At 46.8% G+C, this 144,179-nt stretch overlaps 4 protein-coding genes, 2 long non-coding RNA genes and 1 pseudogene across 10 annotated transcripts; 4 read left to right on the forward strand and 3 right to left on the reverse strand.

Annotated features, from left to right (window-relative positions):
• Positions 1-8,539: 8,539 nt before the first annotated feature.
• LOC120689097 (pentatricopeptide repeat-containing protein At2g21090-like) lies at positions 8,540-9,875 on the reverse strand. The gene is made up of 3 exons (XM_039971433.1): positions 8,918-9,875; positions 8,793-8,866; positions 8,540-8,560 (listed from the first exon to the last, which is right to left on the reverse strand). Exons 1-3 carry the CDS (start codon positions 9,873-9,875, stop codon positions 8,540-8,542), a joined length of 1,053 nt encoding a protein of 350 aa, XP_039827367.1.
• Positions 9,876-10,808: 933 nt separating this feature from the next.
• Positions 10,809-13,924, reverse strand: LOC120688128 (uncharacterized protein At5g43822-like). Of its 4 annotated transcripts, none has more exons than XM_039970306.1 (8): positions 13,793-13,924; positions 13,615-13,676; positions 12,932-13,032; positions 12,386-12,504; positions 12,102-12,278; positions 11,651-11,698; positions 11,395-11,459; positions 10,809-11,287 (listed from the first exon to the last, which is right to left on the reverse strand). In XM_039970306.1, exons 3-8 carry the CDS (start codon positions 12,971-12,973, stop codon positions 11,244-11,246), a joined length of 495 nt encoding a protein of 164 aa, XP_039826240.1. In that variant the 5' UTR covers positions 12,974-13,032; positions 13,615-13,676; positions 13,793-13,924; the 3' UTR covers positions 10,809-11,243. The 4 variants fall into 4 exon arrangements, with proteins under 4 accessions (XP_039826240.1, XP_039826238.1, XP_039826239.1 ...); XM_039970304.1 differs by having other exon boundaries at positions 12,842-13,032; XM_039970305.1 differs by lacking the exon at positions 13,615-13,676.
• A 28,014-nt stretch (positions 13,925-41,938) lies between these two features.
• LOC120689098 lies at positions 41,939-49,472 on the reverse strand (annotated as a pseudogene).
• A 6,015-nt stretch (positions 49,473-55,487) lies between these two features.
• On the forward strand, positions 55,488-58,249 carry LOC120688129 (peroxidase 57-like). Its single transcript, XM_039970307.1, has 4 exons — positions 55,488-56,074; positions 56,187-56,366; positions 56,726-56,888; positions 57,520-58,249. Exons 1-4 carry the CDS (start codon positions 55,853-55,855, stop codon positions 57,927-57,929), a joined length of 975 nt encoding a protein of 324 aa, XP_039826241.1. The 5' UTR covers positions 55,488-55,852; the 3' UTR covers positions 57,930-58,249.
• Positions 58,250-71,018: 12,769 nt separating this feature from the next.
• LOC120688130 lies at positions 71,019-73,098 on the forward strand. 2 transcript variants are annotated; one of them, XR_005680983.1, is made up of 4 exons: positions 71,019-71,095; positions 71,380-71,616; positions 71,705-72,226; positions 72,850-73,098. It is a non-coding gene; the product is annotated as an uncharacterized LOC120688130 (long non-coding RNA). The 2 variants fall into 2 exon arrangements; XR_005680982.1 differs by having other exon boundaries at positions 71,019-71,616.
• Positions 73,099-83,680: 10,582 nt separating this feature from the next.
• On the forward strand, positions 83,681-90,645 carry LOC120688131. Its single transcript, XR_005680984.1, has 3 exons — positions 83,681-83,824; positions 86,655-86,656; positions 90,594-90,645. It is a non-coding gene; the product is annotated as an uncharacterized LOC120688131 (long non-coding RNA).
• Positions 90,646-98,199: 7,554 nt separating this feature from the next.
• Positions 98,200-98,616, forward strand: LOC120689099 (cytochrome P450 76M5-like). Its single transcript, XM_039971434.1, has one exon. The coding sequence runs from the start codon at positions 98,200-98,202 to the stop codon at positions 98,614-98,616; it is 417 nt and encodes a 138-aa protein (XP_039827368.1).
• The last annotated feature ends 45,563 nt before the right edge of the window (positions 98,617-144,179 follow it).

Here is a 144,179-nt window from a genome sequence, read left to right on the forward strand (position 1 = left end):
TAATGGTTTTGTGAAAATATCCGCCAATTGCTCCTCGGATCTCACACCTTGAAGAGATATGTCTCCTTTAGCTTCGTGATCACGCAAGAAGTGATGGCGAATATCAATGTGCTTTGTGCGAGAGTGTTGAACCAGATTTTTGGCAATTTTTATGGCACTTTCATTATCACAAAAGAGTGATATCCTATCTAGTTTCACACCAAAGTCCAAAAGGGTATGCTTCATATATAGGATTTGGGCACAACATGCACCGGCTGCTATATATTCCGCTTCCACGGTAGACAAAGCCACGGAATTTTGCTTCTTACTCGACCAAGAAACTAGAGAACGTCCAAGCAAGTGGCAACCTCCGGAGGTACTCTTGCGATCCACACGGCTTCCGGCAAAATCCGAATCCGAGTATCCCAAGAGATCTAAGTTAGCGCCTTTGGGGTACCACAAGCCTATGCTTGGGGTGTGCTTGAGATACCGAAAGATCTTATTCACAGCCGAGAGGTGTGATTCCTTTGGGTTTGCTTGAAAGCGGGCACACAAGCACACACTAAACATTATATCGGGCCTAGATGCGGTAAGGTAAAGCAAAGACCCTATCATGGAACGATAGAGGGATTGATCAACCGGTTTACCGTCCACATCCAAGTCGAGATGCCCATTGGTTGCCATGGGTGTCTTGATCGGCTTGCATTCATCCATCTTGAACTTCTTCAAGATATCTTTAGTATACTTTTCTTGATGAATGAATGTCCCTTCCTTCAATTGTTTGACTTGAAAACCAAGGTAGAAGGTCAATTCGCCGATCATGGACATCTCGAATTCCCTAGACATCATGGTAGCAAACTCATGGCTTAGTAAGTCATTAGTTGAGCCAAAGATAATATCGTCAACATAAATTTGACAAATGAAAAGATCCCCGTTGATGTCTTTTGTGAACAATGTGGTGTCCACCCTCTCGATCTTGAAGCCTTGCATGATTAGGAAGTCACGAAGCCTCTCATACCAAGCCTTTGGAGCTTGTTTGAGCCCATAGAGTGCCTTGTGCAACCTATAAACATGGTTAGGATTCCTCGGATCTTTAAACCCGGGAGGTTGCTCAACATAAACAAGTTCGTTAATAACGCCATTTAGGAATGCACTTTTCAAGTCTTGCGACCGGAGCAAAAGTTTCACCAAAATCCAAACCTTTGACTTGAGAGAACCCTTTTGCCACAAGTCTTGCTTTGTTGCGTATCACCACCCCATGTTCATCTTGCTTGTTTCGGAAGACCCACTTAGTGCCGATGATGTTCTTGTTTTTCGGAGGAGCTTCGAGGACCCAAACTTCATTGCGGGTGAAGTTGTTCAATTCTTCTTGCATGGCCATCACCCAATTCGAGTCCTCAAGCGCTTCCTCTATGCTAGTGGGTTCAATACAAGAAACAAATGAGTAATGTTCGCAAAATGAAGCATGCTTAGAACGAGTTCTTACTCCCTTGAAAGGACTACCAATGATTTGATCAATTGGATGATCCTTGGTGATACGACCATGCTTCACTAGCGGTACATGCGTGGATGTTTGTTGGGGTGGATCATGAGTGACTTGTACTTGTGGTGGAACATTTTATTCTTCTTGTTCTTGGACTTGGGGTGTTGGTGTTGGAACACTTTTTTGAGATTGTGATCATCTTTTTCTTTATCTTCATCCACTTGGGGTGCCATGGAGGTGCTTGGTGTAGATGAGGAAGATCCTCCCCCTTGATCATTGCCTTCTTGCACCTCTTCCGGCTTGATATCCCCAATGGACATCTTCTTCAAGGCTTCATCAATCTCCTCATCACCTACATTGTCATAGCCAACAACCTCCTCTTGGGAGCCATTAGATTCATCAAACTCCACATCGCATATTTCTTCAACTAACCCGGAGGTTTGATTGAATACTCTATATGCTTTGGAGTTTGATGCATAACCAAGAAAGAAACCTTCATCACATCTACTTTCAAACTTACCGAGCCTTTTCTTCTTATAAATGAAGCATTTGCAACAAAAGACTCGAAAGTAGGATATATTTGGTTTCTTCCCGGTGATGAGCTCATATGGAGTTTTCTTGAGGAGTCGGTGGGGATACACTCGGTTGGATGCATGGCAAACCGTATTGATTGCTTCTGCCCAAAACTTCTCGGACGTGCCATAATCATCCAATATTGCTCTTGCTAGAGTGATTAGTGTCTTGTTCTTTCTTTCCACCACTCTATTTTGTTGAGGCGTGTAGGTGGCAGAGAACTCATGCTTGATGCCCTCTTCATCGCACCATTCTTCAATCTTCATATTCTTGAACTCGGTGCCGTTGTCACTCCGGATCTTCACAATTGGGGAGTTGTACTCCCTTTGAGCTCTTCTTGCAAATGTCTGGATGACTTCCGGAGTTTCACTCTTATCGCCTAGAAACATGACCCAAGTATAACGTGAAAAATCATCTACGATTACTAGGCAATAGAGGTTACCACCAATGCTCTTGTATGTAGTTGGACCAAAGAGATCCATGTGTAGTAGCTCGAGCGGCTTGGAGGTAGACAACATCGTCTTGATGGGATGATGTGTTGCAACTTGCTTTCCGGCTTGACATACTTTACATAATTTGTTCTTGTCAAATGTGACGTCCTTCAAGCCGGTGATCATCCCTCTCTTGTGGGCTTTCTTGAGGTTGCTCATGACAATATGAGCAATTCTTCTATGCCAAAGCCACCTAAGCGATGACTTGGTGAAGAGGCATGTCATGGAGCTTGTTTGCTTAGAAGAGAAATCCACCAAGTAAATGTTGCCATGCCTAAACCCCGTGAATACCAATGACTTGTCTTCTTTAAGAGTTACTACAACACCATTCTTGTCAAAAGTACACGTTAGTCCAAGATCACATAATTGAGCAATTGAAATAAGATTAAAACTAAGTGCTTCTACAAACAAGACATTAGAAATAGATAAATCTTTAGAAATTGTTATTCTACCCAAGCCTAAGACTTTCCCCCTTGAGTTATCACCATAGGTGACATGTTCATGATCGCCGGGGTCTTCAAGAGAGGTGAACATGATATCATTGCCGGTCATGTGTTGAGAGCAACCGCTATCAAGTACCCAATGTTTTCCACCGGCTTTGTAGTTCACCTACACACATGAGAATTCACTTTTGAGTTTTTGGAACCCAAACAAGCTTTGGGCCTTGCACATGTGTGACAAGAGTTTTTGTGACCCAAAGTTGCTTGGGGAGCTTCTTCTTTGACACCTTAGTGATTTTGCCAATGAATTTGGCATTCACCTTGCCCTTCACTTTACTCAAAAGAAAATTGTTATTTTGAAACATTGATGAGTAATTCTTTGGTAAAGTGGGAAGAGGGCGTGATGGTAAGGTGCACTCCCTAGTGTGGTGCCCGGTGACTTGGCAATGTTGGCAATATGAACCAACTTCCTTGATGAAGCTAGTTTTGATCTTCGGAGAAGGAGTTGTGCCTTGATTTGGCTCCGGAAATGAACCAAGACCTCTCTTGCCATAGTCACGAGCATTGTTGAAGAGAATTATCTTGTGGATGTATTCTCCTCATGAGAGTTTCTCCACACTACTCTTGAGGCTTGCCACTTGATCTATCAATTCATTTTCCCTAGAAGGAGCAAGCTCGGGCACAACATTAGTTGCACTTGCATCAATGAGTAGGTCATCACATGAAGTAGAAGTATTGACCTTTTCAATATTTTCATTGAAAGAGTTCTCAAGACTTGGGTCAATAGCTTCATAGGCAAATTCAAGTTTTTGATATTTGTGAGCCAACTCCCTATGCTCTTATTTAAGCTTTTTGTGGCTCTCTTCAATTTGCTTAGCAAGTACAAGTGACTCATTGTGCTTTTTGAGCAAGTCATTGTACTTGCCAAGCAAATCGGAGTGGGCAAGCTCTAACTTAGCATGTGTGCTCTTAAGAATCTTGACTTTGCCCTTTTCCCTCTTGATAACGGATGTATACTCATTGATGAGGTTAGTAAATTCATAAGGGTCAAGCTCATCATTACTATCACTATCACTATCCTCCTCACATACCTTTGTGTTACCTTTTTCCATGAGGCACATGGGAGGTGGAGGTAGCGGTGGTTCTTCATTGGTGAGGGCGATGGTGACGATGTCTTCTTCATCACTTGAATCTTCACTTGATGAGACATCGGTCACCCATTCTTGTTTTTTCCACCAAGAAGCTTCTCTTGGTGTGGCCTTTCTTCTTGGGGAAGAGCTTGGTTTTCTTGTCATGGCTCTTCTTCTTCCCAAGCTTCTTGTTCTTCTTTTCATCTTCATCATCATCGCTTGAGTCATGGCGATGTTTGCTCTTGTTGTCCTTCTTTCTCTTGTCCGGCTTGGGGCAATCGGGAGAGATGTGGCATTTTTCTCCACAATTGTAGCATGTTTTGTGCTTGACATTTTCCTTGGCCGAAACATTCTTCTTTTAGGGTCAAAGTTGTGACCCTTCTTGTTTATCTTGTTGCTCAAGCGTGTGAACTTTCTCATCATGAGAGCAAGTTCTCCATCTTCTTCATCATCGGATGAGCTTTCATGATGATCTTCTTATTCATTGCTTGAGCTTGATTCTTGCTTGATCATCTTGAGCTTGCGGTGCTTGATGGCCTTGGTTTTGAGAGCGATTGTTTTGCTTGTAGTTGGCTCTTCGGACATACCAAGGATCCCCATTTCATGAGCGCGAATTTCGCCCACAAGCTCTCCCACCTCCATCGTATCAAGATTCTCCTTTTGAAACATAGTTTTGATGATGTTGTACTTGGGCTTCGGAAGGAGCATGAGAATCTTGCGGTTGATGGAGCCACTGTCAATTTTAGATACTTCAAGAGCATTAATGTCCTTGACAATGACATTCAAGCGAGAGTACATATCATTGTAATTTTCATGAGCTAGCATCTTAAAGGAATCATACTTAGCTCTAAACAAGTGATATTTTTGCTCATGAACTTTTGTGGAGCCTTCATGAATTTCAATTAGCTCTTTCCAAATATCACTTGCCAAGTCCATGACATTTACTCTAGCAAAGACTTCCTCACTAATGGCTTCGAAAATTGCATTTCTAGCCTTTGCATTCCACTTTAATTGTTCCGAGGTGGGAGTTCCGATGAACCCGGTTTTTGTTGCTAACCACACTTCGGGGGCAATGGCATCAAGGTATGCGGCCATGCGAACTTTCCAATAGGCAAAGTTCTTGCCCTCGAAGTGAGGCGGCGAACCACCCATCTTGGCCATAGCTCTAGGCGGTGAAGCCTAATGATCCAAATGAGCAACGAGGCTCTGATACCAATTGTAAGGATCGATGGACCAAGAGGGGGGGTGAATTGGGCCTTTTTCAAATTTCTAAAACAAATTAAAGCAACCTTAACCTATGCAATACTAGTAAGGCTCAATTCACCAACCGGCTAACTAAGCAAACTACACAAGCTATCAAAGATACAACAAGATGTGGAACTAAGCAAGGTAGAGCTAAGTTATGATCTCTAAGGTCAAGCATATGAATAATTGTATGAAAGTAAATGCTTGAAAGTAAAGAGATGGCAAGAGACAACCGAATTTTTTTCCGTGGTGTCGATGTGTTGGCACACACCCCTAATCCACGTTGTGACACTCACTAAGAGTCTTGTCACTTCCCATGTCACCGAGACGTGGGCGCTCACTAAGAGTCTCCGTTCACCATCCCGGCGTGGTGGAGCTCAAGCCACGTACAAACTTCTTCGGGCTCCCACAATCCTTGGCAAGCTCCGGAAGAAACACCTTCAATCACCAAGATCGCCTAGGTGCTGCCAATCACCAAGAGTAACAAGCTAGGGCTATTACTTGAGCAAGAACCGATCACCAAGAACAGATGCACACAAGTTTCTCTCTACTCAAGTCCTTAGTCTTGATTCTTGAATGATTGAATGAACAAATGTGTGGAAGATGAAGCTCAAGGTTGCTCTCAACAATAGTATAAGTGTATGAATGTTGTCTGGTGTCAAGAGAGCTCAAAATGACCCATTGGAGGGGTATATATAGGCAGCTCACACGAATAGAGCCGTTGGAGAAAAGCTGCCAGAAAAGTACTTAACGTCGGTTAATCCGATGATCCTCCAATAGCCAGCGTCGGTTTAACCGATGAATGTAAACTACCCATTTGGAAAACTAGCCGTTACAACTTGGACAGATTAACCGACGTATCATCGGTTTAACCGGTGAGTGTAGTTGTCCACTGATCAACTGAAAAACCAATTCTCTGGACAACTACACCGATGTTAACTCAAATCCATCGTCGGTTTAACCGGTGAGTATAACTTCTGAAATTCCTGAGAAAACCAACTCTCTAGACTAATGCACCGACGTTAATTTCAAACATCGTCGGTTTAACTGGTGTATAGACCTTGCCTCAGCTTCTGAGTCTATTACACCGACGTATTCAATTTCAATGACGTCGGTTCAACCGGTGAATGTACTTGTCCAGACTCTGATAACTGCGTTTAACCGACGTATAGAAAATTGGAGGCGTCGGTTAAACCGGTGTATAGACTTTTTCTGATTTTGCCTTTTCTGATTTGAGTCTTGAATGAAATCCAAATATTCTTGAGATATAAGTTGAAAACCACTTATTTGAACTTCTAGGAACCTGAGTGACCATAGTGTGCATCCATTTTTGATTGACCATGTCCATGCTCAAGTTACTTGGCCTTATAACCCCTCTTAATAGTGCGACCTCTACAAAACTATAAAACCTATACTAATCTAAGTGTCCTTCTCAACCTTGCGACACTTAGGACTAGAAAGATTCTTAGTCTTGTTATATATTAGAGTTGAATACCGAGATCGCCTTTTTGAATAATGAAATTGAGGGGCCTCTTTAACATATGACCAAATGAGCGATAATGATTCATTAAGCTGCACAAACTCATTAGTCACAATAAAGATTGTCATTAATCACCGAAACATACCTAGGGCCTAGATGCTTACAGCATTACATCTGGACATGTCTTTTTCTAGGTAAAAACCAATTAGCCTAATTAATTTTTGAGCAGAAAATATTTATTTTTATGGTGCCAAGTATTCTTGTGCAAGAAATGTTATATACTGAATGAAAATATATGTTGTTTATGTGATGTTGAGGGATGTCCAGCATTCTTACATGCCACTTGGGCATAAAGATAGGTAGGATTTGTTTGCAGCTCCAAGAATTTATGAGCTGCTCATCCCTAGCTTCAGAAAATCCTGGAGCTGGATCTGTGGACATATTCAAGGTATTTGGTTAAGCAATTTAGTTATTATTTTGTATTGAATATATACTTAAACCACATTATTTTATCTTGCAAACTCCAATCCTGTATGGATACTGTACAAAAGATTCCAAAATGCACATGTAGTTATCTCAGAAGGGTAAAAAATAATTGTTTTGGCACTTAATTTGAGCTTCCTTTTACTGTGATACGTCACATGCTGCTGGAAAAATATTTGGTGATCAACAATCTGAATGCTGTCCGGACTACTGAGCCAACTGACACGCCAAATTGCAGGACACTATTACAATATATCATCTGTAATCTGTCTAAGAACAACAGAGGGTACCTTTGTCACAATTTTTTAGGGCCACTAGCTTTCTCACATCTTCACTTATTCAAACAAGATTTATGCAATTGGCCCAGACCTACCATATGATAATTTGCAATCAAAGTGATAATTTGTTTCATGTGCCACAACAAAAGAACTATATTTCTTGCTGTAATGCGAGAAATTGAGAATCTGTACATACAGCTGTAACATGTAATGAAATCATTGAATAAAATATTGAGATGCACGCATCATTCTTAAGAATATTAGTTGAAAGATGGCACAAATTTCCTGTTTCCTGTATCCGTTGGCATGTGATGTGAGAGCAGCTCGAGAAAACTTGCAAATCTTCTTTCAAAAAAGAAAAGTTGCTCCACCCCTGGCCCCAGCCCTCAACTGGCAGAAAAACAGCAGAACATTGTTCACTCGGCAATATTCCTTGAAAAATGTTTACAGTGATCTATTCCTTTGTGCGGTTGTGCCAAGCACATCATAATTCCCATGTCCACTTGACCCCTTGACATTCCATTCAGTTTCGGATGCAACTACAGTCATGGACTCCTGCAGGGATGCAGCTGTCTTATCTCTGCTTTATTGAAATGAGTGATTCCTGTGCAACGAAAAAGCAGCTTTACCATGCCAAAAGTCCTTGTAAGCATGATCATCTTTCAACCTTATAAACCAAACTAAGACAACCATCTGTTTACTCTGGATGATCCAATTTGCCCAGTTGCTTCTCTACCTTATTCAACAATTCTCTGTTTCCATGTATGGTGCAACCCCTAACCAGAATCTCCCAAACTCTTTCGTTAAAACTAAACGGTGAACTTTTGATCCATTCAACTACTTTATCATCGGGTGATGCGTGGCTAACCAAATCCACCATGCACAAACAATGGTCTTGTCCTGGCACAATCCCGTATCTCTCATTCATCAAATCAAAGAATTTCATCCCCTCTTCAACTAGGCTGCAATGGCAGCAAGCTGTCAAAACCAGGAAGAATGTATTAGCATCAGGCTTCTGTCTCTCACGAATCATCTGAACAAATAATCCAATCGCATCCTGTGCATGCCCATGGTGGCACAGAGCAGACAACATGCTATTCCACAGCATAGCACTCTTCTTTTCCCTACCTGTCAGTCCAAACACCTGTACGGCACCATCCAAATAGCCACATTTTGAATACATGTCAATAAGTGAGCTAATGATCATTACACTTCGATCAAAGCCACTTCTTAGCAACATTCCATGGATCTGCTGCCCAAGTTTCAGTGAATGCATAGGCATAGCTGCACAAGCACTCAGACAACTACCAAAGGTTAATTGATCTGGCTGCAAACCTTCCCTCATCAAGTGTTGGAACATATTCAGTGCTTCCACAGGCTTCCCGTGACAAACATATCCCTTGACGATGGCATTCCATGAAAATACGTTCTTCTCTGGCATCTGATCAAAAAGCTCACGAGCAGTAGCCAATTGGCCATCTTCAGCACAGGCACAAACTATTGTTGCCCACATACGCAAATCTTTGGTAGGCCTTTCGTCAAACAGATTCCTAGCATCATCAGTGCAACCGCATTTGCTGTACACATCAAGAAGAGAGCTGGCAATGTTGACATCAGATAAGAACCCGAGAACCACCAAATGGCCATGGAATTGCGTGGCAAGCTCGCTGTCCATGAGCTCGGCACAGGCCCCAAGGAGCGCGATGAAGGTGTGATGGCTGTACCCAAGGGAAGGGTACGTGTTCCGGAGATCGGAGTACATCTCCACGGCTCCACGCGCTTCGCCACCGCGCCCGAGCGCAAGCATAACAGCATTATAGGAGATGAGCTTCCGGTGCGGCATGGCGGCAAAGACCTCGGCAGCGTGTGCCGCGAGCCCCAGGCGCGCGTACCCCACGAGCATGGCGTTGTAGGAGTGGACGCTGGGGCGGGGCATTTTGGCGAACAGCCGGCGGGCGTCGGCCGGGCGGCCGAGGAGGAAGTGCAGCGACAGGAGGCGGTCGGCCAGCTGAGTGGAGCAGGGAACGAGGCGCTTGAGGCCCGCGAGGCGGACGTAGAGGAGGAGGCGTCCAGCCAGGGAGGGGAAGGACGGCGCGGCTGGGCGGAGCAGGAGGAGGCCCGCGAGGGAGGAGAGGAGCGGGAACGGCGCGCGCAGGCCGGCGCGGGCGAGGGTGGGCAGGAGGGAGACGGCGGCGGGGGCGTTGCCGCCCGATATGCAGTGGTGGAGCGCGCCGAGGAGGCCGGAGTACTGCCGTGGCGAGGCCGGAGGCGGCGCCCAGCCTGGGGCGGGCATCAGGAGGGGTCGTGGCCCACTGGCCTCGCGGGGATGGGGAAGCCGAAGCCAGCTGAGCTCGGGACGGGCGGGCGCACAACGGCGGCCAGGGCGCTCGTGCAGGAGCAGTACCGCGATCCAATTCAAAAAGGGAACGGCTGTGGTCGTCTTGTTAGGCTGACCACAGCGGAGGGAGCAAGAGCAAATTTGCTCCCTCCTCGTTTCCCACGCTCTCTCTGTCTACAGTGCCAAACAGTATATCTACAGTGTCAAACAGTGTATTTGTTCCTTCATTTGCTCCCTCCACTGTGGACGGTCTTAGGTTTGCTAGGAGGAGTGGGTTTTTTCCTAGCTGCTTTGGGTTCGTTGCCACTAGCTATGAATGTTCTTGTGTAGTTACGCCGTAGTAATTCATTTTGTTTTAAAGAAATACTACATGCAATCGTGTCGCAATTTTGCAATGTATCTGAATCCTGAATCCATACCGTTTCCGTCGTGTCGGCAAAATTGCCAATCAACCTTGCCCCAAGATTGACCCTGGCTTGTGCGGCCGTGCCGCAAATCGTCGCCTAGCCATACCACTTTTCAAATGACAGCAAGTCATCGACATGCATAAAGTCTGAGGCAGCAGTGTCACTCCGTTCGGCAGGTTGGAGCTGGAGGCTGGAGCTGGAGTTGTGTGAGAGAAAAACACTGTTGCCTGGCTGGTGGCTGGAGGCTGGAGCTGGAGTTATGTGAGAGGAAAATACTGTAGAGGCTGGAGGCTGTCCACCAGCCGAATAGGTTCAAAGCTAATGACTGTCTGCTTGAGTAGTTGAGTTAAATTCTCCTTTTCAGGTATGAAACTTCATGGAAAAACTGAAAGTGCCTTCGCTATAATTTACGGAGGTGCGCAATGCGAACATAACTTGCGCAACAAGAAATCAATGTATGATAAATGAGGGAATGAGAAAGTTTAGTTGCCAAACAATGCTGTCCTTGGTCAGTGCCGGTATGCAAATTTCAGGCAACTATTTCACTTGTGTTTGTACGTGCAGGTCTACCTGACAATCACTGTATTTTTGCTGAGATCCTTATATGTGACACAATACCAAGAGACATAATATGCCATGAGCAATATGCTAAACTACCATTGTAGATTGGTTTTCCTATGCTTCAGAACTAAACCGATGGCAGCTCCAGTTCTCCAACCACTGTTGCTGGTGGAAACAAAGACAGATTCCAGATGTTCAGTCACTGTTGCTGATGGAAATAAAAACATGGCTTGGTCGCACTGCTCAACAATCAGGATCATGGAACATGAAAATTTCAAATTAAATCAAGCATTATCTGAGAGGGCAGCTAGATTTACATGGGGCCCAAGGTTCCAACAGTTCAAATACGAGCTGGTTAACAAATTTCGTCTGCAAATATAATGTCGAATATGGATTGAACTGCAAATGAGGAAAACAGAATGTAACAGTCAGCTGTGTATTTGGACACATATAATTGCCATAACTGAAACTAACCGGATAATCTATTCTATTTATTCATAACTCACCTTCATCTTTTGGTATGTTTGGCTGGTCTACTAAGAGTTGGCGGAGTGCAGCAATGTCACTGGAACTGCACATGAATAAACACCACCGTTGCTCTTAGTTAATAGAGTACCAATGAATTTTTTTGAATTGCAACCCTTCTAGATGCTAAATTAAGAAAGAAAGTATCACTATTATTTACAAGAAACTCAAGAGAGAATGAACTCCAGAGAGAACAAATCTGAGTTGAATAGGGTAAGCTGAATCCATTGAACTTGCCTGCTCTTCCATGTCAACAAGGAGATAACTGATGATTTTAGTGCAAACCTGCTCAAATGGCAATCAGGATAAGTTCATAGGAACACAGGCAGGAAAGAAGAGGACTAAGGTTACATGCAATGCGAGAGTAGCGACAGGACATATATCTATGACATCTTAAACATAAGATTGCAGCGAAAGAATATAAAAATCATGACTCAATTTGTGGATTGCCAAACCAAAATTAAATTGGAAATAGCCGGTACTGAATGTACAAATCAGCATGAGCTGAACTTCTTAGTCATAGTTACTGCTAAGCTTGGATTGGGTCATAACGAATCAGGTCCAGAAAAATGATCTTAACAAAACAATACTCCAATGAACCAGCATAGTTATCGTAAGAGCAAATGCAAGCTACACATGGTTAATTTGGGCACTTGCAGAAGGGGCCTATAAAGAATTCCTTTCTTACTCAGCCTGGTGCATCTCGCATAATGTCCGAAGCCCATCCAAGCATTCCGCAATAGTTGGCAAAATTCCCACTTGTAACTGCATCTGTTTCGCCGTGAGTGCTGACCCGCCTCTCACCATCTGGTTAGTATCACGCAGAGCCTTATTTAGAGCTCTCACAATGCCATTTAACCTCTCCCTGAGCACTTGGCAGTATTATCATCAGGCATAACTGAATTAAAAAAATCTCCTTTGCTTGTTCATGTCAAAATTGAAGGGAATGGCAACAAAAGTGAAGCAGCTTACAGTGTCTCCCTCATAGAAACAAACATGAGCTCCAGATTCTCAATCTGCTTCCCCATGAGGTCCTCTGGGATGTTAGGCACACTACGCAAGGCACCATAGTTCTTGTCCTCTCCAAGCACCTTACATCAAATGGTGCAAGTATTAGTTACTCCAGATAGTTGGGATGCTAATATGACAACATAACCACATGTCACGGCAAGTTATTCATTTTCCACGGAATTTCCAGCTACACTAGTAATCAGCTGTCTTGCTCGCAAAGTCGCAATTGCAAAATTGCATATTGTCATTAGTAAATGGAAGGGTTTCTGTGAAGCCAGAAAATGTGCTGTTGCAATCTAAAAAGTGCTGAAGAACAATTACGAGAGTAAATACTCTCCAATTGTATTGTGAAACCTTGTGCTGCCAAACTGGCTATCACAAGCTGGGATTGCCCAACAGGATGATCCAAGAAGGTACCGGAAGGCGATCGATGACTACGGTGGCCCTGTCGAACTTAGTAAGGAGGCGGGAGTTGAAGTTATCCCACAAGTCCATATCCTCCCGCACCTTCCTCACCCGCTGCTGCACCTTCCGCACCACTGCCTCCATCTAATTGTTTGCTGGCTTGGCTTGTCTGGCTCCCCTAGTTCCCAGCAACTTCTTGAAGCCTGTGCAATGACGGACCAAGGATCTTAAGTCACGTTATGCCTAGCCAAAACTCCAATACGCAATTCGGTAATACAACTACAAAAAATCTCCAGGCAATCTGGTATATAAGTGTACAATAACCAAAAGTAGGATAACACATTTAAAAAGTACCAATAATACCTCTTTCGCAAAAAAAAAGTACCAATAATACCTAAAATTCAACAAATAAGTTCGAAACTTGCATAAGTTACAATATAAATATAAGATAAATATGTTACACGGGCATGGATATGCGTACAAGTTTCACATTTTAAAAAATAAATAAAATAAATAACAGAAGTTCATACCAATATATAAGAAAACAGAAATTCAGCAAAAGCAAAGCTAGGGATGAAGCTATAGGTACTCCAATTCAGTTGACAGGAAGAAGATGAAGCTGGTTGGCTAATAAATTTGATGGCAAACTCATTAATACAGGAACAGACTATGCAATGCTGCCATCAATACTGGATCAGAACGGGGAGGAAGAAATCAAAGAGGAAAACAAATGGGAAGGAAGAAATCAATCCATAGGAATGCCAGATTGAGAACAGGAAACTCACCGGACAGGCGGAGATTGCCGGCGAGTGTTGTGTTGGACAGGGGTAGTTTTTTTTTTGACAGCCTAAGTTATACAGTAGATTGATAAATTTGATTCTAACTAGCATCACTGTCCCCACAGATACACAAGCATTCGCAAATTGAAATCACAAATTTAGAAAACATTGACAAATTGCTCACCTTAGTAACTAAGTTGCTGACTTGCCGTGTGCCTATGCTAAGCCCGGAGCAGAGAAGGGAGAACGGGGCAAGGCGCAGAGGCGAGAGAGATGGAGTCGATGCCGTAAGCTGCAATGCCCGCCGGCCACGGACCCGGAATTAATACTAGGGTAGTCCTGGCAAAAAAAAATCAAAGCGCAGTTTAGTATAATCTAATAGCATTTGGGCAATAATATGGTATATAATGATCAAATTTACAATAACAACATAAGTAAAAGATCCTATAATACATTCCATTCAATAATTTAGTTCACAACTAGAATAAATTACAATATAAAAGGTTGCAACATCAATAAGATCTTACATAAATAGAAGATGACAATACTAGTCTAGTCTAATGCTTTTGCTTTAGACTTCCTCATGGCCATGAAAGTGTGAATTATGTCATCCTCACTTATATTATAGAAAATTTCACGCTCAATAAAAGTGAGCAGCAATCATTCAATATAACTTATCATCCATGCGATTTCTCATTTAATTCTTTACTAGATTCAACCTAGAGTAAAGATTTAACCTAGAAAATACTCTTTCCACAGTTGTAGTTGCCACCGGTAGAATCAACGCCAATTTAACGATCAGGAATACACAACAACAATACAAATGAATGCACAATTATTCAATTAACCACTCAATGCCTGAACAAAATGGGACTCCAAACATTGGTCTTTGCAGTTTTGCCATTGGACCCACAATTTATAGTCACAGATAGTCCCACAGTATCATCATCCACAGGGAGTGGCAAATTCACTAGTGGTCAATGTTTGCAGTCCTAATATTGTAATTATTTCTGAACAAAGAAACAATACAAATGGAAACGGTACTGAATTGGATTACGGAATATAGTGAGAGAGAAAGAAGTACGGACCAGCAGTACCAACTACCAAACACGAGCGCCGACACGTTGGGGGTGGCCCGCGGCCAGGCGGGAGGCGGCTGCAGGCTAGCGAGCAGCAGTGGAGGGGCGCGACCGCGTGATGCCGCGGGGCCTCGACGGGCGGCGGGACCCGACGAGCGGTGCGCCCAGCCAGCGCCCAAGCAGGGGCCGACGCCCGGCGAGACGAAGGAGTCGAGGGTCGAGGGAGGGAGACCACGCGGCGTGAGGTGGAGGCACAGCCTCGCAGGCGGCGGTGGCTACTGGCTGGCGCCGACGGTCGGCGGCCAACGGTGCGGCGGGTCGCCAGGCCTGGAGACGGAAGAGCGGAGTATGGCGGCGCGCGCGTGGGCTGAGGGATGAGTGAGAGACTTACTTGGGCTAGGGTTGATTGTTGGGCTGTTTATCAATCTGGACCAAAGTATCTAAGCATTGAAAAGATGTTGGGCCAAAATCTAAGATAGTTATGGGATTACCCTTTGGGCCCGCCAATGGCCGCGGAGCCCCTTGGGCGCTCACGCTCGGCCGCCGCAGAGCCCCAGCGGCCCCGCCCTGCGCAGCTGCGGGCGCACGCCCGGGTGCGGTGTTCTACAAGGAGCTCCCATGCATCTTGTGGAAAACGGATAAGTTATTTATCTTTAAAGCTCATTTAGCCCAATTAATTATTCTAAACTGTTCAATATTTTTTTAAATACGTTCAATATTTTTTTAAAATACTTTCAACATTTGACGTTCGAAATGTTGAAACTCTATAGATAAAATGTTGAAATTCTAGATCTCAAATGTTCAAATGATAAATTTAAAATGTTGAACCCTTCTTCTCCGGCGACCAAACGGTGGCGCTAGGCACGGCGGCGCGCGCGGCCTAGTCAGGGTGCGGCGGTGGCCCGACGACGGCGCGGAGCGGCGCCTATGGCGGGGAGGCGGCCGGGGGCAGCATCGCGCGGGGGGCATGGCGCGGCTGCGGCAGCAGCGACCGGGGGCGGCAGCGGAGGCGGCCGGGTGCGGCGGCGGGGGGGGGGGGGGGGGGCGGCCATGGCGCGGTGTATCACCCGGTTTATAAAAGAATATAAACCGAGCAATCATATACGTGCCAGGATCAAGTCACACGTATATACAACAGAATGAACAGTATATCACAGCACATATCACGAAAAAGACATAATAAAGCGAATACGAATGTTATTTATTATATTAATGATATAAATGTCTGATACAGCGGAAGCGAAGTACAAATACGATAAAAACTCTCCGAAGCTGAGCAGGGCGCCACAGGGACGTCGACTGGGAGACGAAACGCCTAGAAGTCCTCGTAGTCCTGGTAGCGCTGAGCGAACTCCCTCGCGTCGGCAGGAACTGAGCAGCAGTAGAATATCCCCAAGAGGGAAAAAAGTGGAGTAGGCAAGAGTGAGTACACAACTTGTACTCAACAAGTATAACACAAACTATGAGGCTCTAGGTTGGCTGACTGACTGCATTAGCTTTTAAGTATTGGCAGAATTTTATTAAAACTATTTACTACAAGTTGGTGAATTACCATTAACCCAGTTACATAGTAATTAATCAAAATTAATCATGTTACTACTGAGAACCAAACCAAAACCACCAAGGTAACCCCGAGAGGCACCCCCCTCGTCGGAAGGAGATAACCCCACTAATCAAAAGGAGGATCTGGGCCGCTCATGACCGTGAGCACAGCTAGTATACCAGTTTTACACTCTGCAGAGGTTGCACATCTTTACCCACAAGTCGTGAGCTACGCTAGTTGTTCATCACACTTCCTTAGGTGAGATGACTAGCAAACTCACTACGAGGCCTTTACAAAGAATCTCGTTGGTAGGGAGTAACCGCGAGGGTGGATCGGCGACTATGGAGCAGGTCTAGTGGGCGTCAAGAATACCACAGACGAGGCCACTCAGTACGAGGGACATAGAAGCTTAGCACCATTGCCCCCGCAGGTAAGTTACTCTAAACCAAAAAGACCTAATTATTACGCCAAGACCGTCCCATTCCAGTCTTGTGGTAGCGCTGTTGTCCCAGGTTGTCGCTCTATGAACCGGTCCTTATGGAGAGTGGCCAACCCAGCAGTAAGCACCGTGCTGGCCCCCTAAACCATGTTTCTAACAAAACCAATTTTAACGAGATGTGAGCCACTCAAGCCACACAGAGGGCCACTCTCAGAATTAAGTTGCATATACCATTAATCAAATTAATTAAAAGGACCAAGTGTGTTATAGCGCGGCACCTAGCACAACTAACCAAAATGCAACCCAAAGGATATATAAAGGATATAAAGTGGCTAGGAAATTCTTATAGACATACAATATTAAAATACAGTATGAAAGTATATTTAAAAGTGATAGGTTGTTCATGTTATACTTGCCTTCCTCGTACTGCTCCTGCTGCTGCTCAAACTGGTCAGAAGACGGCTGCTCCGGGTACTGGTACCGGGGCTCCTCCGGTAGCTCAACGTCTACTCACGAACACATGGCCAAAAATAATACACAACATAAATATACATGCAAACAATAGCAAAAACTAAGAAACATTACATCAATACATAAAAACAGCACACTAAACTAGTCTAAAACTATTCTACGCGTTACAACGATAGCGTGGATATAAAGAACTCCTAAAACGGAGCTAAAACGCAAAATCTAGGCCAAAAACAAGTTCCAGAGACCTATTTGTAAGAAAATTGGAGTTCCAGGGGGTTTCTGGGCAAAACCGAGGACTAAAATGTAATTAAACATTAGTTTCAGGGGCTATCCTGCAAAACCGACGGCTCTGGATGGCGGGTTATATTTCTAAAGAGCTCAGGGGGCTAAATGAATAAAACAGGGCCGGTTTGGAAATATTTTTGAACTACCAGGGACCGCGGGTTGATTACCAAGAAACGGAGGGGCTCTTATGCAAAAGTGATCGGCGCTGACCGGTATCTTCCCTGTTTGACTCCGGGCCGAACGGATCTGGGCCGTAGGATTAGGATCTGGCGGTCCAGAGAGCGGGGGCGAGAGACCGCGGCGGCGCGGGTCGCCGGGGCGGGGTTCCGCGGCGGCGGGCTCGCCGGAGATGGCCAACCCGGCGCTCCGGGGGTCAAACTGAGCGGGTCTTTGGCCTGGGATGGTCAGCGCGATACGCGTAAACCACCTGAGCCTCGTGCGCGGGGCGGGGATGCTCGGGGCGACGTGCGCCAAGGCGGTGGCGGGTCTGCACGGCGGCGGAACAACGGCGAGCGTCGTTCCGGCCTCGGAAAGGGTCCACGAGCCTATAACTCTAGCGCATAACGACCGGGAAGGTGCAGGGGTCCTCACCGAGGGTTCGAAACTGGCGGGGCGTGTTTAAAAAGGTGGAGGGGGAGAACTAGGCTGCAGCGTTGGGCCTCGGCGTGGGAGCTAGGCCGACCGGGGAAGGAAAAGAGTGGACCGGGCTGGGCTGCTGGCGCGGGGAAAAGGGAGACTGGGCCGCTGCGCTGGGCCGAGTTGAGAGGTGGGGCGAGCTGGGCTGAGTTGGGTTCTGGTGGACTGCCGGGTGGGTTTCTTCTTTACTATTTCTCTCTTCTTTTCTATTTGTAAACAAACAAACACATTTGAATTCAAACCTCACTCACCCAAATAGAACTATGCACCAGCATGAATGCAACACCAACAATTAAACCTATGATAAAATTTTAATTACTTGAGGAACAAAATTAGATTAAATTCAAGACTAAGCAAATTAAATCCTAGAAAATTAAATAAAGCCAATTAAATTTATTATTAATTAGGAAATTTAAATTAGGGCGTTACACGCGGCGACGCGGCCCAGTAGGGGCGCCCGGGGCGGCATCGCGCGGCCACGGCCGGGTGGCGGCGGCCAGCGGCCGCAGCAGCAGCGCGCGGTAGCGGCCGGAGGCGGCCAGGGGCACCGTGGGCAGCGGCCGGGAGGCGGTCATGGCGCGGCGGCGCGGCCCAGTAGGGGCGCCGGCGGCGGGCACGGTGAAGGATGGAGAAGGAAGGGTTAGGTTTGAGTGTGTAGATCCAATGGTTGGTAATAGTTGCACGAATCTCAAACACTGGAAGTTATGTTGGGAAAAAACTTCCGGAAGATGCATAGGTTTTCCGGTTCTACAACCCATCACATGCATGCATTGGCCGTGTGGAGATAATATTTTGGGCCGGCCCACTAAATAGAAAAATCTTTGCATGTATGCTAAAATAGACAAAATTGATGATTTCATCCACATGCATACAAGTCCAAAATTTAAAAAGCTGTAACTCTTAAACTGAGCTTCCAAATTAAATTTGGATTGCACCGTTATCTTTTTAAGGACAAGATCTTCAAAACAAGACCACACTTGTCTATATTTGCACGATATTTTTTAAAAGCATTTTTAAAATACTAAATATTAATTTAAAAACTGGGAACAAATATTTTAAGAACACAAACAAATGATTATTTTCTACAAACAAAAAAAATTAAATATAACGAACAAATAATAATGTACAACGAATAAAATATTACACAACACGAACATTTAACTGTATGGGATAGATAATGAAAAATGAATACCGTGAACAAATGGATCAACGTCACAGAACAATTTAATCTACAAAACAAATAAATAATTTGGCATAGAGAACAAATTAGTTACGCGCAAACAAATATTTTATAAAAAGATAAATACATCTATATTCAATATGAATCATTTCACACATAAAATAATATTTTTATAAGCATATATACACATGCTAAAACAAGTTATCGTATAAAAAATGGAACAAATTATTTCACACACCGATTTATAAATCTGCAATACAAAGAAATGAATGTGCATATGAAAAAAAATACTAAAGTAATAGCAATTTAGAATGAATAAAGGAGAAAGTGTAATGGAAGGGAAAAATAGATGGACCGAAATGAAACTAGTAACGGAAGAAAAAAGTGTAGAAAAGAAAACAAAATTAGAAATAGAAGGCGGGACGTGCTGTTAGTGTGGAGCCGTGGATTGCGGCAGCAGCCTGCAACACATCGAGTGGCAGACTGGCAGTAGCCTTGAAGCGTGTGCACAACAAGGTCGGGTACCCTGCACATGGAGTGGCAGCAACACATTGAGATGGTCAAACTCATCTAGAGCTGCAATAAATAAAACAAAAATAACGTGCAGCAACAGAAACAGAACACAATGTTTTAATGGGCCGAATTTATGCTACCGCTGCTTCATGCGATGGATCGATGATATGTAGCACAAGCGATAGAACTTTTTTCATTTTTATATTTTTTAAAAATTAAAATTTCAAAAATATATGTCCGTTTTCAAATATTTCAAAAATATACCCTGGTCGCCCCCCCATAGGGCGACAGGCCTTAAGTGAATTTTTTTTTTCAAATTCGCAATAAGGTCCCTGGAAATAAAAAAAAACCTGTCGCCCGTTGGGGGGGCGACAGGGGCCTGTCGCCCAGCCCACGGGCGACCGCCGCTGGGCCCAGCGCACGGGCGCGGCAGGGGGCCTGTCGCCCCCCCGGGCGACAGGGGGGCCTGTCGCCCCCCCTCCCCCGCGGGCGACCGGGGGTACCCCCCTATATAAGCTCAAGCCCTCCCCTTCCCTACTCATTTGAGCCCGAAAATTCCACCAAAAATCCAGAAAAAAGAGAGGAGTGAGGAGAAGGAAAGCGGCGAAGCCCTGTCGGATTCAGCACTTGTGATCTGCAGGTTAGTACATTTAGTTTAAATATTGTTATATTTAAGTACTACGTATTTTAATATGAGTAATTTGATTTAATTAGTGCTATAGTAGAACCATTTAAGTAGGAGTTCAATGATACTTTAGTTTGTAGTTACGTAGTAGTAAATTAGTTTAGAAAATTAGTAGAACCATTTATGCAGTATAGAATTTGAGTGTCATCACGTAGTTATGAATACTTATACGTTGTAATTGAATTTCATACTTAGTTTTTACGGATTATTGAATAAGGTAGTGAAGTAAAGAGTATAACTCGATAAGTATTATGTGATATACAGATATGTCGAGCAAAATGCAGTTTCAAGTAATTTATGGTGAATACAATGTTATGTATGGGCCAAATGGAGTAGATCTTTCTGCCTTTAAGCGCACATCTAGCGGCATAGATAAACCTCTGAAAAGGAGTTTTGGTTCCATATGTAAGTGGCTGCAGCGTGGGTTCCATGTTGATCTGTTGACACATGTGATCACTGTCCAGTCTCTTGTTAATTGGGAGGTAGAAAGTGAATTATGGGAATTAATGATGATACACAGCACTGATGACTGGCAGAAGTACATGCAAGCAGCTCTAGAGCGTGGGTGGCCTCTGGCCATTCTTGTTCAAATCCGGGAGAAGACACAAAATGAAATCCAACATTGTGCAGATCAAGGAACTCCGAGTATTCGAAGAGAGACCAATTATGTTGAGCAAGATGAGTCAGAAGAGACAGAGAACCAAAACATGGGACCACAGGACCTTGCTGATGAGGGAGAGAGGATACATAGCATTGTGGACGAGATGGAGGCAGAAGACCAAACCGCAATAGAGATGGAAGAATATGAGGACTCATCTGATGACGAGCAGTACTCATTGCCAAAAGAGTGGAAAGAGCATGGTTTTGGCAGTCATGTCGCAGAAGATGTACGAAATCAGGAGTGGGAGTACAGAGGGAATGAGGTAGTGCAAGGTGCAACATATCCAAACATTGAAGCCGTAAAAGATGCTGTGAGACTATGGGCAATCTCATTGAAACGAGAATTCAGAGTCGTAAAGTCTGGCAGTAAAGAATATGAGGTGAAGTGTGTGAATGCTGGATGTCCATGGCGAGTCCATGCATTCAATGGAAAATGGAAGTCAAACTGGAAATGTTCCATTGTCACAGAGCACACTTGTTTGCTGTCAGAAGTTCTTCCCTCGCATCGCAATATATCATGCGACTTTGTTGCAAAGCAAATGTATGGGTTTATTATGGACAACCTAAATTATGAGCCAAAAATGATTGTTCGACACATTGAGCAGACTTACCAGTACACCATCAGTTATTTGAAGGCATGGCGGGCTAAACAAAGGGTGTTCGAGATGCGGTTCGGCATATACGAGGCATCATATGATAACCTACCTCGTATGTTATCCCAGGTTGCTGTAGAAATCCTGGAAGCTTTTATGACACATACCTTTTACCAGCCGTGACTAGGGGACAAAGAATTATGCAACGAGCCTTCTTTTGCATAGGTGCTTCTGTTAGAGCATTTCAGTTTTATCTTCCGGTGATCTGCATTGATGGCACATTTTTGACTGGAAGGTATAAAGGTCAGATACTCACCGCAATCGGTGTAGATTGCAACAACCAAATTGTTCCACTCGCATTTGCATTTGTAGAGAATGAGAACATAGACAGTTGGTATTGGTTCCTTGAACGAGTGAAGAATCATGTTGTTGCTGCACGTCCAGATGTGTGCCTTATTAGTGATAGGCATGCAGGTATCCTGCAATCAATACTGAAATTGCAAGGTGGAACTGCGACAACGCCTCCATTATGGCCTGATGTCCAAAACAGGTGGTGCATTAGGCATATGGGTGCAAATTTCTATGAACACTTCAAGAACAAGGATCTTAAGAACCTGTTTAAGAGATTGTGCACCCAAAATCAACAGAGAAAATTCAATGCATTATGGCAGATGCTTGATCAATTGACTGCAGAGCTAGTGAAGGTAAGGGCATCAGGAGCAGGCACGAGTCAGGCTGCAGAGGCTAGGGATTCAATTGAGAAGCCATTTTCACACTGGATTCGAGGTGCACCTAAGGAGAAATGGTCATTCCTTTATGATACCAACGGAATACGGTATTGTATTCAGACAACGAACCATGCAGAGTGTTTCAATATGGTTATGCGTTCTTGTCGTGCCTTTCCACTTGTGGGAATTGTTGAGTTCATCATGTATGGGTGCATGAAGTATTTCAGAGAGCGTTACATGGCTGCAAGCATAAACATCAGCAACCCCCAAATTCAGTTTTGCAAAAGAGTGACACAATATATGCAAGAGAAGATTGAAAAGGCCAAACTGTACCGCGTCATATCCACAGGTACAATGGAGCATAGATTTGAGGTTCTATGTAAGGATAGAAGTGGTCATGGTATCCGTAGAGATAGAGTGGTACAGGAGAGTTTGATTACAGTTGATGGCAAAGCATTCTGCTCCTGCATGAAGCCTAAGTTATTGCATATGCCATGCTCCCATCTCATTGCGGCATGTGCAGAGTCTGCGTTACAGCCAGGACTATTTGTTTCACCATACTTCAGCAAGGAAGCAGCTGTATCCACATGGGGATATGAGGTATACGGGATTGGAATTGTGGGGCCTTTCACTCAGGATAATGAGAATAAGATGTTTATTCCTGATCCAGCCACTAAGAAAGGCAAAGGCCGCCGTCAGACACGTCGTATTCGGAATGGTATGGACGAGTCGGAAGCAAGCAAGGCACAAAAGCGTTGCAGCCAATATGGATCATTGAGTCACAACTACAAGAAGTGTCCTCAGAATGCACTTCACGATGCTGCTGACGTCGGTCCTTCCGGAAATCCCAGAGATGGAGCACCTCCTACGTTCAGACGAGCATCGGCGAGAATTGCTCGTGGAAGACATTCGGTGTCATGATCCACAATTGTATTTCATTATTTGTAATATGTAATAATGAAATATGGCAGGTATGTAATGAAGTATTATTGTATTTATGTGTCCAGTTTGTATGAAATATATATTTACCTATGTGTTCTCATATATTTTTGAATGCAGGTATGGAGATGGACTCCTTGCTAGACCCAGTGATCGACTCGAGCCACAGGTCTTACTTTGCAGCTGTTGAGCACCGAGCCCTAGAGGTGCTACGTCCTCGTCCACCCGGCGAAGCGATCTCTATACACCACGATTGGTGTGACCGGTATGTGATGAAATATTATTGTTTATCACTTTTGTATTCGTCGGTATTCCTTTGTTTTGACATTTTTTGTTTTTTTGCAGGTTACGTGAGGCCGGCCTACTGACTCTGAGCCGTCTTGTCGAGGTTGGGCCTATTCAGCTCGACCGATCCCTCCTGACGGCGCTCGTTGACAGATGGAGGCCGGAGACACACACGTTCCACCTCCCGTGTGGGGAGATGACTCCTACGCTGCAGGACGTGGCCTACCTCCTCGGCCTCCCTATCGTCGGGGAGGCTGTAGGTCCGCGTGTGGTGGCGGCCTCGTGGAAGGATGAGCTGGAGGCCCGTTTTGCCCTGGTTGACCGCGTGGACGAAGCAGGTCCGATCAACCCCACCCGCGAGCAGCAGGTCCTTCGAAGACCTGGTTCCTACAGTTTATAGTACGTATTCATTGCATATATAAATTTAATTGTTACAATTCACATGTTCCATTGCCAGTTGAAACCATTAATCTTAATTGTTTATGCAGCCTGCCTTGTTGGCTGCGGATGCCGACGAGTACAGTGTAACTAGATCGCTGGAGGCATACCTACTTTGGTTGTTTGGTTACATCATGTTCAACAACACTCATGGCAACTCGGTCGATAGGATTCTCCTTCCGTATGCACGGGAGATTGCGGATGGGGACGAGGACGTGCCGCCCTACAGCTAGGGTGAGGCGGTACTTGCGGCCACTTACCGTGGACTCTGCGATGGGTGCATGAAGACACATGGGAACACTATCCTGTCAGGGTGCCCACTACTGCTACAGCTTTGGTCGTACGAGAGGCTAGCCGTTGGTCGCCCCTTGGTCAGCCACGAGCCTTACCACGGGGGCATGTACGGCGACGAGGAGGACGAGAGGCCCACTATGGGAACTATCTGGATCTGGCGTCAGGTATGTTCGCAACAAACCTAATTTTGTTATTCATTGTTACATGATGTATTAGCGCACTTTTAATTTTACTTATTCGGAATGCAGAGGTCCTGGGCACATGCGCGGGTTAAACGCGCATATCCTGAGTTTGTTTCGGAGCTCGACATGCTGACGCCCGAGGACGTTGTCTGGGAGCCTTACAGCCCAGAGGCTGTGGCTACCCGTGCACCAGCAGGCCTGTCTTCGTACTGCTCCGCGAATGCGAGCCTGTGGCTTACTTCCGCCGTCCTGGTTTATGACATTGCGGTTGAGGCATATTGCCTCTGGAGAGTCAGGAGACAGTTTGGGCAGCGCCAGGAGTTTCCGGTGCCCACCGCGTTGGAGCGTGTCAGTCGCCAGGACCACAGGTAATTATGAATGAACTTGGCTCATACATTCGTGTCGAATCTAACGATTCTTCGTGGTCCACTTTGTAGGTTGTCAAGGAGTGGCTTGCCGTGCTCTGATGATTGGCTCACCAAGATCCAGCCGTGGGTGGACCAATGGGAACAGGCAGACGAACACTTGGTCCATCCAACAGGACCACACACAGATAGCTCCTTTAGGGCTTACCTCACCTGGTACTTACCCCGGACTCGGGCTCGTCTGGTTTTTGTTGACACTCACCCGCAGCCACACCAGGCGAGGCCTCAGGATGGCTATGCCCGGCACCACGTGGAGGCACTAGCTGGCGCGGTGAGTCTCTTGATCATATTTGCATATATATATATATATATATATATATATATATATATATATATATATATATATATATAATCATATTCATAAGATAATTCATGTGTTTGTAACTTTACTAAATTGATGCAGCTTCGCCTTTGCAACATGATGGAGACGGACTGCTCGACTTACCTGACGAGGGTACATGCCGGATCCCCAATGACCCAGTTTGAGCAGACAGAGGCATGGTCGAGGCAGCGTGATCAGTTGCGTCAGGTAGCGCACAACTTCGGAAGCCGTGTGCAGTACGAAGACAGCCACGGGTCGTCTCAGGCCTCGTCGTCGTTCCCGTGTCCGTCGACCATGCACGGGCCGACGTCGCAGTTCTTCCCAAGTGCAGGTAACGTACATATCTCTTTAAAATTACATCAAGTGTTCCTACATATCTACTAATATCACATACAGGATACGATCCAGCTACTGCGTTCGGCCATACTGGAACGTTTAGAGGGACAGCACCAGTTGGCGGACCGTATCCAGGGATGGTACCGGGGCCACAGATACCGGCCTACACAGGTTAATTTATGTTTCGTATTTCGGTTTCTACATGTCATTACGAAATATACGAGCGTACGCTAACATCCATATTTTTTGCGTAGGATTCTACCCCGATGCGGGCGCCGGACCTTCTTCTTCATCCTTTCAACCAGATAACGAGACATTCACCTTAGACGACTTCGACAGCTTGAGTCCAGAAGAGCCTGCCGCGCAAGGTGACCCCGATGTCTTGGGGTATTCACAGCTAGGAGGAGCACCACTTGGGATCTCTCAGCAGCAGACACCGCAGCCCCTTGCGCGTCCTGAGCGACAGGTGAGGTCTCCGGATGTTCTCACCTACTCCGAGGGATATGTCCGTGCCCAGCAGAGGGCTAAGAGGGTCCGACGCCCTAGGGGTGGTTAGATGTATATGATGTTTATTTGTAATGAGATAGCTGTGGACCGCTTATTTGTATCCGATGTTTATGATTGTGGTAGGTTACTTGTCATTTGTTTCTATAGATATTATTGATGTGAACTTATTATGTTTGTGGGTTCCATAATGCTCGTGAAATAAGGGAAGTTCTTGCGATTTTTTCCCGTGATTTAATGAAGGACAAGTTACGTGCGGTAGGAGTTAGCGGCCGAGATCTTGCCGACGGTGATGACGAATAAACGCTCGAATAGCTCAAAATAGGTCACTGGAAAAATAAAAGTCCCTGGAAGGGCTCTGTCGGAAAAAGGGGGGGACCTGTCGCCCCCCCAACGGGCGACAGGCCCCTGTCGCCCGTTGGGGGGGGGGGGCGACAGGTCCCCCCCCTTTTTTTTTCTCCAGGGACTTCGTTGCAAATTGGAAGAAAAAAAAAATTACACTTTGGGCCTGTCGCCCTATGGGAGGGCGACCGGGGTATATTTTTGAAATATTTGAAAACGGACATATATTTTTGAAATTTTAATTTTTAAAAATATAAAAATGAAAAAAGTTCCAAGCGATATATAGCCTCCGCGTGCACGCCCTGGCTCCGTGGCGCGGCGCTGTGCTTGCCGTTGGCAGCTGCCGCGGTTTTTTTATTTTTTATTTTCGTTTTTTATAAAAAATATATTTTCGATTTGAAAATTTACAGGAATATACCCCGGCCGCCCCGCTGCCAGGCGGCCAGGACCTGGCCGCCCGGCAGCGGGGCGGCAGGGGCGTTTGTGAAAAAAATTTCGCGGAGAAAATTGCGCGCAGGTCCCTGGGGGCCGGCCGCCCGGCAGCGGGGCGGCCGGCCCTGGCCGCCCGGCTGCAGGGCGACCGGCTCTCCCACCCTTATATAAGGGTTGGCTGGTCCCCCCACCCCTCATTTGCATCACTAAAATTCCAGAAACAAAAAAAGAGGGAGGGAGAGAGGCGAAGTCCTGCCGGATTTTCGAGCCGGCGACTGCAGGTAACCAAAATTCTTCTACGCTTTACAAATAGATTATGTTGTAATTATTTTTGTTGAAACAGTAGATTAGCAATCAGTTTAATTATTATTAGGAGTGATTAGTGGTACATTTAGGTGTAGTTACTGATAATGATTAGCGTTGATATAGTATATTAGCAATCTGATTGCTCACTTGTGATTGCCAGGGCTCAACACCATGACATCCTCAGGATCCACCTACATTCCATGGAGTAAGGTGACGGAAACAGTCCCCCAAGGAGTCCAGGTGCCTATGTGTTTTTGCGGATCCTTGTGCAAACTAATGAAATCAAGGGTTTTGGGGGACGACTTTGGCAAGAGGTTCTTCATGTGCGAGAATTACGAGTACGTCCCGCACAAGCATTACGGCAAGGACCGAGCAAAGGTACTACAAAACACTATCAGAGTTTGTCACTTTAAGATCTAGTAATGACTTCTAACATGATTTGGGGAAAGACTCCACCGCCTCTATGTGATTTCGTGCAGTGGTTAGACACCGAGCAATCTCAGCAGGATAAGGACCACGTGGAGCGTCAAACAAGGTGGGCTGCACAAAGGTGGCAACGAATGCTGCATGAAGAACGGATGGAGGAGAAGCGCAAGAAAAACCAGGAAGAGATTCAGAAGAGGATTGCAGAAGTGGAACGTCAGAAGGCAGAGGAACATGAAGCTGATAGGGAGAGGAAGTGAAGCGCCCCCTCATAAGAGAAGACTTAAATGTGATACAAACATCAGTCCCAGGAGGCTAATGACACATTTATTACATCAGATGGTTCATTACCGTACAACTGTACGCGGTAGTGAGCAGAGAAGCGCCACTATCGCGAGGATTACAACCCACACCCACACAACGATATTAATTATAAAAAGAAGGTCATTAGAGTCTTGCGTCATGCGGTATCTCCTGCGGGTGACCCTAATCCACAGGCAAGGCTGGGTGCAGGACGGTACCCTACTCAACGTCCTCTGGAACGAAGTTGGGGTCTTCCTCTGAAAAAAAATTAAGAATGGGGTGAGTACAAACGTACTCAGCAAGTCCTACCACACCCACGGAGGGGGTATAAACAGAATATAATGCATAGGGTAAATCAAGGATAAGGCTAGGGTTTGTTTTGCGGAAAGTAATATTTTATGAGGGGTTCCTTTGAAAGAAAGCATCTTCCAAAATCAGTTTTCTTGTACCGAGTAACACGAGGGGTTGATCCACACAGGATCCAAGTTTTAAGCTGCTACCGGACTCCTCATCCGCCGTAGCACACGGCACAACTGCCGGACACATTTACGAAACAACTCACGCCAACCCATCCCAAAATAAACACTAGTTATGTGACCACACTATAACTCGCCCATTACCGTGGCACGGCTATTCGAATAGATTCTTAACTCTGCAGAGGTGTGCAACTTTACCCACAAGCGGGGTACCGCAACTCGATCACCTTAGTGTCGGCGCAGATCCCAACAAAGCCATTACCCACCTTAGCTAGACCGGACTAGCCATCACGAGATGCACCAAGGGGTCATTGACCTATCAGAGAGGTTCTAACCGGGGCATAAGTCACACAGAGCTAATCCCTTCTCCTTGGTCACCCGTTGCTCTCAGCTCTCCTGATGGCTATCAGACTAATTAGTGGGGTTTGTGCTAAGCCGTTGCCCATTCAACGGTTGAGTGGTTTGCACGATAGTGGAGTTAGGTGAGATGACACACCAACTTGGTCCTTAGTGGTGACAAGATGGATATCTCCCTTCCTTGCCCTGCCACACAGGCATGAGCACACCAATCGGCAAATCACACAGAAATGCCATCCATCCCGTCTAGACTTATCTTTCGAAAATTCCAACTTTATCCCTTCCCACACACGCACACCATTTCTTTATAAAAACAAGTTGTATTGTGTATAAGGTCCTAAGCGTTTCTAGCAGTGATTAACGTCCAAACAACACATTCAGACATTAACCTAGGCGGTCAAGGAATGGTTATAACAAATCAAGGGGTGGCTATCCAACCGTGTTTTCAGCAGGCAAAACATATGCAATTTTGTAAAACAGGACAATAGGTTGTGTTTATAAAAACTAGGACAAAAGCATGCATCAAAAGATGGGATTGAACTTGCCGTCTTCAAAGCCTTCCAGGAGGTCCTGATCGAAGCCCTGTCCTTCGGGTTCGGGATCGCGAAACTGATCCTCGTTCGCCTGCTCACAATACTGCTCGTCGATGGGTTCTCTCTCATTCACACCGTGATCTATGACGCATACAAACATGCACACAATCAAGAAACAGAAATAAAAGTTTTATCGTTGAGCTCGAATCGGAAACAATAGAAGTAATATGTTTGGACGATTTCTTAATGGCATGGCAAAAATTATGTTATGAGAGGCATGATGAAGTTTTAGGTCGATCCGAGGTCGTTTGGCGCATGAAATGATAGGTTACAGGAAGGTTTAGGGTTTAAATAAGGGTCCAGGGACTTGTTTGTAATTATATTTGAGAAGGCAGGGGCTTGGTTTGTATTTTAGAAACTATTTGGGTCATTCTAAAAAGGGCCAGGGGTTTATTTATAAATATGTTGCATAGTGGAAGGGTTTGTTTGTGAATATCATAAAGGGCAGGGATGCTTTTGCATAAAGCCAAAGGGTGGAGGGGTTCTTAATGAAATAGAGTAGAGGGGAGGGGTTTTGGGCATAAATGCCCTTCTCTTCTTCCTCCCGACTGGGAAATAGAGGAGGGGTGTGTGAGGGGCGGCGGCGGCCCGATTCGGGCACTCTGGCCGATGGCGTCGGCCGGAAGGGGAGGGGAAAGAGAAAGGAGGAGGAGGCGGTTTGATCCCTGGCCTCACCTCGGGCCCGGGTGGAGTGAGGCGGCGGGACGACGCGAGCGGGCGGCGACCGGCCTTGGCGGCGGTGGTGGCGGCGCTGCAGCTGGGGAGAGGAGGAGCGCGGGGTTTGGCGAGGTCGGGGTGGTGGTTGTGGAGCTCGGGGGTCTCTTTATAGCTGAGGGAAGGCGGTGGAGCGGAGGGGTGCCGGTGGTGGCCGGCCGGTGGCCATTAATGGCGCCTGGTGCCGCGGCAGCACGATTCGCGGTGGCACAGGGTTGATGAGACGCTACGGTCAGCGGCGAGCAGCGCGCAGGGCACTGTAGGCATATGGAGGGGCCCCGGGGCGCTGTGCCTCGCTGCGCGCGGCCTGCGTGGCTCGGCCAGCGACGGGCGGCGCGGTGAGCGCACGTGGGCGCATGTGGGCAGAGCAGGGCCGGGCAGGGTACCAGCGGCGGGGGGCGGGCGGCGCGGCGTGTGGCGTGGCCACGCGGGGGCACGCGGCATCGCGGCCCGGGGTGTGCGCGCGGCGAGCGGGTGCGGGTGTGCGCGCGTCGCGGCACGGGCCTGAATAGAGGGAGGCCGCGGCGTTGCGGCATGCGCGTGCGCGCGAGAGGAGGGGTAGCGGCGGTCCGCGCGCGCGTGCGTGCGTGCAGACCGCGCGTGCGTGCAGGGGCGGGGAGGTGGCACCGAGCAGAGCGGGTGGCACCGAGCGCGGCGAGCGCAGGCTCGGCTCTCGCGGCGTGGGCAGAGGGGGGCCGAGGGGTGCCTGGTGCGGTGGAGTGCGTGGGCCAGGGGGGCGTGCAGAGCAGGGGCAGGCCGGGGAGCGTGGCGAGCGCGCGCGGTGGCGAGCTGCCCAGCAGCGCACGCGGGGAGGAGAGAGGGGAGAGAAAAAGAAAAGAAAAAGAGGGAAGAGAGAGAAAGGGAGTACACGCCGGCCATAATCACGGCGGCTGCTGTGGCTCGGTTGGCCACGCGTGTCGTGACGTCCGGTCGGATGGCGCACGCGGAGCGAAGAAAAAAAAGAGACGGGACAACGGTCGGATTCGGATGTCGGGTCAGGAAAAGGATTCGGGGAAAAAGGGCTCAAGGGTTTAGGAGGGTTTGAGCTCAACGAAGAAAAACTTTTGAAACAATTTTATCACGTGATTTACTTCAGTGGATTTTGGGATGTTACAGGAAGCGAGAGAGGGCCCGCCGTGCTAAGGAATCAGGGTCTGAAGCTATTAGGAAGGGAAAATATCCCCGGTGCACTCAGTAAAGCACCACCATGTAATCCTGGCATTTTACCTTTCCTAAGGCATGTTAGGTTTACTCACAACACGAGGTTATCATGTTGCACATGCCATGCTTTTCATTGTTCAAGTACCTAGTAGTACGAACACCTTAGGTCTCTGCTTTGTAGTCGTAGCATTGTTTACAAAATTGTATTGCAAACCGAAAATTTATGACTCGTAACTACCCTTCTATTTTCAGTACACTACATTCAGTGAGCAATCTAATTGAACCAACCTACACATTTAGAACTGCAACCAAGAAATCTTAATACACAAATACCATCGTAATATTACATGCTACAATCTGGAGCAAATACATATCCATACATAACGAAATATAATTATCACATACAGGTCGGAATACATATCCATACATCTGGTTCAAATACGTATACACACATAATGAAATCTAGACGCGATGGGCTCCAAAATCCGGAGGCAATCCATCGGTGGGATTTCCAGAAGGTCCAACCTCAGCACCAGCATTATCTTCTTGCATTTTAGGGCACTTCTTGTAAATGTGACCATTTGCTCCACACAGGTTGCATCATTTTTTCTTCTTTCCTGCCTCAGACTCATCCATTCCGTTACGGATACGAAGTGTCTGCCGTCGATCTACCCCTCTCCTAGCATCTGGATTGGGAATGTACATTGGAGAGATATTTGATGTAGTGAATGATCCCAGACTGCCTATGCCATATATGTCATGGCCCCAAGTGTGCACAGCGGTTTCTTTTCTGTAATATTCTGAAACAAAAACCCCAGGATCCAACCCAGATTCTGAACATGCCGCAATGACATGGGAGCATGGTAAGTGAAGAAGCTGTGGCTTCTTGCATCTGCAAAAAACCTTGCCTCCCGGCGTTATCAAGCAATCCTGAACGACACTTTGTCTGCGGACACCCTGCCCTGTCCTGTCCTTGCATGAAACCTCAAACCTTTGATCCTTTGTGCCCATGGAGACCACTCTGTGATATTGAGCATTTTCAATCTTTTCTTTCATGTAGTTAGTGACCCTATTATAAAAAATCACTCCTGGATCATTAAGTAAGACAGCAGCTGCCTGGTACTGCTCTCTGAAGTACCTTGTGCATCCGTACATGATGAACTCAACTATGCCAACAAGAGGAAATCCACGAACATGACACATTACCATATTGTAACACTGCGTGGTTGGTTGTCTCGATCCCATATCGACGACCACCAGTGTCGTATATAATGGACCACTTCTCCTTAGGTGCATCCTTAATCCACTGTGTGAAAGGTCCGCCGCCGGAACGTCTCCGATTGGAGGTTGAGGCCTGTTCCTTTAGCAGCTCTGCGCACATGTTATCTAGCACCTGCCACAATGCATCAAACTTCCGCTGCTGATTCTGAGTGCACAACCTCTTGAACAAATTCATAAGTTTCTTATTCTTGAAGCGCTCATATAAGTTTGCACCCATATGCCTTATGCACCACCTACTCACAACATCTTGCCATAGAGGAGGTTGTCCTCGACTTCCTTCATGTAGTTGCCTTATTGCTGCTAGAAGACCTGTATGTCTGTCACTGATGAGGCAAACATTAGGCCTTCCAGCAACAACGTGAATCTTCACACGTTCAAGGAACCAGTACCAGGTCTTTGTGTTCTCATTCTCAACAAAACCAAAGGCGATGGGAACCACCTGCTTGTTGCAATCAACTCCAATCGCTGTCAGTATTGTCCCCTTATATCTTTCTGTCTAGAATGTACCGTCAATATATAGAACTGGAAGACAATACATAAATGCACTCACACATGCACCAAGGCAGAAGAAAGCACGAAGCAGAAACCCAGGTCTCCCATCTAAACTCGGTACAATGTAGGTATCAGCCGCGCTTCCAGGATTTCTCTGCACAATTGCTGATAGCATGTGAGGCAGGTTATCATATGATGCCTCATATGTGCCGAATCTCATCTCAAACACCTTTTGTTTTGCCCGCCAAGCCTTTGAATAGCTGATTTTGTATTGAAAACGGCCGTCGATGCCCCTAATTATCGATTTTGGCTCATAATCAATTTTGTCCAGAATCACCCCATACATCTTCTTGGCCACGAAAGTGGATGTGATGTTACGGTGAGTTTGCGCAATAGCAGTTAATCTATATGTATGTGGTGTAACAATTGAACACTCCCAGTGTGTCTTATACTTGCCCTTGTAGGCATGTACTCATCATGTACAATCGCCATTGACACACTTCACCTCATATTCTTTGCTGCTAGACTTCACAACTCTGAATTCCTTCCTCAACGATATAGCCCAAAGCTTCACAACATCTTTCATAGCTTCAAAGCTAGGATACTTTGCCTCATGCACAACCTCATTCTCTCTGTATTCGTACTCATTACTCCTAATATCCTGTATCACTGGATTTCCAAAACCCTTGTCTCGCCATTCACCTAGCAACGGGTAGTCTTCATCATCTGATGTGTCCCCACATTCTTCCATTATTCGAGCCTCTTGGCCTTCATTCTGTACAGCTTCCACTATTCCAGGTATCCGCTCCCCCTCATCAGCTAAACCTTGCGGCTCAGGTTGAATGACATGCACGTTCTGATCTTCTTTTTCTCCTACCTGATCAGCTATACCTTACAGCTCAGGTTCTGTGACATGCATGTTCTGATCTTCATTTTCTTGTTCCACTGCTTGGTTTATATGAGATGGTGTACTTGTTGACCCTTCACCGAAATGGGTTGCCTTCTGGTGAATCTGAATTAGCATTGAAAGAGGCCACCCGCGGTCAAGAGCTGCTTGCATGTAAGTCCGCCATTCTTCGGTGTTTGCTATAAGCATAAACTCCTAGAAATCCCCTTCAGTTCCCCAATTCGTCACAGTCTGAACGGTTACGAAATGAGTCTTTGGATTCACATTGAATATCTCGTGAAGCCATTTGCGTATGGAACCAAAACTCCTCTTTAAGGGTTTATCCATTCCGCACTCATGAGAAATATAGTAGTCACCATAATGAACTTGAAAACGAAGCTTGCTCGACATATCTGGACACACAATCATGATATTAAATTAATTGCTAATATAATGTTTCAACAAAAATAATTACAACATAATCTATTTGTAAAGCGTAGAAGAATTTTAGTTACCTGCAGTCGCCGGCTCAAAAATCCGGCAGGGCTTCGCCTCTCTCTCTCCGTCCCTCTTTTTTTTGATTCTGGAATTTTAGTGATACAAATGAGGGGTGGGGGGACCAGCCAACCCTTATATAAGGGTGGGAGAGCCGGTTGCCCTGAGCCGGGCGGTCAGGGCCGGCCGCCCCGCTGCCGGGGGACCGGCCCCCAGGTCCCGGCCGCCCGGCAGCGGAGCGGCCGGGGTATATTCCTATAAATTTCCAAAGCGAAAATATATTTTTATAAAAAATGAAAATTAAAAATAAAAAAATTAAAAAAACCGCGGCAGCTGCCGGCTAGGGTTCGGACTTCGGAACGAGGGAGTCGAGCGTTGGGGCCTTGGGCCGTCGTGTAAGGAGGGGAAGGTGGGCTGGTATGTTTTTCTTTACGCTGGAGGAGAAATTGGCAGGCCTGTTAAAGTCAGGTCGGGCTGGAGGAGGTCGTGAGGCACATTTAAATTCGCTAATTTAGGAGTCACGCGGGCAGGCGCGATGCGTTTAGTTGCAGGAGATCCGCGCAGGGAAGGTGAGGTGCGGAGGCGAGTGCCGCCGGAATTCGGAGGGGGGAGAGTGCTGCTGGATTTCCTGTGGCTTCCGGGCTTAGAAAGGGGAGGGGCGAGGTGGTAGGGAAGATCGGCGTTGGCAGCGGATGGGGGCAGTGCGGCATGGTGAGGGTGCAGCCGGTCAGGGTAGTGGCGAGACAACCTGTGGGCTAGGATCCGGATGGGGGTGTGGTAAATGGTGGTGGTGGCGACGACGGGTTGAAAGAGGCCGGATTCGGCGGCTCGATCAAGGCAGGCGGTGCGGAGGCGAGCTCCTCTTGGACTGGAGTGGACCTTCTGTGATTACCCCCCCCCCCCCCCCTTTAAATTTGCAGGGGATGTCGACGTCTCTATTGGGCTTGGGTAAAGAGCTGTCAAATGCTAAGCTGGTTTTTTTGTTAATGGGCTGACAGTGCTTATTAATTGAGCCCGGATGAATGCGTGTGTCGTGGGTTTCTATTTTGATAATGTACGTGGACCAACGACGCTGTCTCGAGGGCGGAACCCAATTCAGCGATGGAGTAGCTGCCGGCGAGCGATGCGCATACGCCTGCGCCCGACGCGCTCCGTGGGGCCCACTTTTAGGATGCTCCACACCTGGCCTGCTGGCCACCTTAGCGTGCGTGTGTAGACTTAAGTTATTTTCCTTTTTGTTCTCTTGGTTTTCTATTTTGATTTTACTTTATCAACATGTGTAGTCATATGGCTTATCAAATTCATATGTTTGAAAAGTTTTTCTAGAAAGAGTTACACACAAAGTTGTGCGGAATAAGTTGGGTGTATAAATTTATGATGATGTTGATTACTTGTATAAATTATGTTATAAAAATTATGGGAAGAAATTTTTATTATAATTTTACTATTAACTTTTTGTTGGCACTATTCTCACCTGAACTTGTGATCACCAAGAGTTATTCTAAAAGTTATAGGAATAATTTATACCTAAAAACTTTATACGAAACTTCTGTAATAGAAATTTCATTGAAAAGATATTCAGAAAAATTTGGACAACAAAATTATACACAAAAGTTATATATATAATTTTATAAATATTTAAAAATGGGAAATTGTGGAAAATAAAACTTTCCAAAAAGGGAAAGTTCGCTGGTCTAGGAGATCGATGGCCGGGAAGGCTCCCAGCATGCGCTCACTAACTAGAAAAAAGCCCGTCTCGAGGCGACTTTGATGTTTGAACGCAGAGACAGATCATGGTTCCACTACTACAAAACAGGCTTTTGTTCCTGGCCATTTGTCCCGGCAGCCTTTGGGTCTGGGACAATAGGTGGCTTTTGTCCCGGGTCCAACTTAATTGACGTAAATTGCTGACTTCGATTTACTAGAAAGAAAACTCTTGGCAAGTAAGTAACATGGATCCATAAATTTTCTATAACATTTACTAATAAAAAAACTTTTAGTTTCGTGCTACTTAGACCTAAGTCCATAAAATCAACCACAACAAAAGAACCTGATGAAATCGGCACAATTCAAAGAAAGTAGCAAATTATATGGTTAATTTAGCATTGTACAGGATCAATGAAGGTCTAGAAAATTACGAGAATTGTGTACTAAGAAGCATGGTAAACTAGTATAAGAGCGATCAATCATTCAACAATACATTTGTTACCTAAAAGGTAAAAGTAATGCAGCCTGGTACATAAACTACTAAAGCTGCCTGTACCTAAAAATAGATGGAATCATACACCGAGGTTTCATCTCCTAAAAGATCGTCCTACTACGAGAGTCCCCTCAACACCTTCTCCATTCCATTGAACCCCAGAACCTCTCGCTACGTTGGGAAGCTCCTGCCTCTGTATAGTTCCCCAATGTTCTTTAATTTTTAGTTTTCAGAGTGTGTCGAGTGTTTGCAGCACTGAGATCGACATCGTCGACCAATTATGGCTCATTTTCAGTAGCTAGGAAGCTACACTCATGTAACTTTGGGACATGCTCATAATTTGAAATCATAATTTAGAGTTCATGTTATTTAGAGTGAAATCATAATTTGTTGTTAAGAGTGAAATCATAATTTGTTGTGTAAATAAAGGTATATTTACAAATTTTTAAATGTATGAATGTATGTATGTATGTATGTGTAAAGTGAGTTTAAATTTCTTTTAAATATTTCATGTATATTTCTTGAATTACTTAGTGAAATATTTCTCGACCTCATCCATCGATCGGTACTTAGTGAAATTATCGATAGAATATTTCAAGTTCATTTCTTGAATTACTTAGAGAATATTACTCGACCTCGTCCATCGATCGGTACTTAGTCAAATGCTCGCAAATATGTGGATTATTTAGATATTTTTTAAGGGTTTTATTTGTATTCATATTTTAGTTACGATGGACCCGCGACACACAGACGCGGAAGACGAACAGTTCTTGTTGAATATGATTGGCGAAGGTCAAGGAGATGTCGCTGAACAAGCTGATGATGGCAACAATACCGACATATATTTGAATATGTCCGGTGATGGAATTGAGGCACCATCTATTCAGGATGACGCTGCTGCTGAACAAAGTGCTAATGTACATATCACAACTATAATTATTTGTAGTGACAATCATATTTTCATCTGAATCTATATGAATACTATGAATGTTTTTTATAGCCGTCTGGATCATCGTCGCAGCAGAAAAAGACGAAGCGAGGCCCAACAAAAAAAACTGGAAGGGCGGTTCATTATAACGGAAGTTGGTCCAGATGGCGAACCGATCGCTCCAGAAGCTGGCGCCAAAAAATTCATAAGACAATCCGGATGTATTGTCAGGGACAACATCCCGATCAGCTTCAGGCTCTGGAAAGCTTCCAATCCAAGCGAGGAACGGGATGCGGTACCCGAAAGAGAAAAAGAATGGTGCTGGCGGGAGCTTAAGAAAAACTTCACGGTTCCAGCTGAATCCGAAGAGATATGCAAGCGCTGGACCCTGAGTAAGATGGCCGAACAGCTGCGATCATTCAAGAAAATTTTGACGAAGAAATATATCAAGACCGGGACCACACCCGTATTTACCGGCGAGCTCGAAAAGCTCAGGGGTCACTGGGATGCATTTGTGGAATACAAGTCTTCAGAGCTTGGGCTTCAGAAGGTGCAGAAGGCCAAAGACAACGCCTCGAAGAAAGTGTACCATCACACTCTAGGCCAAGGAGGCTACAAGCTTGCAGTACCCAAATGGGAGAAGATGGAGCAGGATCTGCTTGACAGAGGCATCCAACCTGCGACCATGAACTGGCCTGAAAGGTCAAGGACCTGGTTTTATGGTCACGGGGGAAGCTTGGACCCATTGACTGGTGACTGCATCTATGGGTCAAACATCCAGCGAGCAGCCCAGAGACTACAGGAGGCCATACAAGCAGCGGCCGAGGGAACATTCCAGCCGGATAGAGAGAGGGACGAGCTGACTTACGCCCTTAGAAATCCAGAGCATCCGGGCCGCACAAGAGGCAAAGGCGTGGTTCCGTGGAAGTATGGGTTCAGGGATTACATTGATTCATATAGAAGCCGGCAAAGAAGAAAGAATGATGAGCGGGAGCACTTGCGAAGGCTAGAGGAACGGCTCATGTCACACGATCAAAGACTGGAGGAAGAGGTTCAACGCCAAGTGGCCGTAGCAATGAGCCAGCAACAGCAAGCGCAAACGTTGCCTCCAGAGCCTAGTGTCGCAGCCGATCACCTGTCTCAGCGGAAAAGCAGCTGCGCTTCCACAGACGTCGCCGCCGCCGAGCCCACGGGGATCCAGGCCGCAGTTGAAGCGTCAGCCCCGCAGCGATTTCCAGTGGATGACATCACCCACCAGACACCTTGTGACCTGCAGACTGCCGTTAAGAACTTAATGTTCACTGTTGCGTACGGTACCGCCATGCCAACCGAACCAGGCGACGTGTACCACGGGCAGCAAATTCCGCCTAGATACACAAGAGTTGGCGTGGAGCAGGTGTGCCAGGGTTGGGAGACGCTCGAGCTTGATATTCCTGGAGGCGATGGGGAGAGGACACTTGCAGAAGCCATTCATGGCTACATCCTATGGGATAAGCGCTATATTGTCCTAAAGTCGGATGATCAAACACCAAGACCGGCATCTCAGCATGCCTCTCCAAGACCAGCATCTCCGCAAAACTCCCCAAGGGCAGCACTGTCTCGGCAAGGTTCACCGGCACATTCTCCATCACCATCATCTCATGCGCCGATGAACACTCAAGCGTCACCGTCGCCTCCATGGTCACCCCGTCCACCGCCGGCAAAGAAGCAGAAACGGCCGCCGGCAAAGAAGGTAGCTGCACCGGCTAGGGAGCCTCCAAAGAAGAAGGAAAAGAAGAAGAAAACCAAGGAGGCTCCTATTAAACCCTGGGACATGAGCCTTGAAGAATGCGATCGGATAACTCAAGAAAGAGTTAAAGAGCACTTCAAGCCGAAGCCGAAGCCGGAGCCCGAGAAAGTCATAAATTCGATAGATTTGAAATTTTTTAAGGGAATGTGCGAAGCAAATAAGAGAAAATTCATTCCGAGAGACCCCCCTTCAGACTACGAACGCACAATTATCAAAACTACTGAGAAAAAGAAGAGACAATCAAAGTCGTCGTCGTCCGACGTTCCATAGCTCGGGGCCTAAAAGAAACAATCAATAGAGCCTCTCGTAGTGGGACAGACGACGCAAGAACAAGACTTTGTTACATTTCTGAAAGAATCAAACCTGACGGCCGCTCAGATTGCAGGGGGAGAAGATATTCCAAAGGCCGATGTGGTCGTCAAATGGACGTTTGAGATCGGCAAAACTCTTGTACCCCCCGAAGTAGTGTCTGTGCTTCCAACGCAAATGTATAAGCTGCACCAGCACTACATGCGTGCGATGGCCGATTGCATCTTCATGCAGGGCGCAAAGATTAAAGATGACGATTTCTTACGGGGGGAGGCCATTATATGGATAAACTGGGAAGAAATTTACCAACTATTCCATCAGGAGGCCCTCGACATCTCTATGGTCGGCTTGTGGGTTCTGTAAGTATTTTACTCTCCTTACGTATTGTTTTGCATGATCTCAACATACTGATCTCTTGATTTATTCGGTATCATGTAGAATGGAGATACATACTTGCAGAAGAAAGGGATACTCTCACCTCGGCTTCATCGACCCAATTACTTGTAATTGGAGGCTTCTACGTGACAATCCCGATGACATATTCCAAAACTTGTTCAAGTACATAAGCGTTCATCACAACAAGCAAATGATATTGTTTCCTTACAACTTTGCGTGAGTGATTCTTTCCGTCTAACTCTTTCTATTCTATAATCGAATTGTTTAAACCTTAACTACCAAGAACTGCCTCCGTATAATCCTGCAGTGAACACTTTGTCCTAATTGTCATAATTCCCGAGAAGAGACTACTCGTGGTTATGGACTCATTGAGGAGACCTCCAGAACAATACGAAAATCTTCTTAACATGATGAAAAAGTAATTCTACCACTACTCCGTCCATGACCGATAATTTGAATCACTTTGTTACTTGACTATAATTGTTCTAATCATGCACAGGGTTTGGAAAGAATTCGCTAAAAATCATCCAGGCAAATTTGACAAGGAATTGAAGATCAAGACAGATTTTCCGGTACGCGCTTGGATGATTCGTTGCACGATTCATTAGTTTTATTATATATTCATGTAAATACCTGATAATTTCTTCTCTCTTAAAGTGTATGAGACAGAAACCAGGCACTGTATTGTGCGCATACTATGTATGCGAGAACATCCATGGTCTGGTAGGTCCTCCAAAGGGCTGGACAGATTGGGAGGAGGAAGTAAGTAAAAAAACTTGTTAATATTTGAACTCGTATTTTAATTAGTCGAAATTAATTATCCCCTTTTTCCATAGGTCGGGGAGATGCGCGATAAACTCATACCGGAGGAAAAGATTATGGCGATTCAAGAACAATTCTCCGGATTTATTGTTGAGCAAGTCCTCGATCCAAAAGGCGAATTCTACTATGATGGAATATCTAATATTGACAATCACAGCAAATATGACAATATACGCGTATATATGTAATTAAGAACGAATATAACTATGTAAATATATATGTGTGTCTATGTATTAAATTTCTATTTATGAGTATGTATGTATGTATTAAATTTCCAAAAGGCGAATTCTACTATGTAATTAAGAACGAATATACCTATGCAAATATGATGGAGTATGTATGTATTATATATATAAGCACTCCAATAATATATATGTGTATATATATATTTATATAATATTGGCCCTAGACATTTTCATATGTAAAGAAATTCACATGTATAGATATGTGTATACATATATATATATAAGTGAATTAATTTATATATGAAAACTATCTAGGATAAATATTATATAAGTAACTATATATATATGTATATATTAGTGGAGATCATACACACTGAATTCCAATACATAAGTTTAATTGAAATGCAAAAGTATAATTGAAATAGAAAAAGAATTAAGAAAAGAAAAACATGAAAAAAAGAGACCTTTTGTCCCGGTTGGTAACACCAACCGGGACAAAAGGGTGCGCCAGCCACGTGGGTTTCCCAACCGGGACAAATCAACGTTTTTGTAGTAGTGTTCTCACGTCACTGAAGAGTGAAGAGTGCCTGGCACTGGGGAAATACAGACAGGGTGCTCACATTCACGGTGCGCTACCGATATCGAGCATACACGGATCGGAGCACCTCAAATTAATCCGCCGTGTATGTACGTTAGTATGTCACGTTATTACAATTACAAATGGACATGTGTTACGAAAAGAATGAATCAAACGAACTTCACGTACAAATGATGAAGCAAAATGGGAAGGATAATAATGGCGCAGGTTGAGGCGATCAGCTAAACCAGGTAGCTTGGAAGAAGAGGAAACCAAACAAGAAAGATGAAGAGGAACGCGCTGAAGAATGGCCGGCGGATCGATCATCAGTTGAACCTGTTGCGGACCTCCCCCTGCGTGCCGGTGAGCACGTTGACCTCGCTGAGCTTGACGAGCGCCTGCGGGAAGAGCGAGGTGAAGAGGCCGGCGTTGTTGGCGAGCAGGTCCACGATCCAGCGCGTGGAGCCGTCGTTGTACAGGTTCTGGTCGCAGGGGAGCACGCCGCGGCGGACCTTCAGGGCGCTCCACTGGTCGTCCACAGGAACACGACGTTGTCACTACCAGAAAATGGCTCATTCGTCCCCGGCCGTTAGTACCGGTCATGCTTTGGTCCGGTACTAAAGTTGTCTTGACGCCACTTTAGTACCGGGTCCAAATTTGGAAGCTTCCAGAACTATTTTAGTACCGGCCGGTAACACTGACCGGCACTAAAATGCGACATTTAGTACCGGCCGGTGGTTTGGCCTGGTACTAAATGGTCCTCTAGGGGTTACTTTAAAAGAAATGCATCTCTCATCCAGTCACAAGTGATGCATAGGTGGGATGGTAAGGAAGGCTCGCGCTGAGGTTGGAGGTCGTGAATTCGATTCCCACGGACCACGCCCACGCATATTACGCACGAAATTCGCGTGACTGTGGACAGCTTGGTCACTTTGTACGGAACTGCCCAATGCCAACCAAGCAAAGTCAGCAGTGAAGCCAGTAGGGTCAGAAGCAGCAAGTGGCTCACTTCAAGCCAGGACAGGTGCACTACACCACCATCGAGGGTATTCCTGAGGGAGCTCCAGTAATGGCGGGTACGTTCTCAGTAAATGAACAACCCGTTACAGTATTATTTGATTCAGGGGCGTCTCACACCTTTATTAGCGAGGGTTGTGTTGTTAGACTGGGATTAAAAATAGAAAGCATGCCCAAGCCGTACCATATTCACTCACCTGGGGGAAAGTTAATCACCAATCAGTTTGTTAAGTAAGTACCCCTACAGTTGCAAGGAAAAAATTTTCATATGGCCCTGATAATGTTACCAACCCAAAGGATAGATATTATATTGGGTATGAACTGGATGGAGGGTCAGGGAGTTAGTCTGGACACGACCTCACAATCTGTGCACATCAAATCGTCCATTCATGGGTGTATGACTTTACATTTGAAAGACCATATGTCTTTGACACCTACGGTGAATCAGGTTGAGGGTAAGAAGCTAACAGATATACCAGTGGTGTGTGAATATCAGGACGTATTTCCGGATGATTTGCCTGGAATGCCTCTTGATCGTGACGTGGAGTTTACCATTGAATTGCAACCGGGCACGTCACCCATCTCTAGAAGACCCTATCGTATGCCACCCAATGAGCTAGCAGAACTGAAGAAACAATTGCAGGAATTGCTGGATAAGGGCTATATCCGTCCTAGCACGTCACCTTGGGGCTGTCCTGCACTCTTTGTGAAAAAGAAAGATGAAAGACTTAGGTTGTGTGTGGACTATAGACTTCTGAATGCCGTCACAATCAAAAATAAATATCCTCTTCCCCGGATTGACATTCTGTTTGATAAGCTATTCGGGGTCAAGGTATTTTCAAAAATTGATCTCCGCTCTGGCTATTATCAGATAAAGATTAGAGCTGAGGATATTCCCAAGACGGCTTTTTCCACCAGATACGGACTTTTTGAATATCTGGTCATGTCTTTCGAGCTAACCAATGCCCCTGCTCATTTCATGTATCTCACGAACTCGGTGTTCATGCCCGAGCTAGATAAGTTCATCGTGATTTTCATTGACGACATCCTGATATTTTCCAAGAATGAAGAAGAACATGCATAGCATCTCGGCATTGTGCTTCAGCGCCTGCGGGAGCACAAGCTGTACGCCAAATTCAGTAAATGTGATTTCTGGCTCAAGGAAGTCCAGTTCTTGGGCCACATTATCTCAGACAAGGGGATTTCTGTTGATCATAGCAAGATTTAGGATGTCCTAAATTGGAAGACTCCAGAGTCTGTTTCAGAGATCCGGAGTTTCCTTGGGCTAGCAGGCTATTATCGCCGGTTTGTAACGGAGTTCTCTAAAATTGCTAGGCCCATGACTGAGTTTCTCAAGAAAGGGGTGAGATTTAGTTGGGACGACAAATGTGATCAGACCTTTCAGACTTTGAGAAGGCTTCTGACGTCTACCCCTGTCCTCGCTCAGCCAGACATCATCCGGCCTTTTGATGTGTATTGTGATGCATCAGGTATGGGTCTCGGCTGTGTTTTCATCCCTGTTTGTCTTCGCTGGACATCATTCGGCCATTAATGTTGCTGTAATGCATCAGGTACGGGCCTAGGCTGCGTCCTTATGCAGGATCAGCGGGTGATTGCTTATGCCTCCAGAGCCCTCAGACGGCACGAAGAGAATTATGCTACACATGATCTGGAGCTAGCAGCAGTCGTGCATGCATTAAAGATTTGGCGCCATTATCTTCTGGGCAATCCCATTCACATATACTCAGACCACAAGGGTCTTAAGTATATTTTCACCCAGAGCGAGCTGAATTTGCGCCAGAGACGGTGGTTGGAACTGATCAAAGACTATGATTTGGAGATTCATTATCACCCGGGCAAGGCTAATGTTGTAGCCGATGTCCTAAGCCGCAAGGCAAGTTGTAGCTGTGTGTCCGCTACAGTCCTGCATGAAACCTTGTGCCAAGAGACGGAGAAGATGAACTTGGCTATTGTGTCTGAGGGAACACTGGCTAATATTACCATCACCCCTACACTTCGTGATCAAATTGTTGCTGCTTAGAAAAATGATGTGGGCATGGATAAGATTAGACAACGGCTCGTTGGGAATGATCCACAGGTTCAATGCTTTCATCAAGATAGTGAAGGGGTTCTATGGTTCAAGAATCGGTTAGTGGTACCTAAAGATTTGGGGCTTCGGAAGCAGATTCTAGATGGGGCTCATCTCTCTAGGTATTCCATCCATCATGGCAGCAACAAAATGTATCAGGACCTCAGACAGCGGTTGTGGTGGACAAGAATGAAGCGGGAAGTTGCCCAATATGTGTCTGAGTGTGACATTTGTAAAAGGGTGAAAGCGAGCCACTTGAGGCCAGCTGGTCTTCTACAGCCCCTGACTATTCCATCAGGAAAATGGGAAGATATTAGTATGGATTTTATTGTCGGACTTCCCAAGACTGCAAAGGGTTATGACTCCATTTTTGTTGTAGTGGATCGCTTCACGAAATCCGCTTATTTTATTCCAGTCAAACCAGGGTAAAATCCCACCAGTATGCCGAGTTGTACATTGCCCGGATTGTGAGTCTTCATGGTATTCCTAAAACCATTATATCTGACAGGGGCTCACAGTTTGGTGCACGCTTATGGGAACAGTTGCATGCAGCTCTTGGTACTCAACTCATCCGCAGCTCGGCTTATCAGCCCCAAACCGACGGACAGACGGAGAGATTAAATCAGATTCTTGAAGATATGCTTCGAGCTTGTGCGCTCACCTATAGCCAGAAATGGAATGATTGTTTACCTTTGGCCGAGTTTGCCTATAACAACAGTTATCAGGAGAGTATCAAAATGGCTCCCTTTGAGGCCTTATATGGGTGAAGATGTAGGACTCCATTGAACTGGTCGAAAGCTGGGGAGAGGAATTTCTTTGGGCCAGATATAGTTAAAGAAGTTGAAGAGCAAGTTCAGCTCATACAGAAAAATTTGAAAGCGGCTCAATCTCGCCAAAAGAGTTATGCGGACAAAAAGCGGCAAGCTATCTCGTTCCAAGTGGGGGATCATGTCTATTTGCGGGTATCTCCAATGAAGGGAGTCCAACGGTTCGGGGTCAAAGGGAAGCTCGCACCTCGCTATGTTGGGCCTTTTCCCATTCTTGAGCGGTGTGGGCCAGTGGCATACCGTCTGGAACTCCCTGCACAGTTATCCGCGGTGCATGACATATTCCGTGTCTCGCAGCTCAGAAAATGCCTTCGTGTTCCCACCAAGATTGTGGGTATAGATGAGTTACAATTAGAGCCCGATCTTGTGTATCCCGAGCACCCGGTGAGAATTGTCGATTATAAGACTCGAGTCACTCGAAATCACACTAGCAACTTTTATAAAGTGCAATGGAGTAATCACTCCGAGAGGGAAGCAACTTGGGAGACTGAGGACTTTGTTCAGACTAAATGTCTGGAACTGTTACAAACCTATCAAGGTAACCATCAGGTCCTAACTTTCCATTTAGCGCATTTATTAAATCTCGGGACGAGATTTCTTTTAGGGGGTAGGATTGTAACACTCAGGTGTTAATCTACTAGTTAGTTAAATTAATCTCTGGTCATTAGTTTCAAACCACGCGATGAAGCATCAAACTTGTTCTGTCAGCCCTGGGCCAGTTCAGCCCGGACCGGTCCGACCGGTATGGGAGACCGGTCTGACCGGTCTAGCCTGAGTTGGTCGGGTTGGGCCCCTCAGCATTTAAATCTCTCTCTCACTCCCACCCCAGAACCCCTGCCCTCAGCGCCCAGCTCGGCTCATGCCCGAGCTCTCCCCCCTCTCCTTCCTCCCCCAAACCCTAGAATCCCCAAACCCTCCCTTTCCATTTAATTCCAAGGTCAAGGAAGGGTCAAACCGGCGTGGGGAGTCATCTTCTCCGCGGTCCCATCGCTGGGAAGCCTGGGATTCAAGTCCTTCGCGCGGATAGGAGCTCATTCAAGGTATTTTGATTGTGATGGTCGATCTCTAGTTCTAGGTGGTTTCAGGTGATTCCCTCCGGTTAGAAACATCCAAAGGTATTCCTGAGTTAGTTCCTAGAAGGGTCTTAGGATTGGTGGCCGGATTTCACCACGACAAGTGTCTTAGGTTCTGGTCTGGTTAGGACCGGTGTGACCGGTCGGAGGGACCGGTCTGACTGGTGTCACGGTAGGTTGAGTAGGACCGGTCTGACCGGTCGGTTGGACCGGTCTAACCGGTATAGCTGGGCTGAGAAGGGTTCGATTAGGGTTAGTTGATGCAAAAAGTTAGAATTGTATTTGGCTATGGGTTACTTGTAATTTTTATAAAATCATGCATGTATTCTCATGTCATACGCATATGCATACGTGTAGCAGCCGCGGCGGAGGAGGTCGTATACGAGGTGGTTACGGAGCCACAGGAACCGAGGGGCAAGCCCCGCAGCAGGAGGATCGTGGGGAGTCGGCCCAAGGCCCGGCTAACCCCAGTGTGGTACAGCAGACGCAAGGCAAGCCCCGGTGCAACTCCTATTATTTCAAATTATAACACCTATATATGTCTCTACTACTTGTGCATTAGGTGTAGTAATTTTTTGGAACCCTAGCTGCATGATCCCTAGGTTTCCTCGAGTTTATACTAGTATGTATAGGACGATAGAAGTGCTATGCTGAATAGTTCCCGGTAGAAGACGAGTGACCTCTTATCACTCGCGAGACATAGGACACTTAGAAGTCGAGTAATTCCCGGTTCCAGTACATGAGATGTTGAATTTGATATGGAATAAATGGAGAGTTGAGACCGGACGGGGAATGATAATGTATAGGTATGGCAGCAGGACAGGGTTCCTGGGTGTCTTAGTCCCATCTGTGTCGGTTAAGGACCGAGCCGTTGTTGGCCCGGCTGATCATGTTTGAACTGTACTAACCGCATACCGGGAGTAGGAGGTAGTCGAAACCGGTAAGCCGAGTACTGCCTTGCTTCGAAAGTACAGGAACCCGCACCCAACTCCTGGGGCGAGTCGAGTAGTCGCGGAGAATTGGGATGCATATGTTTACTTTTGGTGGTCTCACGTTGAGCTCGGCTGACCATATGTCGTTGGGCTGGTTCCTGTAGTTCGAGGTGGGGAGGGGAATGGTTGGCATGTATAGTCCGACGGGGCAAATACGTGCCGTGTTGGTTAGGTCCACCTTGCAAGGTTAAATCGGATCGATTCGCCGTCAGTAGCTCTCGGATATGAGCACCTTGATCACCGTGTCGCAGCGTAGTACGAGTAGGGATGATAAGTGATTAATATAAGGTTTCTCTATATCGAATTTTATACCTGTTGCTACACCATGTTTGCTATAGTTAGTTTATGCTAATGATAGATCATGGCTAGATTTTATATATATATATATATATATATATATATATATATATATATATATATATATATATATATATATATATATATATATATATATATACAATCTGAGCTAAAATCACGAAAGTAAGGACTTACTTTAGCCGCGGTTTCTGCAAAATAGCCACCAGTCAAAATCATTGCATGTCTACTTATGTGAGCTAAGTTATACCCACTGGTCGGGTAAGCCTTGCTGAGTATTAGAATACTCAGAGTTTGTTGCCACATTTATTATTACAGGACACCAGAACGTCGACTTCTGCCCCTGTTGTGTCAAGTTCATCCGCCGGGATGCAGATGGGTGGCAGGTCGAGGAGCGGGACCCTTAGGTTAGGGCGTTGTCGAGTTGTGCACTTGAGGGCTGAGTGGGCAGCCGTTCTGTGTAGTGACACGGACCGGTCTGACCGGTGGTGTCGGCAGGTGGTGCGACCGGTCCGACCGGATGGATGAACCGGTCTGACCGGTCACGAAAGTTCTAAACTGGTGAAGGCTAGCGTAGCATTAGATTTCTTTCCTTTGTCGGACTTCGATTATCTATATTGTAAGTTTTGTAAATTATACTACCATGTGTAAATTTGAACTCAGTTTGTAAAACTCTTGTTATCGGTTCTTTCATCCTTATATATTTTCAAGTATTTTGTCGTGCTTGTACCATCTGCGCCCACCATCGTGTGGGACTACCGGTGTTGTTTCGATCGGGCCGTGGGTTGAGAAAGGATCGCCAAATTAAGCCGTTAAGCTAATGTGCCCGATGTGCTCAAATGACGGCCATTACGATTAATTAGAGTTTTAATTTGGCGGTTCTGCCACAGTGCGCGCCCAGCAGCAGCACCATGTCGAACGCGCTCAGGCCCAGCCGCCCGTAGTACGCCGTCGTCTGCGCCGCCGTGTAGTCGGGCGCCGGGAGCTTGACGTCGGACGCCAGCGACCGGCGGCGGTCCCTCCGCCCCGTGCGCACGGGTACGCCACCCCGGCGCCCAGCGCGACGGCGTCCCGGGTGGCGAGGATCTGGATGTCGGAGCAGGACACCACGCCGGGGCACCGCCGCTCCAGCTCAGCCTTGATGGCCGCGATCACCTCGTAGCCCTTGACGCTCAGGTTCGGCGCCGCCGTCTTCTCCGTGCCAGGGCCGTCGATCAGCAGGCCGCCGTCGCACCCCTGCGGCATACGTAACCCTAACCGTGCCCGTGCGACATTGACTAGCGCGCGAGCTCTCGCTGGTCGCTGGCACGTACGTTGATGACGCACTCGTGGAACTGCATGCGGAGGAGGTAGGCGACGATGGGGGGCACGCGGGCGAACCAGGACTTGACGATGCCCTGCACCACCGCCTCCACGTCGGTGCCGTTGCATTTGCCCTTGTAGAACCCTTGCTGCAGCTGGGCACTGCCGCAGGCGGCTAGGGCCAGCACGGCGACGGCCACCATTACCGCCGCCGCCGCACCACTGCGCGCAGCTGATGAGGCCATACCGATCCTTTATTTGACTAGTTAGCTTACTTAGTTAATTTGCTCAATGGAGTCCTGCTCAGATCGGTATATGGTGAGAAGGAAATGGCGGAGCATGCCTGCCTATTTATAGGTGATCGTTGGGAAGATGATCGATTGACTCAGGACAGAGGTAGTCATGTGGGCTTAGTTGTTTACTGTTTTCATGGTCATGGAGGTCACGTATGCTCGCAGCGCAGCCTCGGTCCTTCTTCCTTTTTTTGAGGAAAGAAAAGGGCAGTGCTAGATGTGCCAGAATGATGCAGTATATGTATATGTTCGTCTGTTTTTTTTTGTCGTTGAATTGACCGGGTGGAATTCAGGGTTCTAAATTTGCCCACTGTTTGATAAGATAGATCCTGCATTAGTGGGTTTGCACTAACCCACTCACACGAACATGATGCTGAACATCATTGTGTAGCAGTACGTACGTACTCTTCAGAGCCGGATGTTTTCAAACATTATTTATTCACGGTTTTTTGAAATAAACAATCTGCATTCAAAATTCCTGAAGACAATACAGAAGAAAAAAGTAGCTGATATAGCATGCACTTTACATTTTTTTTGTCGTTCTTTTAAGTTATCCTAGGAAAATTAATCTTTCTATTCCTTGTAGAGTTGTAGGGAAACATGTATTGTAATATGAGAAGTGAAGTCAAAACCGTGTATGAGGAAAATAACGCCACAGGTTTATATTCACGTTCAACCGAACAACAATCTGAACCATTAAATCTGGATAACTAAGCATAAGTTGCATCGTTTGTTTGCACTACTGTTGGACAGTGTATGAGTATTCTTTTGTTAGACAATTTTTGTTGGAGAGTGTATGAGTATTCTTTTGTTAGACAATTTTTGTTGGACAGTGTATGAGTATTCTTTTGTTAGACAATGTTTGATCAATATGACAGAGTTAGCAGCCCAACAGGTTGCGCTATAGCCTGTGACCAGCTCGCTGGTACTTAGGCTGTCTACACTCGTGGTACTCTAAATTCATACTCTAAAAGGAATATTCAGTCTTGGTCATTCAGATTATTTCCTATATCCTCATTTCTCCCGCGCTCGTCATACTCTATATCCCATCCTCTATATCCAACTCATCTACATTTTCTACTCAAATTTATTTTACCCCACCCTTCTACCACCAATGACCAGTGGGACCCATCTTCCCAATCCCTATCTTCTCCCACCATCCTCTCCACCTCCCTACCTCTCTCTCTCTCTCTTCACCCGCCTCCCCAATCCCCGCCTTGCGGCAGGCCGCCGTTTCCCCTCCACCGGCCGATCCCTGCGCCGCCGCCCCCCGCACATCGGCGGTGCTCGCGGCCAGGCCGGCAGGTCATTGCACTGCGCCGCCTTCGCGTGCTCCCTCAGCCGCCGCCGCGCGCGACGCCGAGCTCCGCCTCCGCGCGCCACCGAGCTCCGCCTCCGCACCCGCCGCCTCCCTCGAGCTCGCCTCGCCGCGGCGGCGGCGCCCCTGCTCTGGCTACTCGAGCTTGCCGCGGCGGCCCTCCTTGGATCGAGGCCCTCCTTCGGTCCCTTCTTGGCCGGCGGTAGCGGGGCGGACCGGCGGCCGCGGCGGAGCAGAGCGGCCAGAGCTCGGTGGGCTGCACGCGGCAGCAGTGGCGAGCGCGCGGCCCGACAGCATCGGCCGCGTGGCGTGCGGCTGCCGGGTTTGGCGCGGCGGCGGCCCCTTCCTTCCTCCCTCTCCGCGCGGCGCTCTCGGCGGTGGCCGGACCCGAGGGCGTTGCCGTGGGCGCGAAGCGCCACGTCGGCTGGTAGCGGGCCTCCGTACTTGCGCGGTATCTAGCGGAACGGGAGGACGTTCGCTATTGTAGCGGATGTTTCCCCGTACCCGCTGCAGCCGTTCGTCCGGTAAAAACCAACGCTAAGTTAGCGCAGCTGTAAGGATCACCGGGGTGTCCGACCCTAGAGAGGGAGGGGGTGAATAGGGTCGCTAATCGCTTTTTAACCTAGGGCTCAAATTAATTGCATAAGATAAACCTAACACGTTCTACACATGCTAGTTATGACTAAGGTTTATCTATGCTACCCTCTACTTACCCCAAAAGACTTGCAACCTATAGCCAATCCTAATCAAACTAACTAGGAAAGTAAAGGTAAGCAAGAAAGAGTAAATGCGGAAACGTAATGCGGTAAGTAAAGCGGTAAGGGAGAGGATATGCAAACTCCCGTGAAGACACCAAGACACACGATTTAACGTGGTTCGGTTAGGACACCAAAGTCCCTCCGTACGTCCACGGCCACTTGTCCAACACGAACAAGTGTGATGCCGAGTCTCTTCGCTTGATCACCGTCTTGCGTTGGCCACCAAGGCACCCGGCAAGCAAAGGCTAAGTGCCACCAAGTCACCAAGACGAGGTCACCGCCACCGTCTATCTCGAAGCGTCACCACGGCACCGTCTTCACTATCGGAGCTTCTCACCAAGAGGGGTCTCCTTCCCCGCACAAAGTGTCGTTGCCTCTCCACACCAAGTAGGAGGGTCACACGACGAGTACAAGTGTTTGCTTGCCGCAGCAAGACTTCTCTCAAGGGAGCTCTCGCAAGAACTAATCCCTAATCAAGCACTAAGCACTCTAACAAGTGTGCTTAAGCCTATATGATGTACAATGAAGCTCTATGGTGGTTGGAGATGATCTTTAGCTCTTGTATACTTCCTTGAACTCCAGCACTCTCAAATGACCCGGCCTTGGGGGTATATATAGGCAGCATAAGTAAATATAGCCGTTGGAGAAAAGCTGCCAGAAAACTGCGTAACGCAGGTTAATCCGACGTACCCCAAAAGCCATCATCGGTTCAACCGGTGTATCGCCGGTTTAACCGATGTAATCAACTGGTGTATGTAATATTAGCGTCGGTTTAACCGGTGAGTGTAACTTCTTCACGTTCCTCCAAAAACCACCTCTCTGAACAACTGAACCGATGCAATTGACCGATGCATTGTCGGTTCAACCGGTGTAGGTATTTTCCTCGGTTTTCATCTGCCAATGCACCGACGTATATAACTTTCGTAGCATCGGTTCATCCGGTGTAAAACCCTAGCCCGCGGAACTCCCGTAGGGGCGGCCCTTCGGGCCTTGCTACGCCTCTTTTCTCTTTGTCATCACTTGAACCTAAAAGCCTGAGAATAGTCATCTTAACAATCACATTAGTCCAAGTGTTGTGTGTGTCATCAATCGCCAAAACATTATATTGAAATATGGCATGTGAGGCCATTTTCGCTACAGCAGCGTATTAGATAGAGGGTTCAGCGCAGACAGCCTTAGACTCCACCGTACCATCAAACCCTGACGTTCCCTCTCTAACTTTAGAGTCGCTGACGTGTGGAACCGGACCCACACGTCGGTGACCAGGGCTATGTTGTGACTCCTCTCAAAGATAAAAGAGGGTGACTCTGTTTCTCATGGGCTCTGTTCAGGTGGGCTGACTCCGGCCTATATATATCCCGCCAAACGGGCTTTTAGAGCCTATATATTTCAAGTAACAAAACGGACTTTTTATCTTTCAAGTAATGTCATCACCAAGCCCAAGTTTGTCCGGTCCAGCCCATTTCAATCAAATTTTCTCACTCTTGCGAGTCCGCGTCGATCGATGAGAAGAGATTCCTTGTTGGGTGTCCGTTTGACTTGGGGACTCCGTGGCACATGACAGTGTCGCTTAACCTGCAATGCTCTTTGACTTGCCCAGCAGCTTGCAGGTAGCTAGGGGCTAGATCAGAGGCTTGAACAGATCCAGCGCATGAGAATATATGTGCGCAGCTGATCGCTCCGGTTTGTATGGCCATCATCGATCAACTGAATGTCTGGTTGCTTCAACTGCAGAAAGCTTTTCTCACAGCATGCTTCAGGTCAAATCAGATCAAGGTAGAAGTAGGTAGGTAGGTAGGTAGGTAGAGCCATAGGATATATAGGAGAATAACTTGCAGACTAGATAACATATGAATTGAAGCAAGCTGCAAATGGGAACGGTAGCTAGTAGAGGAGGTGTCACTTCAGTTCACAACAATGAGAGTTGGGAACATGCCTGCCGTCTTCTACCCATCTATTGTAACATGCCTGCGGTCGATTTGTCTAAGTTTGGCTCAAATCCTGAATGCTCGTTTGTTCTTAGTGGGGAAGATTTATCAGATAATCGAATCAATCATGGTCGTCACTAGAGCCATATTTTTTAATAGAAAATATACTAAAAACACAATCACTTGCTACCTGAAAGTTCTCACTAACTGGGATACTTTTCTTTTAAAACAACCCGTAAAACCCCCTTTTATCCCGACTGGTGTTACCAACCATGACTAAAGGGTCCTTGTTATTCCGGTTGGAGCCTCCAACAGGGATTAAAGATGGATTAAAGGTCTCTTACGGCCCCTAGCCATTGAACTGAGGACTGATGTCTTTATTAGTCCCGGACCCAATAGCGGCCGGGATCAATGTGCAGGACCAAACACCTTTTCTGTACTAATATCTCCAAGCAGACTTTGGATGATCTTCCTTCTGCGTACGGTGGCATCAACTGGCCGGGCGGAAAGGTGCTGTCGGCTCGTCATGAAAAGGAAATGCTGGAGGTCCGGCTGAAGCAAAATTTTAACTGCAACTTTCTGTTTAAAGAATCCTAAGGCTTTCTGAAAGATTGAGAAGTCAGAAAAGGACACGCTTTACAGTGCTACAGCTAGCATGCGATGATTCTATCCTTGCATTGGAGAGGACCTCGCGGTAATCTAGGTGGTAAACGTGACCAGACCTTGAACTACTTCACAATACGATGAGGTCTAGTAGCCATGGACTCACAAGTCACCCACAAATCAATCGCAGACACAAAACAGGCCACCCCTCTCTCTTTGGGAGCTGCATAATGTATTTCGCCAGCGCATCGGAAGGGCCGGTCCATGTCCTGAATCTGAGCACATGCCCAGCCAACGGAGCCATTATTTGATCATCACATGTTTTGTGGTTACTGCTGAGCTACGAGCAAGACCGCTCTTTGATCGATGAATGCGGAATCCATATGTAACCATTTGACTACACGGATTTTTTAAAGCATCCTTAGATAATTAAAAAGTTCCAAGCGAATGCGTATATAGTTGCATTAGCAGTAAGGGCTTTGTTTGCTCAAGTGCTTACACTAATCAGATGCATTAGCTAGCTACTTGCATAGTTGCATCATGTGGTTTTATTTTTATTTTGCTGACCTGGCTAGAGTGATGGGAATATATAGTGCATATGCTATGCACCAGGGATTAGCTAGATAGCGCGTACATGATCGATCGATCGACTATCATTTGTTCCTTCATTCGCGGATCTTGTGCGTTCAGTACATGGGTCAAATGATTAGGCGATTTGTGCATCAGATGTGTATTCATGTTGAGGTTGGTGTCCAATGAGGTGCCTGGAAAGTGCATATTCGGAAAGGGCACCGGTGAAATGGAGATAAGAAAATGGTCAATGCAAGAGCATCAACCTACCAGTAGGGAAAAAACCAGGTGGACATTGTTATTATTATTCCCCATGCGATTGATCTTATTCAGCTGTATCAAGGCGGGTATTACAAGTGCTATATTTGCACCAAGATCTAAGTTGTTAAGCTATATATGGACCATTTTAAACAAATAGGGCAACACACATGTGTATGTATAGCATCCAGAGTAGTAGTATTACATCGGGTTATAAATTGCAAGTTGTTTTGGCAAATCTAGATACATAGTTTTTAATATATGTCTAGATATAACGTTTATCTAGAATTCTAGATGCATAACAAAAACTATATATCTAGATTTGGTAATACCATATATGATTTGGAGAACGGATGGAGTAGCTAGGACTCCTACCAAGCCGGCACCGGCGGACTGCAGGCACGTGTGGCGGCACGGCTACTCAAGCGCAAAGCGCAGTGAGCCCTACGTGTACTGCCAGCCAGTCGCGCACAGGATCCGAACGACGCCGCACGACTCACCACGCAATCTCACTGACTCCTCTCTGCTCTCCCCTGGTCCCCGCGCGATCTCTATGCCATGCCTTGCCAGCTTCTTCTCTGCCAGCAGGTCCGATCCTGCTCTGAGCTAGTCCTCGACCTATATAGCTCACCACCATTCTGCGTGCGGCTTCTTGAGCCCTCGCTCATCACCTCAAAGAGAAAGAGACGCAGAGGAGAGAGAGAAGAGAGAGAAAGAGAGGAGAAAGAGTCGCCCACATATAATCTCCCTGCCGATCGAAGGCCTGAAGTGTTATAGGCTGCACATGACTCTGCTGTTCTGGCCAAAGATACAGTTCATCTATTCTCTCTCCAGTACGGTCAAGATCGAGTACTCCAGCTGTAGAATAGTAGTGTAGCCACCGACGGCCGACCGGAGATGCAGCCGGCCCGCTCTGCCGCGCTGCTCGCCGCCTTCGTCGTCGTGCTGGCTTCCGCCGTGAGCTGCCGCGCCCAGCTGGCCAACAACTACTACGCCGGCAAGTGCGGCAACGCCAGCGTGGAGACCATCATCCACGACGCCGTCAAGGCCCGCCTCGCCTGGGACAAGAGGATGGTCGCCGGCCTCCTCCACTTGCTCTTCCACGACTGCTTCGTCACCGTACGCACTCACTGCCTGCTAGCTAGCTAGCTAGTTATTAGTAGCTTCTTCAATCGTGTCATCAGTTTGATTTGATTTGTTACTGATGATTTGGCTAATTAACGAATTGAAGGGGTGCGACGCGTCGATCCTGCTGGACGGGCCCAACACGGAGAAGACGGCGCTGCAGAACAACGGCCTCTTCGGCTACGATTTGATCGACGACATCAAGACGACGCTCGAGAATGCGTGCCCCGGCGTTGTCTCCTGCGCCGACATCATCATCGCCGCAACAAGGGACGCCGTGGGCATGGTGAGGCGCCCATGCATTTAACTTATTAATTTGTATGCTATGTGAGTAAAGCAATGCCGAATTGCGGACTGGTTTTCTTTTGAGGAATAGAAATGTCAAATAATCCTTCATGTAATGTTACTTGGCATTTGCCTTTCTTATTCCAATTTGCCCTCTTGTCAATCTCATTGTTGCAGATGTTGCTTTTGCTAAGAGGAAGACAATAATGACTGTAGTCTCTAAACCATTATTAGGCTATATATATCACATTGCCATTTTGTATTATTGTTGCTGTTTTACTACTATTTCAAGGAGTGATATCTGAACAAATTCTGAATAATGTTTTAATTAACTAATCTATATTTGTGCAACAAGTACAGTGCGGAGGGCCGACTTACCAAGTGCAACTGGGAAGAAGGGACGGCATGTTGTCACAAGCGTCCATGGCGAGCATTCTGCCAGGCCCCAACGTCGACATCCCTACCGCCATTGATCTATTCTCCAAGAAGGGCCTCAACAGCTTCGACATGGCCATCCTCATCGGTACGCCGCCGCCTACGCTACGCTGCCATTTCTTAAATCCGATGCCTTAGAAAATTAGCAAAAAACCACTACTTGTTTTAATTACTAGCCATTTATAGTGCTGCTGAAGTTTTACCATGACCCATGTGCTTGTCGCCCTCTTTCTCGGCTAAATCATCAAGACCGTGGTTTTACAAAGTTAGCCTCTTGACCTAGAACACAGCTAGGCTTATTGATTCAATGTGCATAGATCAAGAGACTCAACACATGGAATGTCACGTACACCGGAGTTGGCATACATAAAATAACAGTTTAGTATATTTAGATATGCGTTAGTTTATTGAGCTACTTGCAGGTCCTAACGTTATAATAGTACTACGGATAGTATATCATATTTATTACGTTTTTCCCCTTCCAATGTACCATTATGATGATCAGCCAGATTCGTATTCAAATATGCGCTAAATCGATCAGGTCGATATAGATGGAGATCTCAACACATTGGTAAGTAGGAAGAGTAAGAACTAGCACCACACGCTAATAATTAAGAATCAGGACCAACACAAGCTACTTGGCAGTAGGCACAAATGCAACTATATATAGTAACAAAAAAATTCGGTGATCCATATATTCTTGTTGTTCCCCCTTACAGGCGCGCACACGGTTGGGGTGACACACTGCTCGCTGATCCACAACCGGCTGTACAACTTCAACGGGACGGGGTTGCCGGACCCGGCCATGGACCCGCTGTACGTTTGGATCCTCTCGACGTACGCCTGCCCCCAGGGTCAGACCTTCGACAACATCGTCTACCTGGACGACCCCTCCAGCATCCTCGTCGTCGACAAGAGCTACTACGAGCAGATCATGAAGCGCCACGGCGTGCTCTCCGTGGACCAGGCGCTGGGCGACCACAGCTCCACCGCGTGGATGGTCAACTTCCTGGCCACCACCGACTTCTTCCCCTCCATGTTCAGCTACGCACTGAACAAGCTGTCCGCGCTCGACGTCTTGACCGGCAACGCCGGCGAGATCAGGAGAAACTGCCGGAGGACCAACTGATCGATGATCATCTGGCAGATAATTAATATACACAAAACTAGGTTAATTACCAGCAGTGACTAGCTAGATAGACCGGCAGCTGCTGCAAGAAACAGAGAGAAAGAGGAGAAGAGCATACATGGCTACCTAAAAAACGATCGAGAGCATTCTCAGTGATAGCATATATATGGTCTTATACCATAGTTAATTGAGTAAAGATTCAATTTACTGGAGTAGTACTACAAGGATCAATAATTTCTTTTTTTTTCTTTCGTGCGTGTACTTTGATTCTTTTGTACGTGGCTCGTATAAAAATAAACGTTCCATGCCTTGATGTAACATTACACTAGCTTGTCTTTTTCCCCAGAAGAGGGCATATATATACAGCACTAGTTTATATATATTAGTATATTCAAACGAGAAAATTTTGGTGTTCCAATAAATGGAGAAATTGATATTTCTAGTGCTCCAATAATAAAAACAAAAAGAATGTAAACTTTAAAGGTTTCAGGCTTTCTCCCATCAGTTCTTATATAAAGAGTTATTCAGATGCGAGCTTAATTAAGGCGCAACAGTTAGGTCAAATGAGCACCTTGGAGAGAGCGTCAGCCAGCCTATGAGGGGTCATGTTTGGTTACCCATCAAATCAAGATTGCATAAAAAGACGAACGTCCGCATGAAGTACTAAATGAAGTCTATTTGCAAAACTTTTTTAGGAATGGGTGTAAATTTTAGAGACGAATCTAATGAGCCAAGTTTCATCATGATTGGCTACAGTGATGCTACAGTAACCGTGCTCAATCATCTTCTAATCATGCGGTCAAAGACCTCATTAACTAGAGCAACTGCTACAGTACCATAGTTGTGGAGGTAATTTTGTAATTAGACTTTATTTAATACCTCTAATTAGTAGTCAAAGCATCGTTTCTCTCTCATCAAAACATTTTCATCCCTCATCCAAACATGGCCAGGCTATGACAAAGCAGGTAGAGTGCATCCCGAGAGGGCTTTGCCCCCCTCTCCGGGATGCCGACGGGCTCCTGTTTCGTGCAGCTTTGTGTGCAAGCTCTGGAATCTTCGGCCTAACGGAAGATCAGGGCAGTTTCTTATTATTCCAAGTCGCCTTGAACCAGCCGCCGCCCGCGTCATGGCATCCTGCTACAGTGCCAGCATCACTATTCCCTCCGCTTCTCTGTACGTACGCGTGTATGTACACGACAGTGGGATACGCTAACACTAATAACCTGCGGTATTGATCTTGCCCATTTTATTCTGTGTTGACCGCTTATTGGATTGTCAGTTCATAATTAATGTTGCGCCTCTCGCCAGTGACTTCTATAACTCATAAATGTGCCAAAAGCAGTAAGCGTGCCTACTACTCAATGTCATGATCCCGGCTGTCAGTGGCTGATAGAATAAGTAGGCTGTGGGGTGTGATTGTTTGGGCTTGTGTTGAGTCCGGTTACCGGCCCATGTGGCCTTGTATGAACAGTATAAAACTGTCTGCCGTCGGCAATAGTTGTAACGAATAACAGAGTTCTGAACGAACATTCTCAATCTCCTTCCTTCTGTTCTGTTCTTCGCCTTCCTTCCCCTGCTATCTCCGTTCTTGGCGGATTTGGTCCGATTTCTACTTGTTCTTGGCATTATCGGTTCAGGAACATAAAAATTGGTATCCAGAGCCTCGTTCCGCTCATATCCACCACGAATTCCGCCACAAGTTTTTTTCTCGGTCCTCTCTGCGCCGCTGCTGCTGTAGTAGCCGCGCCGCCGTGATTTTGCTCTGACCTAGCACGCCTCGTCGGCGTTCTGGGTCTACTCCGCCGTGTTCGGCCCGAATACGGCGTCCACGCCCCGCCCACCGACTCCCAGTCGGCGGCAGCCACCGCAGACCGGCGGTTAGCCAGGCCAGCGCCGTTGTCCACCCCTCGATTGCGCCGCTTAGGTTTCGAATTTGGGCTGTCTGATTTGGCACTTGGACCAACTCCGAGAGGGCACTTTAGACCTGGCGCCACGAAAACCTACAAAATTCGAGGCTCAGATGACGACCGCCATGAAGGACTTGGTGAAGAAGTTCGAAGGATTCGAGCTGATGATGCAGCAGACGCTCGACAAGGTCAGTGGCATTGATGCGTGGCGTGCATCCGTGTAGGATTCGTTGGGCACCCTACTTAGCAAGTCGCAGAGACGGCTTCACGATTGCAGCGCCTCGAGATCGCGGCGCCGCAACTACCTCCCCGCCCCCGCCACCTCCGCCACCGCCATCAAGTTGGGTCGACCCCTTTGATCTCAACCTTGCTCCGCCTCAGCCGTCGCGCCCATCTGCGTCGAGCTCGGAGTGGCCCAGCGGGCACCGCATCGACTACGACCACCGGGATGCTGGCGGTGGGATCCTTGGATCTCATCCGCCACACCCGGTCATGGGTATGATTCCTGACCCCAATGCTATTTCTGATGGTCCACGGGATTCCACTTGCGACCCCGCCACCAGAGCATCACATCTGCCTAAACTGCATTTTCCATCATTTGATGGTGATAATCCTCATTCATGGTGCGACCGGTGCGACATGTATTTCGAGGTTTTCTCGGTGAATCCAAGCTTGAAGATGAGGTTGCTGCAACCTAGCTTCAGACTCTGGAACGGCGTGGCCGTGTTCTTGATTGGGACTTGTTCTGCATAGCGGTGTTTGAAAGGTTTGACAGGGATCAGTACCAAATTAAGCTACGATAACTTGATTCCCTAAAGCAAGCAGGCTCCGTCAGCGAGTATTTGGGGCAGTTTGAGCATCTCTCTCATGGTATTCTTTTGTATGATGATACATACTTCATGACACGATTTCTAGGTGGCCTCAGTGAGGAGGTGCGAGCAGTCATCGCTCTCCATCGGCCAAAAGATGTTCAGGAAGCCAGCTCGTTGGCACTATTGTAGGAGACTGAACTGGAGAATCGTAGGAAAGGGTTGAAAGATTTCAGTTGGCCCAATTTTAGATCATCAGGTGCTTCTGATCGGGTGAGGCCAACAACCCTTGATAAGCCACCTGCACCATTGGCCAAGAACAAGGTGGAGAAGTCTGAATCCGAAGACAAGATCAAGACGTTGATGGCTTTTTGACGCAAGAATGGGCTGTGTTTTAAGTGTGGTGAGAAGTGGGGTCACGGACACAAGTGTCCTTAGTAGTCTCCCTGCATGTTCTTGAGGAGCTGTTTGATGCACTTGAGTCACAGGAAGACTCTGATTCTGATACAAGTGCTGAGGAACTAGAACTTGACACTATGATGGCAGTAGGGTATTTCTCCAATCCTGAGGCTCCCAAGAGAAGAACCATGAAATTGCAAGGCATGATAGCCAACAAAGAGGTGCTCATTCTGGTTGACAGTGGCATTGTTGCTACTTTTGTCAGTGATCAACTGGTTGCTGCCTTAAACCTGAAAACTGATCAGTGTGCTTCAACCCAATACCTCACTGCTGATAGGAGTCATATGATCTGTCACTCAATGATTCTAGGATTACTTTTGTATTCTCAGGGTCACACCTTTTCAGTGGATGTTGGTGTTCTACCTCTCAAATGCTATGACATGATTGTGGGTCAAGATTGGTTGGAAAATTTTAGCCCCATGTGGGTGCATTGGAGAAAGAAAATCATGAAGTTTACATATCACTAGAAGAGGATCACATTGAAAGGTGTCAGAACTGATGCGACTAAGTGTTCTGCTATTGGTGCCCACAAGCTTAAGGGCTTGATGAGAAGACGAGCTATCTCACACTGTGTGCAATTGTTATATGAAGTCAAACAACATCAGTTAGTTGACTCTGACTTGGTGTTACATTCTGTGGGCCAGGAGACTTCTCTGAATGTTCCACCGGTTGAGTTGCTTCAGACCTATTCTCATTTATTCAGTGAGACATCTTCACTTCCTTCTGAAAGGTATTTTGACCATCACATTGAGCTTATTCTTGGGGCCCAGCCTGTCAACACTAGAGTTTATAGGTATGCACCCGATCAGAAGACTGAAATTGAGAGACAATTGGCTGTAATGCTGAGAAACGGTACAATCAGACCTAGCACCAGTCCATATGCTTCTCCGGTCTTATTAGTTAGGAAGAAGGATGGATGATGGAGATTTTGTGGACTATAGGCATCTCAACAATATCACAGTGATAAATAAACATCATATGCCCATTGTTGATGAATTGATTCTCTCAGGGGCATAGTGGTTCTATAAATTGGATTTCAGGGCTGGCTATAATCAAATCCGAATTGCCAAGGGAGATGAGACCAAAACTGCATTCAGGACCCACAGTGGCCTTAATGAATTTCTGGTGATGCCATTTGGACTAACAAATGCTCCACCCACATTCAGGGTGTCATGAACCAAATCTTTGAACCTTGTTGAGAAAAGGAGTATTGATATTTATGGATGACATCCTTGTCTATTCTGCTACTTTGGATGCTCACTTATCCCTCCTGAAACAGGTGTTTGAGGTTATTCAGCAACATGGCCTTTTCATCTAAATCCTCATTTGGAAAGCAACAAATAGAATATCTTGGTCACTGCATTTCTGCCAATGGGGTGTTTGCTGAACCTTCCAAAATTAAGGCTGTGCAACATTGGCCAGTACCATCTAATCTCAAAGAGCCGAGGGATTTCCTAGGCTTTACTAGATATTATAGAAAATTTATTAGGCACTATGGAATGATCAGTCGTCCTCTCACTTTGTTACTAAGGAAAGGCACTCCATTTTAGTGGACTCCACAGACTAAGAGGCTTTCTTACTACTAAAACAAGCACTCATAGAGGCACCTATTTTGGCTATTCCTGACTTTGACAAGCCATTTGTTTTGGAGACTGATGCAAGTGACCTTGGTTTAGGTGCTGTGTCAATGTAGGATGGCCATCCCATTGCATATTTGAGCACATCTCTCTGTAAGAAGAATCAAGCATTGTCTATTTATGAGAAGGAATGTATGGCTATATTGATGGATGTATAAAAGTGGCGACCCTACCTTCAGCAAAAGGAATTTATCATCAAAACTGATCACAAGATTTTGCTTTATTTGACTGACCAACAAGTGCATACAAAATTGCAACATAAAACCATTTTTAAACTGATGGATCTTCAGTTCAAAATCGTCTACAAGAAAGGCATTCTCAATTATGCTGCTGATGCCTTGTGAAGGGGCATGTCTAAATCCTTGTTGGCTATTTCCTCCTGTACACCTGCCTGGCAGGAAAATTTAATCAAAGGATATGAAGATGATGAGTTGGCCATGCAACTACTGGCTGAATTGGCTCTCTCGACTGAAAACAGCAAGGGTTACTCATTGGTGAATGGCATAATTAGATACAAGGGCCCGGTATGGATTGGCCAGAACACTTTAGCTCAACAACATGTGAATCAGGCCTTGCACAATAGTGGTCTAGGGGTTCACTCTGGCTTCCTGGCAACGTATCACATGATTAAATCCTTATTTGCTTGGCTAAAAATGAAACAAACTATCAGACTGTTTGTGCAGGAGTGTGCAGTATGCCAACAGGCCAAAGTGGAGCATTTTAAACTGCCTGGACTGTTGGAACCACTCCCTGTTCCTACTACTCCCTGGACTGTGATATGCATGGATTTTGTGGAAGGACTACCAGTCTCTAACAAGAAGGACGTCATTATGGTGGTCATCGGCAAGTTCTCAAAATATGGACACTTTCTAACTTTATCTCACCCTTTTACAACACCGCAAGTAGCACAGGCATACATGGATAACATCTATAAGCTTCATGGGTTGCCTGAGTCTATTATCTCAGATAGAGATTAGATCTTTACAAGCAAAGTTTGGCAGCGACTATTTCAACTATCTGATACTCAACTCCTCATGAGTTCGTCTTACCATCCTCAAACTGATGGGCAGACCCAACTCCTCATGAGTTCATCTTACCATCCTCAAACTGATGGGCAGACCGAGCGTCTGAATCAGTGCTTGGAAGCTTTCCTTCGCTGCACAGTTCACTCCTGCCTAAAGCAGTGGAGTAAATGGCTCCCCCTCGCTGAATTTTGGTACAACACTTCATATCATACTGCATTGCAACTCACCCCCTTTGAGGTAATGTATGGCCATCCACCTCGACATTTTGGGATTACCAATCTGCATGCTAATATTGTTTTGGATCTGGAGAGTTGGCTGAAGGAACGAAATCTTCTCACTACATTGATCCAACAACAATTGCTCAGAGCACAGCAGCGCATGAAGTCTCAGGCTGACAAAAAACAGGAGTGAAAGGGAATTTTCTGTTGGTGATTCAGTCTATTTGAAGCTTCAACCATACATTCAGTCCTCAGTCGCTGTTAGGACAAATCAGAAGCTATCATTCAGGTACTTTGGCCCGTTCAAGATTCTCCAATGCGTGGGCAAAGTGGCTTACAAGCTGGACTTACCACCTAATGCCAGGATCCATCCTGTGGTTCATGTTTCCCTACTCAAGCAGCACATTCCATCTCACATTCAGGTCAATGCAGACCTAACAACTCTGCTTTCTGACGACAATTCAGACTTATCACCTTGTGCTAGATTATCGTTGCATCCATTCTGGTTGTACACCCAAGTCCTAGTGTTTGATTCAGTGGTCAGGATGGCCGCCCTCGTGGGCTACCTGGGAAGAATCTCATGATATTCATCGTCGCTATCCGGATGCTCCAGGTTGGGGGCAAGCTGGATTTGAAGAAGGGCGCAGTGTCATGACCCGGGCTGTCAGTGTCTGATAGAGTTAGTAGGCTATGTAGTGTGATTGTTTGGGCTTGTGTTGAGTTCGGTTACCGGCCCATGTGGCCTTGTATGAACAGTATAAGATTGTCTACCGTCGACGGCAGTTGTAACGAATAACAGAGTTCTGAACGAACCTTCTCTCCTTCCATCTGTTCTGTTCTTCTCCTTCCTTCCCCTGCTATTTCCGTTCTCGGCGGAATTGGTCCGATTTCTACTTGTTCTTTGCATTGTCGGTTCAGGAACATAACACTCAAGTTTTGTAACAGCCCAGCCCATATGGCATTTGGGTCAGGCTCAACACGCATGCTAGTGGTGCATTAGCACAGCTAAGAAAAAAGTAGTCCCATATTGCATAGGTAAGAGGAGTTAGACCACCTTAAATAGGTGGCTCTAGGAAGCTACTAACTTCGGATGCAACTTTTTGCATGAAGCGAGGATGAAAGAGCAAGAGAGTTAATTAGCAGGTGTGGTCCATTCAACGTGTAGAGCGGATCTTAGCCATTTTAATAAGCAAATGACCTTCTAATTTTTAACAACCAAAATAAATTATATTTAGATTTAAAAATTTTTAATTAAATAAGAAACTTTTGGTTTTGAAAAAAGGAATTTTTTCCTTTTTTTCTTCTTTCTATCCGTCTCTTAGCCTAGCCCAACCCAGCTCCTCCCCCCCTCTCTTTCCTTCTCCTATCCGGACTAGCTCACTTCTTTCTTTCTCTTTCTCATTTTCCTCTCCCTCTCCTTTCATTTCAGTGCGGCCCATGTTTTTAGCCGGCCCATCCTCCTTTCCTAACCCGAACCGGCCCACCTCCCTCTCCCTCTCTCTCTCTCTCTCTCACACACACACACACACACACACACACACACACACACCGCTAGCCGAGACCCACCCATCAGGATCTCCTCCTACCTCTAGCCACTCCGCCTCCCTCCACTCCCTCCACGCCATGTGCCCGACCATTGCCCGTGCCACACTCCTTTTCCTTCTTTACTCTCTGTCATGACTCATGATGAGCCTACTCCACTTCTTCGCCTCCTTCTCCTCCGCCAGTAACGCCTGCACGATGCCTTGATGGCCATAATGGCCTTCATGGCCGGCCATCGAAGCCCCTCGCCTCCCCTGCCGTCCTTCTCTCTCCCCTCCCTTAGCGTATATAAGATGCACCCGTGCTCTCCTTGCACCCTTTCCCTCCCATCTCGTGCGCCCACACTCTCCCTCGCTTGCGCAGCGTTGCCACCGTTCCCGAGCTCGATGCCGCCACCATCGATCCGTCGTTGCACCGCCTCTCCCGGACTCCCATGCACCGCCGGAGCTCCACGCCATGGTGAGAAGCCTCCTAGTACCCTTTTCCCTCTTTTCCTCGCTCTTCCATGCCGGCAATTGCTCCCTGGAGCATGGTGTTGCCCATTTGCCGTGGCGTGCCACCACACCGATGCCCCACTATCACGCTTGTTGATGCCACCTCTCCCTCCTCGGCCTTTTCTCGATCAAGCTGAACCAAGGCCTGGACGTCCGTTTAGGCCAAGTTTAGTGGCCTCCGCCGCTTGCTGCCACCATGCACCGTGACGCACCATCGTCGCGGCCCCGTGCGCCCTCCCCAACGTTGCCGCCATGTCCCTATCGCGTGTGCAAGCTCTGCGGCCAAACCCCGGCCTGAACCGCGCCCCGGAGCGCCATTTCGACGAACTCGCCTCAGATCATTCCGCCGCCGCAAGCCTCTCCGCATAGCCGAGCTGCTTGCCCTGCCCAAGCGGCCTGTTCGAGCAGAGCCGAGCCACCCCTATCCGCCCAGCGCTGTTGGATCTTGATCCAATGGATCAGATCCATTTCACTCAAGTCAACTGATCCCATACTGGTCAAATTTGACCATTTTACAAAAATGGCCCTGCACTTTGTGCAAATCAACCCGCAATCCGCTCTAGTTCAAAAGTATTTACGATACAATCCATTATTTTATGTTTTAACCCCTGAGCTTTTCCAAAACAGTAATCGTCATCCATACCCTCTCTGTTTTCAATCTAACCCTTTTATCTAAGGTTTAATTACATTCTATCCCTTCAGTCTAATGCCTTGAAGTCCAAATCTTTCATAAATAAGCCCCTAAAACCTCATTTTATCTATATCTCCCTTATTTTAATTCCAATTTCATCGATTCTCGCACTCACGCAATCTTTGCAATGCGTACAACATCTTGATCACCATATGTTTCTCTGTTTGTATGGTTTTATATATTATTCCTTATTTTGTGCATGTTTTACTTATATGATTATGTAGATGACGCGTTGTTCGAGGGAAATCAAAATCAGCAGTTCGAAGAAGAGCAACAATAGTTTGGCAAGGAAGGCAAGTGGCCTTCTTCCACACATATTCTATTTTATCCCAATAATAGTATGATAATTCACTTTACTTTATTGTTGTATTGCATAAACTTGATGGGATACCTATTAAGGACTTTACCTAGTCTTTTTACCTGAGCCTTGGAACACCGGATTTAATCTTCTGTTGGGTAGAATGGCTTAGTCGCTTAACTTGGGATGGTGTTATCTTAATCTTTTGAAAATAATAAACATGAATTTATTTACGTTATATCTTGATAATTACAAGATCATATGACTTTAATTGGAACATGGAGAATGTTGGTATTTCGTAACGTCTACTTTAGAAACAAGGTTATTCAGCCTGATCCCAGTAATAGCACCAGAAATGCCTTGACATCTCATAGAGCAATTACTGGAAACAAGACTATCATGAACCATGAATCATTCCGTAAGCAGACGGAATTACCGGTGCAGTATTTTATCCCGAGAGTATTTCGGGGTGTCATTTATATTCCGCAGGAAAAAAACGACTAAATTGTGTAGGTAGGCAGAATGAACTAATCTCAATGAAATATTCAATTGCATAAATAGGAGTAAGATAAATATTAGATAAGAGGTAGTATGACACACAAGTGAACTCAGCTTTAGTAATGATAACAAAGGCAGGGAGCTAGGCAGAAGATAGCAGAACTTGTCTCTACTTCATACCCGTACTTTAGAGTGAACCGATAGTCCTTTTCCTACTAGTGTTTGCATATCGATTAGTGTCATATTGTGTGGTTACGATCTACTAGATATGTCTTGTTTCTCTGTCTCCGTGGAAAATTAGTTTTACGGTTTAGGTGCCTGTGCCCTCCCGTTTAGAGTGGCTAGTGGTTGCGGCCTACCACCGGCTGGGATGTATGTGATGATTGTGGTGGGTCCTGTTGCCTCATCCAATAGCAGAAAGCGGAGGGTCTTTCCGCCCGCTTCAGCCGGCGCATGTTGAGGCGCCTATCTCTTTCTCTCTCTTTGTCCACATAGACTCTTAGTCTGCTCTCCACCACCCATTATACTTGCTCTTAAGTGCTTTGTGACCTCCCTTTATACCTTGCTATAATGGTTCCTCCCGGGTTCCATTCATCAATCAATTTATTTCATAAATTGGATTTCACTCGTCTGCCTAATGGCGTCCGCAATGGTTAACTATTTAGCTAGTTAGATCTGATATGGCAATAAAAAAGTAGGAAAGAGAGTAGTCACTGGCAACGAGCAAATAACTGATCTATTTTACGTAGCCCAAAAACATGTGAGAGGAACGGGTGGGTCCAATAGTATTTTTTTCTCTCCCACTTCCACATCAGCAGACTATATAATTAGTACTAGCTATTATCATTGCGGACACTCTAATTATCTAATTAAGCTTCCCTTGCGTGTATGCTTGGGATAGATGTTTTATATAAATGATTCCTACCTACGCGTCACCTGAAGAATGGACGGATGGAGTCGTTGCTTGCTTCCTCCAACGATCTACCAATGTCGTGACACCGGTCGATCACAAATTTCACTGTTTCAAAGGAGGTTTGATTGGTTGGCTGGTTGAGTATTAAGATGCTGCTGGTGAGGCGTCATGGATGGGCTAAAGGGCAGGGATACGAAATTCAGAATAATGGCGTAATTGATTATCCCACGTGTTATAAATCGCAACCATCGTACTAAGTACTCTCCCTAGTTCATACCTAGTATTTGGGTGGATGCTAGTATATTGGGTGATGTTACCAACCGTTTTCGTACCGATTGATATTACTATCTAGTACTTAAGTTTCCTCTAGGAGCTGTACCCACTACAAGAAATCATTTAATCTATGACGGATTTATTATGACGTTCTCAAAAAACGTCACAGATTCGCAGATATGAGTACCAAGCCCAAAAATCATGACATTTTATCAGTTTCGTCGCAGTCCGGCCCAAATCATTGTGACGTTTAAACAAATTCGTCACGAACAACATCTAAACATCATTTTCCGATGGGAAGAATAGAAGAATGTCTTGGAAAAAAAATTAAAAAAACTTTTTCACAATAAAGGTTAGAGAGGAGTCGGCCTATAAATTGGACGCTGAAATGTTGAAGGCAAAAAAAATCTGAACCCAGGAGTGTCGAAGACAAGAAAAAAATTGGACTTTGAAGACCAAAATAAAACCTGGACGCAGAAATGTTCACATAAAAATATAATGCAGGCCCCAAGGATTCAAACCTTAGACCACCCTGCTCATTTTATAAATGCAATATCATCACACTAAGTGCTTGCATGTGGCAATCAGTGGTAACAAATTTTATTTAGAGCAAAATGCACCGTGGACACCTGAACTTGCAGCACTGTGTCAAATAGGTCCATCAACTTAGAAACCAGACATCTAGCCCATCGAACTTGCGAACTCGTTCACCCCCGGTCCAGCCCGGTTTTGCATGGCTTGCATGGCACTGTGCGGCCGGGATTTACTACAGGGACCCCGGATCTGCTACAGTAACCACGGTTTTGTTTTTCTCTTTTCTAATTTATTTCGGCTGAATCTTCAAAAAATCATAACTCTTCGATACGACATCGGATGAATATGATTTTTATATGAAAATTGTAGCCCTCGACGAGATCTACAACTTTCTAGTTTTGAATTTTTCATTAGACAATATTAAGGTGCTCAAAAAAAATATATAAAATTACAGCACTATAATAATCGTGTACTTTTGCTTGTCGCATTAGAAAATTAATATATTTTTTGTTTGTTGTCAAATGAAGACACTTGTATACCAAAATTTTAACACTTTTAACGATCTAGATTCTTGTAGTTTTGAGTTTTTACCACTGGGCTGGCAATGCACTCGTGTTAACAAAGCGCAGCTTCAATATAATGGTCGTCATTTTTTTAGAAAATAAAAACAAAATTTGTGCTCCCAGGGAATCTAACCTGAGACCTGGCTAAGGCGAAGATATTGGGCATTAAAATCATTTTTCATCTTTTCCACGTGGGCGATGTAAAGAACACAACTATGATTGATATTTCCCTTTTTAATTTGGAATTAAAGTTTATAACCGGTATTTCTCCCTCGTATGAACTACAAATTTGATGGTTCTTTTTTCTAAATTTTTCTAAAATCATTTTCTTTTGTGTAATTGCATTTTTGTAAGTCAATTATGATTTCTTGAACCTTCTTGATCATATAGCTTGTTTTCTTTCATTTAAAGATAGAATAGAAATACATATTTTTACATAACAATAACTAATTTAACTCCTTAATTTCTATTATTATGGTCAACATAAGCTTTTGTCCAAATTTAAGATCCATACGAGTTCGAAAATGTTATCAAGTTGTGTAATCTCAAAGATTGACTTGAGTTATAAGAAACTCTTTGAGAGATGTATCTGTTGGTGAACAGTATATAGTCTCATTTTATTAAAATCATTTAATTTTTTTTTTCTGGCAAGCTTGTGGACCAAAAATATGCTACCATGTCAATTTGTAGATTTCTCTGAGCAAATTTATATATTGTTGTAATTACCGTGTTGTAATTTGGAGATAGTAATTTGAATTGTCCATAGAAGAATAATTGAGTTTTTCCTCTATCTCAGGAGCATGGTAGAATAGAACATATGAACCTAAATATAGTATTTTTTCAATCAATCTTATTAGAGTTAAACATAGTTCAACTTGGAATTACTTTCGATAAGCATGTAGAAAATTATTTAAATATTTGAAAATAGCAAAACTGTTCAAAAATTCTTGAAACTCCTACATAAAAACTTATATGTAGTTAATTACATATAAAAAATATATTAATATATATGATAATTATTTTATATGTTACATCAATGGTACAATAAAAAAAGAAAAAAAGAAAAACAGTACACAAAAAAAGAATAAAAAAGCCCATTTCAGCCCATATAGCACAACAAATTCTAGCCGTTGATTGCGGATCGGATGGCTCTGATCCCACTCACGGGATATAAAAGCAGCTGTTGCCTACCTGAAAATCCTAGAACTGTCCTCCCAGATCCGATCCACTCCCCACTCCGCTTCCTCCCACCCCCTCGCGGGTCTCTCTGTTCCCCTGCGGCGGCGAGACGTGGCCGCTCTCGAGGTAGGCGGCTGTGGCCTCGCAACGGCGCTCGCGCTGGTGAAGGCGCCATCCCATACCCCACTCCGGCATTCCCGCTCCCCTCTCCCCGCGTGCAGCGTCCCTAGATCCGTGCCCGCGCCGCGGCATTGGCGCCGGCGGGGCCCTAGGGCCGGATCTATTAGAACTCGTTAGAACTTCTTGTGGCGCATCTATAGCTGGAGTTTTGCTTCGATTCATCATGTTTTGAGGAAGTATTGGAGGGTACTATTCTATTCGTGTTGTTTTCTTGTCTGTTGTTATTATAGGAACCGAGGTTGGGGGCGAGCGCGAGGAGCAGGTGAGGCTTGTGCGCATACCGGCCGCACCAGCAGCCCACCGCTCACGAGGTCCACCACCTGGGCGGCGCCCAGCCCCTTGGCGCCCACGGCGTTCCCGAGCTCGGCCATGGCATGGAGTGCACGCTCGGCGAGGACGCCGCCACCATCGCCTGCGCAGCCGTGGGCCATGTGCTCGAACACACCTGATATCCTAGGAGAAACAAGGTGATTTTGCATCATTACTTCGTTTATTCAGAACTTTTCATTTGCTATTCCTGTCACACCTACGTTTATTGTATATCAATTATTGTAGTCAGGAAGCCTTCCACTGCAGCAGTGTGAAGCAGAAGTGACGGCCGCGGTAAGCTCCCTGTGCTTTGATTGATTGGATGAGATACTGGTGTATTGCTACTGTGACCAACCATCTCTCAATCATTACTTGCTTGTCTTTAGTACTATTTTCTTTGGTGGATCATGCAAGTCTGTTGCTAAGAACTAGTTTAATTCCTGTTGGCAAGTAGCAATAGCTCAGCAGCTGTCGGCGGCTCTTTGCTTTTATTAATTTGCAGCTCTTACTTGTTGTTTGGAACTGTGACATGTCTTTCAATGATACATTAATATTTCCTACTCAGTGATAATTAGCTTATGCTTGAAATATCTAGAGAAGTCTAAATTCTCCTTTTCCTCATTATTACCTGCTTGCTTGGGAAGTTGGGTTTAGCCTAGTATTCAGCTTAGGTGAAATGGCTTTCAGGTATCGATAGCACCAGTCCCAGGTAAAACAATTGAACACATGGGTGTCAAGGTCGAGTCCAAATTGCACCGGTTCAAATAGGTACGCTTTCTCAGTTTTTGCTTGTTCTGTCAATTCTTGCAGCATGTTAATTATGAGACAATGGTTTTGCTTCTACAGATGCCATGGTCCCTGTTATTCAATTTTTTTATATGCTGATTAGGTTATGTGACTTTACAGTTTATAGGTTAGTTATCTCTGTTTGATGAATTCACAAATAACTAGTTTCTTGTCATGGATATTTTCCATTTTCTTGTGTTGTTAAGATGTTTGTTCAGACGATTCTTTACAGAAATTGTAGTGCACATCCATTTTGCTATGTTGATATTATAAATTTATTATGCCTATATACAGTTTTTGAACATTGATATATTTTAGATCTATACTTGTAACATGATTACAATTTTTTCTGAAATTATAGGTTTATTTGTTGGCTGAGGGATATAACTAGAGCTTTATTTCCTTTTTCTCCTATAAATGAATAAATGAGTTTTTTTGGTCAATATGACTAGACTAGATGAGAGTTTATGTTCAAAATTGACGTTAGCAGCTATGTTACTTTGTTTGGACTTCAAATCTGATGAGATGACTGAACGTATTTCTTTTCCCCTGTCAGGTCGCATAACTAATCACTATTTATTTATTTATTTATTTTCCCTTGTCAGGTTGTGTTACTACCAAGGAGCTTGGAACTGAGCAAAGCTGCAGGGTTTGATCAAAGAGGTTGAAGCTGGATGCACACTTGTTATGTTGTGGGATGTAATGTTGAGAATTTGCATTTGATTTGGTACTGGATGTTATTGAATGTGATACTGTATCAGCCTGTAATTTTTTTAGAGAAAAATCAGCCTGGTAAATTAGAAACTGAGTTCTTGTTCAATTTGTTGTGTAAACAAAATTACAATGTATTTTTTGCATGAGTTTTATGGCTTGTTTTGGGCTGTAATGGTAATTTTAAAAAATGGCCTGGAATTGTTGAAGTTTGATGGGCTAGATTTTTTGGGATCCATATTGGTCGAGTTTGGGCTAGAAAGTATAGTGGGCTGAGAAATAGCCCTGTAATAACAAGTGGGTCACATGCTATAAAAAAAATGCCACGTCAGTAGCCACATCAGCTGCCATGTCAATGTCCATGTCACTAATCGGTGATTATGTGGCACCATCTGTGACAATATCTATGACGTTAGCTTTCGTCATAGATAGTGGGCTTCGGGTTGGGCTAAGTGGGCTTTGGGTCGTTCTGTGATGGTTTAGAAATGTCATAGATCGTGCTAATCTGTGACGTTTACGCAAAAAAACGTCGGCCGATTTAATCCGTGACGCTCATTCCATGACGTCATCCAAAATCGTCACGAAATCGTCATAGATGCTATTTTGCGATGTTTTTTCAGCAATTTGTGACAAATTTATTTCGTCATAGATTAAATAATTTCTTGTAGTGACCATACCAAAATTTTAGAGGTTCTGGTGCAAAATATATTTTATGATTATACAGTATAAATCAAACACTCACAACGTATGCACACTCATCTCTATAACGTACGAAAATAACCCCTATCCCTACGAGCATTTTTTAAGACTGAGCCAGCAAATCCTCGAGATTGATGAAGTCACCATAGATGTCTCGATATCGATAGGAACGAGCCTACCACTAAAAGTGGTACACTGTTAAATCCAAAAATAGTCGCTTTTACGAGGAGCCAAACACAGGACCTAAGATGCTACTAATGCTCTTATAACCACTAGGCTTAAGATCCTTTCACAACTAATATATATATGAATTATATTATATAATAAATTTATGTGTTTTGCAGTATTAAGAAATACCAGTGGAGATGCACGTACCACATGCATGTGTTTTAAAAAATTAAACCCTAACAAGAATTTTATATTTATAAAGCCCCAAATCGAGGGATGGATCAAATGGAGAAAAGATTGGGAGCCGACAAACCTGGACTGAAATCGAGCGCCGCCGCTAGCCGCATTCATTGTCCTCGATAGATTATTGGATAAACCCTAGCGAGACACCAGAACAAACTACGGACAATAAAAGAAACAACAAGAGATCAAATTAGAACAATAATCAAAATGAATTAGTAAAAGAAAAAGAAATTCAATGAAAAGACCTTGAATTTGTGGGCCAGCGTGCTGGTCACACTGTTCTCGCCGTCGCCGAGTCTGGACTCCAAGTCGTTGTCTTGATGTTGCTTCTACGGTGGCGTCGGTGGAGACGGCGTCACGCTGCCGCAGTCAACCTAGGGCGGCTACCCTTGCCACCTTCACGACGGCCACAACTCCAGCGATGGGCCCTGGAATAGCTGCGGCGCCTTCACCGGCACCAAGGCCTCCACTCTACGCGCGCCTCCCACGGCCGCGAGCAGAGAAGGGAGGCCGCAACGCTCTTTCCCAGAGCGGGGACCCTGCGTGTCTTTGAGGACGCGAAGAAGGAGGCGCTGCGCGGGGCGGCCGGCGTCTACTTTGGACAGCTCTCGTCGCCTTCCGCTGTGCACTTGCAAGTTGTGGAAAGAATGGGAAGGAAATGGTAGGGGACTGGGGGGATGGGGACAGGAGCAGGAGTGCGAGGCGCGAGCCGCGCGGCGGCGAACGGGGTGGAGGAGGCGGCGGTGGAGGGTGTGGAGACTGATTGATTAATTGATTGATTGGTTGGGGCATGGTTTGCGCATGAGAGGGCACTCGGCTTCAGTCGAGGCTGCGTCAGGGCCTTGGCACACGCACCGTGCTCCGGCGAACATAACCGTGACAGCTCCTGGCTGCGGTAGGGCTAGACGGGATGTAGGTTACGACGAAGCATAGGCATTGGGCTCCTGCAAATGAGATGGGCGGCTGAAAGGAGATGGATGGGAGTCCGGGCGTGACCTACCGGTGAGCTTGATGGATGACAACGGCGGCACAGTGGAGAGGCGGGGACGTCTCGTGCAGCGCAAGATCGCTAGTGTAGACGATCGCGATGCTGGCACGGTGAAGATGTTCTGGCGGCGCCAGCATTCTCCTCCTCCTAGTGCTCAGCTTCAGATACGACAGTGTTGTCGTCCTCAGCTTCCTCTTCCCCAGCTCCTGCTCCTCTTTTCTCCTTCTATACTGACTCTCGACCGGAAGCAAATGGGATGAGGGGCCTCGGTGGATCTGGTGCATGGTTAATAGAAAGGTTTTGATACTAATTACCAAATAATAGGAGCAGCAGTTTAGAAACAAATTTTAGATTTGGGTGCAACAAAAGGCAAGACTGATAGTTTGTCCCACAAGACATGTATTTTTTATTTCACATCCATGCCACATATATAATCACTAGTAGAGTGCATGTGCAGCACACACATGTTTAAAAAAAAAACCATCAATACCATGTCCTTGTTATATTCCGACATGCACATATAGAGAGAAATGCACAAGGTACACCAAACCTCTCAAACACATTTGACCATTAGGTACATATCAGTTAACTGATCAGACCAGAAGGTTTTCAGTACCACATCTCAACTTATGGTCTTACAATAAGTGGACTTAAAAGTAATGGTTCACCCCATCTGTTATGGGCAGTGGTAGGATGGGAGTTGGTGGAAGGAACGTGACGCAAATTATATTGAAAAGAAGTAGCAGGCCGTGGCCCTGGACCTCGACGTCGCGCCGGAGCAATGGCTGAAGTTCCACGGCGCGACAGGAAGGCAGGGACAAAGCCAATCTAAGATACAATAAGCATAGCCCTAAACTACCGCAGGTCTTGACTTATATAATGCCAAGCCTGCTAACAAACCGGGAAACAAACTAACAACTAATCCTAACAGATCACGCCTCCTTGAATCCTGGTTTGTTACGCCTCTTGTACTGAAGTCCGACCATGACATCTCTCCCCCCCTGGACAAGCAGCTCGTCCTCGAGCTGAAACTTGGGAAACAGCTGCTGAAATTCCACCAAAGAAACCCAAGACGTCTCGGATGCTGGTGCGCCCTTCCATCGCACCAGAAGTTCACAATTACCTCGAGCAAGACGGCTCCGAAGAACTTCTTCAGGTTCTACTAACACACGGCCATGACGCATAGCAGGTAACGGTTGCACCTGTGTTGGGGGCTCACCATGGAAAGGCTTGAGAAGACCCACATGAAACACATCATGAATACGCGTCCCGGCAGGCAGGCACAGCTTGTAAGCCACATCACCAATCCGCTCCAGAACTTGGAAAGGACCAAAAAATCGAGGACCCAACTTCCCACGGCCACGAACATCAAGTGACGCCGCTGGTCTGTGCAACAAACGAAGCCACACCCACTGTCCTGGAGCATAGTGCACTGGTCGATGACGGCGATCATACACAGCTTTGTAGTGTTGCTGTGCTTGCTCCAACCGATCTCTAACTTCGGCTAAAAACTCATCACGGTCCAGCATTGCCTTTTCCACTGCTGGCAGCCGCGCGTCTCCATGGTCATAAGACCGAATAGAAGGAGGTGGGCGACCATAAACCACCTCAAACGGAGAAGTCTTCAGCGATTGTTGATAGGAAGAATTATAACAAAATTCTGCCCAAGGAAGCCAGTCTAACCAATTGCGTGGGCGATCTCCTGTAAGGCACCGCAAGTACATGGTGATGACCTTGTTTGTTGCTTCCGACTGGCCGTCCGATTGAGGATGGAACGCTGATGTGAACTGAAGCTTGACACCGGCCAGACGAAACAACTCACGCCAAAAAGAGCTTGTAAATACCGGATCTCTATCACTGACTATTGTCGCCGGTATGCCATGCAGTCGCACAACCTCAGCAAAGAAAGCACGAGCCACCGAAACTGCCGTATATGGATGAGATAATGCGATGAAGTGAGCGGCCTTGGAGAAACGATCCACCACTGTCATGATGACTGATTTCCCATTCACTTTGGGCAAAGCCTCAATGAAATCCATAGCAAGATCAGACCAGATCGATGAAGGAACCTCCAACGGTTGCAGCAAGCCCCCTGGTTGCAAGTGTTCAGTCTTGTTGCGCTGACAAACTGAGCAGGCACGGACGAAATCCTGGACAACCCGACGATCATTAGGCACATGGAAGTCAGCACGCAGGCGATGTAACGACTTATGAACCCCTTCATGTCCGGCAGCATGGACAGACTCCAGAATTGTAGGTAGAATCCCCGAGGACGGTGCAATGAAAACCCGACCTCTGAACAATATCAAGCCGTCCTTCACCGACCATTGATCTGGCTTAGCACCACCTCTAATGGCATCACGCAGCTGGGACAGGTCTGAATCTCCATTGATCTCCTGACGAACTGCCTGAAACAAGCTAAACATGGGCAACGATAGGGCGGCCAGTTCACCGGAGTGCTCACCCCTGCGAGATAGAGCGTCAGCGACGACGTTCAAAGAGCCCGGTTTGTACTCCACAACAAAATCGAACCCCAGAAGCTTGCTTGCCCATTGATGTTGCGGAATAGTTGTCAAGCGTTGATCCAAGAGGAAACGCAGACTGTGATGATCAGTACGCACGATGAAGCGGCGACCCCAGAGATACGGTCGCCAGTGCCGAACGGCCTGGACCAAACCAATCAGTTCTCGCTCATACGCCGCTAGCTTGGTGTGGCGTGGAGCGATCTGCTTGCTGAAGAACGCGACTGGCCCGCCGCCTTGATGGAGAACAGCGCCGAAGCCAGAGCCCGACGCATCACACTCGACGACGAAGTCGCGGTCGAACGCCGGAAGCTGTAGGACAGGCGCCTCCGTCAGGGCGTGTTGTAGCGTCCGAAACGCCTGTTCCGCATTGGGATTCCAGAAGAACCCTTCCTTCTTGAGCAGCGCGGTAAGAGGCGCGGCGATGGCGCCATAATCGCGGATGAATCGGCGATAGTAGCCCGCCAAGCCGAGGAAGCCACGGACAGCGCGTGCCGATGCAGGACGAGGCCACGAGAGGACGGCCTCCACCTTCTGCTTGTCAACCTCGACGCCGCGCTCCGATATCACATGGCCCAGATATGCCACGGACGGGCGGCCGAATTCGCATTTGGACTTCTTGAGAAATAGCTGATGGTCCTGCAACGTGCGAAGCACCGTGCGAACGTGGCGGAGATGTTCCGACCACGATGAGCTGTAAATTAATATATCATCGAAGAAGACAAGCACGAACCGGCGAAGATACGGTAGGAGGATGTCGTTCATCATGGCTTGAAACGTCGCCGGAGCATTAGTGAGCCCGAACGGCATCACTAGAAACTCGAACAGACCCTGATGTGTCCTGAACGCCGTCTTCTCAACGTCGTCCGGGTGCATGAGTACCTGATGGTACCCCGAGTGCATGTCCAACTTGGTGAAGAATTTGGCTCCGCGCAGCTCGTCCAGCAGCTCCTCCACCACGGGAATAGGGAACTTGTCCTTGACGGTGGCGTCGTTGAGCGCTCGGTAGTCAACGCAGAAGCGCCACGTGCCGTCGCGCTTGCGGATCAGTAGCGCCGGGGATGAGAAGGCCGACGAGCTGTGCCGGATGATGCCCAGGCGCAACATCTCGTCACACTGACGCTCCAGCTCGTCCTTCTGGATGTGTGCGTAGCGGTAGGGTCGCACGGCGACGGCACCAATCCCGGGCTTCAGGCGAATGCGGTGGCACAGATGACGCTTGGGAGGGAGGCCCTGTGGTTCGGCGAAGAGGGACTCAAACTCCTCCAGAAGCGCATCCAGGAGATCGCCATCGCGGCTCATCAGGGACGACGACGTGAGCCCTGGTGAGAAGGCCATGCCGTGCCATGTAATTGGTCTTCCAGCGCGCGTGAAACACATGGTATGCTTGGCGAAATCCCACAGGATCGGACCCAACGAGCTCAACCACTGCACGCCCAGCACCATGTCGTATGCACCGAGAGGAAGCGCATAAAGGTCGATGTCGAACGCCTCGTTGCCGATGTGGACGTTCTGTTCGAGCGCCTTGCCTGGGGACGCCACCCGGTCACCATTGGCGACGATCACCGAGAGGTTGGGGCTTGGAAGGAGACGAACGCCCGCCCTCTGCGCCATGTTGACGTCGATGAAGTTGTGGGACGAGCCGGAGTCGAGGAGGGCGACCCCGGTGACGCCGGCGATGGAGATGCGCACTGTCATGGTTTGGCAACCACGTGCGCGCACGCCTGAGATCGCGTGCAGGGAGATGCCTGGCGCATCATCAGTGGCCGAGATGGCGGCCACCGTCGCGGGTTCCTCCGTGTCATCGAACCCCACAACCTCGATGATGAAGAGCTTCTTGCACCGATGACCAGCGACGAACTTCTCATCGCAGTTGTAGCATAGGCCATCCGCCCGGCGTTGGGTCATCTCGGCTGGAGAGAGACGACGACGTGGCAGGGTGGACGCGAGCGAGGTGGTTCGGCTCGACCCTGCTGGAGCCGAGGAAGCCGCATCGTGGGGTGTTGCAGACGAGACGGCCGGCGGTGCTACTGTCGTGGAGGCGGCCGGAGCCCGGAACGAGGAGCGCGCGCCCCGCGCAGGCGCCGGGTCGGTAGATGACAGGGACATGCGCTGCTCGTAGGCTCTAGCAAGCATGATGGCATCATCAAGGGACGTCGGGCGGCGTAGGGCGACGTCGGTCTTGAGCGGGTTGACGAGGCCGGCCGTGTACATCTGGACCAACTGGGACTCTGTAAGATCAGCATCTCGGCAGGCGAGGGCGAGGAACTTGTCGGTGTAGTCGTTCACGGTCCCGTCCCGGCGAAGTATCATGATCTCGCCAATGGGGCTATCCGTCATGGGCGGCCCGAAGCGTTGCTGCACGAGTTGTGCGAACCGGCGCCACGACGGAGTACCCGACGTCAACTCTAGCCGAGAAAACCAGAGTTGGGCTGACCCCGTGAGATGGAGGGACGCGTATGGAACGCGCCGGCGCTCCGGTGTGTTCTGGCACCGGAAGAAAGTCTCACAGCGATTCAGCCACGGCAGGGGGTCCTCCTTTCCATCGAAGGTCGGGAACTCGATGCGTGCGCGCGGGTGGAAGCGTGGATCGCCGTCGTCGTCCTCGGCGTCCCGGTGAGGGAGGTGCGGTGTCTCACGGAACGGGAGGGGCCCCGACGCTGACGCGTCTCCCCCCGCGCTGTCGTCCTTGGGGTGACCGCGGTCACCGCGCTGCGCTTGCTCCAAGCGCGTCACGGCGAGGCTGAGGGCGGCGATCTGATTTGCGCCTTCGAACGCCGCTGCCTGGAGGGTGGTGACCTTGTCCGGAAGGCCGTCAAGCTGTTTGGCGAGCGGGAGCAAGGGTTTGAGGGCGGCGGTTTGCGTAGCGAGCTCGGAAACCTTGGCGGCGAGGTCGGTGAGGGTGGTGAGCATGTCGTCGACGGTCGCTTCCAGGACGGTCTTCTCGTCGTCAGCCGCCATGGACACGGAACCAAGGCTATCTGATACCAAGGTGTTATGGGCAGTGGTAGGATGGGAGTTGGTGGAAGGAACGTGACGCAAATTATATTGAAAAGAAGTAGCAGGCCGTGGCCCTGGACCTCGACGTCACGCCGGAGCAATGGCTGAAGTTCCACGGCGCGACAGGAAGGCAGGGACAAAGCCAATCTAAGATACAATAAGCATAGCCCTAAACTACCGCAGGTCTTGACTTATATAATGCCAAGCCTGCTAACAAACCGGGAAACAAACTAACAACTAATCCTAACAGATCACGCCTCCTTGAATCCTGGTTTGTTACGCCTCTTGTACTGAAGTCCGACCATGACACCATCTCTTTATCACAAGCCCAGGCACGTGGTTGAGCTCATCCATATCCATATATTTCAAGTAAAGCTGATAGTAAGAAAAATATCTTCCACTTATATGGAATTGAGAAAAATTACGACACTAATATATACTGATATTTTTACATCTTACACGTGCTGCAAAAGAGAAAAAACTACAATAGAGGGCCTCAAAAGAGAGTATCAATTCTTAAAAAAGAATAAATCATAAAACCAAATAAATATTTTACAGCCAAGAATAAGTCCTAAAATAAAATAAAGATTATGCAGCCACATAAAAAAATGAAATCTGGATCTTACAACAATGCCTGTAGTTTCAATTTGTAGAGACATTAAACTTCCATTTTTCAGAAAAGTTGCATGATATCATGACATATTCCAAACAAATTGACTTTTTATCATGCTGGTATTAGGAGGTATTTGTAAGGAGGAAGCATACATTTCAGATTTCAGATGAGCTAACAAAAAAAGGCAGCATGTGAGAAGCATTTTTAAGTAGGAGCTACATATAGTGATGACCTTCAAATTCAAAAGAATGGAATAGAAAAGGAACAGCTTGCATTGGAAAGCTTACTGAATTGTAATACATTATATTTGTTCCAAAATATACACACTGAAACAGCAAGTTAGCACATAAACTCAGAATATATTGGCTGGCTGATTGGCAGTCATAAACACATTCATCAGCTACAAAAAGGCATTCTTGTGATTACACCTCCCTACACATATAACTAAACCAAATTTCTCACTAACTGAACCAAATTTCTTCATTTTCTACATTTTCAGACATTGTTGACCAATAACACTGAAGTTACACGGTTCCAGCTAAACTCAAGATATCACTTTAGATACAGCATTTTAGTATAACCTAGCTTATCAGATTATACAATTTCGGAGGTTAGATTCTATAATCTAGATTAAAATCCAGGCTGTTTATTGACCCTCTTAGATTAAATAAGCTAGATTATATAATCCAAGGGTAAACAAACAGGCCCTAAGTCACTCAAATTGCAACAAAATAACCGATGTAAATCTCCACTGAGCAAAGCAAATATTGAGGATTTTTTTAGTGCAATTTTTCTGGAATGATTAAGAAAATATGATAATTACCTCCCTGTCAATCAATGCACCATTTGCCTCCTTAAATGATTGAGACCATTCAGTGTGTTCCTCTGATTCCAGCTCACACCATCCCAAGCAGAGTGTGCGTAACTGGGCATATTCGCATCAACAAATGTCTTTGTATGTTGACCTAAAATTTAATTATCATGAGTCAGTTCAAACACAATTCAGTAATTGAGTTGCATCAATAAAGTTTCTATGTTCTATTTTTTGAAGACCCACAACCAAAGTCTCAAATAGAACAAACAGCTTAAGTAACGAGTTAATCAAATTTATGCCCCGAAATGTCAAGAAAGTACATAAATGGCAGATTTTAAAATATATAAAGGATATGAGAGAATTCTATAATTTCAATAACTAAGGCGATTACTGGAATAAGCACAAGGAAGCATTGTCTCATGAGCACCTTTGGACAAGAAAAAAAATCTTGCCACTCTGACAATCCCAAACAACAACAGACATTCTTTTCCGATCAGATGTGAACTCAAGAATGTAAAGTATCTCATATCGCGTCACTCGCCGGTTGAAGTGAATTTCTGCTTAAGTAGATGTCTAATTTTTTAGCAAATGCAACCATGCAAAAGGAAATGACCAAATTTAGGAGTCATAAAACCTACCTGCATTATTTCCATTTTTGCTGACAAGAACCATATGTAAATTTGCTGCCGCATTAACAAGAGCACCCTCATCCTGGGACTGGGCTTTATAAAAAACTGATCCGCAAGGACTGGAAGAAGTAGCGCAAAGGACAAAAATAAATGATAATAAGAATGAACACAAGACGTGGGGTGAAACTGTCATATGGATGAAGATCTAACCTTTTACTGCATTGCAGAGTGTCATGACTGTCAAAAATTTGATGAAACGAGAATTATTGGCAATAGCATTCAGTAGTTCAACATCTAGACAGGGAAACCTATTAGTCAACATAAATATGAACTTGGAGGATTAGGTAGTTCATATTTTAAATAAGTTGTAAGTATATTCCTTCTCAGCATATCCCTGAATAGAAAAGGAATTAATGAAACCTTTTATATATCTCTGAAATTATCTGTGCAGTGTTACCTTCACATGAGAATTGTTCAAGAATAAAAAAAACCATACATGTATAAAAATTGTTATTGGAAATGAAAAAAACATTTTTAAATGGACACCTAGGAGCTCTCTGCCGTACATGTTACAGCTTATTTGGTTACAGTGCAAATTATTCTCAACCACATAACGACAATAGCAGTTCCACAATGATTGCAAAACTGAGGGTAATATTTTTAGCATATTCAACCATCCTAAGGTGACACTATTGCACTTCGAACACGGCACGACACAGAGCTACATTTTGTAGCTACGAATCAGGATCTAGAGGGGAAATAAACAGTGAATTCCTATCACAAATGCTTCACATTAAGCTTATTCATGCTTGGAATAAGAATCAAATCAATGTTATATTATAAGAAAACATTTGTGATCACAATAGACCGGTCAGTGCAAAACTATGCAGTCCCAACATACCTTTCCCTTCTCATTCAAATCTGTTTCCCTCCTTACAGATGCATGGATTGTTTCAAAAAGAGTTATCTACATCTGATGGCCAAATCCCACTGATGCACCAAGCATCAAATTCATATAGCTCAAATTCAGACAAGATTTTCATTGTTAATATCAGATACGGATGATATCTCCATCCAATAAATGGTAAAATTTTCTGTGGCAGAACCAGAAAAGCATTTCTTTGCCTAGCCCTAAGAGATCTCATAATGAAGTGAGATTGAATTATCTATGAGATTTATCTCTGGTTTTTTCCGTAGTTGTTGACACTAATTTGCGCCAACACACTCGAAAACGCTAGAACGTGCGGATCGTCGACACGATCTTCACCAACGGGCTCCCTGCGCACAGACCGGTCAGACCGGTTGTAGCAACCGGTCAGACCGGTACTCCAGGGAGATCCGCGAAAACCTAAAACCTCGAGCTCGTGAGGGACCCCGTCGGAGCAAGTGGATCTAGGGTTGTTCTGAGATCAGCAGGCTACTTAGAACATCCTCGAACGCCGTATAGACGAGCGAAGAACAGCAGATGAGATTGGAAAAGTTAGGGTTTGGAGGTAAAAGGTAAAGGATAAATGTGTGAATCGATTGGGATTACCCTCAATCGGCCGTGACCCTTCATATATAGAGGGTGTGGAGGTCTGTACCTGTTAGAAGTCGGAACCCTATCAAATCCCGTGTCAAAATACAACTCCTAACTCGGATTGGGTGTTTCGGACCGGTCTGACCGGTCTCTGGACCGGTCTGACCGGTCAGACCGGGGTGCAGGTCTTCCGGGAGACATAACTCCCTCATCCGGACTCCAAATTGGACGTTCTATATATGCATTTCGATCGTCTCGACGAGATATACGCAATGGTGTAGTCCATTTGGCAATTTGACAAACTTATATAGACCGGTCTGACCGGTTTAGAAGAGAGGTCTGACCGGTCTGTCCAGATTGTCCAGAAAATCTGAATCGTGCCAATTTTGGGTGTCAACATATACCCCCCTTTTTCTTGGTAAAGATTGCGTGCCAAGAAACATTTCTCAAAACCCAAAAATGCACTTGAACAATGAGAAGCACCTACGCACTAATCACCTCTTGCTTTCAATGACGATAGTGTGTATGACCATGTCATCTGGTGCAAGTAGGATAAGCCTGAGTATAAATTATCTCGGCTGTGAATCATGTTCTTCAAAAGAACCACTTCGGTCTATTTAGTAGAATAATCTGTAGCAATTAACACGAAGCAATGCCTCTTTGAAGATGGAGGATTAATTTAATCAATGAAATCCAAATCCTCAACCTCGGAACGACCATGATTTGATAATAGGATGTATCAACACAGTGGCCAAACCGCTGACATTCTTCACACCCCTTATACTGCTTGAAAGAATCAAATATCATGGCAAGCTCGTACAAATCGGCTCTTTTAAACAACTACTTCATCTTTGGAGCCGATTGATGTATACCACAAATATCTTCATGAACGTTCCTCATGGCAACTTTGGCCTGATCTGAGCTCAAACATTTAAGAAATAAATATTCGGCTATTCAACGATAGAGCTTATCGTTGACTAAAACATTTTTAAATGTTATCCGCCAAATATCCTTTTCTGCACCGTGACCAAGATCTTTAGATAGGAGATTATAGGAACCCTCCAGTCCTGATCTTCGGTTTTAGTGATGAATCACCTTTCATAGCCGAATTGGTGTCTCCAGCAGTCTGGACGGTCAGACCGGTCTCATGACCGGTCAGACCGGTCTAGGCGGTCAGACCGGTTGCATCGACCGGTCGGACCGGTTCGTCCAGATCCTGCAACTTGACTTTTGCTTGCATCAGCTTTCGAATATGAAAATATTTCTTCATAATTTATTAGCCAGATGCTTGCTTAGCCATAGCAATAGCCTGTCCATTCTCTTCCCTTGGTATATATCTTATAACAAATTCATTGAAGGAAGAAATAATATCGAGGTACTTGTCAAGATATGCATTTAAATATCCATTATATCATTAGCATACCTAGAATACTTGCAACACCATCAGAAGTGAATCACCAAAGGCTTCAACACGTTTCACGCCCGTAGATTGCAAAAATTCCAAACCAAATAAGAGGGATTCATACTCAACTTGATTATTTATGCAATCCTCCTTTGATCGGTTTGAGAACTCAGAATACCACCACTTGGAGAAATCAAGACATCACCAATTCTTTGACCATCATCACAAGCAGATCTATCGAAATATAATTCCGTGGTGTGCAAGTAACATAGCCGATTTCCAAAGCATGCTTATCATTAATCCGATGCTCAATAATGAAATCCGCTATGATTTGGCCTCTCATAGATTCCAAGGATTCACAAGCCAAATCATATTCAACTAAAGCATAAGCCCACTCGCCGATTCTATCACTTAAAATCGGCTTTTGTCACATGCGCTTGAGCACATCGGTTTGACATACTACTATGCAAGTACTAGATAGTAGATAATGCTTCAATTTGGTACAAGCATAATAGAGAGACAAACATAACTTCTCAGTAAGAGTATACCTTGTCTCCGCATCAATAAGTCGTCGGCTTATATAAGTGATGACATACTCCTTGTCTTCGGTTTCTTGAGTAAAAACAGCCACAATGATCTTGTCTTCAGCAGCCACATAAAGCCTGAAAGGAACCCCTCTCCTAGGCGCCTTGAGCACAGGTGGTGAAGACAAATAAACCTTGATCTTTTCAAAGACCTCTTGCTATTCTGCCCCCAAGTAAATTCGGTTTCATTCTTTAACCGAAGAATAGAAGTAAGAGCATCAATATGCCTTATTACAAATAGTTTGACAATTTTCTAGCTTGAATTGAAAAACTTCTAATTCGGCTTTTATCCGCTGATGTTGCAATTTTCAACCAGCTCAAGACCTCAAATACATGATCAAAGTCTTGAGAGCCCCTTGCAAATTGATCTGTTGCATAGAAACTTCATGAGGTAAATTATCATTTGCCAATATTTTGCCCCCCGAACAACTTAAATATCGTCGAGCTCCATATTGCTGCTCTTTTGGTGTAGCCTCATGATCCACTAGCTCCTCATTGCCTTATACCGAGAATGTTAGCGGTGTTTCTCCATCGCAAGAAACCGAAACAAGCATTGCCGATTCGGCTTTCTGTTCTGCCGCAACCTCAACCGGTCTGACCGGTTGCTCTGGGCGGTCAGACCGGTCGCTTGTACCGGTCAGACCGGTCTCCTGAGGCGGCTCGACCGGTCGTGCTGGCTGGTCAACTGCTTTGACTCTCCATACCTTGCCTTGAGGGACCATTGGTCTGTAGTGGTTGGATTGTTTGTCCCTCAGCTTCTTGAACTCTTTTTTCTTCTTCTCCTGAGCACGTAGATGCTGCAGCTTCCTTCTTTGAGTACGAGTCAACCCTGAAGGACACCATCTTGGTTGAAAGTACTTTGATGTCGAGTTACTGCTGCTAGTCTCATGATCATTAGCCATGATCGGCCTTTGGATAGAAGGATTGACCGATTTACCAAAAACCATCGGTCTTGTACCCGCATCATTGACAACCACTTTGATATTGCCGATTTGCACAACATCATCGGCTTTAGCTTTCTCTGGATCAATAGTGGGTTGTACCTCTTCTTTCTTCTCCTTGACACGGTAAACCTGTCTTGGAGAATGAGTTTTGTTTGGTCTCTGATGAGACCGGTCTGACCGGTGCAGGCTGCCGCCTCTGACCTGATTGGTGGGGTCCCAATCGGTCGTGCACTGGTCATGATACCTTGCTGAACACAAGCCTTCTGTGATCCTCCTCCCTGTGGTGAGATGGTGGGTATAGCATCGGATAACAATACATCCAAATTCCTTCATGCCCCCATGTAGGACAAGAAAAACCCGATGCCGGTGACGCCCATGATGTAGTAGCATACACCTTTTGAGGAGGCAACACTGTAGTGCTATCACCCCTACGCTTGCTGGATTCTCCCCTAGGAGAAGAAGCTTGCCTTGATGCGGAGGTGAACTTGGTTGTTTTTCTAGTGGCCGATCTTTTGGAACGGTCTTTGTGTACTTGTTCAGTAGCTGAGCAAAGGTGAGCTTCTGCTTTGTAAAACTCCCATGTACCTTTGACTCATTAACCTTCCTAGTACCTTCTTCCGGGTGCTTAGACTTGAAAGTTCTGGGTCGGCTTTTTGCCTGACCGGTCTGACTGGTTGAGGCGACCGGTCTGACCAGTCGTGCCTGGGCAGCAGGCCGACTCGTGTCTTGTGAGGAACTCTCTTGCCCTCCGGGCCTTGAAGCTTTGACAGTGATCTTCAGTGACTCCTCTCCATCAGGAGTCTTCTCCATCGTTACTTCCCTAGCCCGACCTTGTCATTGATATTTTTCGACCTTGGCTCACCAATGATAATATTTTTTTCCTTTTGCTCCTTCGGCTTGTTCTGGCCGAATGAGTACCTTGTTTTTATCCAAATCAATCGTATGGACAGGGAATGATGCCTTGTTATTTTTTACCTCATGCATTGCCAATCGTCCTTCATTAACGGACGATTGGATTTTTCGATGAAAGATATTGCAATCATTAGTTGCATGAGAAAAAATATTATGCCACTTGCAATATGCATGCTGCTTTAGCTGCTCAAGTGGCAGTATGACATGTGACAACTTGATGTTTCCGCTTCTAAGCAATTCATCAAATATGCGATCACACTTAGAAACATCAAATGTGAAACGAATTTATTCTTGCCGATTCTTCAGAATCGGCTTAAGCGATGAACAAGAACATGGCTTAGCTTCTGATGGCCATATGAATTGAGCAAATTCCTTTTTCTCATCGTCCGAATCAGATTTACAATGAACATGTATGGACCGATGAGTATTATGGGCATCTTTTGCGTTCTGGAGTCTAAATTCTAAACCCAAGACTTTCATGTGCAAATAATTAACAGTGTGGTACTCAAAGCCTTCGAGTTCATTTTTCAAATAAGAACGCAAACCATCAAAATCCAAATCAGCCAATTTCTTTTCAGAAACTGTTAAATTTAAACTTCGGTTTTTGATATCTTTAAACCTTCGGAAGTAATCCGAAGCAGACTCATCTTGGCCTTGCCTAACCGATGCCAAATCTGACAGTTTTGCTTCATTGTGCCCATTATAAAAACGATCATGAAACTTACGTTCCAACTGATTCCAAGATTGAATAGAATTCGGGGCCAATGAAGAAAACCAAGAAAAAACGGTTCTAGTCAAAGATAATGAAAATAAGCGAATGCGCAAAGCCTCATGAAAACCAGCTTTTCCCGGTTGTAAGATATATTAGTCAATGTGCTCCCAAGGTGCTTTATTATCATCACCACTAAATTTCACAAAATCAGGAACACACCAACCAGCAGGAAAAGAAACTAAATCAAATTCAGGAGGATATGGCTTTTGGTATAATGTAAAATTATCTAAATCCACACCGAATTTAGTTTTCATCGCACTAGCCGGATCCTCTTTTAACCTAGCGGGATCGGCTTTGCATCTACCACTCGTGGATGCTTGTGCTATAGAAGTAAGACGATGTTCTATAGAATTATCTTGTACCATCGTCTGAACCGAACTTATCGGTGCATGCCCCGCAGAATTTTCATGTACATTAATAAAAATTGGTTCATGTGGAGAACCAGATTCTTGTAAAGGAGAAGGCTGCACACAATTTGTCATCTCATTGGTTCGGCTAAGGATTGCCGAGCAAAGAGTAGACATGTTCGGTGTAGATGTTACTGGGCTGACCGCTGATACACCGGTCTGACCGGTCCAGCTATGTTTGGCTGTGATGCTCGCGATGGTAGTGTTTGCCCTTTATAGTAGTTCATTGGCATGGCATACGATGCTTCTTGGACAGATGCTGGCGTAGCCGATGAACTAACGATTTGGAAAGCACAATTATCATCTACATATTTGCCTTTTTTGATGATGTCTAATTGATCTTTTAAATCATTCATGGACTTATATATATCAGCAATCTTCTGATCCATAATAGATGATAATTGGCTAAACAAGTCGGAAGACGAAGTGCTTACATTGCTTATTACCTCGACTTGCTTATTCTTGAGCATGAAGGAGGGCATCACGAAGTCTTGAACCCTCGTGACCTGGCCTTACTGATTTTTATTAAATCCCTTCAAGAATTGTGCTTTGAAGTGCTCCCTGACCACCAAGTACTCTTGGCGCTCCTCCTCGCTGAATTCCTCGATAGATATGGAGATGTTGCCTTTGTCGAGGTCGATGATGATGCCCATCTTCTTTGAGAACTAGATTAGATCGGTTTAAAAACCAGATTAATCTGTCCCCAGCGGAGTCGCCAAAAAGTGTGTTGACACTAATTTGCGCCAACACACTCGAAAACGCTAGAATGCGCGGATCGTCGACACGATCTTCACCAACGGGCTCCCTGCGCACAGACCGGTCAGACCGGTACTCCAGGGAGATCCGCGAAAACCTAAAACCTCGAGCTCGGGAGGGACCCCGTAGGAGCTCGTGGATTTAAGGTTGTTCTGAGATCAGCAGGCTACTCAGAACATCCTCGAATGCCGTAGAGACGAGCGAAGAACAGCAGATGAGATTGGAAAAGTTAGGGTTTGGAGGTAAAAGGTAAAGGATAAATGTGTGAATCGATTGGGATTACCCTCAATCAGCCGTGACCCTTCGTATATATAGGGTGGGGAGGTCTGTACCCATTAGAAGTCGGAACCCTATCAAATCCCGTGTCAAAATACAACTCCTAACTCAGATTGGGCGTTTCGGACCGGTCTGACCGCTCTGGACCGGTCTGACCGGTCTGACCGGGGTGCAGGTCTTCCGGGAGGCATAACTCCCTCATCCGGACTTCAAATTGGACGTTCTATATATGCATTTCGATCGTCTCGACGAGATCTACGCAATGGTGTTGTCCATTTGGCAATTTGACAAACTTATCTAGACCGGTCTGACCGGTTTAGAAGAGAGGTCTGACCGGTCTGTCCAGATTGTCCAGAAAACCTGAATCGTGCCAATTTTGGGTGTCAACAGTAGTAAATCAATTCACGAGCACAAATGTAATATAAGGTATTAAACCAGAAATTTGTTCTATGAGAATTAAAATCAGAGAGAGAAAGCCAAGCTGTTGATGCAATCATAATGGTACATAACCTGAAAGCCAATAATAGGTCCCGACCCGCTGCCGCAACCGCTATTGGACTTCTGTAAACTGAATATGGGGAAGAAAAAAAGGGTCCAACACCTCCTGCTGCTGGCGTTGCCAAGCAGTTAGAACAGAGCAGTTAGAACACACTACTTGTTATCTTGAAACAACAATATATTCCTAACATGCTGGTACTTATATCTCCTGCTTGGTTTCGTCCACACTAATGATAAGGACAAATTTAGGGTATGCTCGATCATGCTCATACTCATACCACTGAGCATAAAAACAAGATCACGAGGACTAATATATTTGATTGAGAAGCCATAAATTATGCATCCACGTGCTAACAAGTCTATCCCCTAGTTATATGCATGTGTGCCGGCTGAATTTGACAATGAAAGGACAAATGACAGCTTTAGATGGTATTTTTTTTATCTAACCCTAGTCATTTGTTCCTGATCAACGGGCTCACGGCCAGTTGCAGGTTTTCTTGACCAGGCCGACCAAGGCATCCGACATCAACATGCAAGGAAGACGGTTATAGTTCACTGGAGGTATGCAAAACCAAGAAACGGTTTATAGAGTTGGACACCAACAGGCAAAATGGAAAGAAAGGATGACGAAGAACTCACTTGCGATCCCACGATCACAGAATGATGACTCGTTGGGCACAGGTGTGACGCCCTCGGAGGTGCCGTCGCCCCAGCCACACGGACGTTCTTGACAGCGGCGGCGCTACGTTGATCAGCAGGCTACACCACATAGGCCAGGCAGAGGCGTCGTAGGGATCCTGGTGTCAATTGATGCCATGAATAAAACTATCTATACCAAATCTTTCAACAGGATCAGAGGCAACTTACACATCCAGGTGTCATTGCTAGCTTCCAAGCTGAGAGATTCTGCTGGGTGAAAGTAAACTGCAAAACTAACATGATCAGCCTATAGTGTAATAAAGTACAACGACATTACCATACACAACAAGGAATAAAAACACATATAATCTGAATTCTGAAAGTTTGTATACAGGTAGACACTACAACATAAGAAAAATAATTGTTTGCTTACTTTGTCGAAATTTTTTATAAGATTGGTTTCAATAGAAGAATTGTTTTCATATTCTTCCCACAGCTAGCCCCTTAATCTCATCAGCTGCAAAATAACAATATTATCATTTTTTTAGTTGGAAATTTCTACATGAACGATTAACACAAAAAAAACAACATAAACATATTGGACCACCACCAAGAACTTCACACATTTCATCTAGAGCTGCTTGTTCACGCGGCTTTTTTCAGCCTTAGTTATACCATCAGATGGGGTAATGTCACTAACTGAAGATTTGAGTTGTTAGAATATTTGAGTTGTACTTAGCTGAAGATCCACTACTGTGGATGAATTAGGCATTTAGGCTAATAAGGTATTGGCAGATGAAGTGCAGTTTCATGAGATGATATAACCGCATTGAATAGACAATACAGCAACAGTTTGTGTGATGATTGGTGTACATGACCTACCTTCAGCAGTGTCATGCACAATAGTAATTTTGATGCACCTGTTTTGGCGTGGGTATGCCACAATAAGCAAATGATGATCCAATGGCAAATCACTGTTCTGAAACTCAGTAACTGAAACAAGGCACATATTTAGTAGGACTCGAATTTGATAGTTAATGATATCCAAAAAAAAAACTCATAAACCAAATAAGTTATTCCCTTCCACATTCCCTAGGTACACAGATCAATAATACAATATGTATAAAAAGCAAATGGCGAACTGATTTTGTGCCTCGTTATGCAAATGGCGAACTGATTTTGTATCAAAACAAATTATTCATGATACAGTTTGTCCATAATCCATAATGTGAACCAGAAAACATCTTCAAAAGCAAATGGCAAACTGATTTTGCCTCGTTATGCTATTTACAGAGGCAAAAGATCGAGCACCTGCGTTGCAATGGTGCGTAGCAGCATCCACGTGGCCCGCCCGACCTCCTCCTCGTCACTGGTGCCGCTTTGGCAACCTTCTCCTGCGCATTCACTCGAAAAGCTTACGAGTTAACAACTCACTTCCGGCTCCAGCCAAACGGAAAAGGACAAATGGGCAAGCACGGAGGGAAACAACTTGCCTGGACTATGCCACTATCCCCGGCGGAGACGATGGGGTGGAGGCGTTGGTCGTCAGGGCCAGCGTGTGTGCGGCAACCGGAGTTGCAAGCACCCCAGCGCACAATGGCCGAGCAGACGGCAGGAAGCACCCTACTCAGAAAAAGCTGGCAGGGGTTTAACAGAAGTTGCCTCTTTGCCTACAAAAGTTAAGCAAAATGCATTTCACATCCATTCTTATGACACACCATAAAACAGTACAATTTTCTATTTTTTAACACAATTGCAACAGGCTAACACTCAAATTGTATCACATTCTTGTCACAAAATACGTTCAGATCATAAATAAAACAGGGATCTTTACCATTCCAGATCCTTCAGTACATGGCCCACCGAATGCAATGATCCTTGCACCTATCTCAGGCATGCAAGCACCAAGCAACCCAGCGGCCACGCTCAGGGCAACACCCATGCATCGGAGATTGCAGTGTTCCCAACCTCCACTGGCCATTGATCACACTACAACTCATCCAGCAACTTACCGCCGGTGTCGTGAAGCCAACGAACAGACCAACAACAACAGCGAAGACAACGAAGCTAATGAACAGACCCACGTCTGTAGCTAATCACACAAGAAGTATTTATAAACGGGCTAATCACGTGACATCTGTTTGATCCGATCAACAGCAGTTGGAAGAACTTGCGACTTACAGAAACAAAAAACAGTTGTGGGAGGCAATGACTCCGAAGAAATTGAGATCGATGAGATTGTGTTGAATGTAGATGTACTGGCCGCCGCCGATGTTGATGTATGCGCATGCAAGGAGCACACCGGCGTCCAGTGCGAGCAGGTCGACGACATCGGACAGGACGTAGACGTATTATCCTCCGCCGCGAGGGTCGTACGAAGCGAGACGATGGGCAACGAGGGAGGGCGCCGGGCGTCGGAGCTCCGTGCAGGGCCCCGGCGGCGCGGCGGAGGCGAGCGGCCGTGGATCTCGCGACGGAGGAGTCGGAGAGGAGGGCGAGGGTGTGGAGTTGTGTGCACCTCATTGAAGGGACGGACGCCACGGCGGCTGCGGCTGCGGCTGCGGCTGCGGGTTTGTGAATACTACCGATCATCGGCAACATCCTCCACATGAGTAATAAGCTCCCGCACCGCTCCTTAGCGCGCCTCGCCGACCGCTACGGCTCGCTTATGACGGTCCGCCTCGGCACGTCGCTCCACATCGTCGCGTCGTCGCCGTCCGCCGCGCGCGAGATCCTCCAGACGCACAACGCCAGCCTGTCCGGCCGGAACCCCGCCGACGCGTGGAGCGGCGGGGGCCACGGCGCCAACTCCGTCTTCGTCCTCCAGCCAGGACGCAAGTGGCGCACGCTGCGGAGGCTGGGCGCGATGCACATGTTGTCGCCGAGGCCGCTCCAGGAGACGCTGGCGTTGCGACGCGACGTGGTCAGCGGCCTCCTGAGAAACGTGTCGGAGGCGGCGACGGCGTCCGGCTCCGGCGGCGCGCCTGTGGGGGTTCGCCGCGCCGCGTTCACAGCGTTGGTGAGGCTGCTGTGGCGCGCCATTTTCTCCGGCAACGAGCTCGGCGCAGGGGCGGGCTCAGGATTTGGGACCTTGGTATTCAAAATTGTAAGTAGTGGAAAAAAAAAATTTAACAGCCCAACATACATATTAGTAGCACATGATTTAGCACTAACAACATAAATTGTTCATAATCTGAATTCTGAAATTGTTCAACATATAGAAAATAGAGGTACTAAAACAATAAATGGCATTGATAAGGATGCTTACAAATTACAAGTTAACTTTTCGGTCCTTCATAGATTGAAAATAATTGATGATGTCCTCATCCTTCGCTTGCAAGAAGAATTCCCTTTCAATGAATGTGGTCAAACAATTATTCAAAAAATCCTGTCCCATCTTGCTTCTTAATTTGTTTTTGATAGTGTTCATTGCAGAAAAAATCCTCTCAACACCAGCAGTTGCAACAGGAAGAACTAGAACCAATTTGAGAAGTTTGTACACAATGTCATACCGAGAAACCATATTTCTTTTAACTAGCATCATAGACAAGTCTGCTAGACTTCTCAAATTTTTGAAGTTCTCATCATTCCTTACATCATTAATATAGTTGTGTAGTTGAAAACGAAGTTGGTTCCTCTCTTGAAAATCAAAGTCATGAGGATAGAACCCAGCAAGCTTAACCAACTTCTCATTATCAAAGGCAGAAAAAGAATTAGCTGGATTGAATGCTGCCATACATCTAAATAGCTCTGTGTTTACCTATAAATTACAAGTATTCAAGATTCATAAAAATTCTGACTACATGTCTACAAGTATAGATTGCTGCTAATTTTTTCACAAATCCACAACCATAACTAATTCACCTTGGTTCACTGGATCTAGCTCTGGCTGTCTTCTTCTCCTTGACTCCTTGCGCTCGGCGTCCTGGTTAAGCTTGCTGCACCTGTAAATCAATAACATAAGCAGAAACACTATAGTTAAATTAAATCAATGCAGTACTGCTAGTGATTCATCATATTAGACATCAGTAACTTCCTAAATCATAATAGAGTAGTGGATGCACAAATAACGACTTTCAAAAGGACAACTAAAAATAAAGGAACAGTTTAACCACCAGGAACCCAGCTTTTAAGAGAAGCAGCTTGCGAGCTTCCTGCATCTCAAATATCTCATCACTAGCTCCCTAAAAGGGGCATTTTAGGGATTCGTATGGAACCAAATAGTAGAACCCCAGGCAAAATTAACAGTGAAATAACAATATAACTGCATCCTCAACCAATTGAATCCTAGATACACTTTAACAGTGAAATCCCTAAATCACAGAATCACTTCATTCAAATTGTACACCACTAATTTAGAGGATCGAAGACAATGACACAATGAAATTTGTGCTCAATTAGACCTTTTGTAGTGTGCTGCTTCCTGGTGCCTGGCTGCCTGCTGCCTCGCTGAGTCGCTGGCTGCAGCCCGCAGCTTGCCGCTGCCCGCCGGCCGCCGCTGGCCCGTGCCCCGTGGCGGCATGGCCGCTGCCCGCCGGCCCCCGCTAGCCGCTGCCCCGCAGCGCGCTGACGCGCTGGGCGCCGGCACGCCGCCCGGCCGCCGGGCGCCGGGCGCTCTGCGTCGCGCGCCCTGCCGCACAGCCACAGTGCTGCTGCCGGCCTGGCTCTGCCGGCTGCCGCCTCGCCCGGCGCCCTGCCTGCCGCTGTGCTGCAGTGCCGCTGCCGCCCTGGATCTACGCCGCCGCCGCGCCCTGCCGCCCTGGACGCCGTCCGCCGCTCTGGCCGCGCCTCAGCGCCTGTCCGCTGGCCTGCCGCCCTGCCTGCCCGCTCTAGCCGCTGCCACCGCCGATCTAGGTCGAGCAGGAGGCTCGAGCGTGCCTGTCGGGGTGAGGGAGGACCGAAGGGGACTGGGCCATTGGGGAGTGGGGAGTTGCTTTGGCCTTTCGAGATTGGGCCTATTGGGCTGATCGTTTGGCCAATGGGCCTCGTTGAGACGGGGAGGGAGGCGACTGGGAAACGAGTTTTGGGCCAAAATACCCTAAACCAATGTATTTTGCTCTTATTTGCTATTTTACAATGTATACATAGCATATACATGTATATATATAAATTTTTTTGCTCAAAATAATGGGTATTCAATTGAATACCCTTGAATTGAGCTGGGCCCGCCCCTGTTTGTGATGTGGGTATGGGGGCTAATTTTGGTGATGAGTGTTTCAATTGTCATGAATCCTTATAGTATAGATACAATATTTATTTTCTTTGATCGGAGAATACACAATTGATTCCCATATATAATAGTATCTATAATGTAAATATCTTCAATAAAGCTACATAATTTGATTCGATATATAGTGATTTATATGATCTTCTTCTATAGGAAGGTATCATGTGATTACATCTATACCGTGCAAAGTTATGTGTATATTTAGAGAGATGCAAGGAAAATTCCACACACTTTCCATTCTTCTCTCTCCAGAAAGTCATTAGCTTTTCCGACTCACCGTGTCTTCTTCTAAGTCGATTACAAGCCCCACTGTCCAATGGTGCGACTTACCTGTGGATCCAAGCAGCAGCATGATCGGCCATATTGATGTGCTGGACGTACTCAACATCTCATCGATGTGCAGGCCCTGGGCATCGATCTGCAAGGAAAGTAATATGCATGTTAAGGTTACACAAGAAAAGTAATTAATCAATTCTAAGTGAATAAGGAAAGTAAATAGAGAAATTTAGGGAAAAATAATATAAATGCTAAGGCTACACAAGGAAAGTAATTAATCAATTCTAAGTGAATAAGGAAAATAAATTGAGAAATTTTAGGAAAACATAATATGCATGCTAAGGTTACACAAGGAAAGTAATAAGTAGATACAAAGGAGGATAAATAGAAGTGCTTGGTGGAAAAAGTATTAACATTTTAGCTGAAACATTTTAGAAATGTCAAAACCATGGGACTCAACATCTCCTGTCAAACCTCTTGCGCTGACAGTGAGGTCTCTGTAAGGAATAAAGTGGACCTAATCTTGGTGAGAAAGGGCTTCAATTCTTCGTCTTTTACAGGGGGTAGCTAGGGGGGCGGGCAGGGGCCTGGCCTCCTATGGTTCCCAATTTTACATTATAAATTTGAAATTTGATTAAATTTTTATATAAATTAATATGGTTGGCTTCTCCTAATAATGAAAAAAAATAAATTTCTAGCTTCGCCTCTGATCTTTTATAGTATAGATATAGATGAAGATGATATCATTGATGCTAAAGGACTACTTACTCGGCGATACGCGGAGATAGGGACGATGGCATGCAATTGGAACCTTGAATTCGTCGTTGTCCGTCCAACCAAATCACTTGATTCCAGCACCCGTGGAAGTTTGGATTGGAAGTATTTCGAGTGAAAAAAAATCACGTGACATGTGACTTGGTACATCATGTGTATGCGGGCCTCTTCCTGGGTTTGAAATACTATTTTTTATTTTTTTTAACACGTGACACTTTATTTAGTACCAGATGAAAATATGATCCGGTACTTAAATAGTTCATATTAGTATTAGGTCATGCACCCTATTTTAATGTCCGGGACTTTTCAGTGTCGGCTATGGTGATGGAGCTATCGTGCTGGTACGATACGCATCACACATTTGTAAACAAAATCTCTGCACCGGCAGATCTGTTGTGAATATCATATTAAATTGGCTGTTGGGTTGCTCCTCTGATCTGCTATCTTCTCATCATTCAGCTGCTCCAACACGCTAAAATCTGTATCTCCTCTAACAGTCTGCATTGGAGTAAACATTAATCTGGACAAACCTATATATATAGCTCCAATCTGCGCCCAATCTAAGACAGTATTACTCTAACAATGGCCTTCTTCCTCCCGTGCTTGGCCGTGCTTGTGCTCGCTGTTCTCTCCTCCTACGTCACTCAACTCATCACCGACGCTCATCGGCATCTTCCACCGGGGCCGTGGCCACTACGCCTCGGCGAGGCCGCGATACAGGAGCTTTACGACTACGTGCGGGAAGCGATGGCGCTGGTGATGACGCCGAACGTCTCCGACCTGTTTCCGGCCGTAGCGGGAGCCGACCTCCAGGGCGTCCGGCGCAGGATGGCGGCACTGGTGGCGCATATTTACCAGCTCATTGACCTACAGATCGAGGGCCGGATGCGAGCGCGTGAATTTGGCCGAGGCGATGGGAGCAGCAAGGACATGTTAGATGCGATGCTTGACATGTCGGAGAAAGATGACAACGGCGGCGTCACCATCACCCTTTGCTGATGTTGTATGATATTTAATGCTCATGATACTTCTTTGATATTTTTTTATTAAAATTTGCCTAACATGATGGTTAAAATATAAATATTCGATTTGCGATGCATCAGTGATCAGCAGCAGCCGGAGGAAGTCGGCGAGCGTGTTATACACATGGCGTTGGACTTTAACGAGCATGGCCGCGCAGTGCTACAGCTACAGCAGCTCACCCTCGTTCGGCTGTCCAATCGATGGAAGTAATGATTTCTTTATTTCATTAAGCAACAATAGTGTAGGACCGGAAAATGCGACCAGAGGGGGGTGAATGGGAGCAACTCAAAAATAATTTCGCACGGAAGCAAACAGATCAAACTCCCAAATTTCAAGAACTTTAGCAAATTAGATCCAAACGCGAGGAAACTCAAAACATAGGTTTACAAGATCACTAGAAATCTATTCTCAAAATATTATGCAAGGAAATTAAATATAAAATGCGGATCAAGAAAACCTAGATTGAAACCGACGATAAACCTGACGAAGAACAAATAGGCACGATGCAATGAAACGAAGAACAATACTTAATGATAAAGTATTAAACCAAGTACTTGTTCTTACAGAATTGCATCTAGCCTCCGCCCGATCGTCCTCCCTCTCTTGATTAGAGAGATCAACAAAAATCCCTCACTAGGAATTAAACCCTAGGCTAGATTGGAGAGAAGAGTGCACGCAAGAAGAGCTTCAGGGAGGCGGCTACTGTTCACGACGGCTACCCCTCAATCCTATGTGACACATATTTATAACCCATAGGGTGGCACTACCTAAATTACAAATTTGCCATTACGTAAATCAAATTAACATAATCGGCGCGTATCACGCAATATCATCCTCCACGGCAAACAATCTCGATGTCCGCGATCCTTCCATCTAGCACCATAGCGTCCCGTGATCTCGCCGCACGATGATCCGGAATCTTCTCGCGATCGACAATTGTCCCCGTCTTCGGCCACGTCCGCCGCAACGAACGTCCGGGATCTTGGTTTTGTGGCTTAACCAAGAAACCGTCCACCAACGTTCTCTCGCTGTGTCGTCAGGTACAGTAGACATACACCGCACGATCTCAAATCCCTCGAACGCAAGTCTTGATCCACCCTTCACCGCTCTCAGTCCATCGGCGTGGCATCATATCTTCATTCTTCACACGTCGCCGCATGTTTAGTCTCCACCTATCACCTGCAACGACACCAACCAAGAGAAACGTCACACGCACACTGTGTTGTTCAATCACTCATCACAAGGTCCTAGCCCCACGGGCATCTCAAATAGAGAACAAAAAAGAAGATAATAAAAATAGAGTATAAGGAGACAAAGAGAAAGAAAGAAACAAAAAAGATAATAAAAATTACACAAGGTTGTCTAGTCGTTCTTCCATTTTGGGAAGTATTTATTTCTTGATTTGCCCGGATGGATATCCACAGTAAATTCTTGAAAATTCCTCGCAGCTTGCAATACGTGATGATAGACCACCGAGATTCTTACTTAAAAAACACCACTAGAAAGTTCGTGATATAGATCACTATAAGCTGTACCCAGGTTTGATTTAATTTGGTGAAAAAATATGTCTATTCAGAGAATGAAGGTAAAGGAAAAGGAACCTAAGTGCTAGCTGCTACTGCTGCTTTTTCTTCGCAATGGCATGGATTGGGCTGGCCATAGATAACACTAACCCATACTTCTCGATCATGTCTACACCCCTTTCTAGTTCGGGTAACTCCCATTCAAATTGATGCAGAAGTGATCCCATCATGACATGCAGCATTCTGTTGGCCTCACTTAATTGTGAACTTTACCCTTCTAAAATTTTTAGAACTTGTAATTTTGAATTGAATTAAGGATTATTAAATTTCTAGTGGGAAACATTTGGAGTTATTTGGACTTATTTGAACTCTCCTTGTTTCAAATTTATTTGTTGGGTTTTTGTTTGAAATTGGTTGGGAGTTAATTTGAGATGAGCCATTCAAATTAAATCCAAAGGGTTAACTCACCACAAACCCCTAATAGATCTAACACAGCCCAAAACCCAAACAAACCCAGGCCAAACCACCTAAGGCTAAGCCCAACCCAATGCCCCGACTTGCCTCGTGCACCCCATCCGGCCCGCTAGCTTCGGCCTCCTAACGCCGCCGCCTTCTCGCAAACCAGCCTAGCCCCCGGCACAGCCCAACACCCCGCCAGCCTTATTCCTTTTGCCGCCCAAGCCACTGACGGGTGGTTCCTACCCATCAAGCCTTTTCCCCTTCCTCCCTTCAGCTCTCTCAACGCCGACACCGCCTCTGCTCCACCACTCCCGCTCTCACGACTCGCCTCCATTGCTTTGCAAAAAGCGAGTGTAACTGCCCGCTCACGTCACCCAAGCACCTTGTGTCGCGCCCTTGACCGCCCACTACACGCTCCACGAAGCCCTAGCCCCACACGCGCCCCGCTGCGATGCCATCATGTACCCCCAATGCCCGCATCGAGCGCCCATAGCCGTCCCTCGACGTCCACGCCTCGAACCCTAGCCGACTGTCCTATAAGACCCTTGGCCACAGTCCCAAAAAATCCTAGGAGGCCCAGAGCTTTCCCCTATTATGTCGTCACCACCGCGAAGTAGAGGAGGAGCCAGGAGCCGAGAAGGCATGAGGAGGAGGAAGAGGAGGGCCAGACGCTGCTGCACTCAGAGCCAAGCACGTGGAGGAGGATCGACGTCGGAGCATGCCGCCGCTGTGGACGCCACTCCAGACCGGTGCCTAGATCAACTTCATCAGTGAACCCGTGCAGCACGGCACGACATCGGCTTCCCGCTGCATCGCCTCGCCGCTGCCCCGAACCTGACGACCTCGAGCTCAATCAGTGAGCCCTGTCCGTGCCACTTCTCGCCGACCTCCCTATTGTCGGGCTTGGTCGATGACTCCTCCATAGAAGGCCCTAGGTTCCCCCTATCCCTATGCGTTCGCCTGTAGGAACCTCTTCGCGCCGCCGTCTTAACCCTGCTACCTAGTTGTCGTCACTTACCGCCGTCGTGCCATGCCGTGGAAAAGCCATGCCTGTGCGCGTGCCCGACCGCCGTGCCTTTTGGCTCGGCCGCACGCACACCACTTCACTGTCATCATGCCGCCCCGCGGTGATCGCGCTCACCGCCACAACGTCGCGACCTTTTTGCTTTTGTTTTAACCTAACGCGTGGGCCCCACCTATCGATGAGAGCCTTTGACTAACCTGTGGACCCGCTGAAAGTTGACCCATGGACCCCTTGACTAGGTCAACATTGAGCAAGTCAACGCTGAAATCAACAACAGCCATGTTGACGTTAGCAAGACCTGACCCAAGCATGCCGTCAACGTCAGCATGCCATATGGCACTAATGGTGTGTTCTTATTTTTCGATAATCATTTAATAATTTCATAAAATGATTTAACCTCAAGAAATTCATAATAAACTAATTGGACCTCTAAAATTATTAAACCAGTTTTGTAATTCTTCTAAAATCATGATCTACCCGTTAGAGTAGGTTTTGAAGTGATTTGGATCTTATTTGAATACTTTTGTGCATTTTTGAACTTTGGCCCCTATCTCTATACATAATTATGATTAGATCCCGTTAGAGGAGGAGCTGACCGACATCCCGAAAGACCAGAAAACCCTGGAGATCTAGAAACACTATGAAGAGATGTTAGGTTCACACCCGTCTATGAATTGAATACCTATTAGGCATTGCTTGCTAGTTACACTACAACTTTACTTTATGTTGTGATGAGACCTGAATAGCTTGATTGTATGCCTAGGTTCCTTGATCACCAATTATACTTTGATTACTCGAGATGCTTGTGCTGTGTTACATGTGTATGTGTGGTATATAGTGATATAGTCTTGGCGTGAGTGGAGACCCACATATGAGGCGTTGGTGACTAGGGATTTTAGTGGGGGCGAGCCACTTAACCTGATCCTGGGATCAGGGGCTTGGTGTGTGTGTTGGGCACACCATATGGAGTGCTAATGAAGAGTACATTCTTTGAGTGGTTACTGGTGGATACTTGAGGAGTTTGAGGGTCATAACTTTAGTGGGTGCGAACTGCGGACCGCTGCGACGGATACATTGTGACGAAAATGCTCACCACGGCATATAAGGGAATGGGGTAACTATGATAAGTGGGACTATGGCAAATGTGCACACCACTTATCCATTATGCGGATGGATCCGGTTTGAGCTAGTGACGCACGGCACCAAACCTGTAGGAGGATAGGGTAAACAGTGCAGGGGAGGTCCAGTGTTGGGGGAAGCGGCACTGGCCTCACGATACCCCGAGAAGCAAGAGAGCCTTCATAATCCAAGGTGACCTCTTGTGGAAGAATGCACCGCAAACCCGGGAGTGCAGGATGGTTGTTGTAGAAGATAGTTTCGTTCTCAGTAGACCAGTGTCTCCTCGATTGTCGGATGGCCCCCGGCTGGTGGCGATTCAAGTGGGTCCAACTATACAACCCCTACAGGATGAAAATTATATATATATAGCCGCATGCTTGGTCATGTACAACCCTACTCTTCTGTTACTTCTGTTGACGCGAGATGATCACACACCAAGCCTAGGAGCCCCGTACGCCAAGCCCGGACTGCACTTGATTCAAACCAAGGCGTGTCAGTCAATTTGACCTGTAAATTTACAAGGAAACAACAAACCGTCAAATTCAAGAGTGTATCGGCTGGATTTCCAAATCACTCTTATGCAGTGTATCGGCAAGGCTCTGTCGATACAGAAAACAACAATAGATCGGGTATAAAAGCGTGTAATAAATGCGATCTACAGGGAATCGGCAATAGTCGGCCAATACCGATAAGCAACTAGACGGCTAGATCTAAAGCCGACACGTGCTAGGTAACAGTGTATAAACTCACGAATGTGTGGATCTGGACAAAGCTAAGCTTACAACCAATCTAATCAGCTTTACTAGGTTTATCATGATAAACAAGGAGCTTACAGCCGATCAAACAGATTGCTAAGCTGGATAGATTGTGAATAGATCTAAACGAGAAAACATCGATTCGCCAGAGATCAAAGCTTAGATAAATTCGATAAATTATGAATAGATCTGAACGAAGCCACAGCGATGTGCCCAGAAGCTAAAGCTCAGATTTACTCGGTAAAATGAAGACTTACCAGCAAACCAAGTCGCTCAAATGTGAGGCGTCCTTGATCAGCTTGAAAGAACTCGGGGAAAAAAATAAGATGGCGAAGTCGCCGATGAGAAAGTAAATTGCAAGTACAGTAAATTTGTGTTTGTTGGATGTGTATCAATCTTTACAATAGCCGGGGGGGGCTCATATTTATACCCCACGCTAACACAATCCTAGCCAATTACGGCAAAATATGATTCTATCTTAAGAAACAAAACTACTCTAAAAAAATAAGATAACTCTTGCCAAACCGAAGCCAAAATATCTGGTCAATCTCTCCTTCCTCGGTCAGCAAGATTTCCAACCGTGGCACACGACCACTTCTCCAAATCCGCCGATCATACGACGCATAACCTTTCTCCTTTGCAATACTCTTCCTTGACACGTGTCAAAATCTGGTGTCAACACATGCCCCCAATTTCAGAGTAAAATGCCCCTTTTTACTTCGAAATTAACCCTTGTCATGATTACACTGCCGAACGGTCTTTTCATTTACTGCTATCTCGCTTCCCGTGCGAGTGGCAAATGAAAATCTCTTCTTTGCCCTCACCCTTTCACCTTCTCATCCACACAACGGGCATCTGCCAATTCACCTTTCGTCTTTTTACCTGCACACCCCCAATTAAATCCCGGGGTGAAAAACTGCACCGGTGCACACAACCGATTCATCTCCCCTATCTTGGGCTATAAATCACCCCATCGGCACTGTAGTTTCTCCATCAGCCATAGCTTTCTTTGCCTTCTTCTTCCTCAAGCTCTTCAAAACCATAGTCTCTCCTCCTTGTCCTGAGCAAATGGCCAGCAACAAGCGTGCCGACGAGGGTTCCTCTGGCGCTCCCCCTCCGCTCCGTCCTCGCTTCGGGTAAGACATTCATCTTTCTTGTCAATGCTGCATCCGAGATCTGTATCTGACCATCTTCTTATTTCTGCAGAGATGCCGCCATTGAGTTCCCCGCCAACTTCCAGAATCTGGACAAGGGCACCCAGGGGTTCATCCGTGACCTCCTCCGCCAACTTGCCGAGGCCCGCCGTGATCTGGACCGAGCGCAGACAGATCATGTCGTCATCCGCGGCCAGCTCACCAACGCCGACACCAAGGTCGCAAGTAAGTTTTCTTGACCAGGTCTTCTTTGGTGATCTTCTTCGAGTTTCTGCTCTAATCCTTCCATTTCTCAGACTTGGAGTCGCAGGTACAGACCCTCCTGGACACCTCCTGAGTTGCCATAGACTCGGTGAACGCGAGGGGGAGCACTGTCGCCGCATGCCTCCAGAACATCCCAGCCCGCGTCACGGAGGTCGCCGAGCACGGGGTCCACGCGGGCGCCGCCAGGGCCATCGCCGTCGTCTCCACCATGTCCGGGGCGGACTACCGGCAGTGGGAGCCGGTCTTTCCCGAGTGGGGTGCAGCGCGGGATGCCTTCGACGAGCTGGTTGACGACCTCAGCCTTGCCGCCTACGCCATTGTCGCCGACATGAGCTTGGACGGGGTTGTCAGCAACCTCTTCGGAGCAGAGTCAGATTCGGTTGTAAATATAGCAGCATATCTGGCTCTTGTAAATATAATCAATGGACGGGCCTCCTCCCCTTTTCGCTTCTTGTCTTCACTGTGCTCTGATTTAATTTTTTGTCTTGCAATCCACGATCATCGCACTGAACGAATCGAGACACCTCCAAAGTCGAACAGAAAATCCGAACCAAACTCAAACCATGCATTTGGATCGTATTTTTGATCTAAGGGCGATATATATCACATCGGCCATGAAAACACTTGAACGCATTACGACACGATCAAGCCCTTTCTTATTTTGTGCTAAAGGCGATACCTTTCTGTATCGGCTAAACTTGAAACCAACCGATTTTCTTGTGCAATCGGCTATGCATCTACCCACACACTTGAGTAATACTTCTTCAGATACTTGCCATTAAGCGCACTAAAAAACTCTTCTCCTTCCAGTGTCTCCAGAATGTACGCATTCCCAGGAACACATCTGCTGGTCTTGTACGGCCCCTCCCACGTTGGGGAACATTTGCCGAACTTGGGATCTTTTGTTCCTATTGGCAAGACCAGTTTCCACACAAGATCTCCTTGGTCAAAAGATTTAGCTTTGACTTTCTTATCATACCATCGGCCCACTCTAGCTTTATTAGCCTCGATATTGATGAGAGCGTTCAGCCGATGTCCAGCCAAATCTTCCAACTCATCCTTCATCAACGTGACATAATCCTCAGCCATCAACTGATCTTGAAACGTAACTCGTCTGGAACCAAGTCGAGTCTCCCAAGGAAGCACAGCTTCATGTCCATAAACCAATTGATACGGAGACACTTTGGTAGCCCCATGGCAAGACATTCTGTAGGCCCATAAAGCCTCATTAAAAGTGGTATGCCACCTTTTTTGCTGTTCCTCAATCTTCCTCTTAATCAACTTAATGATTCCTTTGTTAGAAGCTTCTGTCTGACCATTGGCTTGAGCATAATATGGAGAAGAATTCAACAACTTAATCCCCATACTTGCAGCAAACTCTCCAAATCCCTCTGAAATAAACATACTGGCTTAATCGGTTGTAATAGTTTGCGGAGTACCAAACCGATAAACAATATGTTCCTTCACAAACTCAATCATCTCTTTAGATGTCACAGTTTTCAAGGAATAGCTTCTACCCACTTGGTGAAATAACCCATTGCTACCAGTATGAATTTGTGATTCTTGCTAGATGGTGGATAAATTTGTCCAATTAAGTCGATCCCCCACCCTCTGAATGGCCACGGCTTAATAATAGGATTCATAGCCGATGCCAGTGTTCTCTGCACATTTCCAAATTTCTGACACCCTTGACAACCCTTATAATAAGTGAAGCAATCTTCTAACATGGTTGGCCAAAAGTATCCGTTTCTACTGATTACCCACTTCATTTTATATGCCGATTGATGTGAACCACAAACACCTTCATGTATTTCTCCTATTAAGACTTTATCTTCCTCTTTGTCAAGGCATTTGAGTAGAACTCCATCAATCGTCTGATAATACAATTCTCCTTCAAGCAACACATACTTAGTCGCCTGAAATCTGATCCTTCGGCTTACTTTCTTGGAGGGATTTTCCAAATATTCTACAATCTCTTTCCTCCAATCATCAGCAGGTAATTCCAATGTCATCACACCCTCCATCGGCCGATAACCAGAAGCGTGTTGTGCCAGCCGATTAGCATCACCATTATAAAGCTTGGGTACATGCTCAATGGTTACCTTCTTGAACTTTTTCAGTAATCGGCAACACTCTTCATGATAAACTTGCAGAATATCATCCTTACATTCATATATGCCGATTAGCTGATTGACCACCAACATGAAATCCCCAAATATTTCTACTGCATCAGCCCCAATGTCTTGCAACAGCCAAATTCCTTTAAGCAAAGCCTGGTACTCAGCCTGATTGTTGGTAGCAGTAGTTTCTATTGGAAAAGACAACTCAAACGTTGCCCCCTGAGGCGACACCAAGACAATGCCAATACCAAATCCAACTCCACATGATGAACCATCAAAGAATAATGTCCATGGAACTAGATCAACAACTCCCAATTCCGGCCCACAATGCTGAACAACAAAATTGGCCATGACTTGCCCTTTAATTGCTTTAACCGATTCGTATCTTAAATCAAATTCCGACAAGGCCAGAATCCACTTTTCAATTCTCCCACTCAAAATTGGCAACGAGAGCATGTATTTAATAACATCATCTTTGCTCACCACAACACACTCAGACGATAACAGATAATGTCTAAGCTTGGTACAAGAAAAGTATAAGCAAAGACATAATCTTTCAACGGGAGAATACCTGGTTTCAGCATCCAAGAGTCTTCTACTAATGAAATATATCACACGTTCTTTTCCCTCGAACTCTTGAATAAGAGCCAATCCAATAGTACGCTCATCAACCGATAAATATAATTTAAATGGCTTGTGCTTTTGTGGCGGAACCAACACGGGAGGCGATGTCAGATACTGCTTGATTTCATCCAACCCCTTTTGCTGTGCTTCTCCCCACACAAATTTCTGATCGGCCTTCAACTTCAACAAAGGACTGAATGGCTGTATTTTACCGGATAGATTAGCGATAAATCTCCGAATAAAATTAATCTTGCCGATCAATGATTGAAGTTCAACTTTTGTTTCTGGAGCCACTACTTTGTTAATGGCTGCAATGGTTTTCTAACTAATTTTAATTCCTCTTTCATGAACCATAAATCCAAGGAACTGACCAGCCGACACACCAAATGCACACTTGTTAGGATTCATCTTCAATCCATGTCTTCTGGTACACTCCAAAGCTTTGCGTAAGTCGGGTAAATGTTCTTGATACCCTTTGGATTTTACTACAACGTCATCAATGTAAATCTCAACAATCTTGCCGATGATCTTATGGAAGATATAGTTCATGGCTCTTTGGTATGTTGCCCCAGCATTCTTCAACCCAAAAGTCATGACAATCCATTCGAACAAACCAACACGTCCTAGACATCTGAATGCAGTTTTTTGAACATCTTTCTCAGCCATGAATATTTGATTATATCCAGCATTTCCATCCATGAAACTGATCACCTTATGCCCTGCAGCAGCATCCACCAACATATCGGCAACTGGCATCGGGTAACCATCCATCGGCGTAGCTTTTTTGAGATTCCTGAAATCAATGCATACACATAGCTTCCTGTTTTTCTTGTATACAGGAACCACATTGGATATCCACTCAGCATATCTACATTGCCAGATGAACTTTGCTTCTATTAACTTTGTGATCTCGGCCTTTATATCTGGTAGGATTTTAGGGTTGCACCATCTTGAACCTTGTTGATGTGGCCGATATCCAGGTTTAATAGGCAACCGATGTTCAACAATAGATCGATCCAAACCTGGCATCTCATAATACTCCCAAGCAAAACAATCTTTATATTCTTTCAACAGCTTTACTAACTCTTGCTTATACTCATGATCCAACTTTGCACTAATAAACGTCGGCCTTGGCCTATCCCCATCACCAATATCTACTTCTTCCAAAGCATCGGCCGACGTGAACCTGTGCCCCAACTTTCCCTCGTCTTCTAGGAACTTATCCATAAGGAACGGTTTGGAGAACCAACTGCTTGGATCGGTAGAAGCATGGTAGCTATGTTAACAGGTGTAGCCGATGATCCTGATTGTTGCCCATCATCGGCCTTTGGCTTGACACGCCAAACCTCTGACCTGACCTCTCTCCTGGGTGCCTCTTTTTTCTCCTTTTCCAGCGCTTCTGTCTGAAGCAGCCTATGGACTCGTCTCTTCTACGATCTGATCAAACCTCTTGGGCACCACCGAGGCCGATCAATGTTATCATGAACAGACTCTCTTTCTGGATCCATGCGATGTGGATACTCATCTAGAACTTGAGCAGCAGCATCCCGCTCAATTCGCTCATCAGCAGAAATCCTTCCTCCTGCAGGATCATGTAGCATGGTCCTGCCTCCCAGCCGATCATGTACAGAGATGCGTCTATTATCATCTCTCTCTTTGATGATTGACCCTCGAGGCCTTTGGTCGAAACGTGGCTTATTGTGCAATCGGTCTTCACGATAGTAATCGTTGCACTCTGGTCAGTTATCTACTGTCGGCAGAGTCAGGCCTTCCTCCCAACAGTACACAAAGGAAGGACATCTCCAGTGCCCTTCATGCCGCCGTGCAGACTCTTCCCTGTACTGTCTCCTTTCTTGATCATGCTGAAACTTGTTTAGCAACATCTGAGAGGTGACCTTCTTCTTAGGTGCTGCTAATTCCTCTTTCTGTTGCGGCTCCTTACCCTTGGCTTCATCGGCCATTATCTGTGCCTTGGGATCAACAACCCTAGATTCCTTGGCCGATTGCGATGTGAGCATCTTTGTTTGTAGTGCATTCCCTTTCTTTCCATCATCTACCATGTTTGCTGGAAACGGATGCCCATCAATCTTCGTCGGCTTTTTGGGTGTCTCAAACTTGAGCCTACCATGTTCTATAGCCGATTATATCTGCTGACGAAACACTTTGCACTCATTAGTGTCATGAGATGTTGCATTGTGCCACTTGTAGTACTTGATATTCTTCAACTCCTGATCTGTCGGATCTTGTGATATGGCTTCAGCTTAATCTGACCCTCTGACAGTAACAGGTCGAAGATTTTGTCAGCCTTGGTAATATCAAACCCATATTTTTCGGGTTCTTTATTACCACAAGGACATGAGATCGGGTTTTTGCTGTTCTGGACCCACTCAGCCGATCCCACCATCCGGTCATCATCTGAATCAGAAGTATCTGAGCAGTCAACGATATTGACTTTCTTCTGGAAGTTGCCTCTCTTCTGCTCATACGGTCTTGCCTCCCCTGTCATCCTGTTAGCCATCTGACTGATGCTGTAGAACTCCTAGGAAGCATACTTCTCCTTGATGTGTGGCAGGAGTCCTTGGAAGACAACTTCTGCAAGCTGCTGATCAGATAGAACCAGACTAAAACACCGGTTCTTGACATCTCTAAACCTATGAATAAAGGCAGCGACCGATTCATCATTCCTTTGTCTTAAGTTGGTCAAATCGGTCAGCTTCATCTCTTCTATGCCAGAGTAGAAGAACTGGTGGAAATGTTTCTCCAGATCGGCCCAGAATATTATGGAGTTGGCTGGCAACGTCGTGAACCATGTAAAGGCCGATCCAGACAAAGACATGGAGAACAAATACATCTTCAATGCATCGTTCTGAGCAGCTTCTCCACACTGTATGATGAATCTGTTGATATGTTCCACTGTGGAGACTTCCCCCTGTCCAGAAAACTTGGTGAAATCTAGAAGTTTGTACTTGTGGGGCAATGGCAAATGATCATAAGCAATAGGATATGGAGTTCTGTACATCAGATTCTGCTACTTTGGCTTCAAACCAAACTGATCTCTCATCACCTCAGCAATCTTGGATGCCCAGTCAATCTGCTGACCATCAGCTGATGTTGCTTGTAGCACTGGTGGAATCATCGGCAAGGCTGCCGATGCTGGGATTGATTGGATGGCGATTGGTAGAGTACCATCTCATTACCATGACCGATCTGCACTGCCTTCTGGCTAGGTTGCTGTTGTGCCATCTGAGGTTTATTGGGCACATTCACGTGACGCACAAAACCAGTTGCAAGGTCATGGAACACCCAGGTGACTCCATTGGCATGAGGAATCCTATTTGATAGGACTTCTGTAGGAGACTTGGGCTGCAGTATCATTGCCAGATTCTGTTGCTGAGATGTCGGCCATGGGGCTGACATGTTGCTTGGGCTTGCTGACGAAGGTACTGATGCAGGTGTAACCGACGGCTGTGAAGCCGGTGCGACATCTTGAGGCTGGGTCGGCTGTGGAGCCGACGCATTGACTTGTTGATTCATCGGCTGAGAAGCCGATGTACTTGGTTGCCCTGTTGGAGATGGAATCATGTATTCTGGAGGCATACCAAATCCAGTAGTTGGATCCCAACCAGTTGGGTATCCTGACATAAAGCTTCCCTATGCATATGTAGCCATTGGCATGGAATCGGTGTACACAGGAGGAAACCGAGTCGACGCCACAGTACTAATCGGCTGTGCATCTATGACTTTCCCATCTGCCAGAGCTTGGGGGTCAATCTGTGATGTCCCAGTAGCCGATCTAGTAGGAGAAAAAACCATCTGACTGGCCTGTTGATAGGCCAGTCCTACGAAACCAGGTGTCCCCCTATCTTGCAGCGTCTTGAGCACATCATTGTGAACATGGTTAGCCATGATCGGAGCATGATTCACGAAAGCATGTCCGATCGCCTGATTCATCTGATGTATCGTCTTGTCCTCCTTCTCGTGACTCATTGTAGGGTGGAAGAGTAGGAAAATTATACTTTTTGATTATCTCTCCACTCCTGTTGGTGCTGTAGGATAAGAGGCACTGCCACTCAAAAACTTCCACGACCGCCTGGTGTTCTGCCTTTTAGTCTTCTTTCAGCTTATCCTTGTCGATCGGGATCTGGTTCTGCTCAGAAACCTCTGCCTTCTCGTCAGTTGGCATCTTGATGTATTTGTCACACCGGGCGTGCCAAAAGATGTGTTGACGCGAGAGGATCACACACCAAGCCCAGGAGCCCCGTACGCCAAGCCCGGACTGCACTTGATTCAAACCAAGGCATGCCAGTCAATTTGACATGTAAATTGACAAGAAAACAGCAAACCGTCAAATTCAAGAGTGTATCAGCTGGATTTCCGAATCACTCTTATGCATAGTATCAGCAAGGCTCTGCCGATACAGAAAACGACAATAGATCGGGTATAAAAGCGTGTAATAAATGCGATCTACAGGGAATCGGCAATAGTCTGCCAATACCGATAAGCAACTAGACGGCTAGATCTAAAGCTGACACGTGCTAGGTAACAGTGTACAAACCCATGAATGTGTGGATCTGGACAAAGCTAAGTTTACAACCGATCTAATCAGCTTTACAAGGTTTATCGTGATAAACAAGGAGCTTACAGCCGATCAAACAGATTGCTAAGCCAGATAGATTGTGAATAGATCTAAACGAGAAAACAGCGATGCGCCCGAGATCAAAGCTTAGATAAATTCGATAAATTTTGAATAGATCTGAACGAAACCACAGCGATGCGCCCGGAAGCTAAAGCTCAGATTTACTTGGTAAAATGAAGACTTGCCAGCAAACCAAGTCGCTCGAATGTGAGGCATCCTTAATCAGCTTGAAAGGGCTCGCGGAAAAGAAAAAAGCTGGCGAAGTCGCTGACGAGAAAGTAAATTGCAAGTAGAGTAAATTTGTGTTTGTTGGATGTATATCAATCTTTACAATAGCTGGGGGGCTCAAATTTATACCCCACGCTAACACAATCATAGCCGATTATGGCAAAGCATGATTCTATCTTAAGAAACAAAACTACTCTAAAAAATAAGATAACTCTTGCCAAACTGAAGCCAAAATATCATGTTAATCTCTCCTTCCTCGGTCAGCAAGATTTCCAACCGTGGCACGCGACCACTTGTCCAAATCCACCGAACATACAACACAGAACCTTTTCTTCTTTGCAACACTCTTCCTTGACACGTGTCAAAATCTGGTGTCAACAACTTCATCTAGTTAGTGCCACTTATCTTCTACCTCCCTCTAGCGATGATTACTGCCTAGGGGCAGCTGAGGTGCGAGGAGTGGGAGTTCTCGCATCGACTTTGTGGTTTTGGAAGGTGTGTGTTGATCCGGGGACCTTGGATGCCATGACGGCCCCATGACGAGGAGTTGGATGATGATAAACTTGTTGCTACTTGCATAAGAAAAAACCCCAGCCAAATTCTTTGGCTACTTTTTATACCTCTGCATCGACTTAAAGCTTGCATACAGATGGTGGCGTGTATCTATTCCGTCCATAGGGCTAGCTTGGTAGATATTCGTATCAGGAGTGCTCGGGGGCTTCTGCGCTATAGGCTCGGGGGCTGAATTGACTTCAGTCATTCCCCTTGCCTCCAGGAGCGCGTCGCTACAAATATAAACAAGTTAAATTGTACTCAATGCAAAGACAAATCTGTAAACAAGTATTAAGAAACGTACGCAGATGCTCTTTTCACGGCAAGCTTTCTTATGTCAAACTTGGGAGGCGGCTTGTTGACCAGAGCACCACCTCCGGCGTTCCCAGCATCACTGACATTGGAACTACTCGCTGGCGTAGATTTCTGTGCTAGAGTAGTCCCGGTCCCCTTTGACGAGTCCGCTGTGGTGGAAGGGACTCTCGTTCCCACCACAGCATCATCCCCAGATGTTGTAATCCATGGCATCTTAGCCGCCGGACTTGAAAAAGAAACATAAAATCAAGAAAAGCAAATCGAAAAACTTGAAACAAAGTACTCGATTGCAACAAACTAGCCACTTACCTGTTGCTAGTAGTTTGCCACACCCTTGCCCTTGCTCGACTTCTTGGAGGCCATTCGGAAATCTACAGAACGCTTCACGCGCATACAATGGCTAAACCCTAATCAAGGATTTAGGAGCAAGAGAGAACAGCGAGGAGGTTTAGATCTGAGAGTTCTATGAACTAGGCAGGAATAGATCTAAACAATAAAGTTGGGGAATGGCGGCCAGTGGGGGTAAAACCTAGTTTACCGTTCTATTAAATAATAAGTAGCGGTGGCAAAATGGTAAATACCCGAAAGACTAAGAGTCAGTTATCATTTATGGTAAAACGGGATTTTCTGAGACATTTCTTTTTTCTGAGATTACATTCCGAAAAAAAACACTCACATCCCTTGACAACTACTTGACTTAACTTTCCTTATTCCGGGGTTACATTCCAAAAAGGAGGAAAGTACTCGACACAGTAAAACTACTCGATAGTACAATTCGAGTACTTTTTTCTAAAGCTTTACAACAGCTCGGACCTGCACGCACACCTCCTGGATCTCCTGGGCGTAGCCCTGGGCATAATTTCCCGAACCCGATATCCGAACCCGAAATACTCGAACCCGAACCCGAATTACCCAAACCCGAAATATCCAAACTCTATTTCGGGTAGGACTTCAAGAAACCCGAATTTATTTCGGGTAATTCGGGTATACACCGCCGGTACCCGAATTACCCGAACTACCCGAAATAAACAAGCAACGCATTTAGGCCCATCTAAATTGGCAGCCCAATAGCCCACAACTAACCCTACCTTGAGCCCGTGATCCACTTCCAGCCTCTCCTACCCTGGTCCCTGACTCTGTGCCATCTCAGCGAGATGCCCGTGCGGCCATGGTGCCGTGCCCCTATCCCTACCCATTGCGCGGCATCAACTAGTGCTCGCGCGGCCGCATCACCAGTCGCCACCGGGCAGGGGCACACCGGCCGCTTCACGCCCCCCGCCAGCCGCTTCGCGGCCCACGCCGGCGGTGTCGCCCTCTCGCCCGCCGCAGCCAGGCGCGCCGTCCGCCGGCCGCGTCGTGCCGCTCGCCCGCCACCGCCGGGCACGCCCTCCGCCGGCCGCGTCGCGCCCCTAGACTACCGCCACCTAGCGCCCGCCAACGCCAGCCCGTCCCATACCCTAGGTACAACCTCCGTTCTTGCCCTACCTAGCAATCTTAAATCGGGTAATCTGGATTACCCGATACCCGAACCCGAATTTTCGGGTACCCATAATTCGGGTAATTTGTATTTCGGGTAGCAATTTTCATTACCCGAATTTTCAATTACCCAAATTACCCGACCCGAATTACCCGTATTACCCGAATGTCCAGGCCTACCTGGGCGAGGCCTGTTGCAGCTAGCTACTACAAGAAATCCTTTAATCCATGACGAATTTTTGTTGACATTTACGAAAACCGTCATAAACAGATATAATCTATGACAATTTTTGAATTTTCATCATAGATTTGCAAATAGCCCATATGGGCTCTAGTTTGGGCTCAGTATCTGTGCCAAATCTCTGAAAACGTCATAAAATGAAAATAAAAATCGTCATGGATTAAACCACAATTTGGACAAAACACTTTTCTCTTTTTTTTAATCCTGTTCATACCATTATTTTTTCCTCTCCTATTATTTTTCTGCAGCCCATTGTCCCAATGAAGCCCAGGTCCAGTTTTGTGGTCCTCCTTGACTCCGTCTACCCCAAAAGGTTAATTTTTGTATCCTTTTTTTTTTTTTGCAGTCCATTGTCCCTATGAAGCGCAGGTCCAGTTTTATTCCTAAGGATACCATTATTTTTTCCTCTCCTATTATTTTTCTGCAGCCCATTGTCCCAATGAAGCCCAGGTCCAGTTTTGTGGTCCTCCTTGACTCCGTCTACCCCAAAAGGTTAATTTTTCTATCCTATTATTTTTTTGCAGTCCATTGTCCCTATGAAGCGCAGGTCCAGTTTTATTCCTAAGGATACCATTATTTTTTCCTCTCTTATTATTTTTCTGCAGCCCATTGTCCCAATGAAGCCCAGGTCCAGTTTTGTGGTCCTCCTTGACTCCGTCTACCCTAAAAGATTAATTTTTTTATCCTATTATTTTTTTTGCAGTCCATTGTCCCTATGAAGCGCAGGTTGGAATCGAACCAATTACCAGAGTCTAGTTACCAGAGTCTAGAGACAAAGCAGTCCAACCACTGCACCTGCCGTTTGATTCAATTATGGGTCACCCAAAATATTTTTATTGCGTGATAGCTCCACACCCCACAGCCAAAACGTGGAAAACAATTGGATTGGAGAAGGGTTCGAACCCTGGTCCCCAAGCAAACAAGCTATGTTTTTACCAATGCACTGCTCCGTCTATTAAAATTTTTTACACATGTACACAGTATTAATTTAGACAAAAAAAAGAGGCCACAGAGCAGCGAGGCTTCGAACCAGGGTCGCAGGATAAGGCCGTCGCGCCCTACAGCTGCGCTGGGCCTTCGTTTGAGACGGTGTCGAGTATTAAAACTCTTTATATACTCTGAACTCCGAATCTGTTAGTTTAGGGTTTACATATTATTTTTGGAGAAGTTTCAGATATTATTTTCATTATACTTAGAAAATACCAAATCTACTCCAAAATTCTTAAACTTCTACATGGCACCTTCGATATTGTCTATTACATGTAAAAATTGTATTGGGAGATATAAGATAGATAGTTTTGCAATTTACTTCACAAGGTTGTCTTATTTAGATATTTAAAAATAGAAAAAAAACTTATTTGCACAACAAGTGGTAATGTAAATTAACAAATGTTAATAGAAGGGTAAAGTAAGCTTGTGTCCAAATTTGAGGCATATATGAACAAGAAAAGGCTTTAGAGTGTATAAACTTCAAAAGTTGTGTTGATTTGTATGAAACAGTGTTAGAGATGTATCTATTTTGTGAACAAGGGATATCTTAATTTTTGCAAAATCAAATGAATTTTTTATTTCGAGCTTAAGCATCCATAAAAGGACTCTATGACAATTTTATTTAAATGATAGAATATACCAAATCTGTTAGAAATTTTTTGAAACTCCTACATGGAAACTTAGGTATAGTATTTTACGTATAAAAAATATATTGGCGTATATGACATAATTATTTTTTGTGTTACTTCACAAGGTTCCTTATAAAGTAAATAAAAAGAAAAAAATATAAAACAGTGAAGATATGAGACAAGTCTTGTTCAGGCCCATATAACTACTTCAGCCCATACAGCCCAAATGAAATCCCATCTTACTCTAAGCCGTTGGATCAATGTGGACGGCTAAGATGCATCTGTACTCAAATAAATATCCATCACCTTTGCCAAAACCCTAACCCTTCACACCTCTCTCCCTCTCATATCTGAGGGCAGCTCTCCTCTCGCATCCGCATGTTCCCTTGGCCGCCGACCTCCGCTAAAGATGAAGCTTGACGTCTCCTCCGCAGCGGGCCCCACACACACCGACGCCACGCCCGTGCCCGACTCCGGCGTCCCTGGGTGCCATTGGCGCCGGCGTCAGCCCGCGGGTCTCCCACCTCCCATCCTTGCGCGGCGAGGGGATGGCCATAGGAGGCCGGCCGGAGCAAGATCCTCCCCTTATCCCCTTCATAGACCTCGGAACCTTTCGGGATGCCAACGGCAAGTCCTCCTCTTCTCCTGCCTCCCTCCCCTCCTTTCCCTTTCGCATGCCGTCATTTCACCCGCCCATGCTACTTCCTCCACTCCTCTGCAGATCTCGACCTCGGGGCCAGCAGCGGCAGCAGTAGGGCTAGGCCCTCCGCGTAGACCTCGGCGCCCTATGGCCCCGGGCTATGGGCGAGCGCCAGGAATAGGTGAGGCTCATGCGCACACCGGTCGCACCAGTAGCTATAGATGTCCATGCAACCCACAGCCCGTTAACCCAAGCACGGCCCGGCCCGGTCCAAATCGTGCCTGGGCTGGCCCGCCCCGCTCCCCGTGCCCGGGCTTGGGCCGTCACCCCAGCCCGTGGGCTGGCACGGAACGGCACGGAGTTAGCAGGCCGGCCCGGTAGCGGCCTGCTAACTCCCCAGCCCACGGCCTTACAGCGACTCCACTCCCCCTCCCCCCCCCCCGACTCGTCCTCTCCCCCCAACCCCCCACCCGCGACTCCACTCGCCCCTCCCCTCCAGCACGCCCCGACGCCCCGTCTCCCTCCGGGCGCCGGCGGTGCCCGGGAAGCTGCCCCCCTCCGCCGTCCACTCCCTCTGAGGGCTCGCCCCGCCGTCCACGCCTCTCCCTCCGGCCTCCGCTCCATCCGAGCCTCCGAGAGCTCCCCCCCGTCGTCGACGCCGCGTCGCCGCCCCCTCCGACCCCGCTCCCTCGCCCCGCCATCCACGCCGCCCCTCCGAGCTCCAAGCCTCCGACCTCCGCTCCCTCGCCCCCCCCCCCCCCCCCCGTCGACGCCGCCCCCTCCAGCCTTCGCTCCCTCACCCCGCCATCGACCGCGCCCCCATTCCCCGCAACCCTAGCCGGCTAGATCTAGCGCCGCCGGATGGGGAGTGGGAGCTCTACTCGCGCCGCCTCCCTACCTCGCCTCTCCGCCGCCGCCGCCGCACTTCCTCTCGCCCCTCTTGCTCTACTTTGGCCTCTCCGTCGCCGTAGCCTCTCCACCGCCGCTGTTGCCACTCCTGCCATCGTGGGCCGCAGGAGGCTCGAGCCCGACAAGTAGGCCGGGCTCCGCGGGCCGGGCCGGCACGAAATAGGCCCGCGGGCCCATGCCTGGGCCGCCGGTAGAGCCCGTGGGCTAGCACGGCACAGCCCGCTGCGATATTGGGCCGGGTTAGGCACGGCCCGGCTAAGAACGGGCCAGCCCAGGCTCGGGCCAGGGCCGGGCCGGGCGGCCCGAATGGCCATCTATACCAGCAGCCCATGCAGTGGAGTCCAGATGCAGCCTGCCGACAGAACACGTGCGCTGGCCCAGCACGTCCAAGTGAAGGTTTGCTCTAGCTCATACTTGCGTGAGCTCGCCCGTCTGGGAGGGCGGCGTCGGCCTCTTCATGGCCTTCGGCACCGCACTGCTCACCCTCGCCCTTGTCTGGCTCCTTGACGACTCTTCTCTCGGGAGCATCAATGCTCACGTCGAGGTATAATGCTTCCAGACTACTGCATTTTCTTTCTCCAAACATTGATGATGAAATTATGGAATGTGATAACTTCTAGTGTTAGTCAAGTCTAACAATTCAGAAAGGCATAGGAACACGCAAGGAGCCAACAATTTCTAGTGCTAGTTAAGAACTAATATTTTTCAGACCATAATGTACGTATGCATCACTGAAATTAGGAACATATTTGGGCAAATAAAAACAGATAGCAGCTAGCAGATAATAAAATAATATTTGCATAGCAGTTAGCAATCACCATAGTGACTATACAGCTGTTTTTGATGAACAATTAACTAACATTCCTCAACACTACAAACCATTATGTTTATGCTATGCAAAATTAATGATGTCAACATTGTTTTGCCAAAACACATATTTTATTCAGTGTTCTTGATTATAGCAGAAATGTTAAGTTAATCGTGATTTTTTTTCTAATTTTGGAATTTGATAAAATATTGCTGACATAAAACCAAGCTACAAAAGACCAATGTATCACGTTGCATTTACTAGAAGGCTCCAAGCAGGGCGCAGCAACGCCGCGCTTATGGTTCTAGTAAGTTATCTGAAGACAAAATCTAGCCAACAAGGAGGTTGGTCCTGCACAAGCTTTACATGTGAAGCAACTAGTTTCTACAGATTAAATGTTTAACACAAAATCATATATAAGTGCCCACAGAACAATCCCTCCCAAATTTTTTTTTGCCAATGTACATAAAAGAGTTCGTCAGCGTCGGGAAATCACAAAGCGGCGCCTACATTTACCAATGTGAAAATCATCAATAGCAGCAGATTCGGCGAGCAGCAGCAGCAAATCCACTAAACACTTATGTCCGGCAGCAGCAGATCCGGCGAGATTGAAAATATCAAGCTAAATCCTAGCACCCACGGAACCATGAACACTAGCAGCACCACAGCGCGGCAGCAACAGAACCACTGAACACTAATGTCCGGCGAGCAGCAGCTGATCCGGCGAGATTGAAAATATAACTTTGATTGCTGGATGGCGGAATACAGAGCAAGTCTGGTGCTCCATCGAACACCCACCTGTTGCACCCGTTGCTTCCTCTTCATTTTCCAGCAGATCGCAGTATAAATAGGAATTAACTCGGGTGGCCAGAAAATAGGAGAGAAGCATCGATGTGACATGCATAGGAATCCCCCCGAGTCGCGGTAATTCCTACTTATACCGCGATTCTTTTTTCTAGCCACCCGAGTCAATTCCTACTTATACTGCGATCTGCTAGGAAATGAAGAGGAAGCAACGGGTGGGTGTTCGACGGAGTGCCAGGCTTGCTCCGTATTTCGCCATCCAGCAATCGAAGGTATGTTTCTAATCTCGCCTGATCAGCTGCTGCTCGCCGGAAATCAGTGTTCAGTGGTTCTGCTGCTGCCGCGCTGTGGTGCTGCTAGTGTTTAGGGTTCAGTGGGTGCTAGGATTTAGCTTGATATTTTCAATCTCACCGGATCTGCTGCTGCTCGCCGGATGTGCTGCTATTGATGATTTTCCCATTGGTAAATGTAGGCGCCGCTTTGTGATTTCCCGACGCTGACGAACTCTTTTCTGTACATTGGCAAATAAATTCGGGGGGAATTGTTTTGTGGCTACTTATATATGATTTTGTGTTAAATATTTAATCTGTAGAAACTAGTTGCTTCACATGTAAAGCCTGTGCAGGACCAACCTCATTGTTGACTAGATTTTATCTTCAAATAACTTACTAGAACCATAAGCGCGGCCGCCTTGCCTGGAGCCTTCTATTATATGCATCGTGATACATTGGTCTTTTGTAGCTTGGTTTTATATCAGCAATATTTTATCAAATCCGAAAATTAGAAAAAAAATCACGATTAACTTTGCATGTCTGCTATACTCAAGAACACTGGATAAAATATGTGTTTTGGCAAGACAATGTTGACACCATTGATTTTGCATAGCATAAACATAATGGTTTGCAGTGTTGAGGAATGTTAGCTTATTGTTCATCAAAAATAGCCATATAATTACTATGGTGATTGCTAACTGCTATGCAAATATTACTTTATTATCTGCTAGCTGCTATCTGTTTTTATTTGCCCAAATCTGTTCCTAGTTTCAGTGATGCATACGTACATCATGGTCTGAAAAATATTGGTTATTGACTAGCACTAGAAATTATTGGCTCCTTGCGTGTTCCTATGCCTTTCTGAATTGTTGGACTTGACTAGCACTAGAAAATCATGTGTACTACTGCTGAAATTATGGAATGTGATAATTGGATGTCAATTAGCACATCGAATTTCTTGTTGCCTTTTATGTATACGAGCATTTGCTTTGAATGAACCATTAGCATGTTTAGTGAGGAATTGTCTATTTGGTAGTCTCTTGCAGTTCATATTTATTGTTTATTCCGATTCCGATAACCAATTTGATGCAAGCTAACTGATTGTTTTTTTCCCAAAGGTATTTTCCCAACACCTTAAAGTTTGCTGCTGCTATATTTCCTATCGAGCTGTACTTAGTTTCTACATAGAAAAAAGATTACTGCTACTGCTTATTGTCTCATTGCTTATTGAACATGTTCAGATATATCACATCTAGTCATTACTGTAAATTGCTATCTCCATTTTTTACTGATGCTAGCTTTTGATTAGATAAGTCAAGAGTCGTGCTGTTGGTTGTTGCTGCAGTCAGGAATCAGTCATTTTGTCACCTTGTGGAAAGTATCTGAAATTATTCAGTCACTCATCTCTGAAATATTTTTGTTATTTGATCAAAGATTTTAGCTCTTGGCTCTTGCCGAGAGAAAGAGCTGGTCATTCTTACCACTTTGCCAGGTACTAAATCACAACCAAATAAGCTGAAACAAACACAGCCTAAATTTAAATTCTTGGTTCTAAATTTCATATAACTGCACCCCCCACTTATCCATCCAATTGCCAGGAGCCAATTGCCCTTTTCACTGCCATATAAGCAGTAATCACCTTTTTTAAAAAACTGAAGCAGTAATCACTGTGCTGCAATTAGCATCCCACCAAATGCTGTATCCTTTTCCCAGTCGTCCTCCTTTTAACTTTTAACCATAGGCTCTAGCGAGAAAGGTGGTGTTAGACCAAGAATCTCAAAATGATCTTAAGGTTAAGTCATGAGTGGTGTGGTTTTCATCCTGCAAATAGTTTTTGGCGATTGTGGTCAGTTACTATTCAGTCTGTATCATACTGAATTCTGAAAGGGTAGGCCTTGGTCTAACGTCTTCAGTGACTAGCTTCTTTTGGACACATTCTGGGCATTTCTTTTTATTCAGGTCATATCCTTCTTTGTGATACAACGATGCCAAAGGTATTTTCCCAACACCTTAAAGTTTCCTGCTGCTATATTTCCTATCGAGCCGTACTTAGTTTCTAACATAGAAAAAAAAAGTATACTGCTACTGCTTATTGTCTCATTGCTTGTTGAACATGTTCAGATATATCACATCTAGTTAGAACTAATATGATAGCTTGGTGTGATTTTTTCTGCTTGACCTCCGGTGCTTTATAATCACTGACTAGTGCATACCTTTCATACAAAACACTATATACATATGATTTGTCTGAATCCATTCCATCTTTGCACGGATGGTACAAATATTCTTTTTTTTCGAGTGCTTCTAGTGTCAGAGTTATCTATGCCCAGCAAAGTCCGCATATTTTCTTATCTTGCAGAATACTTAAAAAATTCAGCTAGTTTCAGTATTTTCCATCACAAATATTGCCCTCTGATTAATTATTTAGCAATGTGCACTTTTCATGATTGTTGTGGATCGATTCTTCGGTCACAAATTTCAGTGACGTAACAAGAAGGCGGCTTCTACTAGTGGCTAGGTGTATTTATGTTTTATTTGTTGTAATTCATATTATTCAGAGTTTGTTAGTTGGTGTGTTAGGGCCGACTCTATATAAAGGAGTCGGCACAATTGACGAGTCAAGTAGATAATAAACCTCTAAGAGTTCAGAGCCTCCAAGAGAGGGCGAACTAGGGTTTATTTCCCCTGCCGTCGTATCATCTATCTCTATAGCGCTATCAATGATAGGATGAAATGGAACAAGGAACAAGCGGTGTGAAGAGATTGGAAATTTGAGGCAAATGCTGGAACCTTTTCTATTTTTGTTTTTGGTGTTGCTTTTGATACTAGATGATATGTAACTTGCTATTTTGACGTGCTTCTCAATATAAATATGAGATATATTTGATTTTATGATGTGGTAAATGGGCTGAATATTTTAGTATGTTTTCTGGTTTGAAATGGCAATTCTATTAAAAGGGACGAAAATTGGGCCAAATTAATGGGCGGAAGCTTTAATGGGCTGAAAAAATGGCCCAAATTTTAAAATGGGTCCGTTAATAAATGGGCTGCGAATGCAATGTCATCGTGCACATCAGCTGCCACGTTAGCACCACTTTCCACGTCATTGTCATGTCATCGCTCACGTCAATTTACACGTCATCATTGCTATCCACATAATTGCCAAGTCAACAGCCATGTCATTCTCCATGTCATCAATGTGTGACGTGGCAATTGAATCTGTGACGAAAATTATACTGTTTGTGACGTTTATTTTCGTCATAGAATAGAAAACGGGCTTGGGTTGGGCTTTAGGGGGTCCGAGGACATTCTATGACGGTTTTAAAACGTCATGGATTAAGGAATTTATGACGAAATTTTAAGAAATGTCACGAGGTGTGATCTGTGACGCTCAATACATGACGCAATTTAAGATCGTCATAGATACTGTTTTATGACAGTTTTTTAGTGATCTGTAACGAAATTTAATCATCATGGATCAACAGATTTTTTGTAGTAGATCGGCCCGAGGCCGTGACAAAGCACAAACTTGTTATTCCCACTAAGGGAATAATGATACTCATATTCTGGGAGAAAAGTTTTAAGAGCAAGAAGGCAGATTACAGTAATCGCCTCGCAAGATCTCTTCTTACCTCTTGCAAAGGAATTTCTCATTCTCCCTGAATACGTTGTGACAAGATTAAGTCTCCTCATCAGAGATGTCAGTTCTTGGATACCCACAACCTAAGAACCCCAAGAGTATGACACAACTAGATGCAACTCGTCCTCCGAGAACCTGTCTCATTGGAATATGCAAGGAAATGATTTTCAGCATGGATCCGCTGAGAGAAGCAGGGTTGCAGGATGAGGTAGCAGGGACTTCTCTTGTCACTCGCAAGTTCTCTTCTAACAGCTTTTTGTTGGAAAACACTACACAAATTTCAGGAGGGCGAGAGCAAGAACACCAAATGCAAGCCATGGCTTCAGATCATTGGTGCTTCTAGCAAAGCCTCTCACCCACCTTATATAGATGTGTGGGCTTCACTGGAGGACAACCCGTGATGCTACAGTCACAGCAATCACGGGTGTAATAGTGCAAGATTCTCCACATAGTGAATCTCCATGTGAGCGCACAGTAAAGAGATAAACATCTCGGGTTTTATTTTTGAGGATATCACGGGTGCAATCAGTGTGGCATATTCAATCGTATCATTTTTCTGGGATGTTACCTGAAAGAGGGATCTTTTCGGATATCGGATCTGATTAAACCTGCAGATATTCTTAGAAATAAAATTTGATGCCACGTCTTAGATCCTTAATTCCAAATCTTTGCTCGGGGGCTACCTGCAATATACAGGATTTTGATTTAAGGCTCGGGGGCTGCGGGATATGTAGCATCAGTGATTTATTTTTTAATTTTTTTTGGAAAATAAAGAGTGAAAAAGACCGAAGTGACCCTCAGCCTAATTCTACGATTCAACCTAAGTCTCGGGGGCTACTCCATATGGAGCGTGAGTACTTCGCGCACCATATATAAACAAAATTTCGGGGCTTGGGCACCTCATAACCTTGGAGCGACCGCAAGTACTTGGATGATTACTCGACGTACCTGGAGGAAGGCTCAGAAGCAACCAGAAGGATGTTCTGATTACTTGAAGTACATGAAGACGCCATGCCAAGTACTCGACGCCTACAGGACTCGGCCACGAAGAGATCGAGGGCTTGTCAGCCCGGGGCAACGGGACTGCTCATAGGCATAGAATATTCTAGAGTAAGAGATAGCTCTTGGATGTACCTTACCTCTCTTGTAACTATCAGACTAGGCTTAGAACTAGCTGTAGAATGAGGAAACTATCCGACCATGTTGTAGTAGGACTCTAACTGTACTCGGCTAGGACTTTCCATGTAACTATGTCCCCCTGGATATATAAGGGCGGGAAGAGACCCCCTCAAAAAACATCAACACCTAAGGCAATACAAGCAGCCACACAAGATGTAGGGTATTACGCATCTCGCGGCCTGAACCTGTCTAAATCCTTGTGTTCCTTGCACCGAGTTCCAGAGCAGTCGATCCCTACCTACAATCCTACTGCTAAGGGTATCCTTGAGCAGGCTTGGCGGTAGACACCGACAGGAACTGTTGACGGTCCTTAAGTTAGAAATAGAACAGTCAACTCCTGCATCTTATCATGATATTTAATCACCAAACTTAGTGGTAGGGCTTAATTCTAATCAATTCCACAAGTTTTGGTGATTCTTGATTTGCAGGCACCCATATGTGAAATAAGATGAAAACACATAGAAGACATAACAGAAATACACAGAACATCACTGCCTGCGTTACACATCCAAAAGAGGCCCATTTCACAGAGCAAACGGACCAACCAAGGCCGGGCACCGCAAATCCTGTACAAGGGGCCCACTAGGAGTGCACCGACCAAAGATGGGCCCAAACCGCCTCAAAAGGGGGTTGGCCGAACCCATGGTTCGGCCGAACCCCTACTGAGGCGGTTCAGGCTCAGTTTTGGCAGGAGACTCGATCTTATCCACTCCAAGGTGGTGCTCTATGTTTCCATATTTATTGATGGCGGGAACCGACCTCCTTGGGCTATAAAAGGAACCCCCCTCACACCTCCAAGATGCATTCCACCATTCTCTCATCCATTCCACTCCCACACACCACTAGAGGCAACGAGACTGCTCATATGCATAGAATATTCTAGAGTAAGGGATAGCTCTTGGATGTACCTTACCTCTCTTGTAACTACCCGAATAACCGTAGAACTAGCTGCAGTATGAGGAAACTACCTGACTGACGGCGGGAGATCTATGTACCTCCCTGCCGAGTGGGGTCCCCGAACTTCGGAGATTACCCTGCTCGGTGACTCGGCTACGACTACTCGGCGTGCAGGACTCCGCTGTGCGCAGAAAGGATCTCCAGTGGATCAGGATGAGAGGCTCCTGTTAGAAGCCCGGATATCTAGGGATCTTAACCAACCTCCTTCCTTATAAAACAACCCAAGTATATCATTCTTTGTACCCCTACGACTCCTAGTCTATATAAAGTAGGCGTAGGAAGACCCATAGAGAGACTCTTCTTTTCGCAACATTCCACAAACCCTAATACAACCCCGAACATAGGACGTAGGGTATTACGCTCATCACGGCCCGAACCTGTCTAAGTCCTTGCATCTTTGTGTTACCATCGAGCCCTTGGTCCTGAGATCCCCATCTTGAAATTCTACCGCCGGGTACACCCCTGGTGGACTGGCCGGAATGGCAATCCGACAGTTAGCGTGCCAGGTAGGGGACTCAGGGCTCATACGTCGAGTTCAATGGCAGCCAGCACCGGCGTCGTCTTCTCCACCAGCGTCACCGCCCAGATGGAGGCGACAAACGGCTTCTCCTTCACCTTCGGGAGCTTCCTGGAGGCCACGGTTCCCAGGAACCCCGCTTCCGGCTCTCCCACCGCCGGAGGCAGCGTCTTTGCTGGGGTTAGATCTGATCTGACCCCCCAGGCCTTCATCGCCTCTCGGATTTCTGAATCCGATAACTTCGACGTGGCGACCACGCCAGCTAGGGAGAGCCATCGCCCTGCCGAATCTCCTGATGATCTGATCTTCCAGATAGATCGCGTCGGTAGATCCATTGCTGAGTGCATCCAACTCGGCGATTTCGCTCTTCGTCATCAAGACGACCCTGACCGAGTCCTCCACGGACTCGGCAGTGCTTCTACCAGGACCAGATCCGATCTGGCCACCCCGAGACCCGTCACACCTCGAGTTTCTGAACCCGAGGCAAACTACGTGATGGTTACTCCTTCCAGGATGACCCATCGCCCTGCCAGATCTGCTGACGATCTTATCTCCCAGATAGATCGAGTCGGCAGATCCATCGCCGAGTGCATCAGACTCGGCGAGAACGCACTCCGACACCGCGATGACCCGACTCAGGTCCCCTTCGGACTTTGCAACGCCGCTACTACTCGGATCAGATCCGAGTGCGACTACCCGACTCGGCTACCTTGGGTCAGATCTGATCTGACCTGGCTTCAGGAGTGGAACTTGGCTTTCAAGACGCCTCGTTCACCCTCCCACCCAACCGCTCTTCGGCGACAGAGCATCGCCGGATCTTCGTCGTCTCCGACGACTCCGACACTCGCCCGAACAAGGACGACGAAGAGAAGGAGAACCGACTTCGCCGCAACGAGCTCTGCGCCGACAGAAGGCGCAACGAGGCGGTGATTCGACAGTCCGAGCGCGACATGGAGGACGCCGATCGCTGCAATCCCAGGAACCGGCGTTCACCGATCCGACCGCGCAACCTCGACGCCGACTTCGTCCTTGACTACAACGGCCAAGACGTCTTCTCTACGCCGTCGGCCAACCTCGCCGCGGTATTCCAGGTGCTCGAGGTTCTCCAGGAGACCCCCGAGATCGTCAAGGCCCGCGCTCGTCTGCACGTGGCTGCCACGCAAGCCCAGCAGGTGCGCAAGGACAACTCGGCTTACCGCGCCCAGTCAAGTCACCACTCGACACGACCCCACAGTGACGACGAAGAGGAGGTCAACCAGAATGACCTCGACCTCCAGCTCAACCGACAAGATCTGCGTCCGTGCATCAACAATCGTCACCGCCAACGCGACACCGCCGTACGTGAGCGACGTCGCCAATACGACGAGGAACATGGCATCCCCGACGCCGACCACCAAAACCGCGGCCGCCAGGGCGACAACCCTCCGCAACGACCACGCCGCGACTACGAACCCGGCAACGACCTCAACGGCTTCTCCGCCTTCTCCAGTCGGCTCCGGGCCATCCAGTGGCCCGCCACCTTCAAGCCAACTGGGATCGAGAAGTACGATGGCGAGTTGGACCCCAAGACGTGGCTACGCACCTACTCCATCGCCGTACGAGCTGCGAGCGGCGACAACGACATCATGGCTGCCTACTTCCTGGTCATGATGGGGCGCCACGCCCTCAACTGGCTCGAAGCGCTCCCTACTGGCTCCATCAACAATTGGCAGTATCTCTACAGTGCCTTTGTCCAATACTACCAGGCGTCCTGCCCGCGTCCCAAAACCAGATGGGATCTAGCAAGTGTCATCCAGCAACCCGACGAGTCCCTCCGCGACTACATCAAGAGGTACTTTGCTAACCGTAATACCATTATAGAGGCTGATGACAGGGACGTTATCCACCACTTCCACGAAGGCCTCCATAACATCGAACTATGGAGGAAGATGTTCGAGAGCAACCCCAAGCCGTTGGCGACATGATGACGGTCGGCAACAAGCACGCCGACATGGAAGAAGCCGAGTGGGCCCACCGTCGGCACAAGACCAAGAACGACTACTCCGAGCGTCCCTCTCAGCGAGACAATTGCTCGGAACGCCGACGCGATGATCGCCCACCTCGTCACGGGAAGAAACACGACCGTGCCGAGTCGTCCAAGAATCGAGATCACAAGCGTGCCCCTGAGAACACTGTCGCTGTCGCCGAAAGGTCTCAGTTCCGCTCCACCCTCAACCAAGTGGACATGGACCGACTCCTAGATGGCAAGTGTCCTTGGCACAAGGACGCCACCCACACTGCCCGGGAGTGTCGAGCACTCTCCAACGGTGTCATCAAGGACGACGACTCCAAGCAACCCCGCCGTGACGACCGCGACAGGCCGAGTGGTTCCAGAACGACCCGGTCGTGCCCATGGAGGCGCAACTCGCCCAGGCGAGACTACGACGAGCAGAGGGAAGATTCCCCAAGGAACTTCCAGGAAGAAGACAGGGCCGTCAACTTCATATTCGGCGGCCCCAGCAAGCCATCATGCCGGCGCAAGCTCAAGTTGGATGATCGCGAAGTCAACCTGGTGTTCAAACACCCGGTTGAACCCCAGTGGTGGTCGGAGACGCCAACCACCTTCGACCGCCGCGACCACTGGGTCCACCTGCCTAGGCCGGGTGCCTACCCCCTCGTGGTCAGCCCGGTGGTGAGCCAGGTCCGCCTGGCCAAAGTACTCGTCGACGGTGGCAGCACCCTCGACATCATCTACTCCAGCACGTTGGAGAACATGGGCTACGACATGACATCCCTGGTCCCATCTGACCAGGCCTTCTACGGTATCATCCCTGGAGCCGGGTCGACTCCGGTCGGCCGGGCCACCTTGCCGGTCACCTTCGACACCCGCGACAACTACCGCACAAAGTACGTCAACTTCGAGGTCGCCGAGTTCGAGACCTCCTACCACGCCATCCTGGGAAGACCCTCCCTCGCCAAATTCATGGCGATCCCCAACCACACATACCTTCTCCTGAAGATCCCAGCTCCAAAGGGGGTCCTCTCAGTCTACAGAGATCTGCAGACCTCCTACGCGTGTGAGGCAAAGAACATCGAACTCTCCGACACCCTAGAACGATCCAAGAACTCGGTTCTTGTTGCTCAGGCAGCAAAGAACCTCTCGGTGGACCAGCAGCAGATCCCCGCCAAGGAGTCGACTTCCGAGTCGCAGCTCGCGCCAGCCGTGGCGACCAAGACCATCATCCTCCGAGACAATGAGACGCACAAGACCGCCGTGATCGGGGCCAGCCTCGACCCGGCGTAGGAAGGCGCGCTCACCTCCTTCCTCCGGGAGAATTGGGACATCTTTGCATTAAAACCATCTGACATGCTTGGGGTCCCAAGGGAGGAGGTTGAGCACTCCATAGATCTGGACATGAAGGCGAGACCCGTCAAGCAATGGCTCTGTCGCTTCGTGCAAGATCGAAAGGAGGCTATTAGGGTAGAAGTAACCCGGCTCCTCGCCACTGGTTTTATCAGAGAAGTCGCACACCCAGATTGGCTGGCAAATCCAGTCCTTGTAAAAAAGAAAAATGGTGAATGGAGAATGTGTGTTGACTATACCGACCTCAACAAACACTACCCTAAGGACCCCTTTCCTCTACCACGCATCGATCAGGTCGTCGACTCGACGGCCGGGTGCGTTCTCCTCTCTTTTCTTGACTGTTACTCAGGGTACCACCAAATAGCCCTCAAGGAGTCGGATCAAGAGAAGACGTCCTTCATCACCCCCTTCGGGGCCTACTACTACAACACCATGACGTTCGGCCTCAAGAATGCCGGCGCCACATGCCAAAAGGCCATTCAGAGATGCCTCCAGGGGCAGATTGGGCGCAACGCCGAGGCCTATGTCGATGATGTTGTCGTCAAGACAAAATGTAATGATCAGTTCATTACGGATCTCTCTAAGACATTTGAAAATCTAAGGAAATTCAAATGGAAGCTCAACCAGACCAAGTGTGTGTTCGGTGTCCCGTCCGGAAAACTACTTGGCTTCATAGTCAGTAGCCGGGGCATCGAAGCCAACCCCACAAAGGTCAACACCATCAGGTTCATGAAGCCTCCCAGGAGCAAAAAGGACCTGATGAAGCTTACAGGGTGCATGGCTGTCTTGAGTAGGTTCATAAGCCGACTCGATGACAGAGGCCTACCCTTCTTCAAACTTCTCCGGAAGTCCGACAAGTTCGAGTGGAACGACGATGCTTCCAAAGCATTCCAGGAGCTCAAGGATTTTCTCACCTTGCCATCCGTCCTCACAGCACCAGAAGATGGGGAAGTCCTCCTCCTGTACATCGCCGCCGCCACCAATGTGGTAAGCACCGTCCTGGTCGTCGAGCGAGACGAGCTGGGTCATGTCTACAAGGTGCAGGGACCGGTTTACTTCATCAGTGAAGTACTCGGCGAGTCCAAGGCACGTCATCAACAAGTGCAGAAGCTGTTGTACACCATCCTCATCACGTCAACAAAGCTTCGGCACTACTTCCAGGCCCACAAGATCAAGGTGGCCTCCTCCTATCCACTCGGAGACATCCTGCACAACAAGGACGCCAATGGCCGTGTCGTAAAGTGGTCAGTAGAACTCGGCGCTTTCACGATCGAGTTTACGCCGCGATCCACCATCAAGTCTCAGGCGTTGGTCGACTTCATCGCTGAATGGACTGAGATCCAAGACCCTCCACTCGACACCAGATTCGAGCATTGGATCATGTACTTCGACGGCGCCCTCAACCGTGACAGAGCTGGCGCTGGAGTTCTCTTCATCTCCCTGAAAGGTGAACAACTCAAATATGTCCTCTAATTACTTTTCAAGGCTACAAACAACGCTGCCGAATACGAAGCTCTCATCCATGGTCTCCAGATTGTTGTTACACTCGGCATTAAGTGTCTTTTGGCTTATGGTGACTCCAAAGACATCATACAGCAAGTCAACAAAGACTGGGAGTGCACCAAGGAGAAGATGGATGCCTACTGTCGGGAGATCAGGAAGCTCGAAGCCAAGTTCTATGGTCTGGAGTTTCATCACGTCCCCAGAGACAACAACGTGGCGGCTGACGCTCTGTCCAAGCTCGGATCCAAGCGATCCATCGTACCACCTGGCGTGTTCGTTCAAGCACTCAACAGCCCTACGGTCAAGATGGAATAGGAACCTCCTACAAAGCCCGACTTGGTCCCGACCATAGGGCAGCAGGTCCTGACTCTTGACACTGATTGGCGCTCCCCAATCATCGACTTCATCAAGAGCAACAAAAGCTATCCAAAGGGAAAGGAGCACGAGAAGCTTGCTCGCCGGTCAAGCAACTACGTCACCGTACGAACAAAGTTGTTCAGGCACTCGGCATCCTCAGGAACCCTGTGCAAATGCATTACACAAGATGAAGGAGTCCGACTCCTTAGCGATATCCACTCGGGTATCTGTGGCAACCACGCCGGCGCTTCCACCCTCGTGGGGAAAGCCTTCCGATCAGGCTTCTACTGGCCCACGGCCCTAGCAGACGCCCGAAACATCGTCAGACGATGTCCCGGGTGCCAGTTCTTCTCCAAGCAATAGCACGTCCCGGCTCAGGCCCTACGGATTATACTGCCTTCCTAGCCATTCGTTTGTTGGGGACTCGACTCGGTGGGACCCCTAAAGACGGCCAATGGCGGATATAAGCACATATTCGTGGCGATCGACATGTTTACAAAATGGATCGAAGTCAAGCCAGTGACAGCCACCACAGCAGCCAAGGCAGCCGAGTTCATCGAGGAGATATCACACCGATTCGGGGTGCCTAACCGGATCATCACAGATCTGGGCACTTCGTTCACGGGCTCTGAGTTCTGGGACTACTGCCAAGAAAGCTACATCAACATCTACTACGCCTCTGTAGCACACCCGAGGTGCAATGGCCAAGTCGAAAGGGCCAACGGCTTGATCCTCCAGGGGCTCAAGGCTAGAATTTTCGATCCGATCGAAAAATATGGTGCAAAGTGGCTCCAAGAACTACCCAGAGTAGTTTGGGGGCTCCGCACACAGAGAAGCTGGGCCACCGGTTATTCGCCATTCTTCAAGGTGTACGGTTCTGAAGCAGTCTTGCCATCGGACATAGCTTTTGGTGCTCCGCACATCCAGAACTACAACGAAAACAAAGTCGAAGCGACTCGATGCACCGACATTGACTCGGCAGAGGAACACCGCCTGACGGCCTCCATACAGCATGCAAGATATGAGCAGCAGCTCTGGTGCTATCATGATCGCAACATCCACGAGCGCGACTTCAACATCGGCGATCTGGTTCTACGACGAATCCAGTCGACCACCGGCGCTCACAAGCTGTCCTCCCCATGGGAAGGACCTTTTGTAGTCAGTGGGATAATGGTTCCTGGAACCTACCACCTACAGAGGCCAGACGGTACAGATGTGGGCAACCCATGGAATATCGAGCACCTGCGATGCTTCTATCCGTAGAAGCATAGAAAAGTTTGTCGTGTTTTATACATCACACTCTGCTTATTCTCGTTCTTTACCGAGTCATTTTCAATACGCTCAGGGGCTGCGTCTCGGCCACCTAGCCAGCCCCCACTCAGAGTCCGACCAGTCGGGTAGGAACAACCCGATTCGCTCTTACTGAACATAGCCGAGTACGTTCAGGAACCACTCTATGCCACCCTAACTGCGCACATTGATGATCCGCTCTCAAGCGCTACAAAAAGGGCTCAGAGATCGCTTTCCACCTCTCAGTAAATTCAGAAAAGAACTCGAACCGTGGGCATAACTTAACAGCAAATAAAATTAAAGCATTATTTACATAAATATTGTTTTCGGTCGGTCCACACTGACCAACTCTCCTTGCAGCAAAATAAACAAAAGAAATTCCTAGAGACCGGCAGCCTACAGCTCGGCCACGATGCGCTCGGCAATCTCCAGGACAGAGGCGTGGTTGGCCTCCCAGTCTGCGTTTGAGCAGTCTTCAGGGACGCCATCTCCCACTGGGTCCAGATCCGCTTCCGGGAGATGGGTCTTCACCAGACCCAGGGTATGCTGCACTGGATCCTTGGCAGCTCCCTTGACGAAGGCCTCCAGACGGCCACGGGATACCTCCAGCCTCCCAGACAGGCTCTTAGCCGCCGCCACGCCCTCAGGCTCGAATGCCCAAAGCAGCGCCTCCAGCAGCCTGCTCAGACGATCCAGTGTCGCCCGGCCCTATGCCGCTTGATCCTCCGCTTCTACATAAAAGCACCCGGCTGGGTCAGCCCAAGCCGGAGAAACGACAAAAAACAACTAGCAGTATGATTTCCGACTCGTACCTCGCCGAGCCTGCTGCTCCAGGCGAAGCTTCTCCTCGGTGGCGGCCTCCCGCGCCTCAGCCACCTCCCGGAGCTTCTGCAGCTCCTCATTGGCCTTGGTGCTGGCCTCCAGCTCTAAATAAAAAGCAAGTCAAAGACAAAACATTGCAAAAAGGACTCGGCAGACACCGACCCGACTCCTTACCGCGCCTCTCCTTGCGCAAACCATCTTCGGCCTTCACTTTCTCGGCCTCCAACTGGCGGCCCTGCGCCTCCAGCTCGGCCACCCTGGCCTCGAGCTCCGCCACTCGACCGATGGCGGTGCTCCCCTCGGCCAGCTCCTGGGCGGCCTGCTCTGACAGCTCCACCAGAGCCTGGAGAACAACTTGGCGTTACAACAGAACACCTACAAGAACAAATCGGCTTCACAAACAGAACAAGGCAGGAGACCTACCTCGACCAAACCCTGGGCGGACGTCACGAGCTTGCCAGAGATAGTGCCGTCTCCTTCCTCCTCCTCGGCCTCCTCCTTCACCGGCGGAGTCTTGGCCCCCTCGGAGGGCTCAGCCTGGGTCCTCTCCGCCTCGATGGCCAGGACCTCCATGGTCTTGACCTCCTCAACGGACGGGACCTCGCGGGCCTCGACCACAATGTGTGCCGCCCTTTCATCACAGGGTGGATCCTGCATCTCCACATCCAGGAGAGGAGGGGAGACCTTATTGCTAGCCTCCTCCTCCTCCTCCTCCTCCTTCTCCTCCTCGCGGCGGGCGTGGCTCTTAGCTGGACTCGCCCGCGGTGAGGTCAGCATTGTGGCATCACTGGAGCCGCCCTCGGTGGATGACTCCTCCGCCTTCCTCTTGGTGCCGCTAAGCGACGCCCTCCTACACCAATGACAAGAGCGCTCAGCACAGCTCCAGCAAACAAACATCAAGCAAGAATTGGATTAAGACTCAAAAACTCACCTGCCGCTTCGACACAGCGGGAACTTGAGCTTCACCAGTGCGGCCGGCTGAGCCCCAAAGCTGGTACATGGGGGCGTTACTTCCCCGCGCAGCTGGCCCAGCCCTTGGGCCGCTTCCATCTCGGCTTGGGGGCTGGTCGATGCTGACCCCACTTCAGCAGTAGCCGGGGGCGCCGACGCTCCCCAGACCTTGCTCGACCCCTTCGGGTCGAGCTCCTCAGCGACTGTTGTGCTGCCGCCAACCCCGCCTTCGACAGCGGGATCTTCTTGATGGCGCGGCGCGTCTTCCTTCTCGGGGCGGCCGAAGACGGCGGCTCCGAGGCTCCGGTGATCTCCACCTCGACTCACTCCCCACGGAGGAGTCGGAGGAGAACTCTATCTCCTCCTCCGCCGGCTAGGGCAGCTCGGCGGAGGCGGCGACATCCTTGCCAGGGTCCCTCTCAGGCAGAGGAGCGGGGGACCAGTACTCCAAGACCTTGGCTTGCAAAGGATCCGAGTTGTGTTACAACCCAACGGGTGCACTCGGAAAAACAGAGCAAAAACAGAGGAAACAACTCGGAATGAACAAAACAACTCGGAGGATTCAAGAAAAACATACGGCGTCGGTCGGCCACTTCAGGCAGTGGACTTTTGGGCAGCCCTTGTCCCAGATCTGCCCCGCCATGATGCGGGCAACCCGGTTCGCGATGTCTTCCCAGGGGACCTTGTGCTCATGTCCCCGGGTCGGGTCCTGGTGACCCCAGCACTCAAAGGTCGGATGAACCCTCTCCTGGATCGGCTGCGTGAGCCGTCTGCAGAAGGAGATGGCCACCGCGGCCCCCGTCAGACCTTGCGCTGACAAGTCGGCGATCTCCTTGAGGAGGCACTCCACCTGCGCCATCTCCTCGGTGGTCGGTGGCTCCTCCCAGCACGCCTTATACTCCGGCGCGCGGCCGGTGCGCGCCGGGAGGCAGGGCGCCGGATTCGCCACCACGAACCAGATAGGTCGGCCGGCCTGCCCGGGCCGCCAACTGCCCCCAACTTCCTGGAGTGGGCTTGTCTTGGCCTTCCCTTGTCCTAAAGTTGAGGCACGGCCTGCCCTAGCTGGGTTTGCTTCAGTTCTTGGGCTTCACTTGGTCCATTTGAGCCTGAATTGGTACTCTGATATTTTCTGTGATTTTGTGTCAGGCCAAAGTGTGCTTGTAACCTGCATATTAGCTTGAAAACACAACTTGCATATTCTAAAAGGTAAAGTGTGATTTATGAACTTTATTGGATAAGGATGCGTGCAAGAAATGCAAACTCTCATGATTTTCCGATCAAGTTGACGCCTGGAAATGGTTGTTAGTGAGCGTCAACAAGATCCCCCAAGCTGTCCTTTGCTCGTCTCGAGCAAAGTAGGACAAATCAGGTTGTTGATCAAAAAATCACTTTGACTCGTACCTTACCTGTCATGTCATAGTCTGAAGAAAAGAGATTCATCTATAAGCTTAAATAAGTTGGTTAGCATACCTTTGCTCAATTACCTTACTCCCTCTTAGGGCTTTTTAGCTATCTCCTTGTCTGAGACTGTTGAGAGTTAGAATGATGCATAAAGCAGTACTTACTTGTTCATAGATCCTCAATCCATCTGGAGACATTTTTTTTTTGAAAAATTTTTGAAAACATGGCAAAGCTCCAGAATAACTCTCTCGAGGCACTCATCTTATATTTCCTTACCAGGGCAGTGTTTGCCTTTGATCTTCCCTACTACTACAAGCCTTTGTGGAGCTCAAGGTAGGATAAGAACAGAGCACACTTGTATTCTATTTATTGTAAAGTCAAAGAGAGGATCCATAGAGAAACAAGTCATGCAATCTCGATCAAAAGGTGCAACTGTACGAATGGATGGGTAGATGGATGAATATGGCTTACCCCTTGAGGTAATGGCTTTTCTCTCTCGAATCATCCCTGTCTCCCTCTTTTTCTTTTTCTTTTTTGAGACATGGTTACCCCCTTTTTCTCTCTTTTTTTTGGGTCATGCTTATTTGGCATGCCATCTTTTCTCTTCTTTTTAGGGCAACCATAATCTGACTTTATTTTATTTCAAGAATGTTCTACGAGAGATATCACCAAGACATGGAGCATTTATAGATGTGAAGGGGATGGTGGTACTAATTCTCAGTGTAGGAATATAACAAATAGACGGGACGTGTACGTGCTTATGATCGAGAAAGCATGAAGAGCATCTTACTAGGGTCACCCAATTTGACAAAACTCAACAGAATATCAAGCAGCATATGTATAAGGGTTTTTCATGGAATATGATATATGGCTCTGGTAGGACATTGCATATCGCTGGGAAACTTGCCTTTTAATTAATTATTTTTTTTAATTTTCTTTTTTTTCGAAAACAACTCCAGACTTCAAGCATCACTAGAACAAGTTTGCATAACCTTATTTACCATATCTAAACTCACAACAAGTTAGACTCGGATCAAGCATATGCAACCCACGGAACTTTCAGGTTTATTGACAACATATTTGTATAACCAACGAATATAAACTCAAGAGAACTCTTATTTTCAAACTAGGCACAACAGACATGATAGAGCAAAGCAAAACTCATCCTTTCAACTTATCAAAAGGGAGTTAAAACATTCTTACCGCGCATCATGGAAAAGGGAAATAAAGCAGTAAATCTTTATTTTGTTTTTGGAAGTTTTTATTAATTTTTATTGAAAGCAAATAAAGGGATATAGTTGACTTAGGGGAGGGAACCTCCCCCAAGCTAGCTCTTAGTTTAGGGTCAAAAAGCAGGACCTTTCTCCATACCTGATCAGGTTGAGGTCGTTTCGTCCGTACCTGGAGAAGTAGTAGCGGTCGATGACGTCTTGTTCTTCTTGCGCCACACCTTCTTGGTCTTCTTTGATGGCGTAGGCGGTGCAGGAACAGGATCCTCGGATGTTGGATAGACGATTTCCAGATCTTCCCATATTGTATTGGCGATGAAATCAGGGATCTTCTGATCATCTTCCACTGGCTCGGTTGGTGGAGTATGAATTTCCCAATCCTCTCAAGCTGGCTTGGAAGAGGAGTGATAGTCTTGATCATCCCAACCAGGCTCTGCCCATAGCCCTTGTTTCTTACTATCCTCATGAATCAGGAATACCTCTTTCTTGTTTTGGAATTTAAATTTCATGGTCCTTCCCTTGATACAGAGGCTGATTCTTCCTCTCCCCACATCAATTCTGGCATGTGCATCCTTGAGGAATGGTCGCCCAAGTATGAGCGGAATTCCAAGATCTCCTTCCATATCAAGGACTACGAAGTCCACCAATATGTAGGTATTATTGACTTTTACCATTAACCTTTCCACAACTCCTTCTGGATATTTTATCGTGGAATCTGCCAGCTGAACACACATAGTGGTAGGGGAAATTGATGTATAGCCTAGCTTCTCGAAAGTCACCTTGGGCATGATGTTAACGCTGGCTCCAAGGTCACAAAGGGCGTGATCAAATTCATAATCAAAGATTGAGCAGCTGATCACTGGGGTTCCGGGATCTTCTCTTATTGCGGCTGCCAACTCGCCCCACGCACCTCTTCTTGGGCGTGTGAGCTTCTCTGCATAGCTGAGGGGTGTCCTGCTAAGGGGCTCTTTCCACATAGCATTGATGACATTCACGCTTTCTAGTGTTGATTCGGGTTGCCCCAGAATCTTCCCTAGTTCAGCAGCAGGTGTAGCAGCAGCTAGTTGAGCCAATTGAGTTTCTAGCGCCTTATTGAAACTCAGTTGGTTCTTCATAGCAGTGGAGAATCCGTCCATCTTGGTATAGATGGTCTCCATAGATTTGTCTGTAGCGGCCAACTTCTTCTGAAGGGACTTATTGATCTTCGCATGGCCGTAGACAAGATCTCTCAAGGTAGGCTGGTTAGGACCGAAAGAATTCGAATTCCCATTACCTCCTTGGTAATATGGGCGTGGTTGATTCCACCCCTGACCTCCTTGTGGACGAAACCCATTGCTAGTATTGAGGAATAGAGCTTCTTCTTGGGTTTCTGGGCAATTGTCGCCCGAATGTCCAACATTCCCACAGACCTCGCATGTCATGCGAGTTTCCAAGATTTGAAGTGTTTGCATTTGAGCCTTATCTTGGAAATAGTCCTCAAATTTCTTGAGGAGAAGATCAATCTTCATAGTGAGCATGCCAGCCTCCTTGATGGAGTGCATACCTCGCTGGCACGGTTGGAGATGATCATCGCCCCAACTTTAGTTGGAAACTATCTTTTCGATCAATGATGTAGCTCTTTTAATGGTCGGCGAGAAGAAAGCTCCACCCGCAGTAGCATCCACATGATCACGGGATGACTGTGTCAACCCGTTGTAGAAGTTCTGTAGAATGAGCCGATTATCCATTCCATGGTGCGGACACGCCAGAATATACTCCTGAAGCCTCTCCCAAGCTTCCGGAATTGACTCATTTGATGCATGCTGGAAGTTCGAAATCCGACCACGAAGAGCATTGGTTTTGCCCATCGGGAAGAACTTCGAGAGGAACGCCTAGGCACATTTGTCCCAAGTATCCACAGCAGCCTTGTTAGCATAAAACCATTGCTTCACTCTCCAAGAGAAAAAACAGAAACATACAGAGCCGGATTGCATCTTGCGATACACCCTTGATAACAAAAGTACTGATCTTCCCTTCCAGCAGAGCACTCCACTGTTGGCGCCTACCAACGTCACCTAGTGATGACGCCCACAGACGCCAATTTGGGACGGCAGTATTTCATGAACCACGAATAGATCCGCAAGCGCACGGAATACCGCTGTAGCATTTTACCCGGGAGTATACCGGGTGTCATTTATATTTCCGCAGGGAAGGCGATGAGTGAGAGAATATATAGATCAATTGGTTAGCTCTATCTAGATTGGATATTCTCATGCATAAATAGGGGTAAGATAATAACATGGTAGGAGGTAGTGTGACACACACACAAACTACTCTCTTGGATAATAGAATAAAGGTTACTTTAGGCCGGGAGCAAGGTAAAAGTCAGAGCTCGAGTCAGCTGTGCTAGGCTAGCTATATCTACACTTTCTCATTAGTTAGCTCGTCAGAGATTAAACTACACAACAGGGAGATCGCTATCGAAGTAATGGGAGGAGCCCGTACACCCCGACGACTTTATGTACCTCCTACCCCCCATACCGAATGTGGAGGATTACTAAAAGGCACGGACAAGGCTGTCACCACCTGCCGGCTACCTCTACAAACCATGGGTATAGTTGACATCCAGCCACTCTTAGCTAATCTAGACACCATGTCTACACTAATAAGGGATACTCTAGTGTCCCGCACGGAGCCCCCACCCTCTGGATGGACAGACATCACACTAGAGCAATCATACGAATACTGGAGCTAATCTAAAAGGTAATGTTTGATTTAGAAACTTTATTGAATAAGGATGCGTGTAAGAAATGCAAACTCTCATGATTTTCTGATCAAGTTGACGTCTAGAAATGGTCGTTAGTGAGCGTCAACACGTAGCAGCATCGCCACCCGGAGATCTACTTCTCCGGGAGGATGCCGCGCTCCACCATGTCCTGGATGTCGCTCTCCTGGAGTGAGCACTTCTGCCAGGACGACGATGGCGGCTGAGCCTCTCCGGAGCTCCCCGAGGTCGAGGACGCCGACGCGGCAGGTGTGGCGACCATGGCGACGGCGACGAGGCTCAGGAGAGGGGAGGAAATCACAATGAAGAAGAAAGCCGAGAGCTTTGGAGACTCGCCGAGTCGGCATGGCGGCGGAAAGCTCTGGAGTGCTCGGGAACAGGGTGGCCGCTCCGCACCGCCTCCCCTATTTAAATATCGGAGGCCTACAACGGGCAGATCCGAAATCAACGGCCGGATCAGATCGGGCCAGCAATCTTACGTCGGATAAAGCGGGATAAACAGTAACTTTCTTTTTACCATTGCCTCTGATAGCCCCGCTCCTTTGTCAGGCGCGCCAGATCCGCTCAGAAGAAATAACGGTTGGATTTTCACCACAATGCGAATATGCTTCGAATATTCCAGGAAACGACCCGGCGTGTCTCCATGACCCAACCAGGGCCTCAAGGCCCGGACGCCGTGACTACTCGGCGCATCTTCGTGACTCCGCCAGCGACCCTGCTCGGGGGGCTGGGTGCCACCTACGACCCGGCGTGTCTCCGTGACCCAGCCAGGGCCTCAGGGCCTGGACGCCGTGACTACTCGGTGCGTCTCCGTGACTCCGCCAGCGACCCCGCTCGGGGGCTGGGCGCCACCTACGACCCGGCGTGTCTCCGTGACCCAGCCAGGGCTTTAGGGCTCGAACGCAGTGACTACTCGGTGCGTCTCCGTGACTCCGCCAGCGACCCCGCTCAGGGGCTGGGCACCACCTACGATCCGACGTGTCTCCGTGACCCAGCCAGGGCCTCAGGGCCCGGACGCTGTGACTACTCGGCGCGTCTCCGTGGCTCCGCCAGCGACCCTGCTTGGGGGCTGGGTGTCATGTACGACCCCGCGAGTTTCTGTGACTCGGCCAGGGCCTCAGGGCCCAGATGTTGGAACTACTCGGAAAGTCTCAATGATTTAACCCAGGGCTTCAAGGTCGGGGCAACCAAGTTGGGTTCGATCACTACAGCTATCTTGAGGTGGCTAAAGGCTGGTACCCTCAGGGGATCGGTGTAACAAGAACATTGGTTGGATGCTCAGACATTCAGACAGACAGGAGTTAAAGATCAGTTCTTTGACCCTCGAAATGCTTCTCCGAAACCTTTCGAGACTCGGGGGCTGCACCCAACGGGTGCGCCCAGGGGCACATCCCGTTCTAGATCTGCTAATGACGAACACTTATAAAGAGCACCGAAGGACTTCGTTCGGCATCACAAATTCGACTCGGCCCTCCGACGCTCGGGGGCTTGACGGAGGTAGATCTATGTACATCCCTGCCGAGTGGGGCCCCGAACTCGGGAGACTACACTGCTCGGTGACTCGGCTATGACTACTCGGCGTGCAGGACTGGGCTGTGCACGGAAAGGATCTCCAGTGGATCAGGATGAGAGGCTCCAGTTAGAAGTCTGGATATCTAGGTATCTTAACCGACCTCCTTCCTTGTAAAACAACCCGAGTATATCATTCCTTGTACCCCTATGACTCCTAGTCTATATAAAGGAGGCATAGGAAGACCCATAGAGAGACTCTTCTTTTTGCAGCATTCCACAAATCCTAATACAACCCCGAACACAGCACGTAGGGTATTACACTCATCGCGGCCTGAACCTGTCTAAGTCCCTGCGTTTTCGTGTTACCATCGAGCTCTTGGTCCTGAGATCCCCATCCTGAAATTCTACCGCCGGGTACACCCCTGGTGGACTGGCCGGAATAGCAATCCGACACCGACCATGTTGTAGTAGGACTCCAACTATCCTCGGCTAGGACTTTCCATGTAACCCTATCCCCCCGGATATATACGGGCGGGAAGAGACCCCCTCAAAAAATATCAACACCTAAGGCAATACAAACAGCCCCACAGGATGTAGGGTATTACGCATCTCGCGGCCCGAACCTATCTAAATCCTTGTGTTCCTTTCACCATCGAGTTCCAGAGCAATCGATCCCTACCTACAATCCTACTGCTAATGGTATCCTTGAGCAGGCTTGGCGGTAAACACCGATAGGATCTGTTGACAGTCCTTAAGTCAGAAATAGAACCGTCAACTCCTGCACCTTATCATGATATTTAATCACCAAACTTAGTGGTAGGGATTAATTCTAATCAATTCCACAAGTTTTTCTTGATTTGCAGGCACCCATACGTGAAATAAGATGAAATCATGTAGAAGACACAACAGAAATACACAGAACATCGCTGTCTACGTTACACATTCAGAAGAGGCCCACAAGGAGTGCACCGACCAAAGATGGGCCCAAACTGCCTCAAAAGGGGGTTGTCGAACCCATGGTTCGGCCGAACCCCTACTGAGGCGGTCCAGGCTCAGTTTTGGCGGGAGACTCGATCTTATCCACTCCAAGGCGGCGCTCTATGTTTTCATATTTATTGATGGCGGGAACCAACCTCTTTGGGCTATAAAAGGAGCCCCCCTCACACCTCCAAGATGCATTCCACCATTCACCATTCTCTCATCCATTCCACTCCCACACACCACTAGAGGAGAGATGTAGAGGGGCTCCAGTTGTAAGATTTGGCTAGGGAGTGTGCGAGGAGAAGTTCGGGAGGAGGGCTGGAGTTGTCGGCTTCCCTTTGCTTGTACCTCGACGGATATGAGCCTCTTTCGAGTAAGTATCTGAGTCTTCATCTACTTGTTGAGTTCTTATCAGAGTTAAGCTTTTGTTATCATCTGCTTACGGGACCATCATCTGTCCTCGTGATGGGTGCTCTAGTCTAATGGCTCGAGTCTTGGACGGAGTCGGGGCTAGAGTACTAACGATAGCGTATACATGGGGTCTGGGCTAGAGGTTACCTTTGTTTGCATACCTTCTCCACGGTTTGTCGGGATAGGCGGTAGGTGGTGACAGCCTGTCCATCCCTTGTAGTCCCCCACATGAGGGTTGGGTGTAGAGCTAATAGCCGGATACTCTTGGTAGACCAGAAGTAAGCCGGTGCCCGAAGTAAGCAAGTGAGAGCTGGTTTATCTCTCTTAAGTATCTCTTCTCTTAGACAACCACACTACCCAAAGGCCACCCTTCTCTCTCTTCCTCTGGCTAAACTAGTTAGAAGACTGTTACACCTCCGTTCCTCGTGGAAATTATGATACCCTGAATACTTCTGGGTGAAGTGCTACAATAGTATTTCTGTGCGCTTGTGGACTTCTCTGCGAGAGTTAAGAAATACCAACAAACATTTATGGTGCCATTACCGGGGACGGGCTTAACAACCCCGTTCCTAGTGATTGAGCTAAGAAATGTCAATAGGATCCGACTTGAAGATCAAGGCCCATGATGATGAATGAAGCTAATTATGGTTTGTGCTACACTAGATTTTGCCTCTAGAGGAGAGACAACAAGAAGGATGCCTGGAAGTTTAATTAGCTATCGCTTCCACTTTCGGTATGTTTTTCTTTAGCCCAAGGGGTTTGTACCCAGAAACTCGTACTACAACTCTCTGGATTATTTAATATTAAACCCATATGGTGATTTAACGTGAAGTATGTCTGTGATATATAATTGAAATAAGTTCTTTATGTAGTAGCTACTGATCCAAGGACTATCATGATGACACATGAAGTCGGGTTCTCCTTTTAGAAACCTGGTTCATTTCACCAGCCACTTTCGGACCGCCAGCAGTAACCAATTTGTGCTGGCAGCGAGCCTCATAAGCAACTACCGGTGTGAATGGTTTAAATTTTCACTGGCGGTTTCTTAGGTGGGCGACCAGCACAAATTGGTTACTGATTCAAATTTAGAAAGTCCAAGTTCGTCACGTATTACAACAGCATAGATGAATTAAAGCACAG

This window comes from Panicum virgatum, chromosome 9N, assembly GCF_016808335.1.
Source record: "Panicum virgatum strain AP13 chromosome 9N, P.virgatum_v5, whole genome shotgun sequence".
NCBI lineage: Eukaryota > Viridiplantae > Streptophyta > Magnoliopsida > Poales > Poaceae > Panicum > Panicum virgatum.

Coding starts and splice junctions, on each gene's coding strand:
- LOC120689097 (XM_039971433.1), bottom strand. CDS start 9,875: ATGCCCGCCCCAGGCTGGGCGCCGCCTCCGGCCTCGCCACGGCAGTAC. Junction 8,867..8,917: donor CCAACACTTGATGAGGGAAG/GTTTGCAGCCAG, acceptor GTGCTTGTGCAG/CTATGCCTATGCATTCACTG. Junction 8,561..8,792: donor GAAGTGGCTTTGATCGAAGT/GTAATGATCATT, acceptor TGGTTTTGACAG/CTTGCTGCCATTGCAGCCTA.
- LOC120688128 (XM_039970303.1), bottom strand. CDS start 12,973: ATGGAGGCAGTGGTGCGGAAGGTGCAGCAGCGGGTGAGGAAGGTGCGG. Junction 12,505..12,841: donor TAGTCATCGATCGCCTTCCG/GTACCTTCTTGG, acceptor ATTTGATGTAAG/GTGCTTGGAGAGGACAAGAA. Junction 12,279..12,385: donor GTTTCTATGAGGGAGACACT/GTAAGCTGCTTC, acceptor CCAAGTGCTCAG/GGAGAGGTTAAATGGCATTG.
- LOC120688129 (XM_039970307.1), top strand. CDS start 55,853: ATGCAGCCGGCCCGCTCTGCCGCGCTGCTCGCCGCCTTCGTCGTCGTG. Junction 56,075..56,186: donor TCCACGACTGCTTCGTCACC/GTACGCACTCAC, acceptor AACGAATTGAAG/GGGTGCGACGCGTCGATCCT. Junction 56,889..57,519: donor CGACATGGCCATCCTCATCG/GTACGCCGCCGC, acceptor TCCCCCTTACAG/GCGCGCACACGGTTGGGGTG.
- LOC120689099 (XM_039971434.1), top strand. CDS start 98,200: ATGGCCTTCTTCCTCCCGTGCTTGGCCGTGCTTGTGCTCGCTGTTCTC.